Genomic DNA, 102,602 nt, shown 5'->3' with positions numbered 1-102,602 from the left:
GCATTTCACTTTCTCTTTCCATATTGATCCTTAATTTTTCGGATATTTTAAACACTGGTAACTGCATATGAAGCCAATTCACGAATGACATTTGAGATGCATAAAGTAGTTTCTCTCAAGAGGAGATACCAATCCCAATTCAAACAAGAGACGCATGTACCCCAAAAGTGTGATTGTAACTAATGGGAATATACTTGAGAACAAATCGCTCCATCCAAATCCAAATTCTTGGGGTGTGACATTTATACCGTCACGTTATATTATTAATTTATGGATTATAACATGAGTAGATGATGAAACTATGATAAATATACACGTATTATGATAAGAATGAATTAATTTCTTCACGTAATAATGTAACAATTACAATGAAAATTTCCTATAATTATCCAAGATACATGTTAAATGATAAATATATATGATAAGAATAAATTAATTTCTCCACGTAACAACATAACATTCACAACGAAAGATTTCAGAATAATTCAAGATGCACGTTAAATTAGGTTCCCCAGGAAACAGCCGTGACAACCACTACTTGGCCATGTGAGATAGATTCTATAAACTTACAGCAGGTGATTTTGCAGCTTCACAGGCTTCCTAAACTAATATAAATACCACCCCGTAGCCACTCTATTTTCATCAAGAAATCAAACAAGTCCGTTCATTCCGTTTATCCGTGTCTTTTGTTCTATTTGTGTCTATTTTGTTAGGAGAAGTAGTAGTTTGTGTCTTAGAAACACACTTTAGAAAAAACCGAAAGTAAAAAATGGGTAAGGGAGGCCAATCCTGCAATGGCGTGGTTAGAGACGCCAAACCTGCTGAGCAGGAAAACATGGCTGCTTGGCTCGTTGATGTTAACACCATCAAGATCCTACCTTTCAAGCTCCCCGCTATTGGTATGTACTTATCTCCCTACTTTTATTTTCATCGCTAGTTTTTTTTCGGTTTTTGATTTTCACTTTTCAAGTTTCGTTGAAGTATTGGCTAACATCTTGCTCTCCTCTTTCTTGGGATTTCTTAATTTTAGGACCGAATGATGTTCGAATTCGGATTAAGGCTGTTGGCATTTGCGGAAGTGATATTCACTACCTCAAGACCATGAAATGTGGGGATTTTCAGGTTAAGGATCCGATGGTGATCGGACATGAGTGTGCTGGGATCGTAGACAAAGTTGGGAGCGAGGTGAAGCATCTGGTGCCTGGTGACCGTGTGGCTGTTGAACCCGGCATCAGCTGCGCACATTGCCAGCAGTGCAAAGGCGGCCGGTACAATCTATGCCCTGACATGAAGTTTTTCGCCACCCCACCTGTTCATGGTTCATTGGCGAATCAGATTGTGCACCCCGCGGATCTGTGCTTTAAATTACCAGAAAATGTGAGCTTGGAAGAAGGGGCAATGTGTGAGCCCTTGAGTGTTGGGGTTCACGCTTGTCGGCGAGCCAATGTTAGTCCCGAAACAACTGTTCTGATCGTCGGCGCAGGGCCGATCGGGCTGGTTTCGGTGCTGGCTGCTCGTGCTTTCGGAGCACCAAGAATTGTCATCGTAGATATGGATGACAGGCGTTTAGCCATGGCAAAATCTCTCGGCGCCGATGGCACGGTCAAAGTTTCGACAAAAATGGAGGATTTAGATGACGAAGTTGCCAAGATTAAAGAAGCTATGGGATCCGAAGTTGATGTGACCTTCGACTGTGTAGGATTCAACAAAACCATGTCTACGGGCCTCAATGCCACTCGTCCCGGCGGCAAAGTTTGCCTTGTCGGAATGGGACACGGGGTGATGACAGTCCCTCTCACTCCCGCTGCTGCCAGGGAGGTTGATGTGGTTGGAGTTTTTCGTTACAAGAATACATGGCCGCTTTGCCTTGAGTTTTTGAGAAGCGGGAAGATCGACGTGAAGCCGCTTATTACCCACCGGTTTGGTTTTACCGAGAAGGAGGTGGAAGAAGCTTTTGCAACCAGTGCTCGGGGGGGCAACGCCATTAAAGTCATGTTTACTCTATAGCAAATCAACCATGAAGTTGCAGAATTTCGGATTGTTTGAGGGGACAAGTTTGTGATGGTTTGCAAATTTGGAAGTCATCATCTCGGATGAAGAATGGTCTTGTTCTAAAGTTCGGGGAAACTTCTTGTTGTACAGGGACCATTGTATACCTTTATTAGATCTCGGCATGCACCAGTGTAGTATAGCTTCCCTTATTTTTAACATGAGTCCGTCAATATATATGAACTATGTATGTAACTAAAAGTTCTTCAATACAAGTCTTTTTTCCGCTGAAGTTGTTTTCATTTGACACGAGTCTGTTGGCCTTGCTTCAGTTCCTTTGGACCATCGATGAGAGTACTAGACACATCGTCATGCAGAAATATAGACGTACTTCTATTAGTGTAGAAAATATATACCTTGAGTTACTATTGTTCCAATAGCATTTCCTGCTGCTGTATGAGCAGCATATGGTAGAGCAGTTTATGAATGTCTACGCGGTGGATTTGATTTTACCAAAGATGATGAGAATCTTAATTCTTAACAATTTTACAAATTATCACAAACCCAACTTATTAAGTTAGAGAAATTGGTCACATAAATCGGCCAGTATAATTATAATCAAAGATAATTCAAATCTTAACACACAAGATGAACATTCTTTATCACTTAAATTGCAAGTTACTCTTTCCTCTCTCCCTTTTCACCCCAAGGCATTTTCTTTTACTTTTTCTTTTATCCCTAAAGTTGTAAACCTAATACTTTTGTGTTAACGATGGTTGTCCAATACTACTTTTGAGGGTTAATACAATCTAATATTTATTTTCTAAAACGACAAATAGTTAAAGAGCAAAGCCTTTACGTACAAACGAAGTCTAAACATAATGCATACCTAGCACAACTAGAAATCTAAGAATGATCAGTTGGTGTCTTGAGTGAGTCAAAATATTTGCAACAAAGTTCGGCTCACGCCAAACACGAATGGACTCAAAGCATTTTGGCTTGTAGAATACATGTCTTAAGTGTTGAGGCTTCATCGATTGGGGCGAAGTGTGAGCCCTTGAGTCTTCCCGGCCTCCAAAATAATGGAATGTTTTAACTTGACCAGCAACTGGTTCCTTTTTTTATTTAAGAAAATGTGAGTTTCAATTAGTTTTATAAACAATTTTAAATGTTAAACTCGTTAGTACTTGTGGCAATGACTTGATTACATGTTAGCGTAAAGTAGCTCACATAGGTGACATGTTATAAAAGTTAGTAGAGTATTTGGCGAGGGTAACGAAACAAGATAAAGTGATACATAAAAATTGAGTTAGTAGAGTTAGAGTTAAGTGACACGAAAATGAGTTTATAGTGACATAGTGAGTTTCACTCATAGTTTAGGAGATATCAAATTAAACGATCAATATTTTCACCTTTTTAAATTACAAGAACCGTAATTATATACTACAAATTAAACATTAACCCTTGCAATTTTTATTTGGACTTACTAGTTGCCAAACCACTAAGATCCGGTCCAAATCCCGTCCATCTAATCGCCTCACGCCAAACTTGAACTTCACATCCTCCCACACTATGATCTCTTCTACATATTTTAGGGAACTTGTAGAGAATCGACAAAAATGTATTTTCATGTAGCCTTGCTTAGTCAATATGCTCATCACTGAGCTATCCAATACATCGACGACATTGATGCATCGACAATATTGACAAAGACCGTCTGTGATCTTTGGGAGAGACAATCAACTTGTTCTTTGTTAACATCGTCGATGCGTTGATATTCCTCGTCGGTATTTTCAAAATGGTAATAAGCTCTATTGATGTTGTTGATATTTTCACCCGAGATATGTTACAGATATTTAAAAAAAAAAAAAGAAGAAAATAAAAAACGAAACTCTTTATGAACTCTTTGTCACATCATACTTTTGTCACAATGTTTTATAATATTGATATCGAAATTAACATTAAATAGTGATGTGGCAGAAAGTCCACAGGGAGTCTCACTTTGTGAGAGTTTCATTAGCATTTCTCTTTTCACCATATTGAATTTAAGTGGTGAATTCTCCTAATGGTTAGGGTATTTCTCTTCAACCCATTATATTATCTGGCCAAAATCCTATCATTTTGGAGTAAATTAGTGTAAAACATTATTTGTATGTTGCATATATGAAAAATGAAATATTTTTGCTCACCGTCCTTATATGATGATAATACTCATCAATATAATTCGAGATATATATACTAAATATAATTTTCAAAATTTAAATTCATCCAATGAAAATAAATGTAAAAATAAATATCATCAGCACTTGAGGATCACGATAAAAAATATACCCATATGAAAAGACAGTGTAAATGAGAGGAAAGATTTTGTAAGAGGGACCACTAAAACAAATTTCCCAATATATTATGTTTCATACGCGTGTGTCTGAAGGTACACCTTGTACGTGGCACCTCATTATCCATTGTTGACGTACAACGGCTCCTTTGAAGAAACTTCAGGAGCGTTGCAACTCAACGGTCACCGAATTCAATCCCACATATTTCTGACGCGGGAATTAGTCAGTCGTCACCTACCTTGGACGCGTGCCAGAAACCCTAAGGCTTGCTGGCAACACAGAGAGCACATCTCGTGTTTAAGCCTGGCTACACAGGGACCAACCAACTGTTACTAAATAATTAGGTTTTTGGTCGGTTTTTGTTAGTTGATAATGGATGGTGGGAGTCATTACTTCACAGAATGGCTAATAGATTTTGCTAACCGACCAAAAATATATTTAATTCAGGCGTTAAAGGAATCGCAGGAAAAATAACAAAAGATAAAGATAACTTCCTAAAATAAGATAATTATTATTTTTTTTTTAAATACTATTATTGAGAGGAGGGCGAGATATTTTTTTTTTTTTTTGTCACTATTGATTACATTAAGTTAGAGAACGGGTGAGTTTCGAATCCTGAGTTATGTATATAAACTCAACACCCTACCAATTAGAATATTGAACTACATACATGAAAGAAACAAAATGATTATTTTGGCCCCTTACTCAAATTTTTAGCCACATCTCTCACCTACTTGATCCAAAAAGGAAAAAAGCATTCTTGCATGCTTACCTGCTTGTTAGCTCTACCTACTCGTTCGAGCAGATTATAGTCAGGTATTTTGGGGATGCCAAGGCTAGGGTTTACTCGGATACTAAGGTAGATGAAAATAATGCCCAACAACAATTAAAATGGTGTTAGGAATGTTGAATAGGACCAGACGTTAAAATGACAGTATTTTAAACTTATCACATATTATTATTTATTTTTTATAATACTACCGTTTTGTCCTGTTACCATGTATTTTAATTTTGCGGTTTGCTTCCGTTCAACTATAATGTTACCTTCTGTTTTTTGTCCTGTCGACAATTTTGTTTAGTTCAAAGATATGAAGTCAAGGGAAGGAAGCCCATGACATAACTCCACAATTATTTGAATCTCAAAGTATTTGCTGTAAGGATAATTAAACAGTTTGGAATAAACTGAAGGAGGACAGCCGTTTGGATCCAAATTTACACCATCGGTCCGTGCAATTAAGGTCGTTGAGTGAACATAGCTCTCAATCGTCGGATGGAAAAGTAGAGATAATTTTTGTCATTATTAAAGGATAATATTATGGTTTTTATCATAATAATTATCTTTTAATATGAATTATCCTAGCATCTTTTTCAACCAAGTAAATAGGGTGCGAATTATATCCCAAAGCAAGTGGTACAGTTTAAATTGAGTTGGGATGTGTGTGGACGTGTGGATATGCTGCAAAGCTGGTATTCAAGAAAGAAGGGTCAGGATGCATGCACGGATGGATGAGTTTAAAGGTGATAAGATAGGAAGCCTAGATAGCCTAGGCTTGGTAACATTAATGGGATGTGATAAGGCTTTCAGGGGTTGGCATTGCAATTAAATTGCAGGTGTTTGCGACATACATAATTCACATACACGTGGAGGATTTAGCCGCCAAGCAACATGGAGGGTTTGAAATTAATGAGAGTTCTAGTGCACGTGGTTGGCATTAGGCGTTTCGAATATGCTGCCTTACTAGCACCAATTCAGGTTGTGATAATTATTAGCAAAGGGATTGGCTTATCAAAGAGTTTGAGTTGCAATTGAATTCTACAAATACCATCAGGCTGCGAGCAGATACTTCACTATAAATACAAGAGGTCGTGCAACATGGAAGGGACCTTCAACTCAACACACAACTGCCCTACGCAAAATCTCTCAAACATCTTGAGATTTTTTATTTTCTTTTTCCTGCCGACACATCTTCAGTTTGAATAAACAACACTGTGAAGGCAACCAGCGAACACCTTCAATTTGGATAAACAACACTGTTGCCGTAGAATCAGTCGACCGAGGAGCACCTTCAGTTTGGATAAACAGCACTGCTTTGAGGTCGACTGGTTACCAATCCAAGTCTCGGTCGAGAAGAGTTTTCGAATCCTTATTGGCAGAGGTCATCTTATTAGCCTTCTCGGCGAAGTAAGGTATTACGAGTTACGACATTCGGTGCATTGAACGCCGAATGATTTTATGATTAGATACTCATAAGTGAGTTTCAGAGTTCGGCATTCTAACGGCCGAACCATATTCACCATCAAGATATACATCACCTTTGAATACTTGTGTCTGTACAGTCTAGTGTCGATTCGACGTTCTTATACTCTTACGAATATAATCACTGTGACCGAATCCGGTGCCGACGATTTGTGAACTTCGCAGAACTAGCAGCCTTGTCTTCAGGCTCGAGAATCCAAAGGCTGAGATTTGTTCCTTCCTCGGGTGCAGTCGCAAGATAAAGAAGTCAACAACGCGCTCAACGCAACATCAACAAATTTTACTCCTCGGCTGACGAGTTGGCACGCCTTGCATTTCAACTGAATGACGTAGTTAGCTTATTAGTTACTCGGCTTGCGCGCCACGTAGACTTGGTAATTTTTAGGGTCAACAACAGCATATTCCAAATTCCACTTTGAGTAAACCTAAACCTAACATGGGCATGACTAACAGCAAAACCGTGTACATAGTACATACTCAAACCTAGATCGTCAAACCGACATAGTCGAACTTATTAGATATTGCTACAACTTTCTTGATTTGGATAACGTTTAATAATCTCACTTTCAGCCTCCAAATATTTGGATAATCCAAATGGAAAATTCCTGCTAGCAGCTTAGGAAAATGGATGCACCGTCCAAGACTAACGGAGGACGGCATGTGGTAGAAGTCTCCGCTAAGTGTGGATTGCACTTGTTAATTGTGGATAACGCTAGAACTCCGGCGAAATTTAGTGTCAAACATGTGGGGTGGGGGTGGGGGATGGCGGTCGTGATGGTTTGTTCTTTGCTCTAAACCTAATCATAGAAAAAGGTGTAAAGTGATTATTATTTTATTTTGTACAAACAACTTTAGAGAAAGGGGATTGAAGACACATGAGTTCGAGTACGAAGAAAATGTTGTAATCACGATTACAAAAAACAAAAAAAAGCTTTAATCACTCAAGTTACAAGATCTCGGTTATACTATGAGTTGATTCTGTCTAGAACTGATGCTCATTTGTAGTCTATGTTATGGAGCCAAAAATAATCAAGAGGCGACACGTGGATTTTTAGGTGAAGAGGATAAAATTACTCTCGAGACACATCGGTTTCCTACACACTAGCAGTGAAGAATCATCCATCAATCGAGTCAAGAGTGTCCAAAATAGGTAACAAGTTCAAATTTATCTCATCTATCTTTACTCCATATCCTCTACAAGGAAATCATTCCATAACCTTCAAAACCCTCCCTATAAATTAAATTAATTAGGCTAATTAATGGATTAATTCCTAATTAATCCATTAATCACCAAATTAATCACCATTACACCCCAAAAAACATCCAAGGGACGGCCACTCTCTCTTCCAAAGAGGGCCAGCCATGGTCTAAAAATAGGACTCCATTTTCCTTGAAAGAGGAGGTCCACACTCTTGTAAAACTCCAAAAACTTTCCAAACACTTTTTCTCTCTAAATTCTAACTTTGGCATTGGAGGTTCTTCGGCCAAAGCCCCCCTTCCCATTCATTGTGGGCGAGTGAGGCTCTTGGCCTTGACCTAAGGTGTTAATTGTTTTGTAGGTGCAATTTTGTCCAAGATCAAGAAGGCAGAATTTTGCATCCACATATGTGATCATTAACTATGAAGGGGGATTGAAACACACAAAAATGTTTTAATCACTCAAGTTACAATATTTTGATTATACTGAGTTGATTATGTCAAGAATTAACGTTGATTTACAGCTTATCTGATTCTTAACTACGGAGAAAAATTTGTGTCTAACTAACCATAAATGACCTAAAAGATAAATAAGTGAGACCAATTGTTTGGATCACATATAACTCTCTATGTGTGTCCGGTGGTTGTAGGTTTCTTGATACACCCCCTCCCCCAATCTGTCATTGCCAGTCTTCTAGATGACGTACAAAGGGCTGTTTGGAAAACAGTATTAAAAATGGATTGCTTTGCAGAAAAGTAGTCTTGGTAATTATATAAAACGAAACTTTTCAATTTTTTTGACTTAATTAGCATATGTGTCAACAATTTGTAAGAATGTGAAAGCGCTCCTTCTAGGAAACATCCCCGCAATATCCCACAATTAAATAAATTTATTAATTTCTGAAAATAATTAGATAATGTTCCAGGGTTGGCTTATCCAACTTACAAACCAACTTTACCAAATCAGACTCTCAAGTTTGCTATAAATACCACACCCTAGCCAAGCTTGCTCCATCAAAAAACAGAACCATTCTGTCTTTCAAACACAGAAGACACAAAGCAAACAGCGAAAGCAATACACTTCAGAAAGAAAAAAAAAACACAAAGCAAACAGCGAAAGCATTATGGGTAAGGGTGGGCAAAAGATTTATGGATTGGCTAAGAAAGCCAAACCTGTTCAGCAAGAAAACATGGCTGCTTATCTTGTTGATGTCAACACCATCAAGATCCTACCTTTCAAGCTCCCCAGTATCGGTATTTACCTCTCTCCCTTCTTTTAAATTCATCGTTAATTTTTTTCGGTTTTTGGTTTTTGGTTTTCACCGTTGTAGTGATGCTAATATGCTGCTCCCCTGTTCTCTTGGGATTTCTTAATTTTAGGACCCAATGATGTCCGGATTCGGATTAAGGCGGTTGGTATTTGTGGAAGCGATGTTCACTACCTCAAGACCATGAAATGTGCGGATTTTGAGGTCAAAGAGCCGATGGTGATGGGACATGAGTGTGCTGGGATCGTAGACAAAGTTGGGAGTGAGGTGAAGCATCTGGTGCCTGGTGACCGGGTGGCGGTTGAGCCCGGTATCAGTTGCTCACGGTGTCAGCAGTGCAAAGGAGGGCAGTACAATCTTTGCCCCGACATGAAGTTTTTCGCCACCCCACCGGTTCATGGTTCCTTGGCAAATCAGGTATAAATTTCGACTTTCTCAACCTTTTTGACATATGAATTCTATGGCATCAGGACCGTATATAATGACCATCTGTTTTTAACAGATTGTGCATCCTGCGGATCTATGCTTCAAGCTGCCAGAGAATGTGAGCTTGGAGGAAGGGGCAATGTGTGAGCCCTTGAGTGTTGGAGTTCATGCATGTCGGCGAGCCAATGTTGGTCCCGAAACAACTGTTCTGATCATCGGAGCAGGGCCTATTGGTCTGGTTTCAGTTTTGGCCGCTCGTGCTTTCGGGGCACCAAGAATTGTCATTGTGGATATGGATGACAAGCGTTTAGCCATGGCAAAGTCTGTCGGCGCTGATGGCACCGTCAAAGTTTCAACAAAAATGGAGGATTTGGATAACGAAGTTGCCAAGATTAAAGAAGCCATGGAATCCGAGGTGGATGTGACCTTTGATTGTGTGGGTTTTAATAAAACCATGTCGACTGGTCTCAACGCCACTCGTCCCGGCGGCAAAGTCTGCCTCGTCGGAATGGGACACGGCATGATGACAGTGCCTCTCACTCCAGCTGCTGCCAGGGAGGTTGATGTGGTTGGTGTTTTCCGGTACAAGAACACATGGCCACTTTGCCTCGATTTTTTGAGAAGTGGGAAGATCGACGTGAAACCGCTTATTACTCACCGGTTTGGATTTACCGAGAAGGAGGTGGAAGAAGCCTTTGCTACCAGTGCTCGTGGGGGTGACGCCATCAAAGTCATGTTTAATCTATAGGAAGTTTGCCAGAAGTCACTAAATTTCGGATTCTTTGAGACGACAAGTTGTGATGGTTCGGAAATCTTAGATGTAAATTAGCTACAATTTGTTTTTTTATTTTTTTTGTACGAAGTTCTGGTTTCTACTGTTGGGGAAAGCTTTATGGTAGAACCCAAGCTTGTTCATGTACAGAGTTGTAAATTGATTTATTTGACATTATTTCTTTCAAGAAATATGAAATATGTAATGTTACATTATACCGAAAGGTTCTTCAATCAATATAAGACCTTTTTTTATCTTTTCAGAAGTTGTTTTTATTTAACACAAGGTCTCAGTCCCATCCCTTCGGAGCATACATAAGTATTAAAAGTACACATTAGAACTCAAATCCTCACAACTTATTTTGTTTGTAACCCTTCTGTTACTTATCAATCCACATTGTGTTGTTTAAGATGAAAGCCTTCATTGCTTTAGCAGCAAGTTACTCTTTTTCTCTCTTTTTCACCCCAAGGCATTTTCTTTTACCTTTTTTGACCCTCAAGTTTTAAACTCTAATTTTGTTGTTTGTGTGGGATTGCAGAGTGACTTGGTTTCTAAATTAGGAGTGTGCAATGTTCTTTTCTCCTAATTAGACTCTGTACTAGGCAAGGTTTACAAAGGAGAAGCAGATGTTGCTGTGGTACTTACACCAATTTAAATATTCTATTATGAAAAAAAAAAGGTAAATGGATACATGGATCTAGCACGGTCGGTCCCATTGCATTTTAAAACAGATCTAATCCGGTCACTTCAAATTTAGTCCTAACGTGATCCGAACCCACCCCCACATAAAACTCTCTACTCTCCTATCCATCTATTATGTAAAAAAAAAGGCACTAAAAACTAAACTTGTAATTCAGTAACCCCTCTAAATTCCCATAAATTGCAAATTTCATCCTTATGCCACTGTATCGTCGTCAACCATCATTTTTACCGAGTAAAACAAGACCAGCCATTTTCATGTCCAAAAGGCCATATTTGATCGCCGGTCAAAAGCAGGAGACACCACAAATCTACGATTACAACTCTTATTAATATATTGTATTATTCAACTTGCTTGATTCATGTTTGTCTTAAAACAACATAATTTGTCCCACCCGAATCTGCTGCCTACGCGTGTCTGACTCGACGTTGCCGTGGCACTCATTATCCATATCTTTGTGACGAACCACGCCTATTTGACATTTTGACTTGGCCAAACTTGCTCCTTAGAGAAATTTCTGGACCTTCGCAACCGCCAACAGTCGCACAACTCTATCAGACTGGTAATTAGTCACTTATCTTTGAAGCGTGCAGAAACCTAGAGCATCCAGCAGCAACACAGACTGCCCCATCTCAACTCGTTTCTGTAGAGAGATTGTATAATTTTATCTGATTAATAAGAAACACCGACGAAAAATAAATAAATAAATCAAACAATTGTTTTGAGCTAAGTGAGACCAATGACATAGCTCTCCATGTGTGGCCGGTGGATCTGGGTTGCAGGTTTCTTTAAAAAAAAAAAAATCCCATCCCTCCCCCAAACTGTCATTGCTAGTCTTCTTGCTGACGTTAAAGGGCTGTCTTGTCTAAACAATGACTTAGACTTCTTCCGGATATGTTTGGAAAACACTATTAGAAATGGAGTGCTTTGCAAAAAATATATATATACGACTCGTTTAGAAGTACTTTAAAAATAACTGAAAACACTTTTAGAAAAATATTTTTGTGTTTGAGAAACACTAAATGTGTTTCCTACAAAAAATACTAGTTATGTGATTTTTATGAAGGCATTTCAAGAGCTTCTTTAAAATTTACTTGTATTTTTGCAAAACATTAATTACAAAAATATTTTTTCAAAAAACGTTTTTAATCATTTTAAAAATAATTAAAAATATAACTCATAAGTGTTTTTCTTTTTTTACAAAACAACATTCTTGGTTTACATAACCGAAAAACATTAATTTTTATGACTTATTTCGCATGTGTGTCATTAGTTTGTAAAAATGTGAAAGGACTCCTTCTAGGAAACATCAAGCAATGTCCCCCCATAATATTTATTTTTTTTGAAAAGAATTAGATAATGTTTCAGGTTTAGATTATCCTAATCTTATACAAACCAACTTGACCAAATCAGACTCTCAAGTTTGCTATATATACCTGTTTGGGCCTAAAATAATATTGTTGGGCCGAGTGTAGGGTTGTGCTCGACCCAAAGCAATGTCAAATACTATGGGCTGCCTGATTGATTCCGGGCCATTTAGCAGGGATGGTCGAGTCCTATCACAAGAAGGAATAGTCCAGATAAGCAAGGAGGGCCGAGGAAATCCTGGTGCAACTAGGATTCTCGAGCCAGCGATGAATAAAGCCTTGAAGACGGGTGAGTTCAAAGTCCTAATGGGAGTAGGGTTGTTCGAAGCAAAGTTAGAACGGGGTAAGGACTCCCAATTCAGATAGGGGTTTAATTCGGTCTCAAGGAGTTGGTGTTATAAATACAAGAAATCATGCAACAAAGAAGGAGCCGGAATTCAACATATAATTGCCCTGCGCAAAACCTCTCAAACACCTTGAGATTTTTCCTTTTCTTTTTCCGCCAACACATCTTCAGTTTGGATAAACAGCACTGTGAAGGCAACCGGCGAACATCTTCAGTTTGGATAAACAGCACTGTCACTGTAGAATCAGCCGACCGAGGAGCATCTTCAGTTTGGATAAACAGCACTGCATCGAGGCCGACTGGTTACCTATCCAAGTCTCAGCCGAGGAGGGTTTTCGAATCCTTATTGGTAGGGGTCATCTTATCAGCCTTTTCGGCGAAATAAGGTGTCACGAGTTACGACATTCGGCGTATCAGACGCCGGGTGATTTTATGATTGGGTATTCACAAGTGAGTCTTAGAGTTCGACATTCTGACGGCCGAACCACGTTCACTATCAAGACATACATCATCTTTGAATATTTTTGTCCGTATAGTCTGGTGTTGATTCGACGTGCTTATACTCTTACGAATATAATCACGGTGACTGAATCAAGCACATTCGATTTGTGAACTTCGCAGAACTAGCAGCCTCGTCTTCAGGCTCTAGAACCCAAAGACCGAGAGTGTTCCTTCCTCAGTCGCAGTCGCAAGATTAAGAAGTCAGCAACATGCTCAACGCGACAACAACAAATTTTACTCCTTGGCCGAGCTCGGCCGACGAGTTGGCACGCCCCGCATTCAACCGAAAGACTTAGTTAGCTTATTAGTTATTCAGCCTGCACGCCGCGTAGGCTTTGTAATTTTTAGGGTCAACAATACCACATCCTAGCCAAGCTTGTTCCATCAAAAAACACAAGTATTATTGTGGAGCCAAAAATAATCACAATGTGACACGTGAATCTTTGGATTAAAATGACAAGAATACCCTTGAGGCACATCAGGATTCCTATGCGCGAGCAGCGGGCAATCATCCCTCAACCAAGTCACAAGTGCCCAAAATAGGTAACAATTCAAAACCTATTCCATCCATCCTCATCAAATCTTTTCCACAAGGTAACTCCCAAATCTTTCCCTTTTTATTATATTAATTAGCTAATCAATTAGGCAATTATTATATTAATTGACTAATTAATTAGTTAATTATTCAATTATGCCCAATTAAACACAAATCAAGAACCTAGCCCACTAAGAGAGCCAAGTGGGCGGTCCTCTCTCACCAAAGGGCACTAAGAGAGCCAAGTGGGCGGTCCTCTCTCACCAAAGGGCACTAAGAGAGCCAAGTGGGTGGTCCTCTCTCACCAAAGGAGGCCGGCCACACCCCTATAAAAGCCCTCTCATTCTCTCCAAAACTCAATTCCAATTCTAAATTCTCCAAACACTTTTCTTTCAAAATTCTAACTTTGGCATCGGAGGTTCTTCGGCCAAAGCCCTCCGCCATTTATCGTGAGCACGTGAGACTCTTGGCATTGATCTAAGGTGTTATTTGTTTTGTAGGTGCAATTTTGTCCAAAAATAAGAAGGAAGAAATTTACATACACAATTATGTCTTTCAAACACACACAGCACAAAGCAAACAGAGAAATCAATACACTTTAGAAAAAAAAACACAGAGCAAGTGTCAAAAATATTATGGGTAAGGGAGGCCAATCGATTAATGGAGTGACTAAGGAAGCCAAACCTTTTGAGCAAGAAAACATGGCTTCTTGGCTTGTTGATGCCAACACCATCAAGATCCTACCTTTCGAGCTCCCCAGTCTCGGTATTTACCTCTCTCCCTTCTTTTAAATTCATCGTTAATTTTTTTTTTTTGTTTTTAGTTTTCATCGTTGTAGTGATGCTAACATGTTGCTCCCCTGTTCACTTGGGATTTCTTACTTTTAGATGAAAATAATGCCCAACAACAATTAAAATGGTGTTAGGAATGTTGAATAGGACCATATAACCAGAACGTTAAAATGATAGTATTTTAAAATTATCACGTGTTATTATGTGTTTTATATAATACAACCGTTTTGTCCTGTTACCATGTATTTTAATTTTTCAGTTTACTTCCGTTCAACTATAATGTTACCTTCTTTTCTTTGTTTTTTTTCCTGTCGACAATTTTGTTTACTTCAAAGTTATGAAGTCAAGGGAAGGAAGCCCATGACATAATCTCCAAAATTATTTGAATCTCAAAGTATTTGCTGTAAGGATAAGCTGTTTGGAATAAACTGAAGGAGGACAGCATATTCCAGATTCGACTTTGAGTAAACATAAACCTAACATGGGCGTGACTAACAGCAAAACCGTGTAGACAGTACATACTAAAACCTAGATCGTCAAACCGACATAGTCAAACTTATTAAATATTGTTACAACTGTCTTGATTTGGATAACGTTTAATAATCTCACTTTCGGCCTCCAAATATTTGGATAATCCAACTGGAAAATTCCTGCTAGCAGTTTAGGAAAATGGATGCACCGTCCAAGAGGAGGACCCGGCATGTGGTAGAAGCCTCTCTCCTCCAAGTGTGGATTGGACTTGTTAATTGTGGATAACGCTAGTACTCCGGCGAAATTCATTGTCAAACATGTGGGGCTGGGGTGGTGGGGCCGTCTTCGTGGTGGCTTGTTCTTTGCTCTACACCTAGTTATACAAAAGAGTGTAAAGGGATTATTATTTTATTTTATACAAACAACTTTAGAGAAAGGGGATTGAAAACACATAAGTTCGAAGAAAATGCTTTAATCACGATTACCAAAAATAAAATGCTTTAATCACTCGAATTACAAGACCTTGGTTATACTATGAGTTGATTTTATCTAAAATAGATGTTGATTTGTAGGTTATGTGATTGTTAACTATGAAAGGGGATTGAAACACGCATAAATGTGGGATTGGAGATAGTTGTGGTGGTGGTGGCGGTGGTTTGTTCTTTGCTCTAAACCTAGTCATAAAAAAAAGGTGTAAAGTGACTATTATTTTATTTTATACAAACAACTTTAGAAACAGGGGATTGAAAACACATGAGTTCGAGTATGAAGAAAATGCTTTAATCACGATAACCGAAAAAAATGCTTTAATCATTCGAGTTACAATATCTCGGTTATACTATGAGCTGATTCTGTCTAGAACTGATACTGATTTGCAGTATATATGATCGTTAACTATGAAGGGGGATTGAAACATATAAATGCTTTAATCACTCAAGTTACAATATTTTGATTATATTCTGAGTTGATTATCTCGAGAATTGACGTTAATTTACAGTTTATGTGATCCTTAACTACAGAAAAAGAACTTGTGCTTGACTAACCATAAACGACCTAAAAGATAAATAAGTGAGACCAATTGTTAGGATCACATATAGCTCTCTTATTTGTGTCCGGTGGATCATGGTTGTAGGTTTCTTGATACACCCCCTCCCCCAATCTGTCATTGCTACTCTTCTTCATGACACATAAAGGGCTGTTTGGAAAACAGTATTAAAAATGGAGTGCTTCGCAGGAAAGCACTCTTGGTAATCATATAAAACGAAACTTCTCAATTTTTTTGACTTAATTAGCATATGTGTCAACAATTTGTAAGAATGTGAAAGGACTCCTTCTAGGAAACATCCCTGCAATGTCCCACAATTAAATAAATTTATTGATTTCTGAAAATAATTAGATAATGTTCCAGGGTTGGCTTATCCAACTTACAAACCAACTTTACCAAATCAGACTCTCAAGTTTGCTATAAATACCACACCCTAGCCAAGCTTGCTCCATCAAAAAACAGAACTATTCTGTCTTTCAAACACAGAAGACACAAAGCAAACAGCGAAAGCGATACACTTCAGAAAGAAAAAAAAACACAAAACAAGTATCAAAAGCATTATGGGTAAGGGTGGGCAAAAGATTTATGGATTGGCTAAGAAAGCCAAACCTGTTCAGCAAGAAAACATGGCTGCGTATCTTGTTGATATCAACACCATCAAGATCCTACCTTTCAAGCTCCCCAGTATCGGTATTTACCTCTCTCCCTTCTTTTAAATTCATCGTTATTTTTTTTCGGTTTTTGGTTTTTGGTTTTCACCGTTGTAGTGATGCTAATATGCTGCTCCCCTGTTCTCTTGGGATTTCTTAATTTTAGGACCCAATGATGTCCAGATTCGGATTAAGGCGGTTGGTATTTGTGGAAGCGATGTTCACTACCTCAAGACCATGAAATGTGCGGATTTTGAGGTTAAAGAGCCGATGGTGATGGGACATGAGTGTGCTGGGATCGTAGACAAAGTTGGGAGCGAGGTGAAGCATCTGGTGCCTGGTGACCGGGTGGCGGTTGAGCCCGGTATCAGTTGCTCACGGTGTCAGCAGTGCAAAGGAGGGCAGTACAATCTTTGCCCGGACATGAAGTTTTTCGCAACCCCACCGGTTCATGGTTCCTTGGCAAATCAGGTATAAATTTCGACTTTCTTAACCTTTTTGACATGTGAGTTCTATGGCATCAGGACCGTATATAATGACCATCTGTTTTTAACAGATTGTGCATCCTGCGGATCTATGCTTCAAGCTGCCAGAGAATGTGAGCTTGGAGGAAGGGGCAATGTGTGAGCCCTTGAGTGTTGGAGTTCATGCATGTCGGCGAGCCAATGTTGGTCCCGAAACAACTGTTCTGATCATCGGAGCAGGGCCTATTGGTCTGGTTTCAGTTTTGGCCGCTCGTGCTTTCGGGGCACCAAGAATTGTCATTGTGGATATGGATGACAAGCGTTTAGCCATGGCAAAGTCTGTCGGCGCTGATGGCACCGTCAAAGTTTTAACAAAAATGGAGGATTTGGATGACGAAGTTGCCAAGATTAAAGAAGCCATGGAATCCGAGGTGGATGTGACCTTTGATTGTGTGGGTTTTAATAAAACCATGTCGACGGGTCTCAACGCCACTCGCCCCGGCGGCAAAGTCTGCCTTGTCGGAATGGGACACGGCATGATGACAGTGCCTCTCACTCCAGCTGCTGCCAGGGAGGTTGATGTGGTTGGTGTTTTCCGGTACAAGAACACATGGCCACTTTGCCTCGATTTTTTGAGAATTGGGAAGATCGACGTGAAGCCGCTTATTACTCACCGGTTTGGATTTACAGAGAAGGAGGTGGAAGAAGCCTTTGCTACCAGTGCTCGTGGGGGTGACGCTATCAAAGTCATGTTTAATCTATAGGAAGTTTGCCATAAGTTACAAAATTTCGGATTCTTTGAGACGACAAGTTGTGATGGTTCGGAAATCTTAGATGTAAATTAGCTACAATTTGTTTTTTTATTTTTTCTGTACAAAGTTCTGGTTTCTACTGTTGGGGAAAGCTTTATGGTAGAACCCAAGCTTGTTCATGTACAGAGTTGTAAATTGATTTATTTGACATTATTTCCTTCAAAAAATATGAAATATGTATTGTTACATTATACCGAAAGGTTCTTCAATCAATATAAGACATTTTTTTCTTTTCTTTTCAGAAGTTGTTTTTATTTAACACAAGACCTTGGTTCCATCCCTTCGGAGTATACATAAGTATTACAAGTACATAGTCGAAATCAAATATTCTTAACTTATTTTGTGTGTAGCCTTTCTGTTACTTATCAATCCACATTGTGTTGTTTAAGATGAAAGCCTTCATTTGCTTTAGCAACAAGTTACTCTTTTTCTCTCTTTTTCACCCCAAGGCGTTTTCTTTTACCTTTTTTTCACCCTAAAGTTCTAAACTCTAATATTCTTGTGCTAGTGAAGCCAGATATAACGAGGTGTTAAAAGAATATCTATTTTTTCTTCAACTGATTATAATTAAAGATTTTGTAAATATTAAAGTATTTTGACAAAGTTGAGTTTAGGAGGTTAAGTGATACAAAAATGAATTTCAAGGGAGCAAAGTGAAATTCAAATGAAAGTTTAGGATTAATAACAATAATTAAGCCATTTCTATCTTCATCTTATAATACAATAATAATTTGAGTAGTGCTACACTTACTATCTATTTGTATCATCATTTGTACTATTTATCTAATAGAGATTGGTACAAATAATATTACAAATAGATAGTAGAAATAGCATTTTTGTAAGAACTTTAACAATTATGCATTTAGAAATTAAACATAACAATTATCAATTTTTATATTGATTTTCTATGGACACCTTAAAGCAAATAGGATATTCTCTCAATTGAGTTCTTTAATTAAGTTGTCACCTGATGCACCTGACTAAAAACAAACTAAAAACTCTCTTACATGAAACGGGTCCTAGATCTATGTGTTGGGGATACATGCAGATCGGGGCGAGTACGGAACAGGTCCAATTATTAGAAACATACAAATACAATGGGATGAGGTGGGGAGGGTCCAAATGTATGAGGAAACGGGATGTCCATCGGAACCGTTTTTAGGGAGTTTTAACGAAAAATCCGCGATACTGTTTATTTTAACGAAAAACCATATTTTTACACTAAAAAGTTAATCTTGGTACTATTCACTTTACCCTTTATTTTGTCATTATCGTTAAAACTCAAAGTTTTCAAACCATTTTCATTAGTTTTCCTTTAATTTATAGATGGAGATTAAATCTCCACTGTTGAGTGTCTATCTAGTTAACTCCCATAGTTTATTTCTAATAAGATTCTCTTTGTCTCTGCTGCTGTGTCTGTTGGAGCAATATTAGAAAATATGAAAAATAATAATATAATTCCAATGATAATAATCATAAAGAAATTCACAACATCAATTATATATGAGATTAATATAAACAACTAGAAAAAAAAAGTTAGAATAACTGACAAACTTGGAGATTGAGGCTTGCATAAATGCAATGTCTTAAAGATAGAATTCCGCCCCTACTCTTGTGCTTGTAGTTCAGTAGGCGTTCATCTCCCAGGATTCAACAATTTATAATCCAAAGTCAAAGCACTTCAATCTTCAGACTTTGGCGAACTTTATATATTCCGTACTCTCAAGACACGAATCGAAATTTGACACACGAAGCATGAGAGAAACAAAGTGGGGAAACCCTATTTCTCAAGAGTAAAAATTAACTCTAATTTTCTCTATTTAATACCAATGGTTTCATGGGTTTATATAGAATCCAATTTCTACTTATCAAAGAGATGTAATTTTTCATCTATAAGTATACATCACTTATCAAGGGAATACAACTAAACAACATAACCTTTCCAAGAAATTGGTTAACAATATTTTTCATTCAATTATTAAAATTATATACTATAATATATAATATATAATTTCCAACAATCCCCCACATGAATGAAAAATTAGGAAGAATTTGAGAGTACAGGCGAACAAGAGATGCATCGGGAGAGGTGTCTTTTGGACTTGAACCTACCCTAGTGAATAATTATCGGATTTACTTGGTGACGCAGTGAATATAGAATCTTGAACTGTTCATCGCAGTAGTAAACCGAGACAATAAGCAACACACATCACTAATCCTAATATATTCCGGTTCATACGGTTGTGTTCATTTTGATCCTGAACAAATCCCTGATTCATGAGAGCTTTAGAGAATTTAGTCATCTCATACTCATAGAAGCGACCCACTTCTACTCTCACATAGGTGACCACTGATTAAGAATATTCTGCTTTATTCCTCTTATTTATAAGATATCACTGTCATTAAGTATAAATATACAACCTAAAACGTCTGCAAACAACACACTTCTTCCACCATAGGAATGAGGCATATAGTGTGTTAACTTCTTTGAATCATGCCCAACCAGTTTGCCTATTGAACTTAGACCATGGGATCTCTAATCAACTAAGTTAGGTTTTCACTCGGCTGATTCATTAGTTATGTTAGCTTTAGCCTCATTCCCTTCGATGATCAACTTACTCTCTAATCAAACCTTTAATAATTGGATCCATTACTAGGTTGACTATTTCAATGGTGTGCACAATCCATCTGATGAAATTATATTTCATATGAGAGTAGTTGTTTCTCAATTTCAAGTCCTCAAAAGTATATATATGTTGGGACTTTTGTAAGTAATTTGCTAACACTAGGAAGTAGACTTCCCCCACATTTAATGTATTTGTAAGAAGGTCTCTAACTCTTCATACCTTAAAGTTAATCATTATAAGATATAACTGCTTTTTATTCTCTCTCTTTTAATAAACAAATTACTCTTGACAATTTGGACATCGTGTTTAGCCCTTACTCGGCTAAATTATCACAAAGTACATTTCTCTAGCCTTAAGGCTGTATTCAATTCCATTATTGATTATGCCTTTGCATATCCACCTATATGTACTTTGACTTTAAATTATCAAAATTCAATTAGCCAGCATTATTGAATTCATAACATGTCCATTGATATTCTTGCTTAATAAGCATCATCATGTCTAATTTAATTATGTATGCTTACTCAATAAGCATCAATTTCAGTGCCTCATCATTCCTTTTACGAAGACCCTCACACTTTCAGTGTATACTTTGCAAAAGAATTGGCCTTGGTTTTATCCATGACTAACATGGCTTATGAGCAAAACTCATTTTTGTAGTGCCTTCACATGTTACTCCTTTATCAGGAAGTGCTCATCATTCTATAAATGTGCTAATTCAATCAATGAGTTTGTAGATTATATAGCCTATATCCTTAGATGCCCAGCCACAACATTAAAGATTGCATTATGATCTTGTAGCTAATTGGGAAACAAAAACTCAAATATTCATGTTTCCGTATCACTATGGCTTTGAAGCCCTCACATATCTGTAGTATACAACCACAAGTTTTGTGTCATATGTATACTAACATAAGATTCTCTTTCGCAAAGAAAGAGGCTACACAACCGCTAACAGAGATTTACTTCCTCAATTTAAAATGCAACTCGTTTTTTGTGCTACTCTGCAGAACCAAACTCATAAACCCATAAGCAGTTATTGATTATGCCCAACTACATTATGCACATTGCCAAAGTAGTTAAGTCGTTCTTACGTATAGACTTAAGGGTTGCAATCCTTACCAATACTCAACAAGAAGATACGAAAACTTTAATCGTAGAAAAATATGCCCAGTTAATGAGATGCATCATATTCATATGAATAAATCAATCCATATATATCACACACACATTGGTCGAATGGGAATGAATTTCCAGGCAACCATTATATTTCATTTCTATCGCCTATGACTTGTGATAAGTAACCTCCAGTGCATTTAGGATATAAATATTTATTATTGATCTTTGAAATTAAGAAATTTATCCATAAGACATATCACACAAGTCATGCAATTCATGCTTTCAAGATAACTTGCAGACACATATAGATGTAAGCATGCATATACATACCAGATCCAAATTACCTAAGCAAACTACTCACGCCTTTTCATCAAGTGCTGCATTGCCCAAAAAGTTATAATTTTAAATTTTATCTTTTCAAAAAGAAACAAGCAGTTGATTGACACCGCTCCATACGGATAATACCACAACATCATCCAACCCAATCATCAAGACTAAATCAGAGATTAAAGTCTTAATTGCATCAATTCTAGGCTTCACATCAAATACAACACCATATGTTGTCCAAGACTTTTAAAGCCACAACTTTAAACTCTCAATATGAGAATCGAGAACATTCATATTTCCGATTGTTCCATAGGGATAAATTTTATATCTTTAGATTGTTGGAGCAATATTGGAAAATATGAAAAATAATAATATAATTCCAATGATAATAATCACAAAGAAATTCACAACATCAATTATATATGAGATTAATATAAACAACTAGAAAGAAAGTTAGAATAACTGACAAACTTGGAGATCGAGGCTTGCATAAATGCAATGTCTTAAAGATAGAATTTCGCCCCTACTCTAGTGCTTGTAGTTCGGTAGACGTCCATCTCCCAGGATTCAACAATCTATAATCCGAAGTCAAAGCACTTCAATCTTCGGACTCTGGCAAACTTTATATATTCCGTACTCTCAAGACACGAATCGAAACTTGACACACGAAGCATGAGAGAAACAAAGTGGGGAAACCCTATTTCTCAAGAGTAAAAATTAACTCTAATTTTCTCTATTTAATACCAATGGTTTCATGGGTTTATATAGAATCTAATTTCTACTTATCAAAGAGATGTAACTTTTCATCTATAAGTATACATCACTTATCAAGGGAATACAACTAAACAACATAACATTTCTAAGAAATTGGTTAACAATATTTTTCATTCAATTATTAAAATTATATACTATAATATATAATATATAATTTCCAACAGTGTCTCTCTCTCACTTTTATCCGTCTCTATGTTGAACTCGAAGAGATGAAGTCACGAAGTCAAACAACACGAAACGACGAAATTAATATCAGTCATCTCCTCCGTTTGACTCAGACTCATATTTGCAGAGTTGACGATTCTTGATAGTCGACATTTTTACCTTGGGTTTTAAGGTATTATGTTTTAAGGATTTAGGATTGAAAATAAATTAGGGTTCTCTAGATTTAGGAATTTTGTTGGGTTCTTGAATCTTGACCTACATTGAGTTCCAATTCAAAATCTTTTGTTGAATTGGATTTGAATCTATTGAATTTTTACCTTGGGTTTTAAGGTATTATGTTTTAAGGATTTAGGATTGAAAATAAATTAGGGTTCTCTAGATTTAGGAATTTTGTTGGGTTCTTGAATCTTGACCTACATTTAGTTCCAATTCAAAATCTTTTGTTGAATTGGATTTGAATCTATTGAATTTCGTTCTTCTGTTGAATTAAATTGATTTTGAATGCCTAGTTTCAAATTTTTTTAGGTTTAGTTATTTATATATGTCGTGTGATAGTTTCAATCTTTCATACTTGGTTCTGTTTCAGGATTGTGAATAATTTTAATTATGGTGTAGGGGATTTGCTAATTTTGTTGTTTGTGCGATTTGGTTGGGATTGCAGAGTGACTTGGGTTTCTTTGTTAATTAGGAGTGTGCAATATTCTTTTCTCCTAATTAGACTCTGTACTGGGCAAGGTTTACAAAGGTGAAGGAGATGTTACAGTGGTACTTACACCGATCTACATATTCTGTTATGAAAAAAAGAAGAAAAAAGAATGTAATTGGATGCGTAAATCTAGCCAGACCATCCCGTTGCATTTTAAAATAGGTCTTATTTGGTCCCTTCAAATTTGGAGCTGACTCGGTCCGTGCCCTCCCTTACATAAAACTCTCTATTCTCATATCTATTAAGTAAAAAAAGTAGTAAAAACTAAAATTGTAATTCAGTAACCCTCTAAATTCCCATAAAGTGCAAATTTCATCCTTATGCCACAATGTCATCGTCAACCATCATTTTTTCAAAGTAAAACAAGACCAGCCCTTATCATGTCAAAAAGGCCATATTTGACCGCCGGTAAAAAGCGGGAGACGCCACAAATTTACGACTAACATTCTTATTAATATATTGTATTACTCAACTTGTTTAATTCATGTTTATCTTAAACGGACAAGGATTTTTTTCGGATTCTCTTTTGATGATTCTTAAATCAATCAATCATATCTTTTGCGGTCACTTTTGGTTAAATACTATTTATATTTAATTTTAAATAAAAAGTTTTAAATAATTTCTATTCACATGATATACAATGAACGGATACGATTGATTGATCTTTCAAATCCCTTCATAGAATCCGGAGAGGATCCTATTTCATCTTAAACCAAGACAATTTGTCCCACCGAATACGTTGCCTACGCGTGTCTGACTGGACGTTGCCGTGGCACTCATTATCCATATTTTTGTGACGTACCACGCCTATTTGACTTGGCCAAACTTGCACCTTAGAGAAAATTTCTGGACCTTCGCAATCGCCAACAGTCGCACAACTCTGTCACCACATGTATTTGACGTGGAAATTAGTCACTCATCTCTGAAGCGTGCAGAAACCTAGGGCATCCAGCGGCAACACAGACAGCCCATCTCAACTCGTTTCTGAAGAGAGTTGACATTGCATAATTTATTTTATTAATAAGAAATACCGACGATAAATAAATAAATAAATCAAACAATTGTTTTGAGCTAAGTGAGACCAATGACATAGCTTTCCATGTGTGGCCGGTGGATCTGGGTTGCAGGTTTCATGACAAAAAAAACAAAAAAAAAAAAAAAAAAAAAAAAAACTCATCCCTCCCCCAATCTGTCATTGCTAGTCTTCTTGTTGACGTAAAGGGCTGTCTTGGCCTAAAACTATGACCTAGGATTTTTTGTTAGACTTCTTCCGAATATGTTTGGAAACAGTATTAGAAATGGAGTCCTTTGTATTAAAATAAACAAATATAAGGCTCGTTTGACAATGTTTTAAAAATAATTTCAAAACGTTTTTAGAAAAATGTTTGGTGTTTGAAAAATACTGAAAGTATTTTCTACAAGATGCACTAGTTATGCGATTCTTGTGTAAGCATTTCAAAAGCTTCTTCAAGATTCACTTATATTTTTGCAAAACATTAATTACCAAAATATTTTCTAAAAAAAACGTTTTTAATCATTTAAAAATCAGTTACAAAATAGCTCATAAATGTTTGTCTTTTTTACAGTAAAACATTCTTGGTTTACATAACTGAAAAACAATAATTTTTATGATTTATTTTGCATGTGTGTCTTTAGTTTGTAAAAATGTGAAAGGACTCCTTCTAGGAAACATCAAACAATGTCCCCCCCATAATATTTATTCGTTTTTGAAAAGAATCAGATAATGTTTCAGGTTTAGATTATCCTAATCTTATACAAACCAACTTGACCAAATCAGACTCTCAAGTTTGCTATAAATACACACCCTTGCCAAGCCAGCTTGTTCCATCTAAAAAAAAAACACAAGTATTCCGTCTTTCAAACACACACAGCACAAAGCAAACAGAGAAAGCAGTACACTTCAGAAAAAAAACACAGAGCTAGTGTCAGAAATATTATGGGTAAGGGAGGCCAATCGATTAATGGAGTGGCTAAAGAAGCCAAACCTGTTGAGCAAGAAAACATGGCTGCTTGGCTTGTTGATTTCAACACCATCAAGATCCTACCTTTCGAGCTCCCCAGTATGGGTATTTACTTCTCTCCATTCTTTTAAATTCCTCGTTATTTTTTTTCGGTTTTTAGTTTTCATCGTTGTAGTGATGCTAACATGTTGCTTCCCTGTTCTCTTGGGATTTCTTACTTTTAGGACCCAATGATGTCCGGATTTGGATTAAGGCTGTCGGCATTTGTGGAAGCGATGTTCACTACCTCAAGACCATGAAATGTGCGGATTTTGAGGTCAAGGAGCCAATGGTAATCGGACATGAGTGTGCTGGGATCGTAGACGAAGTTGGGAGCGAGGTGAAGCATCTGGTGCCTGGTGACCGGGTGGCGGTTGAGCCCGGTATCAGTTGCTCACGGTGTCAGCAGTGCAAAGGAGGGCGGTACAATCTTTGCCCCGACATGAAGTTTTTCGCCACCCCACCGGTTCATGGTTCCTTGGCAAATCAGGTATAAATTTCGACTTTCTCAACTTTTTTGACATATGAATTCTATGGCATCAGGACCGTATATAATGACCATCTGTTTTAACAGATTGTGCATCCTGCGGATCTATGCTTCAAGCTGCCAGAGAATGTGAGCTTGGAGGAAGGGGCAATGTGTGAGCCCTTGAGTGTTGGAGTTCATGCATGTCGGCGAGCCAATGTTGGTCCCGAAACAACTGTTCTGGTAATCGGAGCTGGGCCTATTGGTCTCGTTTCAGTTTTGGCCGCTCGTGCTTTTGGGGCACCAAGAATTGTCATCGTGGATATGGATGACCAGCGTTTAGCCATGGCAAAGTCTCTTGGCGCTGATGGCACTGTAAAAGTTTCTACAAAAATGGAGGATATAGATGACGAAGTTGCCATGATTAAAGAAGCCATGGAATCCGAAGTGGATGTAACCCTTGATTGTGTGGGTTTCAGTAAGACCATGTCGACGGGTCTCAAGGCCACTCGCTCCGGCGGCAGAGTCTGCCTTGTCGGAATGGGACACGGCACGATGACAGTGCCTCTCACTCCAGCTGCTGCCAGGGAGGTTGATGTGGTTGGAGTTTTCCGGTACAGGAACACATGGCCACTTTGCCTCGATTTTTTGAGAAGTGGGAAGATCGACGTGAAGCCGCTTATTACTCACCGGTTTGGATTTACCGAGAAGGAGGTGGAAGAAGCCTTTGCGACTAGTGCTCGTGGGGGTAACGCCATCAAAGTCATGTTTAATCTTTAGAAAATTAAGTTACTATATATCGGATTCTTTGAGACAAGTTGTAATGGTTCGGAAATCTTAGGTGAAAATTATCTACAGTTTTTTCCTTTTTTTTTTTGGACAAAGTTCTGGTTTCTACTGTTGGGGAAGCTGTATGATAGAACCCAAGCTTGTTCATGTACAGAGTTGTAAATTGTTTTATTTTACATTATTTCCTTCAAGAAATATGAACTATGTAATGTTACATTATACTGAGAGGTTCTTCAATCAATATGACATTTTTTTAAACAAGTTGTGTTTATTTAACACAAGGCCTCAGTCGCACACCTTTGGAGCATACGTAAGTATTACAAGCGCACAATCGAGATCAATCCTTGTACATTTATTTTATGTGTGGAATCTCTGTATCTTATCAATCCAAACCGGGCAACTTAAGATGAAAGCCTTCGTTGCTTTAGTTGCAAGTTATCCTTTTTCTTTCTCTTTTTCACCCCAAGGCAGTTTCTTTTACTTTTTCACCCTAAAGTTCTAAACCCTAATATTAGTGAAGCCAGATGAAAATAGGTGACAATACAATCTCTTTTTTTTTTTTTCTTCAATTGATTATATAAACATTTTGTGAATATTAAACTTATTGGTACAAGTGTTTTAGCAAAAAAAAGTAGGTCATATATGTTGCCACGTCCTTAGAAGCTAACAAAGTATTTGACAAAGTTGAGTTTTGAGGTTAAGTGGTACAAAAATGAATTTCAAAGGGAACAAAGTGAAACTCAAACGATAGCTTAGGATTTATTTTTTTCTTTTTTTTTTTTTTGGGGGCAAAAAACGATAGCTTAGGATTAATATCAATAATTAAGCCATCAAAATATTCATCTTATAAAACTATAAGAACTTTAAAAATTAATCATCTATAAATTAAACATAACCGCTATCAATCTTTATCAATTTTCTATGGGCAGTTCGAATATTGCAAATGGGCTATTCTCCCAAATTGAGAGTTCTTTATTTAAGATGTCGCCCGAGGTACATGACGAAAAACAAACCAAAGACTCTCTTACATGATATATTACACACATAAATCTAAAAAACTCTCATATCTATCACGTAAAAACATAATAAAAACTACAAATGTAAATTTAATAACCCTCTAAATTCCCATATATTGCAAATTTCATCCTCGTGCCACAATGTCGTCCTCATCCATGTCGAGGTCAACTATCATTTTTATAAAGTTAAACAACACCAGCCCTTATCATGTCCAATAGGCCTTACTAATTTAAGGTTTTTTTTTAGTAAAAATGGTTTTTGAGATTTGCATAACACATAACTTTGGTTTCTGAGACTTAAAATCAATAGAAGTGGTCCTTGAGATTGTTCACCATCTATTATTTTGGTCATTCTGTTAAAAAAATCCGTTAAGTTGAGGGCATAACACATAACTTTGGTCCCTGAGATTTGCATAACACATAATTTTGATCCCTGAGATTTGCATAACACATAACTTTGGTCCCTATGATTATCCATCATCCATCATTTTGGTCATTCCATTAAAAAGCTCAAGGACCACTTAACAAAGTTTTTTAATGGAATGACCAAAATAATGGATGATGGACAATCTCATGAACCATTTCTATTGATTTTAAATCTGAGGAACCAAAATTATGTATTATGAAAATCTCACAAACCACTTTGGATTAAAAGCCTTAATTTAATCACGGGTCCAAAGCGGAAGAGGTCACAAAAATACGATTAAACTTTTAGTAATATAGTATTATTCAACTACTTTAACTCATGTCTGTTTTAACTTTACGTAATTTGTCCCACAGAGTTGTCTAAACAAAAATATATTATCTTGCCAACGCATGTCCTACTGGACGTTGACGTGGCACTCATTATTCATATTTGTGAAGAACCACGCCTCTTTGACTTGGCTAAAATCGCACTTCAAAGAAATTTCTAGACATAATTCTAACGTGGAAATTAATTACTTATCTTTGATGCGTGGAGAAACCTAGGGCAGCCAGCGGCAACACAGAGAGCCCATCTCAACTCGTTTCTGTTAAACAGTTGACATTGGATCATTTATTTTATTAATTAGAGATACCGACGAAAAATAAAATAAATAAATCAGACAGATGATTTGTTATAATTATGATACAACCAACTTTATTTCCACTGGCAAAATTAAGTATTTCATAATCTAATATTCATGGAATAATGGATCGTCTAAAAATGAGTATGGGTGACTCGGAATAACATAATCTGTGTTTAAGCAAAAATTTAAAATTGCGATAAATGAAAATTAAGAAGAAGTCATAATAAAATCGACATGACGAGCTAATAGTTTTTTTTTTTTTTTGTTTTAGCGCAATCAAAAAATATCACACGTTTTTTATATTTTAAAATTCAATAAAATTAATTAACATGTTTATTATTTTTTAAAACAATAAAACATATGTTAAAAATATTATTGGATTAAAATTTTAAAAAATAAAATGAGTATATAAGGTACTCACTAGTGATTACCTAAGGGCATACTTTGGATGCGGTCCTTAATGTTTAACATTCTTTGACTAAAACCTTAATAGTTTTCAAAGTTTGATCAAAGTCCCTTGACTTTGTACACCTCATTATATTACTATTAATATTTTTATTTTTGTAGTTTTGGCATTAATTATTTGATGAAGTTCCTCATTATAGAAACGGTTGCAATAAAAAAATTCATACATTTTGATTGAATAAATGGATAAAAACTATGTAACAATAAGAAATAATAAATGGCAAAAGAATGTATCCATAGTGTTAAAAAAATTGGTACATTTTGCAATAAAAATGATACATTTCACATATAACAAAGTGGTACATTAATAAAGAAGAATGGGTACATTATAAATAAATTAGGGTACAAATAAAAAATTAAAAAAATATGAATACAAATGAATTTTTAAAAATATGGGCGCTAAAAGAAATTAATATATGGGTACAAATTAAAACTAAAAAGAAAATACTACAAATTTCTAAAAAATGTTGCAAATTAAAAGTAGGTACAAACTAAAAATATAAATATATGATACAAAATTTAGCCATAAAACATAAATATACCATATGTAATTTTTCTATCGTTGACTAAATATACAATATCATGTAACAATAAACACATGGGTACAAATACAAATAAAACTTTTAAAAAATATGGGCACAAAAAGAAACTAATATATAGGTACAAATTAAAAATGAAAAGAAAATTGGTACAAATTAAAAAAAGTTTGCAAATTAAAAATAGGTACAAACTAAAAATAAAAATATATGATAAAAAATTTAGCCATAAATATGGATATACTAATTGTAACATTTTTAACACTAAAGGAATATATTTTAAAATAAAAATATTTTATTATTCAAATAATTAATGATGTTATTAATACTCAAGGACCTTGATCAAAAATTGAAAATGAATAAGATTTTAATCAATATAGTAGTAAAATGAAAGATGTGAACCTAATTTCTCCTTACCTAAGTTTTTGTTTTTTCGAACCGTTAAGAAGAATTTATGCTATATGATCTCATTTATCCAATAAGGATTACTTCCAAATATGTTTTTTTTTTGGCTATAATCCTTATCTTATTTTATCTTAATTTGTGTTTAATACTACTCATACTACTCGTCTACCTACTCGCAATTCCAATTCCATGTGAGGTCCACCATGGGAATAATAGGGACGGTTGCTATGTTAATATGACTCTGCATTACGTGGCACCCATTCAGCAGTTCCATAATATCCGTTAATCCTATTTTAAGTCGTAAAAAGACCCCTTTCGAATCTTCTACTCAACTTAAAACTCCGCTAATTCCAACTAACTCGCTAAATCGAGACGAAATCTTTCGGACAGTTTGAAAATTAGTTACTCATGAGACGTAGGAAGTTAAGCTCCCCATATCAGATTTCATGCACATATGAAGTTATGTGACGATAGTACTCCAATTTGACCACAAATTGAGACGTGAGAAGGTTAAGAAAACCATAGAATTCAAAATTTTTTTTTTGGTCTAGCGATAGATATTTTTAGATCAGGTGTTAGATTAGCCAATGAAGGAGTTCAACCCACAACGTTATGCAATGACTCAACACTTTTCCACCATTGTGGTAAAGGACCACTTGCCATAGAAATAGATTAATACGCAGTTGGTTTAAAATACTTTTACGTGCAAGAATCCTAGATGAGTAAGGAGTTTCTCACCTGCAGAAAAAGTTAAGACAACTACAGTTTTAGATATAGATGTGATTGGTTTGAAATACCTCCACGTGTGAAAGTCCTAGATGAACAAGGAGCTTCTCTCCACTAAGATACTAATTCCCAATCTCAGTGAAATATGGATACGTTGTAACAGAAGCAAGAGTATCCAAAAATAGATAGGATGTTTACGGATATACATTAAATAAGGACTAAAACTATATATAGCGGTAGCAAATCGAAACTTGACCAAATCAGAGTATAGATTTATAAGGTTACAGGAGCACCGATCTTATTTCTTCACAGGATTGATATAAATACTATCGCTAGGGCACTCTTTTTTACATCAGAACAATAATCTTTTTCTTTCAAACACAGAGAAAAAAAAAAAAGCAAAAATACAATGGGGAAGGGAGGCAAGTCGACTAACGGAGATGCCAAAGATGGTGAACAAGAAAACAAGGCTGCATGGCTTCTTGGTGTTAACAACCTCAAGATCCAGGCTTTCACTCTCCCGAGTCTTGGTATTCATCCATCTCACTCGCTACAATTGATCTTTTGATTCCACAATTGTTTTTTGTTGTTTTTAGTTTTCATGTCAAATTATGTATCATCGCTTTGGCTAACATCTTGCTCCCTTGTTTTCTGGGGATTTCTTTAATTTTAGGACCCAATGATGTTCGAATTAAGATCAAAGCCGTCGGCATTTGTGGAAGCGACGTCCATTACCTCAAGGTTGTTATTCCTTCCATGTATATTTCCCCGTTTTGATGTTTATTGATTGTAATTAACCTCCCTTGTTCTAAATTTTATTTTTGGAAAATTTTCAGACCATGAAGTGCGGGGATTTTGAAGTTAAGGAGCCAATGGTGATTGGTCATGAGTGTGCTGGGATCGTAGACGCAGTTGGGAGCGCCGTGAAGCATCTGGTTTCTGGCGATCGTGTGGCATTAGAGCCCGGCATCAGCTGCGCAAAGTGTCACCAGTGCAAAGGAGGCCGCTACAATCTTTGCCCGGACATGAAGTTTTTCGCCACCCCACCGGTTCATGGTTCCTTGGCGAACCAGGCAAAATATTCGCACAACTACAAAATTTCAACTTTTATTATATGATCCGAACATAACGTTGTAGTTTAACAGTGTTTCATACTATGAACCCGTTTGATAATCATGTTTTTTTACAGATTGTGCATCCTGCGGACTTGTGCTTTAAGCTTCCGGAGAATGTTAGCTTGGAGGAAGGAGCAATGTGTGAGCCCTTGAGTGTTGGGGTTCATGCCTGTCGGAGAGCCAATGTCACTCCAGAAACAAATGTTCTCATCATCGGAGCAGGGCCGATCGGGCTGGTATCCGTGCTATCTGCTCGTGCTTTCGGGGCGCCGAGAATTGTCATTGTGGACGTGGATGATCAGCGTCTAGCTATGGCAAAGTCTCTTGGTGCCGATGAAACCGTCAAAGTTTCAACAAAAGCCGAGGATTTGGATGACGAAGTTGCCAAGATTAAAAAAGCCATGAAATCCGAAGTGGATGTGACCTTTGATTGTGTAGGTTTCAACAAAACCATGTCGACAGCTCTCGCAGCCACTAGTCCCGGCGGCAAAGTCTGCCTCGTCGGAATGGGACACAGCATTATGACTGTCCCTCTCACTCCTGCTGCTGCCAGGTATAGATTTTGTCCACTACGTGTCTGTTTTTCCTATCTTTTTCTCGATAAGGATCGATTCCCTTCTTGTCCTAGTCAACAAATTTATTAGGGCGTTATAGCTAGGTCATGGAGTGCGTTTGCAAATTTGGTCTTATTTTTCCATCTTATCAACCCCTTCTTGTCCTATGTCAACAAATATATTAGGGCATTGTTGCTAGGTCATGGAGGGCGTTACGATTTTGGTATTATTTTTCTTTCTTTTCTGGATAAAGATCGACCGTTTTCTAATTCTGCGTCAACAAATTTATTTAGGGCACACTATAAATCAAAGTGTGAGTTTACAAATTTGGTCGTATCTAATATTTTTTTTTTTTTCCTTATGTGTTTGAACACAGGGAGGTGGATGTGGTTGGAATTTTCCGATACAAGAACACATGGCCGCTTTGCATCGAGTTTCTGAGAAGCGGGAAGATTGACGTGAAACCGCTTATTACTCACCGTTTTGGATTTTCCCAGAAGGAAGTGGAAGATGCCTTTGAGACCAGTGCTCGTGGAGGCAATGCCATCAAAGTCATGTTTAATTTGTAAAGACACTGCAAGTTTTGTTATCTAATTACTAGTTATAACTCAATAAGCAAGTTTATTGGCCCAAAGGAGGTCAATAAACAAGTCCAATCGTATGGTTTCATGCATAATGTTTTATAGTATGACTTATACGGACTTCCCTTTTGTTTGTTTGGTTTTTTTTTTTTTTTTTTTTTTTTTTTTTCTTTCTTGGGTTGTTCTATAACGATGAAGTTTAACAAAAAGATTCACTTACAAATTTACCAAATCTTTGGCATTATTGCAAGGAAAATGATAGAGAGACAGTCTTATTAGAAACATATTTTGTGACTCCAATCATCACCTGTCATAATTTAATTTCCTTTTTAAGGAATTCAATCATCACCTGTCACATCATAGAGAAAAACTTGTGTCGGGCATGGTTTGCTACTAGATTTTGCTGAGTGGCACTACAATCCACTCAAAATTCGCAATGTGGCAAGTTTTAAATATAATCATTTATCATTCTTTTTAAGATTCTCATACTTATTTTTTGTATTAATTAATATACAATCAATCTAATGGTTAACTTTTTTATTCTTTTCCCCATTTTTTCTTCTCAAATATTCCATCCGTTTGTGTTTTGCTGGACTCTTCACTTCTTTCCATCTGCCATTTTTTTGTTCATTTCCCCATCTTTATTCACTTGCTGAAGTAAGGTGGCTTATAGTGTAGGGATATGCACACTTTGAAGTTTGTTCAGTTGCTAAATGATAATTTCTATGTATCACGCTATCAGCTTCTACTGCTTTAAAATGGGCACGGCATGCTTTCTTTAACGTGCAGGGCTCTCTTGATCCAACCAAGAGAGGGGAAATCGGGACTCATGGGTAACATATGAACCCTAATATTAGACTAACATACTAACGAAAACAAATAAACAAAATTAGACTAACATATTAACCCTAATATGCCTGTATATAAATCAACTACTATATAATTAAATAAATAAACTTACAGATTTTTAATTTCTTCCCATGATAAAAGTTGGAGAAAGTGATCTTTTTAAGATTTAGGATTTCCTTTTAAGAAAAGCAAGAGAAAAAACTGGGAGAGAGGGAGAAGTGGAAGATCAGAGAAGAAGGTGAAGAGTTCGGGGAAAAAAAACACACAGAGGGAACATTTTCATGGTGTATATCAGTTAGTAGAAAAAATAATTATAATAATCTTAAATATAAAAGAATGAAACATATTATTTTAAAACTTGTTGCGTAACGAGTTTTGAGTAAATTGTAGTGCCATTCAGCAAAATCCAATAAAAAACTAAGTCCCACACAAATTTTTCTTTCATAATAGGGAACACTATCCAAATCAAACGAGACGTGACTGCTGTTTTCAGCAGGAACCACGAAAAAGAATAAGAACATGAGAACTTTCAAAACAAGATGGTTCGTGTCCCCCACAACTTACCTACTCGATCAAAAAATGAAAAAAAAAAAAAAAAAAACATTCTTACCTACTACTCGTTAGATCAGATTTCTGTTAGGTTTTTGGGGATGCCAATTGCCATGGCTAGAAATTAAGTCGGTTTGCTAAGATATTGTTGCCATAAAATTGCCAGGGCTACAAATAAAGTTGGTTTGCGAAGATATTGTTGCCATTCATTAAACAAATCGTGCCTTATTATCTGGATGCTTATAGTAAGGCAGTTGCGGTTGACCACCGTCACGATTAATTTTTAAAAAAAATGCCTCTAGACCATCCAGGTCGTGACTCTTACTTAAATAGAAAATAGATTACTTTCATTTTGCATTTTATTTTTTTAAGAAATTGTAAGACTTGTTGGATACTTAGATGAACACTCATTATACGTTTGTTTCCTATGTTTTCAACATATTCAACTGCTTTATAATTTATATGTCATTCTATTTTGTAATTTATGTATTCTCATATATACCATTATATATTTTTGCTACATGTAAATAGACATTTATTTATACTGTGACATCCCACATCGCCCAGGGGAGTGATCCTTATATGTATATTCCTATCTCTACCTAGCACGAGGCCTTTTGGGAGCTCACTAGCTTCAGGTTTCGTAGGAACTCCGAAGTTAAGCGAGAAGGGGGCTAGAGCAATCCCATGATGGGTGACCCACTAGGAAGTTGCTCGTGAGTTTCCAAAAACAAAACCGTGAGGGAATGGTAAGCCCAAAGCGGACAATATCGTGCTACAGTAGTGGAGCAGGCCCGGGAAGTGATCCGCCTCGGGCCAGGATGTGACAATTTGGTATCATAGCCTAACCCTGGCCGTGGTGTGCCGACGAGGACGTCGGGCCCCTAAGGGGGGTGGATTGTGACATCCCACATCGCCCAGGGGAGTGATCCTTATATGTATATTCCTATCTCTACCTATCACGAGGTCTTTTGGGAGCTCACTGGCTTCGGGTTCCGTAGGAACTCCGAAGTTAAGCGAGAAGGGGGCTAGAGCAATCCCATGATGGGTGACCCACTGGGAAGTTGCTCGTGAGTTCCCAAAAACAAAACCGTGAGGGAATGGTAAGCCCAAAGCAGACAATATCGTGCTACGATGGTGGAACGGGCCCGGGAAATGATCCGTCCAGGGTCGGGATGTGACATATACATTGTATAATAAATTTAGTTAAAATTAAAAAAAAAATTAAAAAAAAAAAAAAAAAACTCCTAGACCCCGCCTAGATGCTAGCCCTTTACCAACCGCCCGATTAGCGCCTAGTGCCTTGTAAAACCTTTGATTTTGGAGGAAGATCAAGGCTAAAGGTTGACTTAGATACTAAGAAATTGTGATGCTACATAAACAGATCACATGTTATCATGCATTTTTTTTCTTTCTAATTCATCAATATTGAGAGATGAAAATTCGTACTCAAGATCTAACAAGCATTAATAAACACTTAAATTATAAATTTCTTGCTGCATCACCATGCATATACTTTTCTGCGTTCCACTAGAAGAAAAACGAAATAAAATATGTTTATAGTTCGTTTTTTCCTGGTAGAATATAGTTTAGTTCAAAGTATGGAAACCACAAAGTCAAGGAAAGGGGGGAAGATCCTTTGCCCAAATCTCCAAAATTGTATAAAACTCAAAAGTATTTACTAGGGTATTGCTTCAAGGACAAGGCTGTTTGGCATAAATTGAACATTCAACTTTGAGTAAACCTACTAGCCAAAATTCAAGAGCAAATTAACCTACTACATGGTACATAGTCAAATCAAAACATACATAAAGTCAAACCTACATAGTCAAGCTTATGAATTGTCGCAGAGGTTTTCCATTTGGATATATATTCACTTTCAGCCTCATTTTGGATAATTTGATAGGAAAATTCAGGCAAGAAGCTTAGGAAATTGGATGCACCGTCCAAGACTCACGGAGAAGAGGCACGCATGTGGGAGAAGCTTTCGACTTGCTTTGCAGTCAAACCATGTGTGCGATTGACCAAGTTAAATGTGGAATATAGTGGATAAGATCAGAAGATGACGCGGTTGTAAAAGAGGTGTCTAATGCTATAAATCAGGTTTAACGCAACTTTTGATTTCGGAGTCTGATTTTGCTCCATAATACTATTCTGATAACGAAACGACGAGACACATCAAACTCACCGCTTTGCCGTGATGTACGATGAATTGCGGGCGTTTGAATTCGTTTGAAGGCGATTTTGGCACATGATACCATTGTTGGATCTCTTCTTTAGTCTAACGTTAGTGCATAGATGAATGCCCTCAGTCTATACCCCATATATAGTCTCTACAATCGTATAGTCTTCGTATATAAGGTCCAAGGCCTACCAATGGGTCTGAAAACAAGACCCTATAGTATAGGGCCTCATCAGCTATAGTATAGGGCCTCATCAGAGTATGTATAAAATCCTCACAATTGAGGACTTCATAGGGACTAAGCTATTGTGCAAAGAGTGGAGCCCATTGGGCGTTTTGAGTGGAAAGAGTGGCCCACCCACATGAAATCTGTCACAGCTGCAAGCGTGGGTCCCACAACACATGTTGCTTCATTTTAAATTTTTTTATGAACCGTTGCAATCAATGGTACAGATTGATTGTGGGTTTTGGTATCTTTTTACTGTTTGAGATCAACCGTTTCAATTATATAAACCTCAATTTTAGGGTTTTCTTACACTCGTTGTGAGGCTACCGTGACATTACAAACCAATAGTATGACTGAATGCTACAAATTTCATCTCCCTTACTCTTCAACGAGGTTTGAGAAAGACGAATTGGAGTAGCTAACAGCCTTGCTCAAATTTTTTTTTTAATCTTGGCAGTAGTTTTCTTAATAGGCCCCCAAATTTTGGGTTGCAAGTGTTTCTCATGACATTGTAATGGGCTATCTAGGCCTAGAACTATTCCGAAATAGGCTAATGGCCGTTTAGCTAATGTGTTTGGTTTAATGGTTACCATGCCACACCAGGCCCCCATTGATCAGAAAAGCACTTTAGGGTTCTCGGTGGACTTCCTTAAAGCCCATTTGAAAATGCTTTTTCTTTTCGTTGAATAAAAGTCGGAAAATTTTATTAAAACTGAAGTGCTTCCTAAAAAAGCACGTAAAACAGTAGAGCCATCTCCATCTCTGCGCTTGGATGTTTCTCCCCAGCCCAATTGACCTTGTTTAAGAATAAGAACCCATTAAAGCAATTGACCCAGCAGATCCACCGGCGGGTCCTTTCCTAGTTGTTGCATATCCTGTATTCCTAAAAAAAACGTATGCTATATACGCTTACAAAAGTGCTTTTGGTAACTATTCTAAAAGCCTTCAAACAAGCCAAACACTCACCTCCTGAAAGTTAATGTCGATGCCGGCTGGAGGGAGCCGACGCAAGATGGCTTTGTGGGGATCGTGATGAGACGAGCTGAGTATCTGTTTGTGGCTGCGGCTCGGTATGCAATCCAAACTCCAAATGTTGCCACGGCAGAAGCCATGGCCATTCTGCGGGGATGTGAGTTGGCCGATGCTTTGGGGCACCGAAGGGTAATTATTGAGTCTGATTCGCTGGAATCCATATCATCTTTATCGGACTCGTAGGAAAATGATAGATGGGAGGCCTTTCCTACTTGGCGAAAGTTAAGAGGTTAGGGGAGTCTTTTCAGGATTGTCGCTGGTCTTAGATTCCAAGATCAATCAATATGACAGCGGACTCGTTAGTATCGATTAGAAATGCAATGCAGAGATGTGCAATGTAACATGGGTCAATAGACCTCCATCTTCATTGGTTCATGTTCTTAACCATGGTTTACCTCCCCCCCCCCCCAAAAAAATAAACTTAGCATAGGCAATGGAGGGGCCGACGCTTTAATTATGTTGTAGCGTCTTCACTTTCTACCCAACTTCGCTGCTCAGCTTATTGGTTGCTTAGTTATTCGCTTGCCTCGGTGTAGGCTTTTCTTGTACTGTTTTAGCATCTTTGCCCTGGTAATGAATTTCCCAGATTCCCAAAAACAAAAAAAAAATACTTCGAAGGTCCTACGTGTTGTTAACAGTAATACATCATAAGGAGAAATATAACAGAATCGTTAAGTGCCTGCTCATTTCAACCAAAAAGATTACGATCTAATCAACAGAGATTTAACGTGTGCCGACTTTTTATTTATTTTTCAAAACCAAGATGAGAAATATTACACTCAAAACTCCATAAGCAACTCCGATCACTGATAAGATCAGCACATGGCAATGCATACAGATCATCCGCTGCAAACAGAATGTTTATAAACTCACTCTTTTATGAATATTTGTCCTGCAGTCAAAACTTCGAACGAGCCAAGAAGCTTCTTCACATTCATGGCACCCAAAAGAGCGGACTGCGGACAGTGCTAATGCTACTAATTCCTAGCTCCATAAATCCTCCAAAAAAAGAGAACTCAATCCATTCCAACCCGAAAATAGAAAACCCGTAATTCATTCCTCAGAGCTAACACTTACGAAAGAACCCAGAAAAGAAAAATGAAAAAACTACAGATACAATGTGGCCAATATAAATAATCTCCCTTTTCTCAGGCAGTGACCGCAGCTGGTTCAGTCCATTTCCATACTTTCACTTGACCGGTTCCATCACCCGTGAAAAACAAGCCACCAGGGCCTACCTGAATCGATCTTATCTCCTGTTTTGAAAAAATTTTACCCCTCTCCGAAAACCTAGACCATAGCAAAGAAGACAATTGCAGCAAAGTGAGATGCTTGAAAAATGTTTTCTAGACCTAACAGATAAAAGGACTACAGCAGAGAGATTGTGTTGAAAACTCACGATGGCAAATCATATACACGGACAGTGTTGTCATTGCAAGCGCACAGTAAGACTGGCTTGGCTTCTGAATCATGCATCCCACAAAGTGTAATCAAACCCTGCAGCAAGGTCCTAAGCATTATTAAACTTGACCTTTCATGTCACCTTGAAAATCATACATAACCTCTAATGATAACAGGTCCACGAAACTCAACATTAAACCCACTGCTAGGTGAACATCAAGCATACTGATTCATTTATTATGGGAAATTCAACGATGCTTATGGAATTTAAACACAAAATACATGCGTAGCATGCATACAAAGGTGGTTCTATAATTCCACCCAAACCTAGTTTTAAGCAAATAGAACTTGCATTAGATACTCTAAATGTACGGCCAGAGTGTCAGCCTTGAATGTTCCTATACCCTATGTTTGGATGAGGAACTTTGAGTTTCCATGGATCCGTGGCTAAATTTGTTAGGAATGTACTACAAAATTAGATAGATGAACTTGATGCAACACAATTGAGAAGACTTTCAAATGACACCTGTCATGATGTCATTTTGAAAGTCCTTTGGTTACTGTATTTGTAGTGCATTTGTAGTGTTTTAGACTTTTAGTAGTAGCTTTGTAGTGCTTGAGTAGTTCATTGGTAGTACCCTTGTAGTGCATTTTTAACAATTGAGTCTGAACTTCCTGGGTACTTTTACGTTTCCCATCCAAACAGAGGGCTAAAAAATCCTATAACATACCTAGCTTATTCTTAGTCAATGCAGGAACAGGGATTAACTGAAGAATGAAACATAATGAAACATAAACTTACATTTTCTTCTGTGTGAGTATATGTTGCTTCCAAGTTTCCACTTTGAGTAGCAACCCAGACCTGCACAAACAAATGAAGTGGAACAATTAAATAAGTTTACGGGTCTACTGCAACACACAGTTACACACCCACAAAAAAAGGTTATAAATCATAGAAAACACACCTTTAATTGTTGATCCAAGGAACATGATAAGAGAAACTGATCCCAGCAAAGAACAGACATGACAACTGCAGTATGCTCTGTTAGCGTTTGTATACACTGCAAAGTTTCCAGGCTCCAGACCTAAAATGAATACCAAAGACATGACTGAGCTACTGGTGTGGAGCAATTTAAGGCCTCAAATGTTCCATCAGCAAGAATTTATGCTTATTACAGAAAACATGTGATGCTGAACCCGACTTACCCTTATAGAATTATCCATTGAACCAGAGTAGAGCCTGTTTGCTCCAACTACTAATGAAACAACTGCAAGGGTGTGACCTATCAGTGATGCAGCTGGTTCGAAGCAATTAGTCACAGCATTAAACTTCCATGCCAATATAGAACCATCCTGCATTGAAGGACAATTTTGCCAAATATTAGAAAATATGTCGATCCCACACATGAATGCACAAAGGAAAACAGAGAGGGAAAAAGCAGATGCAAGGGCCTTCGCTAAATTAGATGCAACTCACATGAAAAAGATATGAAATAAAAAAGAAAAAAACAAAGTTTGCTGCTCCTTCAATAATACATTTTTCAATTGGGTGGTTCACATAATATAGTTGTAAACAGTGAAATACCTCATGGCTGAAAGCCCTAACAAGAAATATTTTGACCAAGAATGGGGACCAAACAAAAATTAAGCCATTATGGCAGTAAAGGAATTACCTGTGTACCGGCGAAGAGCAAATCATTACCCACAACCATGGCATAAACTTGTCCGACAGGCCCACTAAGACTCAGTTCCGAGTTAGTTTGGGTGTTCCAGGCCTACAAAACATATCCATACACAAATGAGACAAAGTATCCTTAGAGTCTGATCCTATAAGCTTACATTAAAAGAGAATCCTCCTGCCCTACCTTTACAGCTTCTGGTATGCCAACAAATATCCAAGGACCTTCACTGATCATACAACCTACTTCACCGCCAAGATTAATAACTCCCATGCACTGAAAAATAACCAAATAGAAGCACACGAATTATTTTCACAGCCCTTTGGAATGGCAATGAGACATGTGAAAAAATATTGTCCAACCATCTAGAGTAAACCCAGTGGCAATGACCATGTGATTTAGGAAAACTAAAAAGTCAATAGATATTGAGAAATGGGAGCAAATCTCTGGAAAGCTTTTCAGTCCACAATGTCAGGAGCTCTCTTCTATGCATCCTCCAGAACATAAGTTTGCACACTCTGCTCGCTGATGTGATCACCATCAATTAAACTATAATTTGAGCGGCAGCTGCATTCAGTGATGTGGTATGGAAACTACTTTGTACATACAACTTGCACTCATTGTATAAGGCTTCTACTGACTGTGATCACTAAGAGCTTTCTTTACAGAGTCATTAGCTGGCATACAACTCTAATATTCCTATTACACAACGACCTTATAAACAACAATGGGTAGGAACTACAATGTCTACCAAATGTACTAAACTAAACCTAATCCAAAGAACAGAAACGAGATACGCTACAGGAGTCCCTTACCCATCTATTCAAACATTAAACTTTCCCCCGTCACAGAAAAGGGGAAGAAGTATTGAAACTTATCTATTTAACTGTAAACCCTCAGAAACTATGCATTGAATATTGTTAAATAATTGAAAATTGGAGTCCCAAAAGTGAATAACTACCTGACCAGATGCGCAATCCCAAACCCTTACAGTTTGATCCTTACTCCCAGTATACAGCTTATCAGACCCAGAAGGCAGTGCAATCCCACTAACAACCTGTTCCCAAAAACCCCCATCAGTTCCCAAAAGCACACAAGGTAACCCAATAGAAACAATGAGAACCCGCATATATAATCCAAAAAAAAACCTTCTGATGCCCCTCAAGCTGCGTCAACAAGCTGAAGCTATCCCCCATACTCCAAGAATGCAAGAATTTACACTTGTCCCCATAGCTGCAATTCCCCTGGACCCAAAAATTACAGACTTTCTCCATCTTCCTAACAAACACCCTATTCGCTCCTCCTGTACGGCCCCACGTCGAAGAAGCCCCGCCATTGAAGTTATTTGGACCCCGATTCCGGGACGATGGACCATCGGTGTTAGCGGCGAAGGCGTGATGGCGCTTAGTCGAGGCCGTCCCATTGAGACCTGGCTGCGACGGCGGCGCCGGGAGCTCTCTGTGGAGAAAAGGGCAAGGGTGGCGATTGCACTTGCCCGCCCTCCAATGGTAGCATACCTTCTGGTTCTTTGACGGGTCGGATTGCTGCCCACCCAGTCTGTGGAAGACCCGTTTGCTTCCCCCTCCGTCTACATCCATTAGCTACGGATTCGAATCTCTCTGTGGCTATATACTTTGAACTGAAACTCAAAAGCTTCGATTTTCCCCCCTTTTTCTGGGTTTTTTCAAAATTGATTGGATGGATTGGCTGATTGGAATCCGATCATGGAGTTGGAGAGATTCGGAAGCTCGGAATTTCTTGCTCTCTCTCTCTCTCTCTCGAGGGTGGCGGATTTGGGGGAATTTAAATTTGGGAAAAACCCTAATTTAATTTCGGGGAGCAGAGTTTGATTTGTGAAACACACACACACGCACACACTCTCTCTCTCTCTCTCTCTCTCAGTCTCGCTCGCTCGCGCGGTAGGAGGAGGGAGGCGATGGACAAAACTGGAATTGCGTCGTGTCTACGAGGAGATTGAATTACTGAAATACCCTGGTTCTGATGGGAAGGCACAGCATGAGGGTCCTTCGTCATCTCATATTTTTAACATAATATTTTATAATTACATAAATTAACGTTAAAATGTAAGGTGGTAAGTAGTTTCATTTTAAGAGAGTCTCTTTAGCATTTCTCAAGGCTTAATTGGATTAATAGTTTCGTGGTGATATGGTAGTCGGAAAATAGCTCATATAATAAAATTAGAATTTAAACGCCTAAGATGAAGTCTGTTACGATTTTGACTCAAAATCGAAAATTTTGTTAACTCTCCATTAATTATTAGGACATAAGACTCACATGTGAGACTAAAAGATAAAGTAAGTCTCACGTGCTAACAATTAATGGAGAGTTCTTTTTTGGGAGTTTTAACGAAACATTTCCGGTACTGTTCATTTTTAATGAAAAATTACATTTTTACCTTTCCTAGCACTATTCATATGCACCTTTATTTGTCATTTTTCGTTAAAACTAAAGTTTTTTTTATAACTTTTCGTTAGTTTTTCTTTCTTTTTTTGGAACTTTAACAAAAAACTCACAGTACTATTCACTTTTAACAAAAAACCACATTTTTACACTAAAAAGTCAATCACGGTATTATTCATTTTATCTATTATTTTGTCCTTATCGTTAAAACTCAACATTTTCAAGTCATTTTCATTAGTTTTCTTTCTTTTCTAATCTTAGGGGTGTGATATCTGCACACCCCATTTTAACAATTATCCACTCCTTCTGGGGTCGGAAAGATTCACAGAGGCATTTCAGCCTTCCCTTGGCCTCAAGTCTGGCTTCCACACCAACAGCAGGTTTCGAACCCGAAACCTCCAGTTTTTAGTTTTAAGAAAGCCTTGTAATCCGCCCCTTACCACTGAGCCACCAGCTCGTTGATAATGAAAGTCCAATTTGAGTCATCTCATTTATAAGTGAAAAGAAATATCATATATCATAGTGCTCTCTGAACATATCATACTAGTTGGACGAATAGAGCACCCAGTCTTCATTGTTTTCGAAGTAATGTTAGGTAGACCAACTTTTTAGACTGAATTTGTAAACTATATGATGTGTCACCAATAGAAAATAAGCAGATTAATCAATACTTAAGTAATAATCTAATCATGAATTTGAATGTTTGTTAAACTATTTAAAAAATAAAAAATAAAAAACACTTAAACCTCTATAATTTGAAGATGATTTACATAGTTTATGAACACTTAAACTTTATACTAAGGTTTCATAAAGGTGCTCAACACTATAGTATTCTATATGTTTCCACCACATTTGTTAAAATCCAAGGCTCAACACTTGTTCTTAGTACAGTAAATATTTGAGTAAATAATTTTTAGCTTAGACCTTATTGTATTTACAAGACTAATTCACGACTTACAATTGCACATAAATAACAAGGAAAATTTAATAATTCAAGATAGCGTAGTAAACCACTTGTCTTGAAATAATGTTTCATTCTACAAGTTTTTAACATATTTATAGTTAAATAGTTAACCGCTTATCACAATACTCAAGCTCGTTTATAAATCTCATCTCTCCTCCACTTCTTCTCTAGAAGAATTAATCGACCTTCCTAAGTTTACCCTTTCTAGTAAACAAACAAAAGGAACGGAAAGCCGAGTGGATAAGGAAGTTTTCGATTTCATCGCGCCGCCGCTGCAAACTGATGTCTGCAACTGGCAGATATCGAGCCAATCGCATGCAATATTTTAGATCATGAACATTTTAGTTGACTGCATGCATACACGTCTCAGCCACCAAGGCCCAAGTTTAGGAAGTATCCTGGTTTCTTGTCATTTGGGATTTTCCAGATTAAGAACGAATACTGAACAACTTTCTTCTGCACGCGGCAGCCCGGGAGCTGAGAGGATATGGAAAATACTACGTACATCATCGATCATCTGTCGATTCTATAGAATTTAACAAGTTGTCGTTTTTTCAGTTTCTAGAAGATAAATAATAACAATATATATTTCTTCGATAGCCAATGACCGATGTACATTGAGACTAAAGTGGTCCTAACATCGTTTAGAATTCGGAAAATCTACATTCTTAGAATCTTTCGAATGTTTGGTATAGATCTCTTGTGTTTCTCTCAAACGTTTGATGTAATGTCTATTAGGCATATTCCGACAGCACTCAACAAGTTACATCAAGCGTACTAAACAAATTCTCTCGATATCACTCACCAGATTACTTCGATATCACTTAACAAGTTTTATCGTTAAAATCCAAAGTTTTCAAACATTTTTCATTAATTTTCCTTAAAAAGAATATTACCTTGGATTTTTCTAATAAGCTTTCAGCATATTTAAGCAGGCATTCGTTAAAATCCAAACTTTGCAGCATATCTAAGAGCATTCTTGTTTCTAGTTCTAAGAAAATCTTTGTTATTATTTACAACTGTTTAATTCTCCTTCACATGTAATTAACAACACACTTTTTAGCCAAAATAGTAATTGAGATTGACTTAACTCTTCATTTTGATATCTGAGATTTAAAATCAATAGAAATGGTCATTGAGTTTGCCAACCATCAATCGATTTGGTCATTCCGTGAAAAATCTCCATTAAATAAGAATAAATTGACAAAAATACCATCAATTTTTTTGTCAAATCATTTTGGCCTGCTGTTTATTAAATAGAGGGTATTTTTATCATTTTGATCCTTATTTAACAGAATTTTTCACGGAATAACCAAATTACATGTTTGATGGTGAACAAACTTAGGTACCATTTTTATTGATTTTAAATCACAGTGACCAAAGTGAGGAGTTATGAAAATCTTAGGAATAATTTTAGCTAAAAAGCCATATATTTATGAAAACAACTATTTTTTTTTATCAAACGATAAATTTGTTAGATTAGATGTTAGATTACGGGCCGATGAGGTTTAAACCCACGACATGATGTAAGAGCGATACTCCTCTCCATCACTTCAAAGAACCTTTGAATTTATGCTAACGACAATACTATGAAATGAGATCAAGATCAATAACAACATTGTTAGACCGTTGATCAAAATGAGAAAAAGGGTATGTTGAAATTCTAAGAATGATTTCTATGATTAGAGTTCAGTCAAAATATAGATTCATCGTAATTGAACTCTAAAATTGGAGACGGAGTTGACTTATAACATCATTACAAGGCTGGCTAGCATAAAACTATACCTCCAACTCAACACATCCCTAGTTAAGGAATCAAGATCCTTTCCGTATCTCCAAGTCCGAAACAAACGGAATGAAAAATCAAGGTTCTTCAAGGTTGAAGAGAGACATCCGAATCCTTAGTTTGTGTGAAATGGGCCAATGAGATAGACAAACGAGGGTCGTGGTATTTTGAATGAGTAACTCAGATCTCTGAACCCATCATCTCCGAACACAGAGATCCAAATAGGATCTCAATTCCTCATCAAGCACTTGGACTAATCCCAATTTAATCTCTTTGATGGCTATTAACTTCCTCATGTGTTCATGTTGGATTCAAAATTGTCAAAAGTTTCCTGAAAAGGAAAGTTAGTTACTTTCCTATCTGGCTGAATGAATGGAAAGGGAAAGTAGTTAAGAATAGGCGAGTACGTCGTATTACAACCAACCCAGCGAGTACAGAACGATAGATCCGTATTTGAAAAAAATATGAATAAAAGAAAAAGAAAAAAAAAGCCAAAGTCCAATTCCAAGGAGGGAGAGAGAGAGAGTTGAATCAGGGAGGAGCCAAACATCGCAAATTTAAAGCAGCCTCGGAGGAATCCAAAGCCAAAATCCAAGGAGGGAGGGAGAGAGAGAGAGAGAGAGAGAGAGCGAGCCACAGGACAGAAGAGAGTTCTGTCTTGCGGAGCTCCACCACTGCTCCAACGGCCTCCTTTCCTTTCTCTGCGCTTTATCTCTCTTCAAGCAGGTACCTTTCCCTCTCTCACAATCTCTCTCTCTCTCTCTCTCTCTCTCTCTCTCTAAATGTATATGTTTGAGTGTGTGTGGATTTGGGGTTCTGGGCTTCGTATGTAAGTGCTTTTTTCTGGAAGTACTTGGAAAATTGGATCGGGGTTGTTTTGTTTTCAACTGGAATTTGATGGGTTGCGTTTGAATTTTGTTGTTTTTAGTAAAGTTGGGAACTTTTTAGGTTGATGGAATTTGGGTGTTTTTGGGATTTTGTTTTCAGATGATTAGAGCTTGTTATTGGAGATTCTAGATTGATCTATACGTAAAAAAATTTCCTTTGTTTCTATTTTTGGGTGGTTTGTGAAAGGTGGAAGATTTGTGTCTGAATTGAACTTGAATTCTGTTTTGTGCTTGATTCCGGAGGTCGAAAAGTCCGAAAAGAAGCAACCTGTTCATAGAAAGCAAGGAGATTTTCTTCTTTTTTTTTCCTGCTGTAAATGGAATTTGCTCCAATGGGTATCGTTTGTGATTGCTTTTTGGTTTTGAATTTAATGCTTGAGACTGAATTTTGGTAATTGGTACAGCTTGATTTCTATCCGGATCCACGTGATCCGGTCATGTCGAAAAGGAATTCCCTGCTGAAAGCTTGAACTTTTGTTGTTGTTAAGGTTCAAGTGTTCTAGAAGCCTTATTGAGAACTTTGTTTACTATCCCAGGAAGCTTCTCTTCTGATTTGACTGAGAATTCAAGATATTGACTTCAAACTTCAGGTTTCTCATCTGTTGGAAAAGGATTTTGAAATGTTCTGCACGAAAGCCAGAAAATTGAGATTTGTGGGCCGAAATTGTGATTAGTGTTCTGGGTGGTTGAGGAGCGGGATATTGGTATGGCTGTTGCCAAGAGGAACAGCAACAGTGGAGCGTCAACAGGGCTGTGCAATTGCTACAAAGTCGCTAGCTTGACTTCCTCCATCTTAGATGCAGACGAGACCTCAAATCTAAAGGATCGGTACATTCTAGGAGAGCAGTTAGGTTGGGGGCAGTTTGGTGTTATTAGGGTGTGCACCGATAAGTTGACTGGAGAGGTCTTGGCATGTAAGTCAATTGCTAAAGATCGATTAGTGACCTCAGACGATGTGCGAGGCATTAAACTTGAGATTGAAATTATGACCAGGTTATCTGGGCACCCAAATGTTGTAGATCTTAAGGCGGTGTATGAAGAGGAAGAGTATGTTCATTTGGTGATGGAGCTTTGTGCAGGAGGGGAGCTTTTCCACCAGCTGGAGAAGCACGGACGATTCCCTGAGTCTGATGCCAGGGTTCTCTTTAGGCATCTGATTCGGGTAGTTCTATATTGTCACGAAAATGGGGTTGTTCACAGAGATTTGAAGCCAGAGAACATCCTATTGGCCACAAAAGCCTCCTCGTCTCCAATCAAGTTGGCAGATTTTGGTCTTGCAACCTACATCAAGCCTGGTAATTCCATATTTCCCTTATATTGGCTGGCTAATTTTTTTCCACTAAAACTTTGAGTTCAGATTTTTGACAATGTTTTTTGTCGAAGCAGGGCAAAGTTTGCATGGGTTAGTTGGGAGTCCGTTTTATATAGCTCCTGAGGTACTTGCAGGTAGTTATAACCAGGCTGCAGATGTCTGGAGTGCGGGCGTTGTTTTCTATATTCTTCTTAGTGGAATGCCGCCATTTTGGGGGAAGACAAAGTCACGGATATTTGATGCTGTTAGGACAGCTGACCTGAGATTCCCATCCGATCCCTGGGATCGAATTACTGGATCAGCTAAGGATTTGGTTAGAGCAATGCTCTGTAAAGATCCTTCACAAAGGCTCACAGCTCAGCAAGTTTTAGGTAGGTCAAATGCACGCACAAAAACACACACACACACACACACACACACACACATTCACCAAGAGTTTATTGAAATGCTGTAACAGTTAATAGTCCATGAATGATTTGTTATGAAATCTGTGTTTGTGAGTGGCGAATGAAAGAAGTTTCGTGGTGTGCTTGACTAATATGTGTTCGTTGTGAACTTTCCCCTGTAGATCATCCTTGGATGAGGGTTAATGAACCATATCCCAAACTACTGAGTCAATGTGAAAATGGAGGCCGTGGAGAATGTGATTTAGCCGGCAGCTCATTCTGTATGTCCAGGAGTCAAGACATCAGCTTTGGCTCTGCATCAGCTAGTGTATGTGATGCCCAATCACCTACATTTACTTGTAGGTCATCTTTTTCCGCTTTCATGGTGGAACCATTTACTCCCCAATTAGCATCCGGCGGGTTTTCATTCTGTGGTGATGGTGATTCTAATGGTTTGGAATTCTCCTCCCCTATTCCCTCCATGCCAAGCTTTTCATTCTTCAGCCCTAGTTCTTTGGTCGAGGAAGGTAGTTGTGCAATAGAGTTCTCAGCCAGCATATCCAGAGTAGACACAATTCATGGAGGTATTTTGAGTTACATTTCGCTTCTCCCTGCATCAGTATCATAGAAATCTCGTCTCAATCATTTTAATGTATTATAATGCAGAGACAATCTCAGGGAAGCTGCTATTATTGCCAGATTCTCTTTCATTCGGACTTGAAACGAGACAATTGGTTAACAAACCAGCCGAAGCTATAAGGACAGGTGGAACAACTGGATCTAGGACATCAGCCATTCACAGCAAGAGGAACCGTACTATTGGACTTGGTGAGCACGAGCAACTAGATTTCATGGTGACCGAATCAATCATTCGTTGGTCATCATGCACACATTATCCTACATCTCTGAGATCTTCTCTTGTCTGTTAACCGTCTGGACCTGAAGCAGTAAAAGATAAGGCGGAGGGCCCTGATGCTCATATGAAGTCTAAAGTCCTTCAGCTCGTGCATTGTAGCACGCACATATGGTACCGTTTGGCTTATTCCTAATGTTTAGTGCCACTTTTCTCTTTAGTTTCAACTTCAAGTAGGTGGTCGTATGATGAGAGATGTCTTCATGATTACGGGTAGGTAGGAAGGGCAATAGATGGAGGTGGGAGTGTTCCGATGAAGTTTTGCTACGACGTCCAGAAACTGACAGGCTTCTGTAAGCTAATGTAATATATCGTTCATGTCTGTTTCCATGTCTGTGTTTCCACTCGGCTAATTCGTGATGTTTAGTGCCATTTTTCATGTTGGTAGCTTAAGAAGAGTGCTATGTGATGTATGCCTAATGAGCTTCTGCCCCTTCGTATAAAGTCATTGTTCATAGAAGTGCTTTCCAAGTCTTGTGATTTATCTTTCTGCCCTATTTTTTTATCCACCTTATCAGTTTCACGGTGGTACAATATCGAGCGGGCCGGACACGAGATCTCTAGTGCATGAGTAAATGCTCTTTTCAAGTGAGCGAGTCAACGACAAGCCTTCCATAGACATCTTTGTTACAGATACAACTGAAATTTAAAGATATTTGAACTTCGTTTTTTTTTTTTATCTAAATCAAAACTACATATTAATAGAACCTTATTTGTCAATCAAAAGAGGGTGAAAGACTATTCAAAACAAAATTTTACTATTTTTTGTTTAAGCCTCAACTACATGCGATTTTACATCTCTAATTTTAAAACAAAATATATTATAATTTATATTTAAACACTTGTAATCAACAATTTAAAACCTAAATTGAAAGATATTTTAACTTTTTTTTTGTTAATTTTTCTTTTATCTAAATATAAGGTGAAAATCTATTTAACAAAACAAAATTTTGCTATTTTTTGTTTAAGCCTCACAAACAGATGATTTTAACATCTCTAATTAAAATATATATATATATATATATACACACACACTAGATGTACATTTAACATCTTGACATTTTTTTACTTCTCGGCTTAAATATTCTACTAAATATACATTTGTTGCTTAATAAATTATAAATCTGCTTCCAAATACCTTATAAAGATTTCTTTAATGCTCACGAAATATATTTCGAGAAAATAAAAAATTTGCATTATTTTTTATTTTTTTAAAAAGATGAATTAACACTCACGGTTTTCAGTCAGTTCTGCAAATTCGTACATGAATCATCGTTCAATCCATTTATTTTCACCTTCGTGTTATTGTGAAGTTTTAAAAATTAAAATGAGATTTTTCCTTGAGATTTTTTAGTGTAGGTACAAAATACAAACCTCAATGCAAGGGTTCCATACCTCTATAAGGGCCTGTTTGGGATTGAGGTGATTAAAAAAAAAGCTACTATGAAAAAAAGCTATGAAAATTTTTGGTGTTTGGTAAACTTTGAAAAACAGCTTTGTTTCAAAGTTGAGGGTGAAAAAAAGCCCAAAACCAGGAGATGACAAGAAGCTGCAATTTGCAGCTTCCAAAAGCAACTTATTTTCACCCACACACGGGTGAACAGTGTACACGTTTAATGAAATATGAATAACTCAAAACTGCCCTCCCTTTCCCTTCACCTACGCTCTAACCTTTCCAGAGCTCTCTCGCACGCTCTTCACCTCAGAGCTCTCTCGCATAACCCGAACCAGAGCGATCTCTCTCGTTCTCTCGTTCCAAAAACTAGCGAACTCGTTCTCTCGTTCTCCAGGTTTCTCCAGGTAAGCTTCTCATTTATTTGTTTGGATTTTTCAAATTAGGGATGGGGAGATTAGGGAAAGAGGGGTGGGAAGAGCAAAGGGATGAGGGTATGGGTGTCGGGAAAAACAATTGGGGATGGAGGGTGGGGAAAAATTAATTGGGGAAGGTGATATGGTTTGTGGAAAAAATTAATTGGGGAAAAAATTAGGGTTTGTGGAGGAAACAAAAAAAAAAAATGAGAGAGAAGTTTGATTACTTGTGATATTTGTGATATTTGATTATTTGTGATATTTGATTCTTTGGCGGAGATTGTAAGACATGTGTTAATTATTTGTGATATTTGATTTGTTTCTGTCCATTGTTCCATGATTGCTTGGTTTCTGGTTTTTCTCAGTGTGTTCTGGTTGTATGACTCTGAGAATGTTGGGTTACTGCTGCGCTTCTAATTTGAGTCCCACATGTTCAGCCGATTCCTGGAGGAAGCAACAGTCATGCAATGCCAATGCGGGTAGATAATCATCAAGGTTAGATCTTCATGATGGACTTTTGCATATCTTAAATAACTAACTTCTCTAGTACAGCAGAGTGAGCATTTTCCTTTAGTGAAAACTTTTGCCCATCTTACCCAGCTGAGGTCACAGATCGAATTAGATCAAGCAATCCCACTGGTCCTGGTGTCCGCATGCAATTTAAATCTCCAACAACGGGCAGGAATTTAAGTTATGACAACCCTCTTGAAAAGAATGTAAGTCATATTACCGTCCAGTAACTACTGTGATGAAAAGAAATTTTTTCTTCTTGCTCCTTTTATGCAGTATCTTTACTCTGTTACATTGTTCAAAATTTAGTTCCGAATATAACTCACGGATAAAAATTTCCCTTTTTAGATTGCGAATGAAGCATACCTTCCTCCGTCTAATTCATTTTCCGGCACCTCAAGAAGGAACCCCACAAAACCTCTTTTGCCCACTGAAGCTACAAACACTGGTCATGGACATGGCAATAAAGTAGGTCCTTCGAGTAGCTGGATTCAATCACTGCAGCGCATCTCTTCAGCCAAGTGACCTTTATGGTAATTCATTTTATTCATACTTGGGGTCATCATTTGGTTCGCTGCTTTTGTAATTGCGGCTAATGCTCTCGTCTATCTTCTTAAGCATTATTGTTGACCGGGTGCTTTCCGCTGTGTTTTAGCAACATGTTTGGTCTATAAGATTCGAGCACATCTTTGAAGCTGCAGATGTACGGTGATTTAATTGTCAAATATGCAATGTGTCTATTCAGGAAGATCTTACGGATGCATCTTCGTAGACATTGAGTTAGTTCCTTGGTTTGTGCTAGTTTTTTTTCCATAAGGTGACTAGAAATGTGTTGGTTACAAGATACAGAAAACCCAAAGCTTGGATTCTGTGCTGTACATAGTTCTCATAAGTGACACAGCCGTGTCTTGTATTTAAGTTTTTCTCGTAACACAAATGATGTGTGATGCTATTTTTTTTCATTGTTGTTATATAATACGGAGTCTCCATGCCATTTGATGTTTATTTACAGTCGCTTTATTTTAAAATTCCTAAAATTCGTCTGAAATAAATTTGTTTTTCGAATGAAGCAGCTTCAGGAGCTGATTGGCTTATGATGGACCTGCTTTTTTCTTTTTGTGTGTGTAACTAAGTTATCGGAACCAGACATTTCTATTTGACATTAACAATATTGTACTAATGAATCCTAGCTATTCACTCTAAAATATTTCTATTAAAGTAGTTTGTCATACTAATTAATATTTAAGATAAAGTTTATAAATATTTTTCTTCTAAAAATAAAATATATTTAGTAATTCACTTTTATTTGTTAAGAAAATTAAATTAATAGCACATCTAGTAATATACCCTTTTTGGTCATTTCACACAGTCACAGCTGTTTTACAAAAAAGTTTACCAAACACTATAATACTTTTTTTTTTCCAAAAGCATTTTTACAAAAAAGTTTACCAAACACTTTGTTAGCTTTATTTCACAGCCGCTTATTCTCACAATAGCTTTTTTTCAAAACACAAAAATACCAAACCAAGCCTAAGTTGGTCGAAGAGTTCACCTAATCTGATTGACGGACACACACAAACAATTCACGGATAAACACATCACTATCGATCAATCTAACTCGCATCTAGTAGTTATTTGCAAATTTGTGGCAGCGATTGGTTATGGAGGGGACCACAAACACATTTCTCTGCTTAGACTTGTCTGTGTACACGTCTCAATTGCACAACCAGTCACCACATAGAATTTAAATCTTCCAACATAAAAAGATAAGGTTTTTATAATCAACACCAGCCTCAAATTTTGCAGTGGGAAATTAAAAAAAGAAAAAAGAAACACAGAAGAAAGGTACCCGCCAAAAATGGGGTGCTGCAGGATAAACACCTCCAACCTTCCAGCTCTCTGGAAATTCCCAACTCAAAACCAAAATCCCAGAACCAAAACCATCATCTCCTTCTCTTCCCCTTCTTTCTCTCAAACCGAAGATCGAAAATCGAAACCTTATACCGTAAACTTCAAGACTTTGAGTGCCTGCAAGCTTGGCATAGCCAGGTATCCTGACTTTGAATACAATGCTAAAGGTGGAGCGGGAACCGGTTCTGCCACAGAGGTCACGGAAAGCAACTCGAATGGCGATGTTTTGGTGTCGTTTGACATCGGAAGGCTCTATATCCCGCCATTGGAGAGTGCAACAACAAAGTTCTTGGGGTTGCCATTGCCGCCCTTTTTGACGATTGACATTGTCCCTGAGTTCTTCAGTGGGAGCATCAATCCAGACTCCGGCCAGGTAAAATGCTTCGACAAAAGTAATTCTTAGTGTCGCATTAACTTACTAACTGGTTAGCGGTAGAGCGATGTTAACTGGTTTGTTTCATAACCACTGTTTGCTACTTTATTTTGCAGGTTGATCTCGAATTCAAGGCGGAGTTTTGGTTTTCGGTTGGGAGTATATACAAGGCTCCTCCGCTGCTGGTGAAGACGGTATTGACATCCGAGGAATCGAAGGGAACGATGAGAAGTGGAAGAGGGGAGAGGTTGGATAAACAAGGAAAGTGCAGACTTGTTGGGGTGGCAACCGTTGATCCTATCGATGACTTTCTGATCAACTCCTTCCTTGGCCTTCCCACGGAATGCCTGGCCGACTTGAACGCTATTATTTCCTTCTCTAGCTCTTAGTGGTTTCACGAGAGACGGTCATCGCCCCTGCAATGTAGTACTCTTTCGCGTAATCAAAGTCATTGTCGAACGAAAGCAAAAATATGTAGAGCCAGATTTATGTTCATATGCAGCTGAATTCGACTGTTTAACAATTTACGTTCATTTTCTCCATATGCTATATAGTAGTGTAGAACTCACTCGTGCGCTCCGTCATTGCTCGCTTGTTTTCAACGATCGGAGATTTCTTGGGTTCGAGTTCAGCTATCCTTCCATCGGAGCACAAAGCAATTTGATGCGCATTTTGAACGTACTGTGCTTAATCGGTGAGCAACCACCAACGTGCATCCTGGACCTGGCGCTCACTAACTGCATCCAATGCACTACTGATGGCCTGCGGCAAAGAACTCCAATAAATGAAAACCTAATTAAACTGGCATTGTGCTTGATTTGCAAATTCTAATGCCGCAAAAAGGAAAGGCTTTGACATTTCCAGATTCATTTGCAACGATGGTCAGGATTGGAATTGAATATGTTCAACTTTTAATTGTAGTTTTCATATAAACTAAAATCTTAAGGGGTTTGTTTGTCATATCAATTTTTCAAAATCATTAATTCGTCATTTCACCCCGAGTTTTCCATCCAAAATATTTCGAAGTTATTTCGGAACTTTTAACTCCCACACCTCTTCAAGACTATTTTGGATAATTCACTTTTTTTATTTAAGAACGGGATGGAGTGCATTGAATTCTTAAAGCTTGCAACTAGTTAAATTCCATGTTAGGGAGCCTAATATACTTTTTTAGTAGTTTAACATAAGTTTTTGAATCAAACGCGACATGTTTTTCTAACAATCAATGTTTTAGAGTACGTACCAAAAAAAAAAATAGAGAACTTCTGAAAAAAAAATCAAATATCAGAAATCAATTGATTCGTCCACCTCCTAATAGAAAGGAGGTCAAATGTCCGAAACCAAGTTCACGTGACATTTCAAAAAAATTATTAATGCTAAAAACCCTTGACTTGTATATTTTTTAACCAAATTTTCACCTATAAATTGATTAATTTGACCTATAATTTATGAAGATAATCAAATTTTCACCTATAAATTGATTAATTTACCTCTGAAGAATGAAGATGACCAAGTTTTTACCATTAAAGTCGTCATTGTTTGACTGCGTCACGGGCAAAACAGGGATTCGAAAAAGGAAACAATAAAAAATTGAGAGAGAGAGAGAGAGAGAGACAGCATCAGCACGTCCATTTCCCGCCCACGTGTCTCCTCGAGTATCGCCAAGAGTCGAGACGAGGCCCCTCACGAGATTCTGGTCTCCGCCCCATCGCCTCGATTCACCACCCAAATCACCTCAACTCCTCCTCTCTCGCTCCTCCACTCAGCTCCTCCTCCGCCACCTCCCTCTCCTTATCCTCCTCCTCCGCCGTCTCTCTCTCTCTCTAACCAGTTCGCGGTTCCATGGGACGCAGCCAGTCGCATCTCCACACGAACATTCCTCGCCAGCTCTAGAAACCTCCAGAAGATTCTTCCACTGTTGACTTTCTGCTTCCGAGAGTCCGATGGCGCAGCTTCGTTGCATTCTTCTCCTCGTTTTCCTCTCCTCTCTGCTTCCTGCTCTTCGCGCCAGTGATGGCGATGCTGATCCGATTTACAAGTATGCCTTCCTTTCTGTGATTTTTGCTTGATTTCTGAAAGGACTTGGAATTTCGCTTTCGTTTTTCTTTCAGTTTTTCCGAGTTCGTATCAGTATTTGATTTGGTTTGGTTTATTTATAATATTCGAGCTCATCGAGTTGTTTATTTGAAGTATTTTAGTTTAGTTGAATGCTTTCACTGTTTGATTGATGAGCTTGGTTTAGTTGTTTGTATAGCCAAATTGATTAGAAATTTGATATAGTTTTCGTTTTTTCGGGGTTGAAAACTCGGAAATCTGGACTAAGTTTCGTGTATTCCGTACAACGAATCAACGATTAGTGTGATGTTTTTATTACTTGATGGATTTATATTGTGAAGATAATTATGAAAATTGTACAATCATTTAATGCTAGGGAAAATTAAAATTGAAATCTTTTGTAATTAACTAGCATTAATGCAGATAATGATGAAAGTTCTTTATTTAGGAGCTTTAGGCGAACGAGTTTGGAATTACTTTTAAAATGATTGAAACGCTTTTGGTGAGAATGTCTTTGAAATCAAATCCTTAGTAAAAGTTCAAATGGATCCTAGAAAAGTGCTTTTATGCAAGAAGCACGTATCTGGTGCTTCTCCCAAAATGCAATTAAAGTGCTTTTGGAACCCAATATCAATTTCACCAAAAGGGTTTTCAATCATTTTAAAAGCACTTCCAAACGAGCCCTATATTGGTTATGCTATTTGATTGATGTGATTTCACAAGTACAAAATTTACATTCACGGAAGTTCATTAGGTGTTCTCTTGTATTGTATTCATCTATATGTTGCTTGTTTCGTGGCTGTTGGGTGATAACCATTATGATTTTTATGGGTTTTCCAGGTCTTGTGTGGCGGAGTGCGAAAAATCTGGTTGTGTAGGGGACACATGCTTTCAACACTGTAAATTTTCATCGGATGGGAAACCTATTGATGGTCCGTGGTACATGCAAGAGCCCCTCTATTTGCGCTGGAAACAATGGGACTGCCGCAGTGACTGCAGGTACCACTGCATGTTTGCAAGGGAGGAAGAGAGAGAGAAACTCGGCCATAAACCTGTCAAATACCATGGGAAATGGCCATTTCAGCGTGTTTATGGCATCCAGGTCTTCCACTGATACTTAGTAGAGCAAATTAGTTGATTACTAATCTAAATAAGTTAATTTACTTGCTGATATGGCCTAACCATTTAACGAACTTGTTTAGGAACCAGTTGCTGTGGCTCTCTCAGCTATCAATCTTGCCATTCAATTTCATGGCTGGATATCTTTTTTCATCCTTATATACTACAAGTTGCCATTGAATCCAAATAGGAAGACGTACTATGAATATACTGGTATGTGGCACATCTATGGGATCTTGGCAATGAATGCTTGGTTTTGGAGTGGTGTATTTCACAGCCGGTAAGTGATTTTAAATTCCTTTGACACCGTAATGATTTATACATACAACCGTGATCTGCTCCAAAATGTCAACTTAGGTGAAAGATAAATATTTTAGTACTATGCACTTCTTAGACCTCGCAACCTATAGATTTAAACAAATTAATGGTCACAATTTATAACAGCAGGACAAGATTTAGTGTAGTGTTGTGCATATGGAATTAGGGTATTCCATCGGCCAGAATTTTTCTCTGCTAAATTTCAACAGCAAGACTATGCTATAGCTTGTGGAACTGACCTTGTAACGAATACAAAACTTTTGCGCATTGATTGTGCCTGGTGTGAGGGAACACGATTTTGATATGATAACATTAATTGTTTTCAGACAGTTTTTAACTGCTGCTTTGTTATCCAATGTAGAGATGTCGAGTTGACAGAGAAGCTAGATTATTCTTCTTCTGTAGCACTACTTGGATTTTCACTCATTGTGACCCTAATTCGAGCTTTTGATGTGAGAGATGAGGCTGCAAGGGTCATGGTTTGTGCTCCACTGATTGCATTCGTGACCACACACATACTGTACCTGAACTTCTATAAACTTGATTACGGTAAGACATTCTGTTGCAAATTTGAGCCAAACTTTTTGTTGCTTTTAATACAAAACTATTTGCCGTGGCAATGAGCTTACAAGTTTTGCAGGTTTGAACATGAAAGTGTGCATGGCCATGGGCATCATTCAGCTTCTTACATGGGCAGTTTGGGCTGGTGTTAGTTGCCATCCATCGCGCTGGAAGTTGTGGGTGGTAGTGGCAGGAGAAGCCCTTGCCCTGCTCTTCGAGATATATGACTTCCCACCTTACCGAGGCTTTATTGACGCGCACGCTCTCTGGAATGCAATCAACATACCTACTACATATCTCTGGTGGAGTTTTGTGAGGGATGATGCCGAGTTTGTTACATCGGCTCTCCTTAAGAAAGCAAAGTAGTAGATCTGAATCGAAAAGCATGAAGTGATCAAATGGTGGATTGTATCAAAGACTCAAAAGTACATGACATGCTCAGCTCAGTTAGTTCGTAAAATGTTCTCTTTTTTTCCTCATGTGTATGCGTTTCTCCGAAATGCTTACCGTGATGTGGTTCCCTTTGATTTTGCATTTCGCATTGGTATCGGTCTTGTTTCCGCCGTCTACGGTGGGCTACTTCCTCTGATGGAATCCGGATTTCCAGGTCGTTGTGTTGGTTTTTTTTTTCCTGGAAACTTTCTATATGTAAGATTTGAATTCTCAAGTTACTGTGTTGTGCTGTAAATCTTTGTCGAATACCATTTTAGGATGTTGTGTGGTGATGTTGTTTATGCAGTGTTGGAATAGCTTATGGAGAGAGGTATCAATTAAAAAAAAATAGTAAAAAGCTTTTACTGATAAATGTTTTTGCTATAAGCGTTTTTATTATTAACGTTTCAAAACTGCAGCCACATCCAATTGCTTTTTGGAATGGTACTTGGAAGTCCAAGACGTGGTAGAAGTGTTTTTAAGTTTTTCTATCTATAGTAGAGTTCGTAAGAGTTTTTAAAATGATTGAAAACGCTTTTAGTGGAAGTGATTAAGTGCTATTTGAAAAAAGCATATATTCCAAAAGCACTTTAAGTGCTATTTTAAAGAAATACCAGATATTTACTTAATTTTTGCAACATAAAAGAAAAAATTGGGAGGTACGTCGTGAGTTTGATTCTTAACGCTGGTAAATCACATGATGGTAGTGAAACACCTTTGCAAGTCTTTCTGGTCTTTAAAAAGATGAACTAGACGAAGTCCCTTGATGGTTTTTTTGTTTTTTAAAAATAAGAAATTAGGAAAGGTGTTGCATTGTTTATATGTGGAGCTTGAGCTTCAAGTGTTCGACGGTTAAAAACTTCTGGCACCAAGGACCAACAATACTTATGTGATTGGGTCCCATTTAAAGGTTTTAGGAAAGCAGACCCAAGTACTCGACCACTTCATCAGCAACCAGATCAACTTTGCAGCAGCGGCGCCGCCTCTCCTCCGCCGCTTCCACGTTCAGAGGCCTCTTCAGGCTTCTCCTGCGGCCGGTAGGGCGGCGGTATGTGAACTCACCCACCTGATCAAAGATTTAAGCTTTCTAGAAATTCCATCCGTTTTGGATTTTGGGATTGGTTTAACCGTGTCGTTCTTCTGATGCCGCAGATGGATAACGGAAAAGGGATTGAAGACCCAGAGAAGAAAAGGAAGAAGGAAGAAAAGGTAGTCTCTTGAAAAATTGCTTCTTTTAATGTTATAATTGCAGACCCGGATGAATAAATATGTGAATGACTGAATTTTAGAAAGAAATTAATTTCGAACTCTTTGATATATGGGCAGGCAAGAGAGAAGGAATTGAAAAAGCAGAAAGCTTTAGAGAAAGCTGCCAAGCTTCAGGTAATGATGGTGAATGTATTTTGGTATAGGTTTTCGATTCATTTTTGGTTTTGTCGAATATATTTTGTTGTGATGCGTCTGCGTGGTGTAGAACGTCAGTCCCTGAGATGACTGATAAAGGATATGGTGTTATTTGATGGTTTTAGGCACAACAAGCATCTAGTTCTTCTAAGAAGAGTGAAAAGAAGCATGTAAAGCGTTCCAACGAGGGGGAGGAGAATCCGGAGGACTTTATCGACCCAGAGACTCCATTTGGCGAGATGAAATGGATGTCGAGTCAAATGGCGAAACAGTATAGTCCAAGTGCAGTAGAGAAATCGTGAGTGTCATGTTTTCTTTTCACCACTTCTCCCAACAATTTTACTTTTTATTTATTTATTATGTTATCTATGCTTGACGATTTAGGTGGTATGGATGGTGGGAGAAGACGGGATTCTTTGTGGCAGATGCTAAGAGCTCCAAACCTCCTTTTGTCATTGTGAGTGTCATATTGCTCCATCAAATTTGTTTTTGAGTTTGCATTGACATGGATACCAATAAACAAAATAAAATTAACTCGCATATGTTACAGGTTTTGCCACCCCCCAATGTGACTGGTGCCCTTCATATTGGCCATGCTCTTACTGCTGCTGTTGAGGTGATTCCCCAGTTTGTTCTTTGGTGACTTCCAAAGTATGTTTTCTAAAAAAGAAAATAAAATTAATTGGATATAATTTTGTTATATGCAGGACACTATAATCCGTTGGCGAAGAATGTCTGGTTACAATACCTTGTGGGTGCCTGGAATGGACCATGCTGGGATAGCGACACAGGTGTTCATTTAACAATTATTGAATATTTACTATAGTTTAATTTTTGAGTATTACCAATCTAAGCAAAAGTGATTCTGCACTCCCTGCATTCCAACACTTCACACAAACTCAACAGCACCAGTTTATTATGTGGCTGGATGGGGGTCTTGTAGGGGTCATAGTTTTTAGTGCCTGATACGTAGGCTGCTCTCTGGATATAGAACTTCCGCATGAAGGATGTCGGATCTTAAATAGCAACTTTTACTCTCATACATGTCTGATGTCCTCAAGGGCGCGTTCTTTCAAAATTAAGCCGTAGTCAGGAGTGGTGTTTTATATTTTATCTTATTCTCAGTGGTGTAGCTTTTCATAACAGAAAAAAACAACTAGAATGGTGTCTTTGCCAAAATCTCAAAGATCAATCAGATACATATTTGGCCTTATTAAGCTTGTGGGAGGACCAGTTAGGGTCCAGGTTTTCCTCCTAACAAAACTAGTGGACTTGAGTAAACAGCACATGATATGTTCTTTCCTATAGGTGCGGTGCTTAATAGCCCGTGCTTCATGAATTTATTAACCTTGTCATGAAAACCCTACATATGCATCTATATATATATATCTGGATTATGTTCATGTCATTTGTTATTTGTTTTCTGGATTTTAATATTTATGTGCCATTTATAGGTTGTTGTAGAAAAGAAGCTAATGCGCGAAAGGCAGTTAACCAGGCATGATATTGGTCGCGAGAAATTTGTAGCTGAAGTGAGTTTGAACTGAAACTAGCTAGTATTATATCCATTCATAATTTTGATGTTCTAAAGTTAATGGATCCATTCTTTCCTTTTCATAATTGTTGTTGGTAACTTTGGTTGTTGAAAGGTTTGGAATTGGAAAAATAAGTATGGGGGCACAATTTTACAGCAGCTACGTCGTTTGGGTGCTTCTTTGGACTGGTCCCGTGAGGTAATCAGTTGAATTCTTGATTTTTATTTATTTATTTATTTTTTTTTTTTTTGGAGCAAACAATTAGTTGTCTTGTTAAATTTCTTGTTCTCTTTATTAGACCTAGTCATGAAGCTCTCTCTCTCTTTCTCTCTCTCTCTTACGTGTGTGTGTATTATTATATGTATTACTAATTTCCTTGATTTTTTTCCCACTGTTTCCTTCTTAATTGTAGTGCTTTACAATGGATGAGAACAGATCAAAGGCTGTGACAGAGGCTTTTGTAAGGCTTCATAAGCAAGAGCTTATCTACAGGTATGCTAGGCACAGGAGCTGTGTTGTTCTAGGTTTAACATTATGTCATGGTGGATGCTAGCTTTTCTGCGTTTTGTTTGATTTCATATGTACATTTTTTTTATTTAGTTAGCCAGTTGAGGTAAGGATTGGGTGATAATACTAACGACCAATGGACTTCTCCAATCATCTACTCCTATAATTCATCCTCTCTATGTCCTTTTTTATGCACTCTGGTTTGTACACATTCTGGCTTTATTTTGCAGGGATAATCGCCTAGTGAATTGGGATTGTGTCTTGCGGACAGCAATATCTGACATAGAGGTCAGCTTTCTCCTTTTAGTGGGATACTTTCCCAAATTTTTCAGCATTATGATTTTTTTTTTGGGTCTATGTAGGTGGACTATATTGATGTAAAAGAAAGGACGTTACTAAAGGTTCCTGGATATGAGAACCCTGTTGAATTTGGCATGTTGACTTCATTTGCTTACCCTCTGGAAGAAGGTTTAGGTGAGATTGTTGTGGCCACTACTAGAGTGGAAACTATGCTCGGTGATACTGCTATTGCTGTACATCCTAATGATGAAAGGTACCGGCATCTTCATGGAAAGCATGCCATTCATCCTTTTAATGGAAGAAGGATTCGTATAATATGTGATGCAATTCTCGTTGATCCAGAATTTGGGACTGGTGCTGTGAAGGTAAATTTAACGTATAAGTTGTGAAAGATTATGTTAAATTTATTTTCTGGTTTATGTTTCAGGTTATAAAGATTTGTCGATCTTTCTCTTTTGCCTCATGCAGATTACACCGGCCCATGATCCTAATGACTTTGATGTTGGAAAGCGCCATAATCTTGAATTTATCAACGTCTTTACTGATGATGGAAAAATAAATCAGGATGGTGGAGAATTTGTAGGGATGCCACGTTTCAAAGCCCGAGAGGCAGTGACTGAAGCGTTAAAGAAGAAGGTATCTGTTTACAGTACTGCATGTTTACCTTACGTATAGATGGTGATTAAAAAAAAAATTAATTCTAATTATCAACGTAGTGTATCATATTCCTATGCAATTGTTAAATGCTTACCGAGTAGATGAATATATTGGTTGTTAGTGGGGACTTCCTGGGCTGACTGCAGTAACACCTTTAACACTATCACTGCCACCTCCTCCCACACTTCTTTAATATCGTTTTCAAGTTGATACTCCTCCAAAAAAATGTCTTATGAAATGAAATTGTTTGCATCCCCATAATTCCAGACACTTCGCACAATTTAATATACCCTACTTGTAATAATGTCACTTGTCAGCATTCCCAGTTTTGTGTTACACGTGCATCAATCTTCCTAGTTGTTGGAGGGTACAGTCTGTTTGAATTCATTTCGGTTTACAATTTTATAGATGGTTCACTGACCCTATTCTCCTTGCATTTAGGGCCTCTTTAGAGATGCTAAGGCCAATGAGATGCGCCTTGGAATTTGCTCTAGAAGTCAAGATGTTGTGGAGCCCATGATAAAGCCCCAATGGTATGTTAAATGCAGTGGTATGGGAAAAGAAGCCCTTCATGCTGCCATAAATGATGAGAACAGGAAACTTGAGATCATCCCGAAACAGTATACTGCTGATTGGAAGAGGTGTGGTTTTTTTCTTTCTTTGCCTTACTTTTTGGAATTTCTTGTGTATGCATTGTAAGGAATAATAAGATCATATTTCCAGAAGTTATGTTCTTTTTTAGAGCATTGCCAAGAAAATAAGTTCAGGTTTTGGACAAGTCAGTGGATGAATTCTAGTTGTAACTTGTGTCTTTGCAATTTATATAAATGGAATTCTGAACATAAAGGCTAAAATTTGTACTTAGTTCTGGTCTCAATTGTACAGATGGCTTGAGAACATTCGTGATTGGTGCATTTCAAGGCAACTCTGGTGGGGTCACCGTGTTCCTGCGTGGTATGTTGTTTATGATGGTGATAATCCAGACAATTTTGGAGCATCAGATGAGCGCTGGGTTGTTGCAAGAAATGAAGAAGAGGCCAAAGGACATGCCAGTCAAAAATATGAGGGGAAATTTCAATTGATACAGGATCCTGATGTGCTTGACACGTGGTTTTCCGCCGGTCTCTTCCCATTGTCTGTGTTAGGCTGGCCTGATGATACAGAAGATCTGAAGGTGTTTTATCCTACTTCAGTTCTTGAAACTGGTCATGACATTCTCTTTTTCTGGGTTGCTCGTATGGTAATGCTTGGAAATACATTGGGTGGCAACGTACCTTTTACAAAGGTGCGAACTTTTTTTACATTATTTATGTAATGGCTTTCTGTGTGTGTTGCATATTGCCTAAATTATTATTTCCAGTTGCTTGACAATGAAACAAGAGCATGTTATACTTAACATTACTGAGTGTTTTTCTACTTGGTAAAAGCTTGAAGGAAAAGAAATTTTGTGGAATCCTACTACATTGTTATTACCAGATTCCCAGTTTACATGTTTATATGTACACGAGCTTGTTAAAATGTCCAGTGGGCATTTGTTAGAGACACGTGACTTTTTCACCATCTTAATTTTTGCAAAAATCGTTCTGAGCATGCAAAGATGGTTTTGATTTTACATTATAGTTTGATTAGTGAAGTGACAGGTGGAATTTGGTCGCTTTGCAGGTCTATTTGCACCCGATGATTCGTGATGCACATGGGCGTAAAATGTCTAAGTCCTTGGGGAATGTCATTGATCCTCTTGAAGTAATAAATGGTATTACCCTTGAAGGTCTGCATCAGAGGCTTTTAGAGGGAAATTTGGATCCCAAGGAATTGACTGTAGCCAAAGAAGGGCAAGTAAAGGACTTTCCCAAGGGTATTGAAGAATGCGGTGCTGATGCTCTTCGTTTTGCTCTTGTCTCTTACACTTCTCAGGTTAGGATTTTATCGTTATATTTCTGGCAGGTAATGGTTTTCTACCATGGATCTAGTAATCTATCTGATTGTCTTTTCTTGTCTTTTCAGTCAGATAAGATAAATCTGGACATCCAAAGGGTTGTGGGTTATCGTCAATGGTGCAATAAACTGTGGAATGCAGTACGATTTGCTATGAGCAGGCTTGGGGATGATTTTGTGCCACCCTCAGATGTAAATCCAGATGTGCTTCCATTTAGTTGCCAGTGGATACTCTCAGTACTAAATAAAGTCATATCCAAAGCTGTTTTGTCGTTGGAAGCGTACGACTTCTCAGATGCAGCCACTGCAGTGTATGCTTGGTGGCAGTACCACTTGTGCGATGTCTTTATTGAAGCTATCAAGCCGTACTTTTCTGGCAACGATCCAAAGTATGAGTCTGAAAGGGGATTTGCACAAGCCACACTATGGTTATGTCTTGACAATGGTCTGCGGTTGCTTCATCCGTTTATGCCATTCGTCACAGAAGAACTGTGGCAGCGCCTTCCATCACCAAAGGATCGCAAGAGGCCAGCCTCAATTATGATATGCGAATATCCTTCCACTCTAGAGGTTGGTTGGTTAGGTGTTTTTTTTTTTCCAAACATAAATTGGATGATCCTGACCAGCCCAAAGCTAGAGGCAAATGATCATGCAAAAAGTATGCTTGCATCATTGTTCTTCTTAGGCCATAATGGATTACTCATGGGAATGGTGGTTTTCATTATGACCCTGTACATTTGGGATAATGTTGCGGAGACGATTATAGTATGTGTAAGTAACCATCTTTCTAACTTGTCATTTATACAGTGCTGGACAAATGAAAGGGCAGAGACCGAGATGAATCTTATAGATTCTGTTGTGAAATCTCTCCGTTCACTTGCAAAAGAAAGTCGTGAAAGGTATATCTTGTCAGTGCAGTGTGAAATATTTTGATTTGTCATGTTGTGAATTGATCTAATTAGTGTTTTTTTCTTTCAGGCGACCAGCTTCTGTGCTTTGTCGAACACCATTAGATAGGGAAATAATATGCAGCCACCAACTGGAGATTGAAACTCTCGCCAATTTGTCATCTTTGACGGTAAGTCATGCGTTGTTTAAAAAACCTGCTCTAGCAACAGAACGAGGCAACAAAATTACAGGACCGACTGCTTTTTGACTGACCATTGCTTTATGCAAATTCAGTTAATATATTTCTTATCCCTTCAGGTAATCAACGAGAATGATGCTGCTCCAACTGGATGTGTGGTAGGTGTTGTAAACGAAAACCTTTCTGTGTATCTCAAGCTTCAAGGAAGCCGTTCATTAGAAGCCGACCTTGAAAAGATCCGGAAGAAGATGGAAGACATTACATTGTAAGCTTTGCGGTTGAATTTACTTGGTGACTGAAAGCTCAGATTACACTTTAACTCCCTCCAGGTTTTGATTGCTGACAGCTGTTTTTATTAACTTGCAGGCAAAAGGAGAAGCTATCGAAGGCGATGCATGTAGCTGGCTACAAAGAAAAGGTCCCGGAGAAGATTCAGAAAGCCAACGCAGACAAGCTTGAATCACTCGAGAAGGAAAAAATGTCTCTCGAAGAAGCAAGCCAGCATATGGAAGCACAGATATCGAGCAACGAACACTAGTGACTTCCAATTTGAAATTGGACCAAGAAATATTTATTCGTATTACATTACTCGCGTACTATTAGATAATTTACTGAGATTTTGTCGCCGTTATTGAATAATTAGTTCAAAAGTAATTTTTCTCAATTATATTATAAATTTACACACGATACATCTTTGTGGTACATATATTTGACTTTTATCTTTCTTCTTTTCTTCCTATACGTGCTTCAGTACTAGTCAAAATTTTGTACGGAGAAAAAGCACTTCTACAAGCCAAAGATCACTACAAAATAGTTTCTCACAGAAGCTGCTTTTTTGCGTTCTGGAGAGTAGAGACTACGCTGAAAAGAGATCAAATGGAAAAACTCCATAATGGTACGTCACCATAAACATCCACGTCATCATAAACACACACGTCATGATCGTCACTGTAATGAGGTGGAGGCAGTAGCATTCCTTCCGCCATATTTGCCAGCAGTCCCGGCATCCCAAAAACCGCTTCCTCATCCAGAAAATGCACTTGTTGCTCCGACGCTGACGTGCACTCCGAGGGAGCCACCGCAGAAGCACCACAAGCCTCATCCGACTCTTCCACCGGCCGAAACTGTTCTGCTGCTTCCGCCGCGGCAGTTTGAATGTCCTTCGCGTTGGCGGAGGCCGGGACTGGCAGCCGCCACGCAGAGTCGGCAAAGTTGAGGCAAGCCGACCTCCCCCTCAGTGCAATGGCCGCCACATCATGAGCGCGCGCGGCCATTTCGGCTGTGGGAAAAGTTCCCAGCCAAATCCTTGTCTTTTTGTTGGGCTCCCGCACCTCGCACACCCACTTGCCGGAGTTCCTCCTCCGGACACCGCGGTACACAGGGTGCCTTGTCTCTTTAAACTTCTTCCGTCCAGCCTGCTTCTTCGGGTAAGTGGACGCCAGCAGGATCTCCTCGTCCGACAAATTCATGAACATGGGGCGAGCACTGTTGGAGTCAGAAGCGGACGATTCCGGCTGCGGGTCCACGTAGTAATGAGAGAAAGCATCCATTTCTAGGTACGAGAGTGTAGAGTTCGTTTAACACAAACGATGCTGAAGCAAACGAGAATCAAACTCAAAACTTCAAACGCTTAAACGACCTCTTAACTAATTAAACTACAAGCGATTCAAGCTTTATAGTTGGAAAAGTCGCAAGTGTGGACAATCTAGTACTTTGCAGTTTTGGAGTTGGAAACCTAGTACTGATGAAAAATTGTGGATAATCTCAGATTGTTTGTTCTGGTTATGTACTTTTTTTTTATGAGTAGATTTGGTTTGGATATATATAAAGTGTGATGTGAGTACAAAAAGGTGACTGGGCAAATAAAAACGCGAACACGGAGCCAGGCTGGGCAGGCATGGAATCCACGGAGTAATTGCAGGACTGGGTGCCGTTTAGGGGATATTAAACCAATAAACCCGACAGCTGTCGTAGGATTGTATCCCCTACTCCTTTTTTTCCAAGTTGAGGGCGTGGATTTTAGTTTTGTTTGTGTGTGCCAAGTGTGTGGATTCTGAGTTTTGACTGGTTTTTAATATTGAAGTGAATGAATCTTGTTGCTTTCAAGGTCAAAGGTTGGCCTCACTCACTCATTACGCAATCCACATGAATATAATATATATATATATATGTGTATTTATACTTTGACTCATTTTAGTATTTTTGGAAGCTTCAAATTTTACTTTCACACCTGCTGCACTGTATATAAACAGCTTCGTCAGATCAACTTGTTTCTTTCTTCACCTTTTTATATCGACTTGTTTCTTTCTTTACCTTTTTATATCAACTTGTTTCTTTCTTTATCTCTTTATTTGGTCATTTCATATAAGGATGTTGACTTATTTTTAGTTACGCTTCCTGGAGTTCGATTTTAATTTCATTATGTTCTCTGTTACTCAAAAATCATTACTTTACTTCTTAAAACTTAATGTTCGCTCAATTTTGCCACTTGAAACTCACTTTTGATTCTATTTTGCCCCTTGAAACTTGAAAGTCGTATTTATAAAACTCACAATTTGCTTTAGATTGCCTTAGATCTGTTAATTTCTTATGTGAGTTTGATTTAGATGCGCTAGGCTAATCATTTTATTTTTTATTTTTTTATCTCTTCAATGTCTTTTAAATTTAATATTCTCTTATTCTTGAATGTTAATGTATAATGGACATTTGTAATCAAATTTATTGCACATGTGTCATAGTCTTATTAGGTGTTGGTCTCACATATGTTTAGAGGCGACTTATAAGTTTTAGGGAGAACAAAGAGTTCACAAGTAAAAGTGAAACGAATTTTGAATTTCAAGAAGTAAAGTGATGACTTTTGAGTTGTAAAAAGTGAAATGAAATCAAAATGGAGTTCCACTTTCAGGTGGCGTAGCTAAAAATAAGCGATATTTATCATTAACTTTTCACTTTCACCAAGTAAAAAGAAAATATATCTTTTGGGGTCCAAGAAAATACTTCAATAAAGAAAAAGACCAACTTAGGGCTGAAAAAAAAAATACAAAAAACAAAATATGTGAACTCGACCCAAAATGTCCCAAACTTCACCCAAAAAAAGTCGAAATTGAAAAAATCCTAATAATTCAGAATGGGAATCGGGCCGTCATATTATTAATATGTTGTTTAATTCCAAAGCGAACCGAAAATTAATATATATTTTATTATTTTTATTGTATAATATATATAAGAAATTTCTGTGACCGTTTAATTTGGTTGAGACTGAATCCAAGAAGAGAGAAGCCAGTGGGAAGCTACTGCTAGTGTACTGCAGATCACATGAAGACAAGAGGCGGCGATGACGTGGCGAGAAGGGCAAACCTTTCTGAAATGACGTCAGACAGTCTCCAAAACAGGGTTGACGGTTAATAAGTTAACTGAAAAAAATGCTTTTCGAATTAATTGAATGTTTATTTAGTTGCTAAGATTACAGAGGAAATCCGGTGGCCTTCCCGCGTTAGGTTGACGCGTGAGCCACGTGCCTCATTAGTCTGTCTCCCCCAAAGACAATACCATCTGGTCCGGTCCGCACCCAGAGATTTTCTTAAACTTAATCTTATCCTTGAAACATGTTTTGGGACCTACCTTCTTTCTTCTGATAATTTAAGTTGGAAGTGGGAAAGGAAAGTGAGGATGTCAATTTCGGAACTGGACCAGCTAAGGATTAGGATTCTCATGAGCAGCCTATCTGAGGTATTAATACTTGATCCAACGGCTATAATTATTATAACTTTTAGAGGGGTCCTCTGTTTAGAACCTTTTAATCAAATTTTAACGGTCCGGATGGGCTGCTCAGGAGAGGATCCAGTTCCGTCAATTTCTAGGAGATTTTCTTTCTTCTAGTATCGTTTTAATTCTTTTCCTCATGTGGTTTTATCTTACAAAAACTCGATTATACTCAATCATATGACATGCACGAACGTTAAACAGCTTGATATGTGGCCTAAAAATTTAAAGGCTGTAATATTATAGTTAACAATCAAAGATCACTTGTGTACTGAGATGGTCCAGCCTTCCTCATCGATCATTTTTCAAACTTTTATTTTTAACTCATTAGTTAGCTTTTGGCCACTATATACCGGTGCATACTATAAAGTTAATCGTTTGAGTTGTGGGCAACTAAAGATAACTAAGTATGTTCTCTCAAAATTTCCACATGGAGCCCATGCAACCCGTACCTATGCTTCGTCCTTGCTTTTTGATCAATTTATCTTCTGCCATTTTTTTTATCAAGTTAATCAGTCGGTTTCTAACTACTATATTGCGGTTCATAGTATAAATTAGGGCATCGTCAAATGGGTGGAAAATTAAGGCCACGAGCCCAGTTAGGGTTTGGGGTTTCCGATATCAACTTGGACTCATTAAAGTATTACTATCTATAGAGTTGGTCCTACCATCTTTTCCCATATTGATAAGGGGGTGCATCATGAATGACGTACTTATAAGTCAAGGGTCGGTTTTTCTTCTTTGGGCCGTCAACTAGTTTCTAGATGGATACAGAGGAGTTGATCAAGGGTTTGAACTCGGAAGTTTTTCTTGACTTAATTCAAGTTTGATTTTGTTGGTTGATTCAGTTAAAGTCGGTTTGTGGAGATAGGCCTGGTTGCCTTGTAGCGCATCTAGATGGAATGGTGCTTTATGGGTAGTGCTTTTAACTCAAATTTTTTTTATTTCGTGCGCACTTTTTATTTATCTTGATTGTTGTTTTTAGTTTTAGTTATATAATTTAATATATACGAAACTAAAAGAGTGTGTTAAAAATCATTTTCCATACTTTACATGCATATAGGCTATATCGAAAATTTTGAAAATATGCTTTTCTCTAATGCAACGGAGATTTAGGACTCAAATATAAGATTAGAGTCTAAAGATGTGTTTAATCATCTCCATTACACCGGAGACTTACAACTTATATTTGGGTTTCTAATCAAATGAGACTCAAAGTTGGGAGAGAATATGTGATTTGAGTCCAGTGGAGCCCATGCTAATAAGGAAAAAGTTGTTCATAAAAATAAAAAAAAAAATTGTGTTTTAAATTCAATCATCTTTAGTACACATGCTCAAGTAGTCAAATTAAACTCCAATGCTTTCCCCTCTGATGTAAAACATTCAAATCCAAAATTTCAAAATACAATAATATATGTCTAAGAATATAAGTCCTTGCATTGGACAAAAGAATTAAAAACTTCAAAATATAAGAAAATAGGTTTAGAATTTGAATCTTTGCATTAGAGATGCTTTTAAAGCCTCAAAAATATTTCGACGAAGCTATTTTGTTTCTTTACCCTCCCTTAAAGACTTAAACTAACCTCATAATTTTCTTTGCCTAGTTTCTATTGCTTGAGACTCCCTTGAAAACAACCTGAGCCCAACCCTCTAGTAAATATTGTTCAAAAAACAGAAACCCCCTGTAAATATGATAAAAAATAAATGAATATAACACTAGAGACAAGAGCGATAACTCAACAAGCACTCAAGGTAGATTCGAATTGTTCTCAAGAGAGGGCTCAAATTGGTCTCTATGGCTCAACAAGCACTTAAGGTAGATTCGAGTTGTCCTCAAGAGGGCTCAAATTGTTCTCTATGGGGCCTTGAGCAATGTAAACTTGCAAAAAGTTTGAATACTACTAAAAGTATTGGGCCATTTGTATCTTCTTACAGTTATCAAGGTCAATACTGTAACCTCGAGGACGTATCACAAATCACGGATACTGAACTATGTCTTAAAGAACCATCCCCAACTAAGTGGTGTGATCACTGATCACCCGTCCATTCGAGGGTGATCATCAGGATTCACGAGTACGTCGACCACTGAAATGTATAGATCAACTGGACTTTAGCGCTCTTTTCCTTCGAGCCAATCAGCCGACGTGGAGAGACTCCAAACCCAATCAACATTCACTTGACTACTTGAGAGATTGAGTGCTCCTTTTATTCTTGACTAAAATTAGAAAGAGAGGTAGGGTTCGTTAACTTTTTTTTTCTTTTCTTATAACTTTTGTAGCCACTTTAGCAACAGTTGTCTCGTCCCCCAAGATTCGTAGTACTCTCTGGTTTTTTCAAGAAATGAATCATCTCCAGATCTCTTCCTTCAAATTCAATATAGTCAACTAATCCGAATCTTTAAAATTTGATCCAACGGTTACAAATAGGAGCTCACTTTAAACGTTATAATAATTTTAGCCGTTGGATCAAATTTCAAAGGTTCAAATTAATTGACTATGTGGATTAGGAGGAAGAGATCCGAAAAGGATTCCCTTAACTTTTTTCATATAACTTTTTGCAGCCACTTTAGCAACAGTGGTGTCCCAAGTTTTGAGAGCAACTTTGTTACTGCATAATTGCGTCTTCAAATTTATATGATGCAAATTTTTTTACATATAATATTAAATTAGTGATACACGACGTCATGATAGTAGTGTATACGTCATACTTAGTAAGTTTGCATATAATTAAGGTTATAAAAGATGTTAGGCACTGGTCGGGCGACGGACTAGGCAGGGTTCAGTGGATTCCAAATTTGAGAGAGAATATACTATTTGAGTCCAATGGAGCCCATGCTAATAAGGAAAATGTTATTCATAAAGAAAATAAAAATAAAAATTTATGTTTTAAGTTCAGTCATCTTCGATACACATGCTCAAGTAATCAAATTAAACTCCAATGCTTTCCCCTCTAATGTAAAAAATTCAAATCTGAAATTTCAAAATACAATAATATATGTCTAAGAATATAAGTCCTTGCATTGGACAAAAGAATTACAAACTTCAAATATAAGAAAATAGGTTTAGAATTTGAATCTTTGCATTAGAGATGCTTTTAAAGCCTCAAAAATATTGCAGCCAAGCTACTTGTTAAAAACTTTGTTTCTTTGCCCTCCCTAGAAAACAACTTGAGCCCAACCCTCTAGTAAATATTGTTCAAAAATAAAAAAGAAACCCCCTAGTAAATACAATAAAAAATAAATGAATATAACACTAAAGATAAGAGCGATAACTCAACAAACATTCAAGATAGATTCAAATTGTTCTCAAGAGAGGGCTCAAATTGGTCTCTATGGCTCAACAAGCACTTGAGGTAGATTCGAGTTGTCCTCAAGAGGGCTCAAATTGTTCTCTATGGCTCAACAAGCACTTGAGGTAGATTCGAGTTGTGGCCTTGAGCAATGTAGACTTGCAAAAAGTTCGAATACTACTAAAAGTATAGGGCCATTTGTATCTTCTTACAGTTATCAAGGTCAATACTGTAACATTGCGGACGTACAGAACTTCTTGAGCCAATCAGCCGACATGGAGAGGCTCCATACATTCACTTGACTACTCGAGAGATTGAGTGCTCCTTTTATTCTTGACTAAAATTAGAAAGAGAGGTAGAGTTCGTAAACTTCTACTTATTTTCTTGTTACTTTTGTAGCCGCTTTAGCAACGGTTGTCTCGTCCCCCAAGATTCGTAGTACTTTTTTTAGGAAAGGAATTATTTCTGGATTCTTTCCTCTAAATTCACATAGTCGACTAATTTGGATCCTTAAAATTTGATCAAACGGTTACAAATAAGAGCCCATTTTAAAAGTTCTAAAAGATACTAGGCGTTAGTCAGGCGGCTGGCTAGGCAGGATCTAGGCGGGTGCCTAGGCGGACTAGGCGAATTTAATTAAATCGATTATATTTTGTGTAAATAAGTGTTTGTTTATACTTAAAATATATATAATTTCATTATAATCTACAAAATAAAATGACATATATATTATGAGCTATTTAAACATAATGAAAACATGGGGAACAATCATATAATGTGTGTTCATTTAAGTATTCAGCAAGACTCTTATAATTTATTGGAAAAAATAAAAATGTAAAATAAAAGTTATCTATTTTGTAAGTGAGTCGCAACTTAGGCAGGTCTGAGTGGGTTAGGCGGTCTAGGTGGGTGCCTCAATAGGTCTAGGCACTTTTTCTTAACTTTCGAACGCTTAGATTTTAATCGAGACAGTAGTCAGTCGTCTAGTGCCTAGGTGACGCTAGGTGGGAAGTTTTAGAACAGTGCATATAATACGCATATTAAGCATGTAAGTATGTACTTTTTAAGAGAGATTATATCCACACACTCAAATTACTTCCCACACGTTTTTAAATTTTTTTAATATTTTAATATTTTTCTATCAAGCGTAAGTGGTGTGTAGAGGATTTGGATCCCATTCGGATCCAAATTGTGCAGATCTTATGGATTCTTACATCTTAACCGTTTATCGTATATCGTGCGGTTATAAATTATTTTGAATTTTAAATATAAAATTCAATTAGTACTTAATAAAAACTGACCGCACGATGTACGATGAACGGCTAGGATGTGAGGATTCGGAGAGGATCCTCATCCGTGTGTAGAATATAGAAAAAAAAAAAAAATGTGAGGGAAGTAGTTTGAGTGTGTTAATATAATCTCTCATTTTTAGAATACTTCCGTGTTCCATACATATTTTAATAATTTGTTAAATTGCACTGTTTTTAACTCTCCAACGTACACACACGTATTATATATGTACATACGTGCTTTTCATGTTTAATATACGTTATATTTTTGGATAATACAAACAAAGTTCACCTTATTTATACGTATTTTTTAATATATTATTGAAGAATTAGAAATTATTACATATTTTAAATAATTAAATTTAAAATTTTAAAAATAGCCCAAATTTCAAGAATATTGTTTTTAGCAAAATTATCAAATAATACACATTTTTTTACCAACTATAAGATCCGAACTGTGTAAATCTTCCCTCAATATATTTTTTTTCGGTAAATCTCAGTTTACTACTCTCAAGTTTCGTGGTTTTCAATATTTGGTCCATGAAGTTTTTTTCATCCCAGAATCATACCTAAAATGTTAATTTTGAGACAGTCTCATATATCTGTTAGTTTGAATGTTAAATCAACTGTTAATTGATGATGTGACGCTTAGATAGACAATAATTAGACGTCACGTATCAATATAGAGCCCACGTAAATATTAAAAAATTTAAAAAAAAAAAAAAAAAAAAAATCTGGCGTTCACCCCCTCCCTCCCGACCCCCTTCCTCCTTCTCCCTCACTTCTCTTCCTTGCACCCATCCTCGCTGTACACCCACCCATTCCCCTTCTTCTCCCTTTCTTCTCTCCAATCCAGATCAAAGCATGCAATTTTACAGAGAAAAATCACAGAAAAATAATGGTAGCCAAATTAAAATTAAAAATCCAGTTGGGTGAATAACAGCTTCATAAGAAAAATCACATATCCAGATTAAAGTATGCAACTTTACAAAGAAAATTAACAAAATTAAAGAAATAAAACAGCTCAAACCCACTAACAAATGCACACACAAGTTATAGATCCAAAACCCAATTAAATGCTAGATGCAAAAAGGAAGAAATTATGGAGGAGCTCACGAATTGCTTGCGAGAGAGAAGGCGGTTGGTCATGAACTTCTTGGTACGGATGGTGACTGCCTTGTCCGCCATGGTTGGTTTTGATTCGACCGGAAGATACCTAGTCCACACGGAGCTCTCCCACCCCTCCTTCCTTCCAACTTTCGCATCTTCGTTTCCATACGGTACCTCTCTCTCTCCCTCTTTTTCTCGTTTTCTCTGTTGACTTGGTGTTTCTTTGTAAGAAGAGAAGCAGATCTAGGGTTTCGTAATCGAAAATTGGAGCCAGTGTCGGTGGCGATTTGGTAATTTTGTGTGTATACCATTGTGATTGCTGCAGTTTTGAGCTGCTTTGCACCTGAAAAATCTGAAATTTGGATAATGAGGTACGAATTTGAATGTGGGCATTTATGGTATGTATTTTTTGTGATTTTTACTGGAAATTGATTGATAGTGTTGCGGCGGAGCTTTCTGGGTTTCTGAATTTTGAGGTTCGGGTTAGGAATCGGAGGGAGGGGTGGAAGAGCTCCGTGTGGACTGCAGAGGAGAGAAGGGAGGGGGAAACAGGGGAATGGGTGGGTGTGCGGGGAGGATGGGTGTAGGAAAGAGAAGGTAGGGAGAAGGAGGAAGGGGGTCGGGAGGGGGTGAACGCCAGAATTTTTGCAATTTTTTAATATTCACGTAACTCCTCTAGAAGAAGAAGAAAATAAAAAAAATAAAAATAAAAATCTACGGCAACCCCTTCTCTAAAGAGAAGAAAGAAAGAAGAAGAAAGAAAAAATAAAATAAAATAAAATAAAAAAATTAAAATTCCACTTGGATCCGATACGTGAGTCCAGTCATTATCTATATGGGCACCACGTTATCACTTAACGGAAGAATTAACTGTTTGACTAACGGGTATGAGACTTTTCTAAAATTTACATTTTAAGCATGATTCTGGAACGAAAAAAATTTGATGTACTAAATATTGAAAATCACGTAGTAAACGGATATTTATTATATTTTTTTTAATATAATTTTTATAGCCACTTTAGGAACAGTAGTCGTCCTCCAGACCAGATCAATTGCATCTGTCCACTATTGGATACCATCCGACACCGTCAGCAACTTTTTAAAGCGGCTTTCGGCAGGGTGTCGTTAAGTTTTAACCTACAGCATCTTTTGGACCTAATGGATTGTCGGATCATTTTTGTGACGGTTTTAAAAAAATTTTAATTATATTCGTTCATTGTATATAGTGTGATTATAAATTATTATAAATTTTTTATCTAAAATTAAATATAAATTGTACCTAATAAAAATTAAATGTATAATATATAATGAACGAATGTGATAAAAGAATTTTTGAAATACCCACAATGAAAACCCTACAAGAATTCCTCTCCTCTTTCAGACCGCCACTTTTTCATACCTTACTTTTTAACACTTTAATTTGATCGACATTTTATGTCGAGAAATAGAAAGACAATCTTCTGTCTGCCTGAAAAAGTTCCCATGTCATCATTTTTCACTGTTTTGAGTGAAATTTGCGCTAATTAAAATGCTGGATTAGGATGCAAATACGCCCTTAATTAATAGTGCATTTTGGTCATGTAGCGCATTATAGGAACATCGCATGTGTGATCACTGATCACCGAAACTAGTGTTCCTAATAAAATACGAGTTATATGGACAATATAACTGGTTTAGCCAACTCTCATCGTTTGTTTAAGATAGGTATATATATGAGAAATTTTAATGATATTTTTTTAAAAATAAGACTCTTCATGAATTCTCTGTTATCTCATATTTTAGCACAATGTTTTATGATGTTGACATGAAAACTGACGTTAAACTGTGAAGTGACAAAGAGTTCATATGACGAGTCCCACTTTTTCAGAAGTCTTCTTAGTATTTTTCATATATATATATATATATATATATATATATATATAAAGTTGGGCAAGAGGTTAAAACCGTGCGCTCCTAGATGTTTATTGGTTTGGTTTAATTATATCACAACCAGAAAGGATGCAGCTCCAGGCTCAGAGATAGATCAAGTCAGAGATGCAAGAGGAGTCTCATTGTTTAAGGGAAAGGAAAGCATCATTAATAATCTGCGTGGATACATTTGGAGGTAACGCAGTAAGCTTTCTGTAAATAGAAAATGATTCTCTCTATACTTACATGCATATATATGTATGTATGTATATCTGGCCTGTGAGTAATACATGAAACTGATCGTATCTTTTGTCCGATAATTAGAAGATCATCGGAGAGAGCCTGGACTCTGCTCCGGAAGGAATATTATTGCTATATATTTCTTGGGTTGTATCAAATGCATTCTTATCTTTTGGTTAATATTAATTATATATCTTTCTCCTATAGCAGAGGCTAGTGGTTACTTTGTTATCTTTCAAGCTAATTTGTGAGAGTTCAACATAATAAGATCCATACTTCGTTCCCAAACTTTTATCCTTACTTGTCCACCAGCAGATTTCGGCAGATTCGGCATGCAAATGGCCATTTCTTATTGATGACTTCTCTCTTTCATTTGAAATGTAAAAGTTTGAATCTTTTTTTTTATACATTCTCCCACATATTTTTCTCTTGAAAATGAGAACTAAAAACTAAATCCAGAACAGACCCTTATTTTTGTATGTCAGTTCTGGCCAAGCATGCCACGGATGTCGGTTACTTTACATTGTTAGGCATGAAAATCTATTGATTAGTCCCCTCTAACATGCTATAGACTGCTGTTATATCCGCATCTCTTTAGAGCCATTTTCTAGTAGTGGCAGCAGCATATAATATGAATGGTGTTATACATATATGGTGTTATACATATATTTATTTTTACTTTTTACACATTTTTATTAATGTGTTTTTTAATTTTTTTCAATCATTTGATCCGATATTCGTAAATTAAGAATAATGTATGAAAAGTAAAAAGAGTTATCCTCTCCTAATCTAAGGATGAGGATCCTCCTGACCAAAGAGTGTGGGCCGTTAGATGAAAATCCAACAGCTACAAATAAGGAGGTCCCTTTAAAGTTATAATAATTATAATCGTTGGATTTTCATCCAACGGCTCATATTTCTTGATCAGAAGGATCCTCATCCTTAGATCACGAAATGATCCTGATCCCTCATCTTGTACCTCCGTCAGTGTAAATAATAAGTTTTTATGTTAAAGTCTGCCACCAAATACCTACCTAGCTACATCCGTAAGACTAGTACAATGTAGTACATATACGCGCAAGGGATAATAACTTCTCTTCTCCTCATTTATATTGCTGATGCTGATCTGAAAACCAAACCCAATTTTCAATCGCAATTCCGGGTACCAAGTGTCTCTATAATATTTATCTAATTACTAATATGGTATGCACATGTTTACTTGATAAGAATTAGAATTGGAATCATTTTGATGTTTGCACATGACAACAATTTCACTTCTTAACTTCTCTACATGTTTACTGACACATATGAAATAAAAAAGTGCGAGTATACCCTAAAAATCCATAATAAAATATCTAGAAATTATGATCCCCTTCCTTACTTCCATCTATTTCCTGTTTTTGGTCAAATACTTCATCTATTTCTAAATCTCTAATTCCTTCCTTTTCCCATTTCCATTAAGTAAGCATGTCCATGCCCTCACCTCTTAACTTTCTCATGTGTTATAAACATGGAATCAGAAAACCGTTAGTTTCCTATTAAAATCCTGATCATACCTAAAAACAAAGCAAAAAAATCAGATGAACTAGGGGACTAGTTGATTCTGCTCCTCTTCCTTCTCTTATTTTTAAGCTATCCCTTGGATAAAGTTAGGGTTCCACAATTAAAACCAATTGGCTATATAGAGAGTCGCTTAATTTACTTATAAGCTAGCTCATGCAAAGTCTATTCTTTGATTAATGTGTGATTAATTCTCAACATCTCTTTCTTTATTTCTCCTAATTAAACCCTATCATTAATGAATCCAATCACCAAAAATAGTAATTGAGAATTGTTTATGTAATTTTGGTAATGCATAGTGTATTTATATGATCATATGATATGCCCTAAATCTTGGGCACAAATTTTGCCTCTTGTTTAGCAACTTTGACTTATAACCAAGACCTAAACGTTCAGGTGCTAATCACAAATCCAAAAAGGAAAGTAGCGCATTCAGGAGCATTTCATGCCATCAATCAACATGTACACAACTCAAAGAAACAGCAAACTAGTATATGCAATGCAACTAGTTAGTTGTGATCATCTGATAGTAGTAGAAAAATCCATCACCTAATAACCATTAATTTCCCAGAGCTAGTAATTATAAAAGCTTTAACACAATACTAATCAGCTGCAAGAACGAAAGACAGCAGTACATGTGATGAAGCAGCTAAACTAAAATAATTCCAACAAAAACACACAAAAATAACTAATTAATTAATATATTGCGATTCGTGAATCATACCCTTAATCACTGATGATATCCGTTACAATGCAAGCATTGATTTCGCTTATTATTTCCTGAGTCCGAATGATGATACAAATAGTGAGCCCAGATACTGAAAATCTGATTAAATAATTAATTAATAGTTCCAAAGATTTTCTCCGTCGGAATTTTCAGGCGAATTGTCGGAAGAGATCCTCGGCGGACTCACCAGCATTCCCTCCGCCATGTCCACCAGCAGATTCGGCATATTCAAAAGCGCCTCCTCATCCATAAACTCCTCCTCCTGCTGGCCCACCACCCCACCAACACCCTCATTATCAACACCACCCGGCTCTGATCTCCCTCTCTCCCTCTCCCGGGGAACTAACATATTTGCCCTCGACTGTGCTGCCCTCGCGGCCGCAGATCGTATGTCACTCGCGGCGGAGGAAGCCGGTATCGGGTACGTAAGAATCGAGTTGGGGAAGTTTAAGGGAGTATTTGGCCCTTTCAGCGCGATCGCCGCCACGTCGTACGCAGCCGCCGCCATCTCCGGCTCAGGGTAAGTGCCAAGCCATATCCTTGTAGTCTTACGTGGCTCCCGAATCTCGGACACCCATTTCCCGCTCCGACACCGGATTCCCCGGTAGACCGTATGCCCCCTCGGCGAGCCTGATGTCGAGCCTCCCGATGGGGACCAAACGCCCAGTCTCGGGGATGAGGAGGAGGAGGAATCGTCAGGTAGGGTTGATGTGGGAGGGTTAGGAGGAGTCGGAGGAATTTGTATAAAGGGATTGGGATTGGAGGTTGTAGTTGGTTGGTCAACTGGGGTTTTGGGCACGTTGCTATACGGATTGGCCATAAGGTATAATCTACATACAATTTTTATGTGCATGTATGTATTTATATATATGTGAATTCATGACCAAATGCATGCCACGATATAAATATTAATGAATTGTAACGGATATGTGAGATGATCATCCTATTTATACGTGAAAAATGGGGGATTGTTTTGTTTTTGTAAGAAGCGTGGGAAAATCGCGGAGCTTTTGCTGGCTTTTTAAATCTTTTTGTGTGACTAAATAGGACTAATAATCATGATTAAGATTTAAGAATGAATACTTTATGAGCGAGAGATGGTGTTGAAATGGAGAGATTTTTTTAGTATGACGGGTACACGAGGTGATACACCATTTGTTATTATGTAAATGATGCGATATGTGTGTTAAAATGTTAATAGTCTAAAAAATAAAATTTTCTACCACTTACGTCAAAATAGGTTATGTATCACTTATACTTCCATCATAATAAAAAATTACAGAGGGAACACGTATTAAGCCCTGAAGCAGTCTCCCATAGCAGCTGGAGATTAGCTGTTGTCGACCTGGTCATTTGATCAAGATCTTCCCTTTGAAATTTAATTAGTATTATACTTATAATGTAAGACGTGTTGTGCGATATGGGGGGTGATATTCATAATTTAATTGCGTCATGCTGATCACTTTCTCAGCATCTACACCACACTCCTTGCTTTGCTTGACTGTACGGATGTCATCTGCACCATTAACAATTGTCTAGTTTTATTTTTAACATAAAAAAGAGAATAGAGTGTCCAAGGTGAATTTTCTTTGACATAATAAAGTGCTATTTTAAATTACATTATTACTAGTTTATTGTGACATAAAAGCTCGACTCACCAGATTAGTTTTGGACCTACGTTAACGAAAACAAATCATGAATCATGATACAAAAAATTTAAAATTGGTCATAAAAAAATTTGTAGCCAATTCCGTTGAGCAGTTGTCAACCCATTCACTCATCTCTCAATCACTCTCCCCCCATCCTCCTATTTCTTTTTCTTTTTTTGTTCTGCAAGGGAAAACCTGGGCAACGGGTGGATGACTTCACCACCACCAAAACTTGAAGCATTTTATATATCCATGAGCAGTAACAAAATTCATAAGTGAAAGACTCAAAATTTCAGATGTTTTTTGAAGTGGAATACGTGTAATCTGTTCCACAAAAGAAAACTCCATTGACGTCTTTAACTTAGCTAGTCGCTTGCTGCCTAGAGGGAGGAAGTCGAAGAGTGAGAGAGAGAGAGAGAGAGAGAGAGAGAGAGATTGATGGGTGAGTGGCCTGGCCTTATTAATCTGTTTTGTTTTCAATTCTCAAATTCATTAAAGGTAAAAGTTCAAGAATATAATTTATGATTTTAAAGCCTTAACTTTGTAGTTTAATCTGATAGTGGAAATGATGAGTGGGAAAGACAAGTAGAAAATGCAAGAAGAAAAGGTACCTAGCATCCCTCTATATTTTACTCGATTTTCTTTTGATGCTGCTTGTTAGACTAAATCTAGTGTTTCTCCATGCGATTGAAAAATGAAAGAGTCAGGTCTTGTATGTATGATTGTAACTAAGCAATGTTTAAAACTTATTGTATAAAAGATAATTCAATTGAGCTAAAAAAATTTCATTATCACCTTTTACTAAGGTCAAATTAAACACATATAACATACCCAACCTCAAATAAGTGCATGGTAGCAAATCACAAATTAAGACGAGTTAATGAAAGTGATAACATTTAATATAATAGACCGTGTTTTTAGTACACTAAAAAAAATCTCGTCTTACCTGTTAATTTACGAACTCCTAAATTATTTTTGTCATCACATTTCAGTTCTATGTAAGAAAAGACAAGAAACAACAAATGAAAAGAGGAAAAACCTATTAGGTTGTCAAACCAACTTCTAAATCCACAAAACACCAAATCCCATTTTTCATGGGCACAAGAGACCCACATTTACACTATCAACAATTAAAAAAAGAAAAAAACTACATACCTCTTCCCTCTTTCTCTGTCCGACCGTTAAAATTTAGTTTCCTTATCTAAAAGTCAGTTTCTCCGTCTAGCACAGGTCTCTTCTCTCATCTCATCCATGGAGACCATTCAATCATCAAGCTTCCCAATTTTCCGCACCAACCCAGTTTTCCTCACCCCCAGGCCTCTCAGACGCTCCAAGGTTTCCATCAAACCTCCACCGCCGGACTTTGATTTCAGGTCAGAAATTTCGGTGGACTCAAGAGCCATAATAGCCAGAACTCACCCTGAACTGCTTGATTTGGCTGAGAATGGGAGCTTGTTCTTGATCGAGAAGAGCCAGTTCGGTCCCGTCCCAGCATGGAGGGCAGAGTTCGTCGAGCCGCAGGCCATCTGGTTGGTCGGAACCAATCATATTTCTCAAGACTCTGCGGTGGAGGTCGAACGCGTGGTCCGGGCAGTGAAGCCGGATAATGTGGTGGTGGAGCTATGTAGAAGCAGGCAAGTCTGACTTGGAATTTAATCTCAAAATGTTACATAGTTACAATAGCAATCGTTACTTTTTAGGTTAATTGTAGCAATGTTCATGAACTATACCCTGAGTCGCATTTAGTGCTTTGGTTTCAATATGAGATTATGTGCTTCGAGTTGTATCGTTCAAGGATTGTAGCTACAATTATCCCTTATTTTTCAACTATATGTACATAGTTTAATCAATTGTTATTTTGTAGAATAATTGTAGTGACGTTCATAAATTATTCCGAGTCACATTTGAGTCCTTCAATTTGCATATGAGATTATGTGCCCCGAGTCATACAGTTCAGTAAAATATTGCTATAATTTTGTTTATGTACATTCAGTCATCCATATATCCATACTCCACATCTTAACTGAAATTGTTGCAGAACCCAATTTCAGAGCTGGGATTATGTATGCTGATGCCTCCATGGATGGTGAGGCAGGAGGCCAACAATTAAGGTCTAATATGTTCTCTCTGAGTGGAACTGGGTTTTTCGGGGCCGTAGGTCGAAGCATAAACTTGGGTAAAAAGCCAGTTTCTTGTGTATCAATTAATAGTTTTATGTGTAGATGAAATTATTGGTTTAGTTTTATGTCATAGGGGGTCAAACTGCTCTAGCGTTACGAGTACTGTTGGCTGTTTTCTCATCAAAGATTTCATCCGACACCAATCGTCCTTTCGGTGATGAGGTAGTTGACTACAATTAAATTTTATTGATGACAAAATGTACTGCTTGAAAATGAAATCACGTGTGTGACCATGTCCATGTGACCTTTAATGGACTGCAGTTTCGATCTGCTCGAAAAGCCTCTGAAGAAGTTGGTGCTCAAATTGTGTTGGGGGATCGTCCAATTGAAATTACCGTATGCGCAAATCGAAACCCTACTGTAATACAGGACTATATATATAAGTTTTTCTACTACGCCGTTAACTGCATTTTTTTAATACGGACATGTTGTTGATGGTATCGATATTCTTGACACTACATGCGTATTTACAAAGTTACAATTATTGATAAGTGATTAGTATGGTTTTTAATATGTGATTGATAAACTTGACCGCAAGTCAATTAACAGCATTGTAGAAAGGTTCATGATGTATAATTTTGGTAAATTGTATATAATTTGTTTTTGCAGCTTGAAAGGGCTTGGAATTCTCTGACTTGGAGTGAGAAACTGAGCTTAGTGAGCTCTGTTGTTCGTGGGATAACATCACAGTCCGATATGTCGAAGAAGAATCTCAATGATGAATTAGACAGGGTAAAGTTTGATTAACAAGATTAATATTACAACATAAAAATAAACTATACAACTGTTCAATACTTACTAGATCTTAATTAAGTTAATTATTCTAACAAAACGTATATTTGATTACAATGTAGGAATCAAGTACAAGTGATAGCACATTTCAGCTTTATAAGCAGCTAAGTTCTTCATATCCTTCACTCCTACAACCTCTTATACATGAGCGAGACACTGTAAGTATCTCAATTCAACCCGGATTATGAACATTCTATAATACAATGCAGAATGAAAGTTAACAAGTGACTTTTGTTTTTGTGTTGTTACATATTTCAGTACCTTGCATGGTCTTTAAAGAGGAGCAAAGCTGTGAATAAGAGTAAGACAGTAGTTGGGGTTATTGGAAAGGGACACATGAATGGTGTGATATATGCCTTACTAGCTGACCTGGGAGACCTAAGGTTTAGGGACCTTGTAGGACAGAGGTCTACAGGTACTACTGATGCTTCTTCTAATGGTTGGATTGTGAAGTTGGTCCAGGACTTGATTAGAGATACTGTCATTGCCGCCCTCCTGTGGGCATTGTACGAGCAGTTCATAAAAGGTGGGTTAGAGTGTCCATTTTGATTTGAAATCCCAAATGGCTGAAAAAGAAAAAATTTGATCTTTGTTTTGTATATAGATTTGGAATCTGCTCGGCTCCTTTCTATTTAAGGACTCATTCTTCCTTACATGTAAATCATAACTTCTGTAAACGTGTCAAAATGTGATTGATCTGTAAGGAGTAATGAATCCTTAGATATTAGAAATCAAGTATCTTCTTAAAAAAAATTTAAGAACTGATAAGGAAAGGGAACTGAAGATTGTTGCTACAAAAGCTTATAATTTATTTTTGTATTATTGCAATTCATATTCACCTCAAACAAATTAAAATGGTAAGATTGATTTATTTACTGCTTAAAGCTGAAGGTGAATGTTATGTTGCTTTTTGGAGGTGGCAGGGGAGCTTAATACAACAATTAAGGATATAAACAAAAACTGAATTAAAACACCAAGTAATTTATAGGAAACTTTTACATCTCTAATTAAACCTTCCTGTTTAAGGCTTTCCTACTCTGGGTGTGAAGGAGTGATTCGACTTGGTGCATATGGCTTCACTTTTGGGATGACTTCTGAAATTGACGTTATTGCTGACGCACTCTTTAATACAAGTGGATCCTACATACAATTAATAAGAAGGCCCACTTCTATTAAAACGTATGTGTCAGCAATAACGTCAATATTGTGAGCAAACCATCGGATTGGCCATTGGTATTGTCTGACAAATGGTTGTATTAGGGTTGATTATCATAACATTGAGAAATTGAGTTACAAAGAAAGAGAGAGAGAGAGAGAGAGAGAGGGATAGAAGCTTAGAGATGAAGGAATTTCAGAACACTTTATATTTCACACTCTGAATTATTACAAGCCTTTACAATGTGTTATATAGTATCTAGATTACATGGATTATTACAATAATACCCTTTGTAACTAACTCTCTAACAGTATTAACTAATTGAGTGATGGTAATTATAACCAATAAACAGTTGACAAGTGTCAATTGGTTAATAGATTATGCGATAAGGATGTCATTAAACGATATCCATGAGTCCATGACAATTTAGCCAATCATAATCCAAAGGTGGTGAAAGTTTAAGAATCCAATCAATGGCCCTGGATTTCGTTCCTTCTTTCCGTTGGATTTCAACCACTAAAACCATTTCACCTTTGTTTAATGCATGAACATCCTCTTCTGATATAGATGTCCACATATACGTAAATGATTGATGCTAATATTGTAATTTGAAGTAAAACAGAGAGGCAATATTGTCATATTACTTGGTTAGAAACAATGGACTGAACTAAGACAATGGTTTTCAAATACCACGATCCAGTTGCCTTATCCTGATTTCATTTCTGAGATTTTATATTAATGTACACATTAGCCTTAGTTTATGGTAAGTTATTGTGAGCCAAAGCCAGCCCTAATAGACAACCAATTGGCATATGTATACTCAGTTTCCCTCCAATTTGAAATCAAAAGTTTGAGACGTTGAGACTGTAAAGTGTAACAAGATAATATCAAACAAATTTTACCAGCTTTTACATTTAAAACACGAAACTCAGAAAGAAGTGAAATTTGACCACTTTTCTTGCTACCAATGCTTTTGCTATAACGGGCCTCACCTTTAGTTTTTCACAATTTTACTTAATAATCTTCTGAATTTTACGGACAAAAAAAACCATAATATTCTGCGTTTGATTTTCTTGTTTTGAGTTTTTTTGGTTAAAAAGAGGTAAATATTATAGCATTTAGTAGTTAATTTGTTTAGTTAAAAAAATGTGACAAAATGAGTTTGTTTAGTAAAACAATTGATATATCACCTTGATGAATAGGGTCTTTCTTTTCAACATGTTGCGTTTAGGTTCAAAACCATCTATCCCCTTAATGTAACTTAAAATATTATTATTGCTTGTAATAAAAAAATAAGAGAGTACATACTTTAGCGAAAAAATAAATTTTGGTTTCAACTAGCACGTGGTGATTGACGCTAGCAAATTTGCATATATATTGCAAATGATTGGTCATGAACTGTTATAGGCAGCTAAGAATAAACCATTACGCTATTAACCATTAGGTCGTTAGACTGTTAAAACTGTTAATTTCAAGATATTCTATTATTTCCCTGTGCAAATGATTTTTCGTGAATCGTTATAGGCAGCTAAGTGGAAATCGTAAAGTCATTAACCCCGTTAGGTCATTAGACAGTTAATAATTAAACTGTTAATTTCAAGAGATTTTATTATTTCTTTATATATACAATGGATAATACATCACTTAATCAAGCTAGAACTAGTAGATGTTCAATACAAACTCCTAATTTTTTTACCATTCTTTGTTCAATACAAACTCCTAATTGTTTACCATTCTTTCCACGTTAATATATATATAACTACTACATGTATTCATTCATAATTTTGTTGAAGATGTTTAACTAAATAACACTAATAACACCTTAATTCGAGATGTGAGAAGTAACTTGGCTGACTATAAAATGGATAATTCAAAATTATATAAATTGAACTAACAAAAATGCTAACTGCATAAATGTATGAATTGTCTTAAATTAACTGAACAACACTCCCTGAAAAAAATGAACCAAATTTTGAAATTTTGAATTGCAAATAAAATGATATGCATTCAGGTTGAAAAATTGGAATGGTACTCCAAATTTGGGAAAATATTTTTCATGGAAGGCAATTAAATTGAAAGATTGTGAAATCTTCTTTACAAAGAACTCTATGTAAGAATCTCCTATGTTTGGTAAAATAATATAAATGTTTTATTTCATACTAGATTTTACCATTAATTAGTGTGAAATGTTAAAGTGGGCGATGCATATACATCTTTTGTAACTTACAATGTAAACTGCATGCATTTGTCTGAAAAAAAATAAAGAGGTAATTTAGATAAAGGTAAACACTCTCTCTCTTTAAATTAAGCAGTTTTCTTACACTTGTTGCGCCTTTATTTGATGTCACGGCTGACTTAACCAGCCCTTGCATTATATAAACCCCTCACTACTGAATAGTTTGGTGCAAGAGAAGTTTCATTCCAAGCAATGGATGCTACAGATAGTGCTGAGTTTAGGCAATCTTCTTCCATTTCCAAACCATCTTTCGTTGGTATGATCAATATCTTGGTTGTGGACGACGATGCCACCACTCTAGCTATTGTTTCAGCAATGCTCAAAACATGGAGCTATCAAGGTATGTAGATTGAAGACTACTACTACTTTAAAATTGTTTCAAATATGTAACCAAAATCAAAACAAAAATGTTTTGAATATGATTTTGCGCCTCTTCTTTTAGATATTGTGTTTAGATTTAAGCGTATGACAATAATTTCTAAGAATTAATATTTGTTGCTTAATTCGAAGACAAATTCCATTTTGATTGGCCACCTATGTACACAACAAGAGTGGAATTTGGAATTTTTGTCATGAATTGGCGCCTTTTGTATATTATATATTTTATATTTGAAATTTTCATCTAGATTATTCTTAATTCAATAAAATGACATTTTGATTTAAATATTTCTTAGAATAATTGGTTAATTCTTTTGTTTTGTCATATCATGTTTATTTTGTTTAGTTTCATAAGTTACCTAGGTCTTCAAATGGCTAACTCGTTTTCATATGTTTGACAAAAAAAATCTTCAAATGGTTCACTCTTTTGTGTAAGGCCTTTGCATGCCTTTTGATATATCGATGTGTTATGTTTCTCAGAAAAATTACGGAAAAATTATTTTCTGACCCAACCTTTTTTCTATAGACAGACCTAGCTAGATCCCATCTTATACAATATAAATTTGATCAGATTTTTTGCTGCATGCGGTTTTTATTTTATTTATTTATTTTTATTTTATCATTTTCAATCAATGGATGTAAGAGAATTTTTTAATTTTTTTTAGTTTCAGGCTTTCTGCCGATTTAATTTTTTGTAAGAATTATCATAAAACCTATATATCTTTGTTTTGCAATTAGAATTTTTGGCTGTGCAACTTTTTAAGTTAGTAAAAAGGATAATTGGTTGCTTTTTTTTTTTGGTTCAAAAGAAGGGGTAGTCAATTGTTGGCTTCTTGCAAGTGGCTCTTTACTATAGTGGTGGAAAGGTGTTCAAATCATTTCGGTGGCTAATATAACATCTAATCTAATAAAATCTATCGTTTAACAAAAAAAAAAAATTGTTGACTTGGTTACTTCCAATCAGGGTATATAAAAAAAACTATTTTGTTTTTTATAATAAGAAAGAAAAAAAATCTCCTTACGAGATCCATTCCTTAGTTGCGTATATATAAGATTTTAAGGTAAATCACATGCATGCTTACTTATGAGGGTTCTAAGACCCATTCTCAGTTAGATCGCTTTACTACTTCGTTGAACAATTTTGCAAGATTTCATTGATCCAACACACACACACACACACACACACTTACTTCAACACTAATATTTTTTTTTTCTTGCCACACTTGATTTCAGTTGTCGCTGTTAAGAATCCTATGGATGCTTTGGCTATTCTTCGAGCACAAAAGGGCGCATTTGATCTTGTTGTTACGGACCTCCATATGCCTCAGATGGATGGGTTTGAATTACACAAGCATGTTCGTGATGAGTTCAAGCTACCTGTTATTAGTGAGTGTCATTTTTAAGTGAAAAAATTAATCTCTTAAGTATACTTTAGTTTTAGTCAATACATGTCCAACTCATTTTGTTTAATTCATTTCTTAATGCAGTGATGTCCGCAGATGACAACGAGAATGTGATACTAAAGAGTTTAGAGGGCGGATTTGCTGATTATATGGTAAAGCCTGTGAGCAAAGATGACATTAAAAATGTATGGCAGTATGCTGAGGCAGCTAAGAAAGGTAAATCTGTTGTCATAGAGGAAATAGAAGGTGCTCCAAGAGAAGCACCTGGTGAGGTGGACAATGGAATTAACTCTGGGATGTCTTCGGATACTGATGAGGAACAACATGAGAAAAAGGCCGAGGCAAAGGCGAAGAAGGCAAAAAAGAGAAATAGGGAAGGCGATAATGAGGAACGCATGGTTGCACCAAAGAAGCCAAAAGTGGTGTGGACAAATTCACTTCACAATCAGTTTCTATTGGCCATTAGACACATCGGTTTGGACAGTATGTGATATTTTCTACTGCCAATTCTCATTTTTTCTTTCCTAATTTTAATTTTTGTGTTTAAATACATACTTGCGTTGTACTGACTAATGTAATTGGTTTCATGCAGAGGCAGTGCCAAAGAGGATTCTCGAGTTCATGAATGTGCCAGGCTTGACCAGGGAAAATGTAGCTAGTCATTTGCAGGTCATTTTCACATTTTCATCTATTTTTATGCCGTTTTCTTGTTATATATATATATATATATTCTAAGCTAGTGTAACCTACGGGAAGGGATGTTTAAATTCGAGTACAAAGGGGCGCACATACTATTATGATCAACTGGCCTAATTAACTCATTAATGTTTGGTTTTCGTTTCTCTCAGTCATAACAGAAATATTAATGAAAGAAAGAGAACTTATGTGTGTGTATGTGTGAAGATGTCAATTCTTGCAAAATAACACAAAAGAGAGTTTTGCATAGTAACCATATATTTGTCTAAAAGTTTACATATTAGAAATACTAATGTCATGGTACGTATAGTATTAAATCATTTTTTTTCTTGGTTTAACTAATACGACACCTTCCTCATGGCCATTAGGTACCCAAAATAGCAAGTGATAATCTCATATTTTGCAATGGTCGGGTACTTAGTAGAACTAGTACAATTTATTTGGCTCACGAAGGAATACTCAATAAGTTTTAAGATACCCGGCTGTTTGCTATTTTCGGTACCCAATGACCAAACCCTAGTAGCAAAGAGAAGTACGAATTTGTTGCACGGTAACAAGTATTCCAATATTTATCACAAAACATTTGTATGGATATGTATATGAGCTAGAAAGATTATGCTTAATGACCAAATTGTTAATGACGGTGTGTGCATATTTATGTGAATTTGCAGAAGTATCGCATGTTCTTGAAACGAGTTGCTGAGAAAGCTAGACTTTCCAAGTGCTTGTCTGAGAGGGTGTTCAGGTCAAGCTTTGCATTTGGCCATCCAGGACCGGTCTTCAATAGTATGGAAGCAGGAGACCAATATTCACAGTACCTGAAATTACAACAGCAAATGGGAGCATCTCCAATCAATATTGCCTCTGCATTTCAACCATCCTCAGCTGGGATTGATGGAAATAACATTAATCTCCTTGGCTCGATCCAATACCCTAATTATCAGCAATCTTCATGCAGCAGCAACACCATGAGATCCATGCCTCAACTTATCGGTTCGGGGCAGTCCCGTCTGCTGAACCATATCACTCAAGCTAATCTTCTCCGCCATCAACCATGGCTTGGAAATGTGAATCATCAGCTGATTTCTCAAGCAAGTCGCCGCCCAGGGGTTTTTGGAATGCAACAACTGATGAACAATTTTGGATCAAGTGGAGGCATGTCTTCTAATGCTGCCAATACTACTGGACTTACCACCAATAATATTATTACAAATAATTTGATCCAAATTTTCCAACAAGCAAGGCAGCATGGCATTTTCACCAATAACAACCCATTCAGCTACAACTTTGGCACACCTGGAATTCAGAACAATGTTACTAATCAGCAGCTGATTGGTAATTTTTCAGGAACCCAAATGATGAGCCCTAATGGCAGATCTGAGCTACTGGGAATACTCAATAATTTCAATGGGACTGGTGGATTTTCATCAAGTGGGTTTAACTTCAACAATGAGACTATCAATGGCTTGACCAATAGGGTTCGAAACGTGAGTCTGAGTGGTACTACTCCACCAATGGCTACCTTAGGAGGTTCTTCATCGTTGTCGCCTTCGGCTGGGATTGGGACTAGCACTACTACTTCTAGTGCATATCAGTTTCGAAAAGATTTCAGTAACAACAGAGAAGATCAGCAACAAAATGTTTCAGTGTTGCCACCGCCAGCAGAGAATACCGATGATAATAGCACTACTACTCCTACATTGGTCAACAAGAATAATTTGTCTCCAGGACAAGAAATGGACAAAGCTCTTGATGATTTGATGATTAGTAATCTTTTCGTGGACCAGCAGAACAACTATCAGCCTCCTCCTTCTTCTCAGGTACATATAAAATTCTAAACCTTAATGATCTTTCTTTTCTTTTCTACTGTTTTCTCAACAAATTGTCTGCTTTAATGTTTGCAGCAACAAGGTGGAGATCAAGATCAACTTCCTCCTGACTTCTCTAGTTTCTTATATCCAGTTGAAGTGCCGGACGCTACTCCGAATCAAATGAACCCTGCTGTTGCGGACCAAGGTCTGGACACTGCTGTGAACAAAGTTTCCGACCCTTCTCCTGACCAGGTCCCAAAACCTAACTCTTCTGGCACTTACTGTGTCGAAGAAAATGCACCTAATGAACAATCTTGGAGCCAGGCATGCCTACTTCATTTCATAGTTTATCACATACTCTCTTGTGCACACGCATATTTACTCGATCACGGTATATACTAATTATAGGTTTCAAACCCTAAATCTTCTGGCCCATACCATGTTGAAGAAAACGGACCTAATGAATAATCTTGGAGCCAGGCATGCATGTTCATTTCATATTTTAAGCACATACACACACGCGCACGAACACACAAAGGATTCCATCACGATACTAATTATATTGTGCTTGTGTGCAGCAGCAGGGAGGTGATCAACAAGTCCTCAACCCTGAATTCAGCGGCAATGTCTTTGAATCAGAGGACTACAACATGTTATTTCAGACAGCACTCCCTTTTCCGGCAAGTCAAGAATTCAATTTATAGCTATCACTTATACGATTTTGACATGGTATCCCTGATAAGTTTTGCTAATCAACATCTTGGTTCTTTTACTTGTTTTTTTTTACGCAGGATTGTGACGATGATTTCCTGAATGTCTTATTGGGTGATGGTTTGTAGTTTGTATTAAAGGGAGTTAACAGCGAGCAAGAATAATCCAAATCCAGTCCTGGAGAAATTTGTTTACTTATTTTGATTGGATTTAGATTATAGAGCTGGCTTGCTTCGGTGTAATAGTTATAATAGTTTGCTGAATAAATTGAACTTTGGCTATGAAGTTGAACCATTGGCATCTAGCTAAGGTGAACTTTGGCTATCTAGCTAAGTTGTATTTTGCAAATAAAATAAAGACCTAGTATGTTTTCCTTGTTAAGACATTTGAAATGTTTACTCTATTTCACAAGAAAAATAAAAACTCAAAGTGTGGCTGGAATGCCTTCTTATTTATCTGACATATGAAGAAGATAGAAATATGATATATCTTTGATTACACATTATCCCGCCTCTTGCATAAGTATCTTCACTCAAGAAGATTTGGGCTATGATGGCAAGGCTTGCATGTATGTCAAACAAAATTGAGTAAGGTCCATATTAGCCGGATCGCATCAAACTTATGCCAAAAATTATGGTCTAAAAGTTTGAATAAAATTTGGTCAACTCTTGCATGGTTAGCTTCCTAAAATAAAAAATGGCAGTCTTGGTCCAATGAAAATACAAAGTTTTCGAATGGAAAATGTTGTGATCAGCAAAACAAATCTAAAAAGAGAAACCAAATGCTAATTAAAAATCTAGGATTGCCATCCTCATCAAATTTTCTCAATTTGCCAATAAAAAAGTAGCCGTTGGAAAAAACTTTCCAAAGCTATGCAAATTTCTTTCAATACAAATAGCGTGCTTATATCTTTGCCTTGTAAAAAATTAACTCACAACAAATATTTTCTAAGATTTTCCTCTTCTGAAAGATTGAAAAAAGAATCTATTAGGGTGAGATTTCGATCCTCCTCTAGATTTTGATTCATGATTTCTGGTCGTTGTGCAGCTTGCAAGTATCTGAGAAGAAGATGTCCTTCCGATTGCATTTTCTCTCCATATTTTCCTCCAAATAATCCTCAAAGATTTGCTTCTGTTCATAGGATCCATGGTGCCAGCAACGTTGCCAAAATGCTCCAGGTACATAATCCTACTACTCTAGAAACATAATCAATTCAATTATATTTTTGCATACATACACATAATAGATTTATTTCTTTATTGTTGTTATAAGGGATTCAAGCGCGTGGCAACATAAATTTTCCCGCTTGGACTTGTTTCTGAGAAAGTTTGAATAACAGTCGATTCTTAATTATGAACTTAAGAGAAATTTATCTTATATTAGTGAGGTGATTAACTTTAATTTTTCTCTTATGATTCCTCAGCAACTACCAGACCATCTGAGAGCTGAAGTAGCAGATACTTTGTGCTATGAAGCCGAATGTAGAATACAAGACTTAGTGTACGGTTGTGTTAAGACTATTTCCCAATTGCATCATGAAATTCACAACGCAGAATGTCAATTAGCGAAAACACGAGCTGAGATTGCCTTCATCAACTCTGGCGGTGGAGGAGGAGGAGGACAAGAACATCATGTGCATCAAACGCAAGAAGTTCAGTCCGACTTAAGTTTCTTTCCGGACCAAACAGAAGTTGAGGCAACCCTATTTGGTTCTTCCTCCAAAGCTCCTTGGTTTATTTGATTCTTTATTGTCTGCAAAAGAAAATAAAGGTTACCAAAATATTGATATTCATTTCATTTGTTGGTTCAATCCAATGCAAACTAGCTACAAATTGCATTGTTTCGTTTTCCATTTTGTGTACTGGATGTTGTAAGATTAGTTCGGATTCATGAATAACCAAACACATTGCCTCGAAACATTACCTATCTTTTTACAAGACGATACTCCAATTACTCTAATTTAGATGGCGGGAGATACAAAATTGGTTGAATGGGGGACATAAACATTACTCCGAAGCAACATTACGTGTATGATTTTAAAATTGGCTACTGTTAAAAGATTTGAACCTCAATCATGAGGTAGACACACAAAGACTAAAATCATAATTGGTTAATGTATTATCAATTGTTACAATTCGACTTTATAGTTTACTAATTGTTACAATTTAATTAGCACGCAAGATACTTCAATTTATCCCCACGTATACTACTCGTGACAATTTAAATTACATGAGTTAAATTACGACAATTGAAATTATATGAACTATTGTATAACTCTGCGGACCAAAATCATGATTAGGATCAAATTGAAATTGGAGTTCTCTAATTTCGACCCAATGAAATCAGGTCCAGGAGCTTAATCAACTGAAGCCCAGAGGCCCGAAAGTGAAAAAATAAGAGCACAAAAAAGGAACAGGGTTAAATATCCAATTTGCCCCTGATATTAATTTTATTTTTCTAAAGTCCCTCCAAGACCATACCTCCATGTCCATGTCATCAGAAAGGGCCAAGTTTACAAATAACAAAAAGTACAGGGCCCTTTTCTACAAATATCCAAAAACGTCGTTCTCTTTTTCCTCTACTACTTATTTATTCCAATCACGTGAGAATTCGTTAAGGTCAAATCGAAGAAAGTATCACCTACCTCCTTCACATCCATCGCTCGCTCGCTCGCTAGGGTTACAGTTTTAAGCTCTGTTGCTTCCAAAGAGAAGGTACGAAACTCTCTGAAACCTGAAGCTTCATTCGAATAATCTCAATTTTCCGTTTTGTTTCCGAGAAAGTTTGAAAAGAAACCAAATTCTTTCGTGACCTGGTTATGTTATGCGTTTCTAGCTCAATTTGGTATCTTTCGTGCCGTTTCTCGGAAAATAAATGGAGATCTGACACGTAGGCTTTCTGTAGTGGTAGATCTGACTGTTGGTGTTTGTTTCTGGTTTCTTTGCTTAATTTATTTGAATTTGTTAGATTTTTGGGGCTAATTATAAAATTGGGGATTTTTTTTTGTTATTAATTTGGATTTGTGTGTTCTTATATTCTTTTCTTTGTTTAAATTTGAGACCGAGATATTGTTTTAGTGTAATTCTTAGCTGGATTTAATTTTTCTTTAGCTAAATTAGGTTATGCACACCTGAAGTTACACAGTGAATTTGTTTGTAGGCATTGCTTTTTTTTTTTTTTTTTCCAGTATTTATGATATTTCTTGTGATTCGGAACTTGGTTAATGTAATTGTGAATTAGCGGTTCTTGTATAAGAAAAGACCCGTGCTTTGTGAACGTAACATGGTTATTATATCTTACATTTAAACACCGTGTTCTTTTTCGCAATTGAAAGAATGTTTGGCGTCAGGTGGTGTTCTCTGAAATTATGTGCCCTTTGTTTATCAAATAATTTAGTGTTGGGTTTTCTTCTTGTTTGTTATCATATGCATACTCTATGGTAGACTGGTCTTTTGCTGCTCACGTGCAATATGAAGTGTGAAAGATTACTTTCATAATTGCTGACAGATTATTCCCATTTATGCCAGGAAATGAGGCCAATTTTTTGTGGGAATTTTGAATATGATGCTCGACAGAATGAACTGGAGCGGCTGTTTGGTAGATATGGGAAAGTTGATAGGGTCGATATGAAGTCTGGTGAGTACACTTTTTAGTTCTCTTCGTCTCTGTATTGTGCTTATTTCACTTGTGGTACCAACATTTAACTCTCTCCCACAAATGATGCATCTGTTCTCCTCAAAAATATTCAAAGCATACTCAACTTCACATGGCAAAGCACCATGAAGCTGGATAGTCAACTCAGATTTTATATGAGATTTCGTCATCTAGTTTTGATCCTGAAAGAGTTATGAATAATTTTATTTTATTTGAACTAATGAGGACTGACTTCTAAACTCACACGGGCGAACCATATATTTATGCTTCAAAATTTTACTGCACTTTTACAACTTGGATGTGTGGTAAGATTTGAGGTGTGAAAGTGATTTTAGTAACTTTGGTAAATAAATAATTTCTAATTCTTTTGGGATCAAAATTAAAGGGTGAATTCTAATACAACATCTTCAAAATTTTAAATCTCTTTATTTCCAGAATTGACACGAATGATTGTAAACATGTTCTAGATTCTGAATCTTGCATTCCTATTTCACCCAGTTTTGAGTTGGGTACTTAAAAGCAACTTTATCTAGATTTATCATGCATTGAGGTTCTTGGTATACTGATTTGATTTTTGAGGTTTGAGGGATGAACATCACTATAATTTGTTACTTTGTTCAAATTATTGTCTGGGTGAGGGTTCTGTTGGAAGACAAGAAAACACTGGATTGAAATTGTGCATGCATGTAACCTGCAGTGGAATAAACTTTTAGTAACGATCATTTAGCCCTCTACGAGAAGCAAAACTGGGTCTTACTGCTCAAAAGGCAACTCAACTACGGCATGTCTGCATCTGTAACCATGGCACCTGCGGTACGCTGTTTCATCAGCAGTCCGGCCGAAGAATCATCCGGTCTGGATTTCTCAGTGGCAGCAGTCTTCCTTGTTGAGTTCTTGTGGGGGTTCCGGATACGTTTAAGAAAAAGCATGTATTTTTTGACGCATAAACCCCCATATTCAACATTTTCTTTGACGCAGGATTATCTTGGGATATCCATAATCCTCCAGGCTAGTGGATGGGCTCTTCAGAATTCCGTTTCTTGCTTGTGATGAGCTCCCTCTTCTTGTTTTCAAGAAGAGTTACTCTGATCTGCGATTGCACTACCGCCATCCCACGTTTTCCAGTCACAATTGCCTTTCATTCCTCACGACCTTCGCCCAGCCATCAATCACAATTGAAACACTGCCAATCCCATGGAAGGGGCAGCCGATTAGATGGAGAAGGCACTTTCTTTACACTGACCCACCATGAGACATCCACTTTTGGATTCTTGTCCCTTGACATCACTTAGTTCATAACGCAAGGTCTGTTACTAATTTTATTGGTCACTTAGTTTATAGATTTCCCGGAGGTTGCCTCACTGTTTAATTAGGATAGAATCTAGGTGGTTTGTATATTGTCGAAAGGAGCAATGCCGTCTCTTATTGAAGAATCCTTGTATGGGGGAAATCTTACCTTTGCTTGGCAAAAATACGTGGGATTTGTTGTCAATGCATAATGTTGTACTTTACTTTTTTACAGGGTTTGCTTTCATCTATATGGAGGATGAGAGAGATGCTGAATATGCCATTCGGGGACTTGACCGAAAAGAATTTGGTCGAAAAGGACGCAGGCTACGTGTCGAATGGACAAAGGTAGCAAATGTAGGCCATTTTTATCACTATTTAGTTTTGTCACTGTTTGTTGTTTTTTCAAGTGTGTCGTGGTCTTAGCACTCTTATGTTTTGTATTGTAGCAAGAACGTGGTACTAGAAGATCTGGTGCATCAAGAAGATCTTCGACTAATACAAGACCTTCAAAGACCTTGTTCGTCATAAATTTTGATCCATATCACACAAGGACCAAGGATTTGGAGAGGCATTTTGATTCATATGGGAAAATCGTCAGTGTAAGGATCAGAAGAAATTTTGCATTTGTTCAATATGAGTCGCAAGAGGATGCTACCAGGGCATTGGAAGCTACAAACATGAGGTGGATATCCCGTTCTCTCTCACTCTCTCTCTCTTCCTTATCTTTGTCCATCTCTGTTTTTTCTTAGTTAATGGGTCATGTTGATTTAAAGTTCAATTTTGGCTGATAAGGTGTATTTTTGTAGCAAGTTGATGGATCGAGTTATATCAGTGGAATATGCAGTTCGTGATGATGATGAAAGAAGTGATGGATTTAGCCCTGACCAGAGAAGTCGTGATAGGTCTCCAGACAGAGGCCGTGATAGAAGAAGGTCCCCAAGTCCCTACAAAAGAGAGAGAGGTAGCCCTGATTATGGTCGTGGCCCTAGCCCCGGCCCCTACCGGAGAGAGAGGGGCAGTCCTGATTATGGACATGTAACAAGTCCTTATAGAAGAGAGAGAGTAAGTCCTGACTATGGCCGCGGGCGCAGCCCAAGTCCATATAGGAGGGACAGGTCTGATCATGGCCGCGTCTCTAGTCGTAGTCCTAGAAAAGAGAGGGTGAGTACTGACCGTGTTCGTGATCGTAGCCGTAGCCGAAGTCCTTATGGAAGAGAGAAGCTTGAGGTAGACAATGGCCATGGTCCCAGTCGGAGCCCATATAAGAGAGAGAGGGGTAGTCCTGAAAATGGTCCCAGACGTGGTCCATATAAGAGAGAGAGGGATAGTCCTGAAATTGGCCGTCTCCCAAGCAGTAGTCCATATAAGAGAGAGAGGGCCAGTCCTGAAAATGGTCGTGGCCCCAGTGGAAGTCCTTATGAAAGGGAGAGGACCAGTCCGGAAAATGGTCGCGTTGCAAGCCCAAATTCTCCGCCTGAAGCTAGGGACAGCCCCAACTATGGAGGGCCTGAAAGCCCCATGAATGAGAGATATAGCAGGTTTGAGTTTCAATCCCACTAACCTTGCTGGATTATTAACCTTGTTAATTATCTACTCTGAGCTTCTTTTGTTTAACACTTTTCTTTTGTTAACCGCAGCCGTTCTCCACAAGCTGAGGAGGAATGATCCTGAAGCTTGACTGATGTTGTTCCCTTGAAAACTACCGCGGAATCAAATCGTAATGCTACTTTTGTAGTTTCTTGTAGACTTTCTTATTTGTAGCTTTTTAAATACTTTCTATCCGCTGTGGTTTGTGCTCAAAACTTTATGGTGGAACTTATTATTGCTGTTGAAGGAGAGTTACAATTACAGAATTGGATGTCTGGTATTTCTTGATTTCGATTTCTCAATTGATCTGTGTTTGAAGAAGGTTATCGTCGTTTGCATTTTGGTGGATTGGTGTTGATTGGTTTATGTTTGTTTCTTGGCCGGCCTTGTGGGGATTTTGTTTAGGGTAGATAATTATTTAGTTTTTAGTTATTAGGGTTTTTACTTTGTGTGTTTTAGATGTGGGTATAAGGGAACGCAGGAAGAAGCATTAATAAGAACAGAATTAAGAAAGTAAAAGCAACTTGAGATAGGTTTTGATTTTTACCTTCCGTTTTGTGTAATTTTCTTTCTTCATAATTTTTAGATTTCTCAGTCATTCTTCACTCTTCTATGGCCATCTCTTTCATATATTTTCTCTATTCTTATTATATTATATACAATATATATAAATTAAAAATAAAATGATTGTCGATATATCGAAGCGATTAAATATTTTACAAGTTTTTTTTAGTTAAAATGGTTTTTGAGATTGATATAATTCCACACTTTGGTTAGTCATAATGAAAATCAGTAAGTGGTCTTTAAATTTGTTCACCGTAAATTATTTTTATCATTCTAAGAAAAATTCATCAATATTCTCGTTAAATTGTCATGTGTATGATCACGTGATTATCTTTTTAATGATTTTTTTGTCATAGACCAAAGTGGTGAGTTGTGTCAATTTCAATGATCATTTTAACTAAAAATCCTATTATATATTAAGCAATTAAACGAGTATATATTCTTCCAAACCTAAATAAGGCTCTAGGCTCTAGGCATATACATAGTAAGGGAAATAGATTTTCTTTGAATCTCTTCCTCCTAATCCGTCAAGTTGGGGAATTCGGACCGTTGAAATTTGATCCAACGGCTACAAATATGGGTCCACTTTAAAAGTTATAATAACTTTAACCGTTGGATCAAATTTCAATAACCCGGATCTCTGAATTTGATGAATTAAGAGGAAGGGATCCGGAGATGATCATTTTCCCATAGTAAGAGACTTGTAGTTATTGGGAGTTGAATTGTTATTTATTCTTCTTTCTTCTTTGATACGAAGGGATTGTGACTAACACCTTAAAAAGTCATCATTTATTCCCTTTATTTCTTTGAACAATAAGATATGCATCATGACTTCCGTTTCTAAAATGCTTCGGGCCTAAACTTTTAGTCGGACTAGTGTAGCAGTAGCACCATAGGCTTCTTAAAAGCAATGGAGGATAATCAAAAGATGTTTTGGCTGACAAAACTCTATTCTAACTACGCTTTTAACCGCACTAGTATTTTTACATATCTTTCTACTTTCCACCTTGAAGATTCAGAAATGGCAAGATTGTTGAAAAATGTCTTGCAACGTTTTTCTTCGCAAAAGAGTCTTTAAAAAACTTAAAGATCGTAGTTTTGACAAATTATAGATTTGATCTGATTTCCAAAGATGTACAAACATTAACATAAAATAAATAAATTCTTGTATCGTTTTCGCCGCACCATAAGAAATGGAATTGGTATCTCATTTCTTACATCTCTTGCTAAATTTGTTATCATCCTTGTTGAACATTGTCCAAATCATCTAATCAATCTGTCAAACCCGACCAAGCAAATGACTCCCATTTTCTGACGTGGAAAACATTCAGATAACTTAAAATATTATATACATGGACTGCTGACACGTGTAAATTAATTTCCACTGTATCACTTTGCATGTTATGTGTGGAGATATTTTCAGTGTAACAGGAATATAGGCCGGTACACCAAGCAAATGTTATAATACAAGTAGTTGAATACTTGAAAAAAAATTTAGAATTACTTATATTATGATACTTGGTGTATCAGACCGTATTTTCGGCAGACCAAAAATTTTCTCCTTATATGTGAACACTAATCTAATTAATCCCTCACTAACACAATATTTCGCCCTATTCTCTGTCTCTTCCCACACTACCAACCAAATGGGAAAATGGCTTTCGGTGAAGTAGACAATAAGCAACAAAGTGGCATCAAAAATGGCTTTTAGGGAGTAGCCAAAGTCAAAAAAGGAATTTTAAGATGCTTCTCTTCAAAGTGCTTTTTCTTAGTTCAAAGCAAACATAAGAGGGTTTAATTAATTTGTTTGAACTGAAACTTTAAGAAGTTTATCTAGATAACATCCCTAATTCTTTGACCAATTAATGCTAACACATAAAATTAGATCCTAATCAAATCTTGCAGACTCATAGGATTTGGATCATTAATTAGTTTGTTGGGTACACCAGCTTGAATGTGAACGTATGTTTGGATTCTGGTGATAGGACACATGACCCCTCATTAAGCTTATCTTCTCTTTTGGATCTATTAAGACATATATTTATCTGTTTCGACTAGGACATTTTAGTTAAGCTGTTTACACGATAGCTTATTTGTCATCGTACTATTAGTCCAAAGTAGCCAAATTAACTAGGTTAATTTC

At 37.1% G+C, this 102,602-nt stretch overlaps 15 protein-coding genes across 23 annotated transcripts; 12 read left to right on the top strand and 3 right to left on the bottom strand.

Annotated features, from left to right (window-relative positions):
* The first annotated feature begins 630 nt into the window (after positions 1–630).
* LOC137720595 (sorbitol dehydrogenase-like) lies at positions 631–2,281 on the top strand. Its single transcript, XM_068459685.1, has 2 exons — positions 631–899; positions 1,031–2,281. The coding sequence occupies exons 1-2, from the start codon at positions 770–772 to the stop codon at positions 2,005–2,007; spliced, it is 1,107 nt and encodes a 368-aa protein (XP_068315786.1). The 5' UTR covers positions 631–769; the 3' UTR covers positions 2,008–2,281.
* A 6,507-nt stretch (positions 2,282–8,788) lies between these two features.
* On the top strand, positions 8,789–10,503 carry LOC137720454 (sorbitol dehydrogenase-like). The gene is made up of 3 exons (XM_068459524.1): positions 8,789–9,033; positions 9,160–9,464; positions 9,550–10,503. Exons 1-3 carry the CDS (start codon positions 8,904–8,906, stop codon positions 10,219–10,221), a joined length of 1,107 nt encoding a protein of 368 aa, XP_068315625.1. The 5' UTR covers positions 8,789–8,903; the 3' UTR covers positions 10,222–10,503.
* A 3,716-nt stretch (positions 10,504–14,219) lies between these two features.
* LOC137720501 (sorbitol dehydrogenase-like) lies at positions 14,220–18,164 on the top strand. 2 transcript variants are annotated; one of them, XM_068459578.1, is made up of 3 exons: positions 14,220–14,459; positions 16,818–17,122; positions 17,208–18,164. In XM_068459578.1, exons 1-3 carry the CDS (start codon positions 14,330–14,332, stop codon positions 17,877–17,879), a joined length of 1,107 nt encoding a protein of 368 aa, XP_068315679.1. In that variant the 5' UTR covers positions 14,220–14,329; the 3' UTR covers positions 17,880–18,164. The 2 variants fall into 2 exon arrangements, with proteins under 2 accessions (XP_068315679.1, XP_068315678.1); XM_068459577.1 differs by lacking the exon at positions 14,220–14,459 and adding an exon at positions 16,448–16,691 and having other exon boundaries at positions 17,208–18,163.
* A 7,247-nt stretch (positions 18,165–25,411) lies between these two features.
* LOC137720104 (sorbitol dehydrogenase-like) lies at positions 25,412–27,147 on the top strand. The gene is made up of 3 exons (XM_068459117.1): positions 25,412–25,732; positions 25,852–26,156; positions 26,241–27,147. The coding sequence occupies exons 1-3, from the start codon at positions 25,603–25,605 to the stop codon at positions 26,910–26,912; spliced, it is 1,107 nt and encodes a 368-aa protein (XP_068315218.1). The 5' UTR covers positions 25,412–25,602; the 3' UTR covers positions 26,913–27,147.
* A 4,224-nt stretch (positions 27,148–31,371) lies between these two features.
* Positions 31,372–33,520, top strand: LOC137720105 (sorbitol dehydrogenase-like). The gene is made up of 5 exons (XM_068459118.1): positions 31,372–31,648; positions 31,792–31,859; positions 31,955–32,191; positions 32,308–32,786; positions 33,164–33,520. Exons 1-5 carry the CDS (start codon positions 31,528–31,530, stop codon positions 33,354–33,356), a joined length of 1,098 nt encoding a protein of 365 aa, XP_068315219.1. The 5' UTR covers positions 31,372–31,527; the 3' UTR covers positions 33,357–33,520.
* Positions 33,521–38,915: 5,395 nt separating this feature from the next.
* On the bottom strand, positions 38,916–43,186 carry LOC137720409 (zinc finger CCCH domain-containing protein 48-like). Its single transcript, XM_068459477.1, has 9 exons — positions 42,435–43,186; positions 42,248–42,343; positions 41,473–41,562; positions 41,281–41,382; positions 40,814–40,960; positions 40,573–40,692; positions 40,410–40,469; positions 39,606–39,703; positions 38,916–39,496 (listed from the first exon to the last, which is right to left on the bottom strand). The coding sequence occupies exons 1-9, from the start codon at positions 42,882–42,884 to the stop codon at positions 39,355–39,357; spliced, it is 1,305 nt and encodes a 434-aa protein (XP_068315578.1). The 5' UTR covers positions 42,885–43,186; the 3' UTR covers positions 38,916–39,354.
* Positions 43,187–46,935: 3,749 nt separating this feature from the next.
* On the top strand, positions 46,936–50,410 carry LOC137720701 (calcium-dependent protein kinase 26-like). 3 transcript variants are annotated; one of them, XM_068459805.1, is made up of 5 exons: positions 46,936–47,183; positions 47,881–48,639; positions 48,731–49,027; positions 49,225–49,626; positions 49,709–50,410. In XM_068459805.1, exons 2-5 carry the CDS (start codon positions 48,051–48,053, stop codon positions 49,969–49,971), a joined length of 1,551 nt encoding a protein of 516 aa, XP_068315906.1. In that variant the 5' UTR covers positions 46,936–47,183; positions 47,881–48,050; the 3' UTR covers positions 49,972–50,410. The 3 variants fall into 3 exon arrangements, with proteins under 3 accessions (XP_068315906.1, XP_068315905.1, XP_068315904.1); XM_068459804.1 differs by having other exon boundaries at positions 47,833–48,639; XM_068459803.1 differs by having other exon boundaries at positions 47,749–48,639.
* Positions 50,411–54,087: 3,677 nt separating this feature from the next.
* Positions 54,088–55,100, top strand: LOC137721431 (uncharacterized). The gene is made up of 2 exons (XM_068460525.1): positions 54,088–54,558; positions 54,675–55,100. The coding sequence occupies exons 1-2, from the start codon at positions 54,133–54,135 to the stop codon at positions 54,945–54,947; spliced, it is 699 nt and encodes a 232-aa protein (XP_068316626.1). The 5' UTR covers positions 54,088–54,132; the 3' UTR covers positions 54,948–55,100.
* Positions 55,101–56,166: 1,066 nt separating this feature from the next.
* On the top strand, positions 56,167–59,323 carry LOC137720781 (uncharacterized). The gene is made up of 5 exons (XM_068459893.1): positions 56,167–56,596; positions 57,454–57,715; positions 57,816–58,012; positions 58,412–58,599; positions 58,691–59,323. Exons 1-5 carry the CDS (start codon positions 56,502–56,504, stop codon positions 58,975–58,977), a joined length of 1,029 nt encoding a protein of 342 aa, XP_068315994.1. The 5' UTR covers positions 56,167–56,501; the 3' UTR covers positions 58,978–59,323.
* A 547-nt stretch (positions 59,324–59,870) lies between these two features.
* Positions 59,871–67,192, top strand: LOC137719967 (valine--tRNA ligase, mitochondrial 1-like). 2 transcript variants are annotated; one of them, XM_068458950.1, is made up of 21 exons: positions 59,871–60,091; positions 60,196–60,252; positions 60,370–60,426; positions 60,573–60,745; positions 60,832–60,904; positions 60,998–61,063; positions 61,155–61,238; positions 61,902–61,979; positions 62,097–62,180; positions 62,395–62,474; positions 62,720–62,777; positions 62,852–63,154; positions 63,258–63,425; positions 63,888–64,087; positions 64,332–64,731; positions 65,109–65,360; positions 65,451–65,951; positions 66,189–66,280; positions 66,360–66,459; positions 66,588–66,733; positions 66,835–67,192. In XM_068458950.1, the coding sequence occupies exons 2-21, from the start codon at positions 60,196–60,198 to the stop codon at positions 67,004–67,006; spliced, it is 3,144 nt and encodes a 1,047-aa protein (XP_068315051.1). In that variant the 5' UTR covers positions 59,871–60,091; the 3' UTR covers positions 67,007–67,192. The 2 variants fall into 2 exon arrangements, with proteins under 2 accessions (XP_068315051.1, XP_068315050.1); XM_068458949.1 differs by lacking the exon at positions 59,871–60,091 and having other exon boundaries at positions 60,187–60,252.
* Positions 67,193–67,336: 144 nt separating this feature from the next.
* LOC137719968 (dehydration-responsive element-binding protein 1A-like) lies at positions 67,337–68,283 on the bottom strand. The gene has a single exon (XM_068458951.1). It carries the CDS (start codon positions 68,016–68,018, stop codon positions 67,341–67,343), a length of 678 nt encoding a protein of 225 aa, XP_068315052.1. The 5' UTR covers positions 68,019–68,283; the 3' UTR covers positions 67,337–67,340.
* Positions 68,284–79,901: 11,618 nt separating this feature from the next.
* On the bottom strand, positions 79,902–81,252 carry LOC137721426 (ethylene-responsive transcription factor ERF027-like). The gene has a single exon (XM_068460517.1). It carries the CDS (start codon positions 81,203–81,205, stop codon positions 80,468–80,470), a length of 738 nt encoding a protein of 245 aa, XP_068316618.1. The 5' UTR covers positions 81,206–81,252; the 3' UTR covers positions 79,902–80,467.
* A 1,870-nt stretch (positions 81,253–83,122) lies between these two features.
* On the top strand, positions 83,123–85,939 carry LOC137720987 (uncharacterized). Its single transcript, XM_068460117.1, has 7 exons — positions 83,123–83,635; positions 84,053–84,177; positions 84,255–84,343; positions 84,443–84,517; positions 84,791–84,913; positions 85,036–85,131; positions 85,232–85,939. The coding sequence occupies exons 1-7, from the start codon at positions 83,253–83,255 to the stop codon at positions 85,520–85,522; spliced, it is 1,182 nt and encodes a 393-aa protein (XP_068316218.1). The 5' UTR covers positions 83,123–83,252; the 3' UTR covers positions 85,523–85,939.
* A 2,618-nt stretch (positions 85,940–88,557) lies between these two features.
* LOC137721120 (two-component response regulator ORR24-like) lies at positions 88,558–95,105 on the top strand. The gene is made up of 10 exons (XM_068460231.1): positions 88,558–88,705; positions 89,854–90,129; positions 90,231–90,629; positions 90,739–90,815; positions 91,514–92,662; positions 92,747–92,977; positions 93,232–93,333; positions 93,445–93,484; positions 94,412–94,542; positions 94,788–95,105. Exons 1-10 carry the CDS (start codon positions 88,558–88,560, stop codon positions 95,103–95,105), a joined length of 2,871 nt encoding a protein of 956 aa, XP_068316332.1.
* Positions 95,106–95,972: 867 nt separating this feature from the next.
* On the top strand, positions 95,973–100,183 carry LOC137720675 (serine/arginine-rich splicing factor RS40-like). 5 transcript variants are annotated; one of them, XM_068459768.1, is made up of 6 exons: positions 95,973–96,078; positions 96,892–97,000; positions 98,541–98,653; positions 98,755–98,990; positions 99,115–99,846; positions 99,946–100,183. In XM_068459768.1, the coding sequence occupies exons 2-6, from the start codon at positions 96,895–96,897 to the stop codon at positions 99,971–99,973; spliced, it is 1,215 nt and encodes a 404-aa protein (XP_068315869.1). In that variant the 5' UTR covers positions 95,973–96,078; positions 96,892–96,894; the 3' UTR covers positions 99,974–100,183. The 5 variants fall into 5 exon arrangements, with proteins under 5 accessions (XP_068315869.1, XP_068315868.1, XP_068315871.1 ...); XM_068459767.1 differs by having other exon boundaries at positions 98,541–98,662; XM_068459770.1 differs by lacking the exon at positions 95,973–96,078 and adding an exon at positions 97,997–98,323 and having other exon boundaries at positions 98,541–98,662.
* The last annotated feature ends 2,419 nt before the right edge of the window (positions 100,184–102,602 follow it).

The sequence above is a fragment of the Pyrus communis genome, chromosome 16, assembly GCF_963583255.1.
Source record: "Pyrus communis chromosome 16, drPyrComm1.1, whole genome shotgun sequence".
In the NCBI taxonomy this organism is placed as follows: Eukaryota; Viridiplantae; Streptophyta; class Magnoliopsida; order Rosales; family Rosaceae; genus Pyrus; species Pyrus communis.
The sequence above is the reverse complement of the archived record's forward strand: the minus strand, read 5'-3'. Positions and strand labels throughout refer to the sequence as shown.

Bases quoted from the DNA above. Each gene is read 5' to 3' on its own strand.
- LOC137720701 (XM_068459805.1), top strand. From the start codon at position 48,051: ATGGCTGTTGCCAAGAGGAACAGCAACAGTGGAGCGTCAACAGGGCTG. The intron at 48,640-48,730 runs GTAATTCCATAT...TTGTCGAAGCAG, and splicing joins TGCAACCTACATCAAGCCTG to GGCAAAGTTTGCATGGGTTA. The intron at 49,627-49,708 runs GTATTTTGAGTT...ATTATAATGCAG, and splicing joins AGTAGACACAATTCATGGAG to AGACAATCTCAGGGAAGCTG.
- LOC137721426 (XM_068460517.1), bottom strand. From the start codon at position 81,205: ATGCACATAAAAATTGTATGTAGATTATACCTTATGGCCAATCCGTAT.
- LOC137720104 (XM_068459117.1), top strand. From the start codon at position 25,603: ATGGGTAAGGGAGGCCAATCGATTAATGGAGTGGCTAAAGAAGCCAAA. The intron at 25,733-25,851 runs GTATTTACTTCT...TCTTACTTTTAG, and splicing joins TTTCGAGCTCCCCAGTATGG to GACCCAATGATGTCCGGATT. The intron at 26,157-26,240 runs GTATAAATTTCG...CTGTTTTAACAG, and splicing joins ATGGTTCCTTGGCAAATCAG to ATTGTGCATCCTGCGGATCT.
- LOC137720454 (XM_068459524.1), top strand. From the start codon at position 8,904: ATGGGTAAGGGTGGGCAAAAGATTTATGGATTGGCTAAGAAAGCCAAA. The intron at 9,034-9,159 runs GTATTTACCTCT...TCTTAATTTTAG, and splicing joins TTTCAAGCTCCCCAGTATCG to GACCCAATGATGTCCGGATT. The intron at 9,465-9,549 runs GTATAAATTTCG...TGTTTTTAACAG, and splicing joins ATGGTTCCTTGGCAAATCAG to ATTGTGCATCCTGCGGATCT.
- LOC137720105 (XM_068459118.1), top strand. From the start codon at position 31,528: ATGGGGAAGGGAGGCAAGTCGACTAACGGAGATGCCAAAGATGGTGAA. The intron at 32,192-32,307 runs GCAAAATATTCG...GTTTTTTTACAG, and splicing joins ATGGTTCCTTGGCGAACCAG to ATTGTGCATCCTGCGGACTT. The intron at 32,787-33,163 runs GTATAGATTTTG...GTTTGAACACAG, and splicing joins CTCACTCCTGCTGCTGCCAG to GGAGGTGGATGTGGTTGGAA.
- LOC137721120 (XM_068460231.1), top strand. From the start codon at position 88,558: ATGGATGCTACAGATAGTGCTGAGTTTAGGCAATCTTCTTCCATTTCC. The intron at 88,706-89,853 runs GTATGTAGATTG...ACCCATTCTCAG, and splicing joins CAAAACATGGAGCTATCAAG to TTAGATCGCTTTACTACTTC. The intron at 92,663-92,746 runs GTACATATAAAA...TAATGTTTGCAG, and splicing joins AGCCTCCTCCTTCTTCTCAG to CAACAAGGTGGAGATCAAGA.
- LOC137721431 (XM_068460525.1), top strand. From the start codon at position 54,133: ATGGGGTGCTGCAGGATAAACACCTCCAACCTTCCAGCTCTCTGGAAA. The intron at 54,559-54,674 runs GTAAAATGCTTC...TTTATTTTGCAG, and splicing joins TCAATCCAGACTCCGGCCAG to GTTGATCTCGAATTCAAGGC.
- LOC137719968 (XM_068458951.1), bottom strand. From the start codon at position 68,018: ATGGATGCTTTCTCTCATTACTACGTGGACCCGCAGCCGGAATCGTCC.
- LOC137720781 (XM_068459893.1), top strand. From the start codon at position 56,502: ATGGCGCAGCTTCGTTGCATTCTTCTCCTCGTTTTCCTCTCCTCTCTG. The intron at 56,597-57,453 runs GTATGCCTTCCT...TGGGTTTTCCAG, and splicing joins GATGCTGATCCGATTTACAA to GTCTTGTGTGGCGGAGTGCG. The intron at 57,716-57,815 runs GTCTTCCACTGA...GAACTTGTTTAG, and splicing joins AGCGTGTTTATGGCATCCAG to GAACCAGTTGCTGTGGCTCT.
- LOC137719967 (XM_068458949.1), top strand. From the start codon at position 60,187: ATGCCGCAGATGGATAACGGAAAAGGGATTGAAGACCCAGAGAAGAAA. The intron at 60,253-60,369 runs GTAGTCTCTTGA...ATATATGGGCAG, and splicing joins AAAGGAAGAAGGAAGAAAAG to GCAAGAGAGAAGGAATTGAA. The intron at 60,746-60,831 runs GTGAGTGTCATG...TTGACGATTTAG, and splicing joins CCAAGTGCAGTAGAGAAATC to GTGGTATGGATGGTGGGAGA.
- LOC137720987 (XM_068460117.1), top strand. From the start codon at position 83,253: ATGGAGACCATTCAATCATCAAGCTTCCCAATTTTCCGCACCAACCCA. The intron at 84,344-84,442 runs GTAGTTGACTAC...AATGGACTGCAG, and splicing joins ATCGTCCTTTCGGTGATGAG to TTTCGATCTGCTCGAAAAGC. The intron at 84,518-84,790 runs GTATGCGCAAAT...TTGTTTTTGCAG, and splicing joins ATCGTCCAATTGAAATTACC to CTTGAAAGGGCTTGGAATTC.
- LOC137720675 (XM_068459767.1), top strand. From the start codon at position 96,895: ATGAGGCCAATTTTTTGTGGGAATTTTGAATATGATGCTCGACAGAAT. The intron at 97,001-98,540 runs GTGAGTACACTT...ACTTTTTTACAG, and splicing joins TAGGGTCGATATGAAGTCTG to GGTTTGCTTTCATCTATATG. The intron at 98,991-99,114 runs GTGGATATCCCG...GTATTTTTGTAG, and splicing joins TTGGAAGCTACAAACATGAG to CAAGTTGATGGATCGAGTTA.
- LOC137720409 (XM_068459477.1), bottom strand. From the start codon at position 42,884: ATGGATGTAGACGGAGGGGGAAGCAAACGGGTCTTCCACAGACTGGGT. The intron at 42,344-42,434 runs GTTTTTTTTTGG...TTTTGGGAACAG, and splicing joins AGCTTGAGGGGCATCAGAAG to GTTGTTAGTGGGATTGCACT. The intron at 40,961-41,280 runs GTAATTCCTTTA...CCTTCAATGCAG, and splicing joins TGCTCTTCGCCGGTACACAG to GATGGTTCTATATTGGCATG.
- LOC137720595 (XM_068459685.1), top strand. From the start codon at position 770: ATGGGTAAGGGAGGCCAATCCTGCAATGGCGTGGTTAGAGACGCCAAA. The intron at 900-1,030 runs GTATGTACTTAT...TCTTAATTTTAG, and splicing joins TTTCAAGCTCCCCGCTATTG to GACCGAATGATGTTCGAATT.
- LOC137720501 (XM_068459578.1), top strand. From the start codon at position 14,330: ATGGGTAAGGGAGGCCAATCGATTAATGGAGTGACTAAGGAAGCCAAA. The intron at 14,460-16,817 runs GTATTTACCTCT...TCTTAATTTTAG, and splicing joins TTTCGAGCTCCCCAGTCTCG to GACCCAATGATGTCCAGATT. The intron at 17,123-17,207 runs GTATAAATTTCG...TGTTTTTAACAG, and splicing joins ATGGTTCCTTGGCAAATCAG to ATTGTGCATCCTGCGGATCT.